Source organism: Sander vitreus, chromosome 3, assembly GCF_031162955.1.
Source record: "Sander vitreus isolate 19-12246 chromosome 3, sanVit1, whole genome shotgun sequence".
In the NCBI taxonomy this organism is placed as follows: domain Eukaryota; kingdom Metazoa; phylum Chordata; class Actinopteri; order Perciformes; family Percidae; genus Sander; species Sander vitreus.
Genome location: NC_135857.1, coordinates 24,505,548 through 24,649,726, shown reverse-complemented (window position 1 = coordinate 24,649,726; position 144,179 = coordinate 24,505,548). Strand labels below are relative to the sequence as shown.

The 144,179-nt window shown below is 40.3% G+C and overlaps 1 protein-coding gene and 1 long non-coding RNA gene across 2 annotated transcripts; both read right to left on the bottom strand.

Annotated features, from left to right (window-relative positions):
• Positions 1–31,917: 31,917 nt before the first annotated feature.
• Positions 31,918–134,582, bottom strand: igsf11 (immunoglobulin superfamily member 11). The gene is made up of 8 exons (XM_078246653.1): positions 134,038–134,582; positions 104,381–104,410; positions 46,559–46,722; positions 38,213–38,420; positions 37,624–37,779; positions 35,753–35,875; positions 33,892–34,039; positions 31,918–33,012 (listed from the first exon to the last, which is right to left on the bottom strand). The coding sequence occupies exons 1-8, from the start codon at positions 134,096–134,098 to the stop codon at positions 32,460–32,462; spliced, it is 1,443 nt and encodes a 480-aa protein (XP_078102779.1). The 5' UTR covers positions 134,099–134,582; the 3' UTR covers positions 31,918–32,459.
• Positions 134,583–139,896: 5,314 nt separating this feature from the next.
• Positions 139,897–141,824, bottom strand: LOC144515633 (uncharacterized). Its single transcript, XR_013501759.1, has 4 exons — positions 141,736–141,824; positions 141,362–141,381; positions 140,932–141,072; positions 139,897–140,247 (listed from the first exon to the last, which is right to left on the bottom strand). It is a non-coding gene; the product is annotated as an uncharacterized LOC144515633 (long non-coding RNA).
• Between the last annotated feature and the right edge of the window lie 2,355 nt (positions 141,825–144,179).

Below are 144,179 nucleotides of genomic sequence, written 5' to 3'. Positions count from 1 at the left end.
AATGACAGAGGTCAAACGTTTTCTGTAAGTCTTCACAAGGTTTTCACACACTGTTGCTGGTATTTTGGCCCATTCCTCCATGCAGATCTCCTCTAGAGCAGTGATGTTTTCGGGCCGTCGCTGGGCAACGCGGACTTTCAACTCCCTCAAAAGATTTTGTATGGGGTTGAGATCTGGAGACTGGCTAGGCCACTCCAGGACCTTGAAATGCTTCTTACGAAGCCACTCCTTCGTTGCCCGGGCGGTGTGTTTGGGATCATTGTCATGCTGAAAGACCCAGCCACGTTTCATCTTCAATGCCCTTGCTGATGGAAGGAGGTTTTCACTCAAAATCTCACGATACATGGCCCCATTCATTCTTTCCTTTACACGGATCAGTCGTCCTGGTCCCTTTGCAGAAAAACAGCCCCAAAGCATGATGTTTCCACCCCCATGCTTCACAGTAGGTATGGTGTTCTTTGGATGCAACTCAGCATTCTTTCCCCTCCAAACACGACGAGTTGAGTTTTTACCAAAAAGTTATATTTTGGTTTCATCTGACCATATGACATTCTCCCAATCCTCTTCTGGATCATCCAAATGCTCTCTAGCAAACTCCAGACGGGCCTGGACATGTACTGGCTTAAGCAGGGGGACACGTCTGGCACTGCAGGATTTGAGTCCCTGGCGGCGTAGTATGTTACTGATGGTAGCCTTTGTTACTTTAGTCCCAGCTCTCTGCAGGTCATTCACTAGGTCCCCCCATGTGGTTCTGGGATTTTTGCTCACCATTCTTGTGATCATTTTGACCCCACGGGGTGAGATCTTTCATGGCGCCCCAGATTGAGGGAGATTATCAGTGGTCTTGTATGTCTTCCACTTTCTTATAATTGCTCCCACAGTTGATTTCTTCACACCAAGGTGCTTACCTATTCAGTCTAGATTCAGTCTTCCCAGCCTGGTGCAGGTCTACAATTTTGTTTCTGGTGTCCTTTGACAGCTCTTTGGTCATGGCCATAGTGGAGTTTGGAGTGTGACTGTTTGAGGTTGTGGACAGGTGTCTTTTATATTGATAACAAGTTCAAACAGGTGCCATTAATACAGGTAACGAGTGGAGGACAGAGGAGCCTCTTAAAGAATAAGTTACAGCTCTGTGAGAGCCAGAAATCTTGCTTGTTTGTAGGTGACCAAATACTTATTTTCCCGAGGAATTTGCAAATAAATTCATTAAAAATCCTACAATGTGATTTTCTGGATTTCTTTTCTCATTTTGTCTCTCATAGTTGAAGTGTACCTATGATGAAAATTACAGGCCTCTCTCATCTTTTTAAGTGGGAGAACTTGCACAATTGGTGGCTGACTAAATACTTTTTTGCCCCACTGTATGTAGATGTACTCTTTGTAGTACAAATAACTTAAGTGGCCTGATCTTTATACCTATATACGCCATACCTGTCTCTCTCTCGTTGACTGACTCGCTTGTGTTGTTCGTTGTGTGTCCGACTATGCATGCTTTCGAACACCCGCCCAACTCTACCTCTGATTGGCTAACCATGACATTTTACTCAACCTCAGCCAATCGTCAGCATTTATGCACTTGCGTCTTGCACCGCCCACTAACCAAGGAAGAACAGTAAAAAAAAGTATTTCAGACTCAGAGATCTAGTTGGTCTGATGAAAAAAACTGCTTCAAATATAGTAACACGCCGCATTTTTTGGCAGTAATGGTAACGGCGTTATTAAGATGGGAAGAGTAATCATTTAGATTACTTGTTACTGAAAAAAAGTAATGCCGTTATTTATAACGCCGTTATTCCCATCACTGGTCGGCATTGAGGTTTTGTGGCGACAAAGGGGGTAAGAGTCGACCTAAAACATCTCTCTGAAAAATGCAAATGTCATGAAAGTAGTCAGACATCTTGATAATAGCATGAAACATTTTTTGTCAGAGTTAGCATTGCTGAACAAGTAGAGGAAGGCTACAGGATTGGCATTAGAAGGCACAAACCAAAGAGGTGAAAAAAAATCGACACATACTGTCCAGGATAATAGACTGTGTGACATTTTGTGGAGCCGACAAAAACGTGCAGGAAAGATTTTTTGAGTTCATCCCTCTGCAGTCAGCTACAGCTGAGTCCATTGCTCCTGCACTACCAATACTGTTTTTGAGCACAGAGAGGATCTCAGTCGCTGTTTTGAGAGCGTACAAGACTCAGGTGACTTTGACCCCAATACTGTCTGGAACTTTATCACCACATCATGCCACATGTAGACTTCCTCTATGCCAAGCTCCAGAAGAAGAACATTGATTCGGTCCATATCAAAGGAAGCATCCAACAGTTCCAACAGGAAATACAAAAGATCAGTATTCTTGTAATATGTTTATATATCATTATTTTCTTTCTCTCATTATTAACCATCTTTCTCTTTTGCCAATATTATAATAAATTATCTTTGTCCGTTGCAGAAACTCTCCATTCCATTGGTGAGCAAAGCAGTGGTTCTCGGCCAACAAAGAGGCGCAGGGCACTCAGTCCAGAAGACCGTGAAAGGATTGCAGCAGAGGTGAGTTTGTTAAGAAATCAGTCAAAATACCATTTTTCATTATTGTTGTGCTGCAGAGATGTCCTGCCCACATACAGACTCAAGAAAACATTTTTGTTTGGTATAAATCCTTACAAAAATCATAATTTTAATGTTATACAACAGCATCTTGAAAATAATAACTTGGCAATATAAAAATAAATGATCAAATGAAATATGAAGTCATAAACTACCCACCAAAAATATATATATATATATTCTTTCTAATTATCTCTATAGGTCTGTGCCACCATCCTGGGACACACTAGGGAGTGTTTCTCCTTCACAGACCACCTTGTCTGTGCCACCTTGTTGTCATAACCACACCCATGCCCAGAGGTGCTTCTCAACCTTGAAAAGGTGAGGCTGAATGCACTGGCCATGTTGTCCATGGAAAAGAGACTTGTTACTGAGATGACTGACTTTGACTGCCCCTGAAAACCACATGAAACTGTATGTTCAAGTAGTTAACATGGTTTTTGGTAGTTGTTGGGAGGATATAGTTAAAAAAAACTCAGTCAGAGTGACTATCTTCTTGTGTTTGTAACTTGAATCTCATATCATATTGTCTTGCTCTTCTTAAATAAAAAATACATAGTTGTTTAAATAAAGTAGTGCTGGTTGTTTGGCCCAGTTTCAAAGTACTGCTTTGTATTTCTTCCCCCCCACCAAAAATAAAAAGCACGCCCCCAAAAATAATGATCATTTATTATCATATTTGTACAGTTTCCAGTACAAAAGTATATATCCAACTAAAAGTGAATAACGTGATACATTTTTGCTGACATAGTTTTTGTCCAATTCATTGCCCCTAACTTTGCAGTTTGGTCAAATTAAAATGAGCAGAAACTCACTTTAACAGCAGCATTTATTAAGAGACAAGCAAAAATGTTATAGTTTCCCTCAAGCTGGGAAAAAAAGAGAGTGTTATATCACTATAGCTGTCTATTCAAATTTCAAAACCTTTTCTTCAATTCATTTATTATGGATTCATCTTCAGAATATGCAAGGAAATATCCAAGTCAAAAGAAATGTAATTCATACTGCAGTGCACTATTATATCAGATACAATGAACATTATCCAAATGCAGCTTATGGTTTAGTCAGTGAAAGCACAAAAGCACAATGCAGAGAAAGAGTTCCTTAAATGTGCAGGTTTATATTGTCAAATGCCCTCAGAGGTTGAATCCCTGACAGCAAAAATATGTCAGACTCACTGAAGCACAACCTATACAGCACTTCACCTGTTTAAAGCTGCAGCCAGAAAGAAGAGGACACTTTGACCCTCCACCTTGGGATGTAAAAACTAAAGCCTGACATTAAATATCACTTAGCTCCTCACCTCTGAGGACCGTAGTGGTTAACATACACACTGAATCTGATCCAGTGGCGGAGTGGCAATCGGGAGAGTCTGGACTTTTCCCCGTGGGCCGGTAGTGTTTCGAGGCCACGAGGGCCAGTCTGATAATAGTTATACATTGCATTTCTTAGCAACACCATCCGGCGGCCTGGTGTGGGGCCACCGCCCACTGGTCAAACCTATACTGGTCAAATATAGGGAGGATCAGTGAGCGGCCCCTCCCCAAATGGCATAGCCCTGGTCGGCCTATGACGTAAAGCCATCGAACACCTCTTTTTTTCCTCGTCACGTTTGGAAGTCTATCGGTAACGTTAACAATCAGTGTGAGTCTAATGATGGAAAGCCAAAAAAGAAAAAGGGAAAGGTGACGCTGAGAAGGTCAGACTCAAAAGGAAAAAGATTATGGAGAAGGAGGCAGCGAAATGCTCCAAAATAACAGACATGTTCCGGGCATCAACGAGTAAAGATACTACAGGTGAAATAAGATAACTTTGCTAAGCACCTCATGTCACAGCTAGGCACAGATGGGAATTAGCACCAGCTACCAGCCAGCCAAAAGCTTGTGAATTTTGAAAGTAGCTTGTGGTAAATATGAGACAAATTAATGATGCCACATGTCTAACACTTGTTTAGATCCTGTGAAACTGCCGTTTCGGTAATCTATTCAAAATTCCAAAATAAAAAAGACGTATTAACAGGAAGTGAAAGACAGGACTTAGTTGTTTGTTTTGGTTGAATCCGTAGCTGTGTGTAGCCTACTGTATTGAGCAACCAAAGCTAGAAGTACACATTGGGTTATGAAAACATCGACACACCTAATCAGTTTAAAACTCGGACCCTCCACTCTCCTTGTCTGGAACCTGTAAGGTAGGTCAGCGGCTTTCCTTTTCTCAATTTGGCCGGCTGTGGCATATGTAAGCTTGGCAGTCAGTTCCAATGCAGCCACACAGTGTCATATCATATGACTATAAAATACCAGCCACTAAATGACAGTAGCCAGTTGCTAGGAGAGCCATCGGCCTCAAAGCTCTCCTCCTCATAGGATGAGAACCAGAGCCTGCTGCTGTAGACTACATGAGGCACTCACACAAAATGCAACAGATTATTATTATCTAGCTGTCAAAGGTAAGTGCTCATCGTGGCTTTGCTCTTACCACTTTGGAAAGTGCCTCAATGTATTTGAGTCTACCTGCAAAACAAAGGCAGAGTTGATGTATATGTGCCACTCATCCAGCCCTTACACATATCAAGTTTGCAAATGAGTGTGTCTCCACCTTGCTGAGCACCGCCGGCGGTTTGTTTCACACAAGTCATTTTGACATTTCAAGCACGCACAAAACGCAGATACAATATCCGAGATGCGCAACAGCCAGAACTCAGAGAGCCAGGCATTATTAGCATGAGCCTGGTGAACCACCACAGGCACTAACAGGCAATCAAGACTGCCCCAAACAATCCCCAAAGACTCCAAACTGCGCCATACCACATTACTACACATCAATTGCAATCTATATTAAAATTATACTGGTAACTACAAAAGTAAAGAATGAAAGAGCAGATTCTTGCCTTGAAATCCGAAGAGAAAAGCGGCGCAGGGGATCCAAACGCTGTATATCCAGAAGTAATGCATGGCGTCCTCTAATCGGGTCCTACGCTCCTCCAGACGAAACTTGATGTCCTGACGAGGGTCGATGTCCACGGGTAATGTCTTGACCACGAAGGTAAAGCGCTATCCTCGGGGAATAATGCCTTCAAAGTGACACAGCTAAGCAGCAGCAGCCGATGCGAACCGCACAAGTGCTGGAGAACTAAACACTGCACTCTGTCTCACTCCTGCAGGCTGCTGTGTGCTGTGCGCTCATAGCCTGGCCTGCCCTGCCATCTAGCGCTATTAGAGAAAAGGAGAATATGTTCAGAGGCAGAACTCAAGCTTCCGTTCATTATTAGCTGAGCTCAATGAGCCACTACACACATTATATCAGTCTGTTGTCTCAGGAGGGGTTTGAAGAGCGTGTCTCGAATAAAGCAAGGTTAATTGAGGTTGCCATGGAGATATCTTTTTAAGGAGCCTATGCTGATCAATATTGTTAATATGTTGCATAAAGTTGATAACAGTCCCCCTATAGCCTAGGTCTAATATATAACCATAAATTTAAAAAACAATATAATCGGGTTATTATCTTAATTAGAGACAACAAGATATTCAATAATTTGTTTAGAACAAGCACAATAATAGGTCTGTGCCGTCCATATAATTATGATAGAACACGACATACGTAAAACACAATTCATATAATTAAAAATGTACATTCACATGTATTATTTATATGTTTTTAAAATCTGTTCAAAGCATTTGTCTTGGTTTATTCCGAATATCTTAGTAATATTTTGCATAACCAAGTTCAACGTTTTCAAAAAGGCCTCCATTATCAAATATTCATAAATGACTACCAAATGATTTGTGAAGCATAAATAATTAAAGTGGGCCCCTGTTGTGTAAGGGACTTTGGCGGGTTCTGCTTCTTGCTGATCATCTCTTGGGCTCCACTGCATTACTGTCTCATAAGAAGGACGTCATTGACCAAAAGCTCTGGAAACTCATTGTCTATATTATATCATGCCATCAAACATTCACATTAGTGAATAGTGTCAAATCTTAGGAGGATTGGGATCCTTATTACAAGCCCTTAGTTGTTTTTTTTTAATTCCACCTCTGCATTGTATTGTTATTGTATATTTCTGTATTGTATATTTTATTTTATTGTATATGCACAAAGAAAGAAAGATAAATACAGAAACTGTTTTTTGTTTTGTTCAGAGGCTTGTCTATGTCTATCTACACTGTATGTATCTGTTTTATTTTGTCATTTGTTGATAGTTAGTCAGTCTCGAGTTTTTTTAAGGCCAACAGTTGGTACAGATTGATGAAGTCCGTCGGTATAGTCCCAAAAATGTAATGAAAAAATTCCAATTAATGTTTGCTGCGAGCTTGCAAGCCAGATGGATTTTACCAAGCAGAAATATTGAAAAGTTATTACAAGAATTAGAGATGGACATATTTTTTAACATTGTTGACACACTTTGTACTTGAATCTCAACTTCTGTCCCGTGAGCTTAAACTGCCCTATGGACTAGAATCTTCTGGGTGATGTATATTAAGGTCTTGAGGCAGCTTCTCTGCCTCTTCCAACAACTCCACCATGAGGTACCAACAGTGATTTAAATCTGTGAATGAAGCAGCAATGAAGAAAAGTAACATTGAATAGTAGGCTGAATGGAAAAGTTAGCCTTAAGGCCGATTTATGCTTCTGCGTCAAATCCACGGCGTACCCCCGCAGACCCCTCTGCATCGCCGCGAACCCATCTCCATGCCTTCCCCCCGTAGCTCGACGCGCACCTCCAAAAAATTGTAACTTTGCGTCGAGGCTACGCAGACCGCAAGGACTGTGATTGGTCAACTCGTCCTGTGTGTTGATAGTCGGTGTTTCAAGCAGCCTACTGTGGGGAGTAGCAACGTGCTAGTTCACTGACATAAGCTTTGCAAATAAACTCAGACATATTTTGGTTACAATGACGGAGTTATCCATTTGTAAAGTGTCCATATGTCAGTAACGTTTTGAAATTAGCACTTCGCCAACAAGCAGTACTTTGTGGGCAAGTTGTGCTAAAGTTTGCTTGCTAACATAACATAAACTGGCTGGCAGACACCTCGCAAATAACCTCAGACTTATCACCCCCTAGCGTTGTGGCGGTGAAATGCACCGCGATGCAAAGCAACCCGAAAGGGTCACGAAGCCGTAGGAGCGACGGTGTAGCTACGGCGTGGAGTTGACGCAGAAGCATAAAACAGCCTTTAGCCTTAAACATTAGCCTTGGTCATGAGACATGGTTTCCACATGTGATTTTACATTTGGGCTTTTGAAGAGCTCTGCACTAAGCCTTTTTCCGTGATCTTCAGTTTCCATGTCACTATCCATGCAGCTGAGGGTGCCTTAAGTAAAACACTGACACTCTACCAGCTACAAGGGAGCTTTTGTGTAATAATGAGCTCTGACATTTCCAACATTTTACTATCCTTCGGGTGTTTTTCAGGGGCTTTGATCTGACGTTTTCTACAGGCATTTGGATCACAGTCTTCCTTGTGAATACAGCAATGGGCACTTAAGCTGAGGATGGAATAGATCATACACTGTGCAGGGGAACGACAGTGCAACCATGCCATTTAGTAAACATATTGTGGAGTCTAGGGACACCTATCTATGTATCTTGGTTTGGTCCAAGATGATGATCATCAGTAAGTTTGTCAACAGGAGGCATACAGCTCTTTTCAGGTTTAGGAAGTAGAACAAAACAAGCAGTTCCATTCACAGAAGCCTTTACCTATTGTATGAGTTCTCCCGACCTCTTTTGCTGATGAGAGACAGTTCTGGCTTCATGGACCCACTTGGGCTGCATTTTAACTCTGTTTGGATGCAATGCAAGATTTCCCTGCAGGATAACTGTCCTCACTTTCAATGACGTGAAGGTGAGGACATGAAGATGGACGGATGGATGGACGGATGGACGGATGGATGGATGGATGGATGGATGGATAGATTTGGTGCTTTGAAATTTGGCTGGCAGTGTGTCAGTGTTTTTCTTCACTAGCTCTGCATTTACATTTGAACTTATGTCTCTACCATATTTACACAACACATATTTGCATAACACCCATTACATTTTTTTATTAATCTTAAACAGCATACAAAAGTACACAAACAACACTGGACATTTTTTGTGTATGGGGTGTCTTTTCCTTGAGGCTTGTTGGGTCCCTTCAGGAGAATACATTGTGGTTTAGAAATGGCAGAACACAGCACAATACATACATGTATTCCCCAGGTGACAAACACTTGATAATTCAGAGAGCATATAGATAATGGCACAACACTTCTTCAAGAACACAGTGCACAGTAGCACTGAACATTTGCCATCAGTCAGCTTGTAAATGTCCTGAATTATTTAGCACAGATAAGGTCATGTGTTGCTTTACTGTGAGTAAGTACATATAACTAGCTTTAATAACAACTGTTCTGCTGTGCAGATTAATTAGTGAATATTTGTGTATGTATGTTCTTGATTATTGTATCTTTCTTGCATGAAGAATTTTTTCATGACCTCTGTGTACCCGGCCTTAGTATGGTAACTGTGAAGAAGCCATCATGTATAACAACAATTGCCCATCAAAATATTACCTTACTCCCTTTGCAGTTAGGGTGGTACAAAAGGGACAGAGCAAATATATGCTAATGGAAAGGCAGAAAAGGAGGAAATAAAGCAGAGGACAGTAAACAGTGACAGGGGAAAAGACACAATGCAAAGATTGGATGGAATAAATCAATAAATATGTCCCAGAAGACAATGATGTGAGATTGAGAATTCCCAATGATGGTTCAAATCTTGTTTCATTCGTTAGCCACAACAGACTGGACAGATCAAAATAACCTCTTCAGCATACACACTCCATGTTTTCATAAATTATTCACAACAATACCACTATTCTCTGTTTCTATGTGTGTGTGTGTGTGTGTGTGTGTGTGTGTGTGTGTGTGTGTGTGTGTGTGTGTGTGTGTGTGTGTGTGTGTGTGTGTGTATGTGTGCCTGTATGTGCATCTTATCTTTGCAAATGCTGAATACCTAAAAGCACAGGAATAAAAAGGGAAAATGATCTGTGTTCTGCAACAAAATATAACCATTTCACCCAGACTGGATCCTAACTTTCACTTTTAACATGCCTCCTTTATCCCCTGTTAGCAAATACATATACATCCACTGTGACAGCATGGTAACCTCAAGAAATTGCAGAGCTGAATTAATTATTTCCTGGTGTGAAATTACTTTTTTAACAAACCTATTAAGGATTAAGAAAAGTGTTTATCACGCAGTTAACATGGTGAATTTACCAATCCATTCAATGTCACACTTGCCTACAAATCAAAGCAGTCTGACACATTTAATTAGTGTAGGTGAAATTGCCTTATTGCATTCTGTCAACAAGGTAGAAATGGTAAAAAGTCCAATGGTTTTCATAAGAATTCTGTGTCATCCCCCAAAAATTCTTGCCACTGAGGTGAACTCCATAGAGATTTTTTTGCTGTTTATTCAGGATGATGAACCGCTGTGTGAAGGCATTGCCAAAAGAGAGCATTCAAATCCAGAAATACTGAACTGAGCTGAACCATAGTAATGGATTAAGGCTACTGCTCATTCAGCAACACAGTCCTTGGATAATGAATAGAGAGCAACTACGGTGTATACTGTTGCAATAACTGCAATAACTCTGTTGAAATGCCACAGGAAGTGACTTTCTCCAACCTCCAGTTCAGCACCATGGACAGAGACAGTGCAGTGGCAGAGCACAGAGCTTAGCTCTAAAGAAGACTGTTGTACTCATAACAGTATATTTGCACTCATTACTAGCAATTCATGTATGTACTGATGTATTCACTAATGCTCATTTACAATATATGGAAGAGGATTAGGGCCACATGTGAAACATTTTCATTTAAAGTCAGATTTCTGAAAATTCTGAGACTTTATTCTCACTCTCTGACTTTAAACTCAGAACTCAAATTTATTTTTGACATGTGGCCCTAATCCTCTTCCGTAAATATAGCCTCCAGTACATATTCTCATGAAAAATGAAATATGATTATCAAGAGCTACAGGATCTTGGGCAACACATATTACAGTCATTTGATTTTTCACTCCCCTGTTCTGCTTTGTCTATACTCCTTACACCATGCTTTCTCATACTCTTTAAACAGTCCCCCTGAATTTATGTGGAATTAAATTATCTCATATGAGTAGTGTTACCCCCCAAAAAGGAAGGGATAGTCCCAAGTTAGAGCAAGTAGAGCCATGCTGAACTCTTCATTGGGTCCATTATTCCCAGCTCGTGGCCAAGCATTCCTCAAGCATTCCTCACACCCACCGAACTTTAAGCGGCAATCTTTTTTAGAGTAACAATGTATCAAACGACAATGTGAAAACAATGTCACAATGAACAAACAGCAGACAGATACCGTTAGCAACTAGCTAGTTAACATAGTGGGGCTTTTAGCAGCTATAAAGCCATATATTTCCCTCAGACAGACACCTGGAAACACAACTCAAAAAGAATGACAATGTTGCTTCCCTACTGCTAATATTGTTTCTGCAGCCCCCAAGTGGCAAAAACTGGAGTTCTGGAAATCTCTTGGTTGGAGGACTGCTAATTGTTGTCGAAAGTTGGTCTCTACTCCTCTCCTTTCCATTATGAGTAGTGACATAACAGTAGTCTTCTGGTTCCAGTCCAATAATATACAGGTGGAGCAATAGACCTGCATCATATCAAAGTCCAGCCAAATTCTGCTGGTAACCAAAACCATTATTGCATACTTATAGCAGTCTGGCTTTCTACCACAACACCCAATGTATACTGTCCAGTCTGCTGAGCAGGTTATTGGCTGTCCTTCGAATAGGTTCACAGCGTCAAAAGGAAGGAAAGCCCAGGTAGAACTGCTACAGACCATGCTCACTCGCAACCAAAACATCCCTTTGGGATATGGAATCACTACATCAATGGCATGGTGATGCCAGCACCATCTGCCTTCTCACACTCTGGCTCTTTACTTTCCTTGTATTTGTGTGTTCAGTGTTTATTCAACAGGCTCACTGGTTCCGGAGAGCTTTTCTCCTCTCCTCATTACGTGATTAACAGTGTCACCTGCCACCTGCCGGCACAGCTGTCCTGCATTTGTTTGTCAGTGCTCTCGGTACATAGAGAGGTTTTTGTGGCATGTATCAATTGTCTGAGATGCCAATGTTGTCCATGTTGTCAGGTCTATGGTTCTCTGCATGGTCCCCTGTTCAGTTGTTCTTTTGACTGTCCAGGACTATTTTTATAAAGCATCTTAGAATCATTCCAAGGAGTGGGGCTGACATTCGAGGTTATTATGAAGCTTCCAACATTTCTGTAACTAAGGAAGACAACATGGGAAGTAGAGAGACTGACGTAGTTAAAGAAAGTAATCTAATTATTTGTACATATTAACTAAAAACAATGTGAATTTAAGATTGTAGAATAATGTTAGTAATTGCAGTTTTAAGTTTAATTTTTGGGAAACGTATTCTTAAAAGCAAGGACATTTTAAGGAGAACTACATACTGAATCCAAACAATAACATGATGACAATAAGTGTAGAACGATGTTTAGGAAGTAAAAGACGGATAAAGAAAAGAAAAACACCTCTCTGGAGACTCTCTGTATTCAGATGAAGTCAGAGAGAGTTTGAGCTTTCCGGAAGGACTAAAATGACAAGATTGGAGCTGCCTGGAAGGAGGTGAATGAAAGAATCAGAGCTGCCTTTTTTACCAGATGAGAACAGCTGGAAGGAAATCAAGGCAGATTGGGACAGCTGCTGGAACTTTAAAGAGGAGAGAATAGCTACTGAGCTGATAGAAATGCAAGCACGATGTGGCAGTTGACAGTTGTGATTGTGAAAAAATGAATAGCTGGTCAGCACCTTCAAGAATGAAGTGATTTCTCTCAAAAAAATGCATTTTGCAGACTTCGGTCCAAGGCAATGAAAGACAATGGCAATGAATGAGAGAAAGAGAGAGTGGAAACCAGAATGTAAAGACTGCATCTGTATCGTATATTTATACGTCACATTGTTTACACATTATCATTTGATACATTGTTACCATAAAAATATCAGCCACTTTAAATAGTGAGAAGTAGGAGAGAGAATAGACTTGGATCAAAAAGGACTACTGATTATTATAGTTTGAGGTTCCATTGTGTATTTTTCTTATTGCTGTGGATACCCACCCAAACACTGATGTCAGGTCATGTTGAGATATATATTTTTTTATAATTAGTCAGTCTTACTGAACTTTGGAGATGCAGCGACACTGGTCACCTCACATGTACAATCAAGTCCTATGGGAGAAGCATAACAAAGGATCAAGCCCAATTTAACCCAATAACCTAAATAATCTATTAGGAAGGGATACTGAACACACCTGAAATTTCACATATGATTATTGCATTGTAACAATGCACACACACACACACACACACACACACACACACACACACACACACACACACACACACGGTATAAAGGTCAAAGCTGAACCACAAAAAAGCACTGCATGAAAATGTATTCTTGGATCATTATATTAAAAGGCACTCATATGTCATATATCTATAGATTTCGTCTATGTCAAGTTACCTGATTATTATGAAAGTTCTGCAGTTTTCCCTAAGTTGCACAAGCCAACCTCTATCTTATACCCAATCTGAGATCTGATCCCATATTTACAGTATATTCCTATGACAGAAAAACTGTCTTGAGTCATTTTTACTAAATGTCTTTCATTTAATCTTAATGAAAGAGGAGAGTCATTTGATGAGAACAGTTACTACATTGTAGCTTCCAAAAGTTCATTTCTATTCTTTCTCTCCAGATTCATGAAATTATGCAGATACAAAACAATGTAAATTCCGGCTCCTTTCACAAGTGGAGCTGGTGTTTTGTTTTCAATGAGACTTCAGTTTTTAACTTTCCTTCTCCTGACAATGTTGAGCAGGATCACAAATAAAATGTTTCATCCTTAGCTCTGTGAATTTTCTACATGGTGCCTCAAGATAAAAGGCACAAGCAAAGCGCAGCACATCTTGAGAATTAGCGTGTTTGAATTTTGGTGCGTGCGTGAGCATAAAGAAATGTGTGTGTATATGCCTACAGTATTGTGTGTCGCTATATACATAGTGTAAAGTACATTCTGGTGTTTCAGAGCCTACAGGCTGTTTCCCACTGTTCGGCTTCCATCAGAGAAACTGGAAATCAATTCAAAAAAAGTAGTGCTGCCCGTTAAACGCGTTATTAACGGCGTTAATGCAAACCCATTTTAACGGTGTAAATATTTTTATCGCGAGATTAACGTTCTTTTTGGCCTAGAAAACTTTGTAGTTTTTTTCACATGCTGTTGCAACAACTAGTAACGTTAGAAAAACTACACCACACCGGATCTAGCTAGACCGGAAACAAAACAACAGGCACGCCGCACACACTTGTTTGGGCTTGCGAGCCGGCCAATGAGTAGTAGGCTAATGTTACGTTTTGAGTGGATGGCGAGCAGGAGACAGCGAAATGAATGCCAATAAGATTCTGAATGGAAAGTTTACTTTTAAAAAGTTGTTGAGGGGGACAGTAGTTTCACGCTTACACAGCCTGTACGACACGGAGAAAGCAGCCAAACTGGAACTGCTGCAAAGTGCTGCAAACGCTGTCATTAACCGGTGATCACTGGACGTCAGTGAGTAATCAAAATTATTTAGGAGTTACTGCACACTATATTGACTACGTATATCAGCACACGGTTTTAGGACTGTGTTGTTTGTATCGTTTTTTTGACTGTTTTTGTCATTTGGGACATTGTCCACCCCCTTTTCTGTCCAGGAGAATTGTTACATTCCTTATTAGTAAAATGTAAAGGTTACAAATGTCCTGCTGTGGCATCTGGTTTTTGGACCATTTTGTTTGTACTGTATAAGCAAAGTGTTAGTGTTACATCTCAGTTAGGTTAGGTACTTGTAGGAATTGTGCAATAATGACAGATTCACACATCTTTCTTTTGTTTACAGTAAATAAATAATAAACAATTACAAATCTTAAAGTCAAGTTCATAAAGTAACTTTCTTTGCATTCATTTGATTCCCAATTAAGATACACTGGTAAGAATGGCTTTGCATTGTTAATATGTACTTAAAAACAGTTCTGAAATGTAAAACAATAGAATTTTATTCATGTGATAAAACATGCGATTAATCGTGATTAACTATAGAAATTTGGCGATTAATACGGTGTGCACTGTCAAAGCGATGTGCACTGCTTTGATATATGTTTTCTCTCGTTTGGTGGGTGTGTCTCCCGTTTATTGGCTGTGTCACGGGTGATACCCAATCAGCAGAGACGTGGCTGTAAACTCGTAGTAATAAAAAGGTAGAGCACTTGCGCACACAACAGGCTGCACGCATCCCTGTGTCTGTTTAAAAAAATGTGTCGCTACGTTTTGTTGGGGCTGAATGTGGCCCTGGGCAGGTAGCATTTTGTAGCTGAATTTGAGAGAGATTACATTCTAGCTCCAACATACAGAGTTACAATAGTCCATGCATTGATCTGGCTAGAAATCAAAGATGTGTCAAGATTATGTTTTTTCAAAATTATATTTAGGCCATAAAATGATCCATGCTTGATGACCATGATCATATTGTTTCAGTATTTTACTTCAACATCTAAAGCACATTTTGTTCCTTTAACAATAGTATTGTCCTGCCCATGAGACGCCTTGGAAGTCAGCTCACCAAAAGTAACAGCAGCAAATAATTAAATGACAGCGCTTATAAATGTAATTACTTATTGAAGTTATACCCTGTTACTGTTTTTGTCTCTTTCCTATAAATGCAGTACATGACACAATACATTTGAATACAATTTACAATATTTCTGCTATTTATTTTTTTTGCTTATTTGTGTCTTAAGGAAACAGCAGTATTGTATTACTTTGAAAGTCACAGTTGGATGTTGCACTCAATACATTTCCAAGTTCTAAAAATACTTGTACCCATCCCCACTCTTGATCAAAGTTTTTTTTTCTAAGACCATTCTTCTCCTCTAATCTCTGAACCTGCCTATCACTGTGCTGAATTTGTTTTCATCACCTCATTCTTTCTATTTTCTTTTTTTCCCATTCCCCATTGATTCTCTCCCAGATGGACTGCTTTGACCTCTGACTCAGGGGGTTAACAACATCTATAGAACTTCTGCATTTCTATCAGACCAGAAAAAAACATTGCTTTCAAACAAACAGGTGCTTCTCTTCCTCTTTCATTTGGTTCCTTTCTGTCCTCATCTGTGTCTTGTATATTATATGTTTGCAATTTTATTTATTGTGTAAATAAAATTCATACAATTTTTTTTGCTTTGATTAATTGAATAAATTGCCCTTTTGGGATAAATAAAGTTATTAGTTAAAATTATATTAAACTCATTTTCTTTATTTGTTTGTTTGTTTGTTTGTTTGTTTGTTTCTTTTCCTTATTTCATTCCTTGCTTACATTTTCCAAATGGGTTTCAACTGATTCCGAGATTCTTTTTTGCATGCAAGTTTAGTCGCTGTGTGGAATTAAAAATCTAAAAACTATGGGGCACTTTGGAAATTGCCTGTTTAACAATTCTTAAATGTTGTGGTAATGGCCTAAACGTACCACGTTTACATGGTTTCTTTAACAACTGCTATTCAAGTGGAGTGTAGTAACAACCCAAGCAACATTGGAAACAGGACACTGTTGACTTTTGTTATCATGGCAAAGCAAAAACCTCATTGCAAATTAATTCATTAAGGTTATATATGATGACTTGGCTCATCTCGTTTATTGTGGTTGTTTTATACACATATATTCAAGAGATCATATTTCTCCTATATTAGCTTCTCTGCATTGGCTTCCTGTAAAATCCAGGATTGAATTTAAAATCCTTCTCCTGACCTACAAAGCTCTAAATGGTCAAGCTCCATCATATATTGAAGAGCTCATAGTACCTTATTGTCCCACTAGAGCACTGCACTCCCAGAATGCAGAGTTACTTGTGGTTCCTAGAGTCTCTAAAAGTAGAATGGGAGCCAGAGCATTTAGCTATCAGGCTCCTCTCCTGTGGAACCAGCTCCCAGTCTTGGTTCGGGAGGCAGACACCGTCACCACATTTAAGAGTAAACTTAAAACTCTCCTCTTCGATAAAGCTTATAGGTAGGGAGTGAGGAGTTGCAGCGTTCGCCTAGACCGGCGGGGGAAGGTGTGTAGCCACAGTCATGACGCACCGCCTCCCTAGCTCCGCTTCTCTTCATAGAAAGCTTACTATATTTAGGGTATGAGGAGTTGCAGCGTTCGCCTAGACCAGCGGGGATGGGTGTGTAGCCACAGTCATGGCGCACCCCCACCCTATCTCTGCTTCTCCCCATAGAAAGCTTACATATACTTAGGGAGTAATGAGTCGCAGCGTTAGCCTAGACCGGCGGGGGAATGTGTGTAGCCACAATCACGGAACACAGCCTCCCTATCTCTCCTTCGTTATAGTTCTAGACTACCGGGGTGCCTCCTTGGACACACTGAGCTTCTCTCTCCTCTCTCTTTCCATCTGTGTGTATTCGTGTCACAGAAATGCTTGTTACTAACATAGCTCCGGGGAGCTTATTCCCCGGAGTCCTTATGTTCTTTTTCCGCCCAGCATCATCATCTTGGATCATGATGGCACCTACATCATGGTGGCAGCTGTCGCCGTGGTCCTGCCCTACGCCCTGCTGTGACCTATTACACCCTGCTACGCACTGCAACACCATGAACTATTATAACTATTACAATATCTTTATTGTGACTATTATTGCCATTGTTCATCATACCCCCAACCGGCACCGTCAGACACCGCCTACCAAGAGCCTGGGTCTGTCCGAGGTTTCTTCCTAAAAGGGAGTTTTTCCTCGCCACTGTCGCACTTATGCATTCATGCATGCTCTTGGGGAAATCACTGGAATTGTTGGGTCCTTGTAAATTATAGAGTGTGGTCAAGACCTACTCTATCTGTAAAGTGTCCTGAGATAATTCCTGTTATGATTTGACACTATAAATAAAATTTAATTGAAATTGAATATATTGAGTATTACTGTCTTCAGCTACTATTGTATTCATTACTGTAAATTTAGGTGACATTGCATACTTGGGCATTGTTGTCAATATTGCTGGTGATTTTAATACATCAGTATGCATTAATTTAGGCTACTTTTATGAACACATGAAAGGAAGTTGTTATGTTTAGGTTCCAGCATCAACACATTTAGTGTGATTGTGACTGGCACAAATTAAATGAGTCATACAAGGGCTCACTGTTTTGCGGTTTCAGCAGAGGCACAAAGGCCTGAGAAAAACAGAAAGAAAGAGAGTGAGGCAGTGAGCCAGTTCCACAGTTCAGGACTATTATGGGATGGCTACTCTATAGACAACAGAGAGGAGAGAACATTTTAGATAGGGCCAATGGATGGATGGATAATGGATGTCCAAAGTGATTTCTCAGAAACAGCATTGTGCATTCAGCCTGCAAACCAGAGAGGCTTGATTTGTAGTATTGAGCTCCATAGTTGGTCACCTCTCCACCCTGCTGGGAAATAGGTTTCTCTCTCTCTCTCTCTCTCTCTCTCTCTCTCTCTCTCTCTCTCTTTCTTTCCCTTGTTCCCCATCTTAATGGTCAGTGTGTTCACTTTAGCTTCAGTTAGTGAATCAGATTAATGAATAGCAGTACTATCAAGAAGCATATGCACTCACATAGTTGTACTTCCTCCTGTGCATCTCAAATGCATGCTTCCTACTTAGGGTACCCATCAACAGTCCATTGCTGCTTTTTAGTCGATGTTTGCGCTGATTTTGAAAACCATAAAACTTTATTAGCCCAAGCCTCAGGCCCCCTTGTCTGAGTCTGCACTTGGGTTTTCCTATTCAGCACACTTTCAGTCTGAAGCTTTCTATACTATTAAAGATATTTGCTCCTGGTTCACAGAGGTTGTGTAGGCATCATTAAGCACATAGCATTCTGACAGTTCAATAAAGTTAAAAGCTTTCTGCTGTGTCAGCTTTGGCAGGGTGTAAACATATATAGTCTAGACTAGTACGAGAAACTGTAAAGACATCTATCAGAGCTACAGAAGACAGAAATATACTAATAATGAAAATCACAGTATTTAGGCAGCACTTTTCAAAACAAAGGATCTGCAAGGCACTTACATGAAACATGCTATTAGGGGGAAAAAAATGCCAACTATAATTAGCAATGTGAGTTGTAATGGAGGATTAGTTGGGGATGTAAATGTTTTGACTATGAATCTAGAAATTCTAGAAAAGATCTAACCCAATGAAGAAACTTTCCCAAGGTTTCTTCATTGGGCTAGAGCTTTTATTGTAAAGACTGAACCCTTGACTTCAGCTTTAACATAAGTCAGCTACCAAGTGGCCACTCATGTGAGCACAATAACAGCGGTCAAGAGCACAGGGAATATTGAAAGGGAGTTTTCTTTGATTCATCATAATTCACCTCTCATAATACAATTAACCCAAAGCTCTAGTTAAGCGTGTGAGCACACACATAGTATGCTTGCTTCAACGCAGACCCTCCAAGCTCCACACACACCAAGCATGGCCTCATGTGCAAATAATGAGCACAATTCTCAGGAACTCTGGTCCATTGCACTTTTTGCATCCTGCCTTTCACCAGTGCACTCCTGTTGATTCTTAACACTGGTTGAAATTCAGATGAGAAGTGAAACCACCACCATTGAGATTGCATTAAGACGTGTTCTGTCAAATGCAATTTATTCCCCCTCTATTCAAATTAATTTAAATAAGCCCATAAACACTTAATCCACCACCCGTAGATACCTTGTCTTTTATTATATAATGACCACTCAGAATTTACTGTTTTTCCTCATATGATGGGTTTTGAGACTGAACTGAACAGCTTTCTGTCCTGGCTGCGATGAGTGTATAAACACTGTCCCCTAGTGGATCATTCAGTAACAGCAGTTTTGGATAATTCCAATACAGATATTCAGATCACTACTCTCCATTACAGTGATATAATGATAATAGCCATGAATAAATCAGCCAAATACACAAAGGACCCACCAGCAAAGCAATGCTATGCTCAGAGAATACAACCTCACAAAAATACAACCTAAAACAAAACAAGTAATTAGAAGCTTTAAAGTGCCCATATTATGAAACAAATAATTTTTTATGGGATTTGGGGGTGTTATTTTGTGTCTCTGGTGCTTCCACACGCATACAAACTTTGAAAAAAATAACATCCATGCTGTTTTGAGTGAGATACAGGTTTCTGAATGTGTCCTGCCTTCAGTCTCTGGTGAGCTGGTCAAAATCTGCACGGCTTTCTACGTAACTAGCCGAGACGAGGGGCCTAGGGGGCTAACCGTTAGCATGCTAGCACTAGCATGCTAGCTTGTTCTCAATGGCAAAACACTGCTACAACACACACAAATTCACCCTAATCTACAAAATAAACTGTATAGAACTACTTACATGTCCCTGTTCTGCAGGTATTCCACACAAAGTTGGAAGTGCGCCCTCATTTAAAAGAAGTCTCCCGGCTAATCCTGCCTTGTACACAGTGTTGGGAAGGATACTTTCAAAACATATTCCATTACAGAATACAGAATACATGCCCAAAAATGTAATTTGTAACGTATTCCGTTACGTTACTCAATCTGAGTAACATATTCTGAATACTTGGATTACTTCCACATTGAATTGCATTTTATAAGTGTAGGAATGTGGCCATCACATACAGCTTACTAAACAGGCCTATTCTGGTGTGTTCTTCTGTTCCAACTGGCTGAATGTGTACCTAAACAAGCAGATAGATTGTTGTATTTGTAGTCCCGAACTGCATACTACAAAAATCTAACCGCAGTCTAAGCTACCATGAGCTAATTTTAGCTAACGTTAGCCAACATGTCAAACGGGGCTAGTCTTTCAACGGCTCTGGGGATAGTAAATCAGCACGTAGGAGAATGTAAAGTCGCACGTCAACTACAAAAGAGCAAGGTGACCAGTAAAACTACAGCAGACGACTACCCTTGGCTAACAAAAAAAAAAAAAAATTACTTTAAGATGCTTCTTCAGGTTGGAGGTGGAGGAATTTGGACACTGAAAGGAAGTTGGTTGCTGGCAAGCAGAGGTTGCACTGCACAGTTATATTTCGTTCTCCCTTCTCTTTATTTAATGTGAAATGTTGTTTGAATTTCCAAGATAGAAATGCATTCCTGCCCTGGCTCTGTTGTGCCGGTTCCGGCTCCATCTCTACCTCTATCAGTGATCACGCAAATAGCTCACTTTTTCGTTTTCATATTGGGGCTTCTGGGAAATGCATGGAGTTGCGAGAGTGAATAAACTCGTGAAACAGAGAAGTATTGTCATGTAATCCATTGATTTCAACAATGTAACTGTATTCTAAATACCAACTATTTAAATTGTAACTGTAACGGAATACAGTTACTCATAATTTGTATTCTGAATAAAAAGTAACGCCGGTACATGTATTCCGTTACTCCCCAACACTGCTTGTACAGGCCGAAGTTGCAGAAACACCTAGCTAGCTCATGTAATCCTTACCCACAGACAGTATATAAGAATGGACCAACAGATCCCGTTGCTCTGGACGGAGACCAGTGAAGGCCATTAGAAGCACTTTTGATGGTTGAGCGTACTGCGCAGCCTCCAACTGAGAGAGACGACGTAAATGTGACGTGAGCAATATATCTGAAAATTGTAAGTCTTCTGGTAGCTGTACCAAGAGAAATCTCAATCATTCGAAGCTTGCAGAGACGGACAGAGTATAGCAGCAGAAGCAACTTTTGGTAAGTAGTCTGATTAATTATTTGGTCATTTTGCATAGTATTTATTTATTTTAAAAATATAAAGCCAGTACGCCATATTAAGTTACTGCATATATCATTTAAGCACGATAAAATTAGGCATGGGTAAAGATAACATGCTTGCTTACACATGTTGTATAACGTTAATGGTCGCGAATATAACCACAAAATGGCGTTAACTGTTATCTAGCTACATCAGAAGAGAAATGGACGAATCAGTCATATAAAAAAAAGTTAATCAGTAAATCGCTTTGGACAAAAGCGTCTTTGGCCTGTTAAATAACAGATAATAGATGGACAATAATGTCACCAATAACATCTATAACTAATGGTTGCCCTTTTCATTTTTCTTTCCTCATAGATTCAAATACTAGTTAACCTTACGCTGCACAAGTTAGCCTGCCCTACACCATGCCTAACAACCAAGGTAAGCCATAGTATAATTTAGATTAAAGTTGAATATAGAAATCAACACATTGACTGTAAGAGAGAACAAAATAATAAGGGAACCTTATATACGTAATACCTATATTGTCATATTATTATTTCAATGAATACATAAGAGCAATTCATTTGTGATTTATATCTGCATAGACTTTTTTCTGTTTTGTTCGGAGAGGGACAAATCAATGGCCTGAGACAAGTTACTTGTGTGTGTTAACATATGTGTACTGACACTGACAAAACACTGTTCTGATTGTAATTACTGTATGCTATTAACAGGTCCAGTGATTTGGATTATGGGCAGCAGCTACATTCGTCGTGGGGGAAGAGAGGGCCAGAGAGACCAGGGGGGCCAACCTTGGCCGGCTGGGGTGGACTTCGATGGCACGGACTCCTTCCTTTCTTCAACCGGTCCCTTAGAGGAAGAGCAGCCCCGGGTGTCCTGCTGATTCACTGCGGAGGGAACGACTTGGAATGCAGGAAGAGCATCGATCTCGTCGCAGCAATGAAGCAGGATCTGCAACATCTCCATCAGCGTTTCCCTCATATGATCATCGTGCTGTCTGACATCATCCAGAGACGTCGGTGGAGATCGGGCCATCCGGGGAAAAATTGACAAATCCCGTAAATGGGTGAACAGTGTCATGGCTACCTTTGTCTTGGGAATGCAGGGGGGGTATCGTGCATCACCCTCAAATTGAATTTAACAAGCCTCAACTGTTTCTTAGGGATGAAGTTCATTTATTCACTAGGGGTAATGATATTTTTTTGCTTGAGAGTCTTAATCCAGTAGGGGTGATGCTGGATTAAACCTCTCAACATGTTTTTAAACATGAAACAGTTGAACAATGTCACATTCTTTTTGGGGGTTGTGTATGTACAGGCCGAAGTTGCAGAAACACCTAGCTAGCTCATGTAATCCTTACCCACAGACAGTATATAAGAATGGACCAACAGATCCCGTTGCTCTGGACGGAGACCAGTGAAGGCCATTAGAAGCACTTTTGATGGTTGAGCGTACTGCGCAGCCTCCAACTGAGAGAGACGACGTAAATGTGACGTGAGCAATATATCTGAAAATTGTAAGTCTTCTGGTAGCTGTACCAAGAGAAATCTCAATCATTCATCATCCATTTTTTGCTTGAGAGTCTTAATCCAGTAGGGGTGATGCTGGATTAAACCTCTCAACATGTTTTAAACATGAAACAGTTGAACAATGTCACATTCTTTTGGGGTTGTGCTTGTACAGGCCGAAGTTGCAGAAACACCTAGCTAGCTCATGTAATCCTAGGTTGTGTATGTGCCTTTTTTTCTTTAGTTTAATACATTATCACATTGGTAGACATAACACTGTTCAATAGTCACTGCTCTTCCTCCTCCTGTCCAGACCTACACCTCAAGACCTGCTGCCGTGGCTTGCTGTTCCGCCGGCTCATCACGCTCAAGCCTTTTTACCTTCCCGCTTGGAGTCCAGAAGGAAAGTTTGGACACACCACTGCCTGCCCGCCTCAGCCCCTATCAAGCTCAGAGTCATCCTCCCTTGTGTTTTCTGTCCTTGGCTGCTCTAAGTACTGAACTTTCATTAAAACGTTTTTGAATCGTCACTCTGTGTCCATGTATGTTTCTCCGCGTTCTGGGTCAGAACCTCGGCTTTCACAGTATGACATAGTGCAGTGTAGACAGTAGTATACAGTTAACCAAGTGGTATGGTTTACAGTAAGGATATGTGCAGTGTGTTAACAGTAGCATTATAAGAGCATAACCCATGGATATGCAGTATGAACAATATAGACAGATATGTACAGTATGTATAGGTATGTGCAGTGTTTATAACAGTAACATTGTATGGGTAGTGTGTGGGGGGGTGGCTCAACGTTTATGGCTACCTCCTTGTTGCCCCTGTCAAAGCAGCCCCATGGACGTGGTTCAGCTCATTAGGCACAGGCAAGGAGGTGGCAATTGGCTTCCTCTGGTCCGTTTACATAGAGACCTGTAACGCATCCTGGAGGGGAGTGGGGTGAACAGTCTGGTTGAGGTGAGATCAGTCTTTGGCGATGCTGTGCGCATTACTCAAGCATTGCTTTCCCTGGATGGCCTTGATGGAGGGGTGTTTGGAAGCAGTGATGCATTGGGCAGTTTTCACCACCCTCTGCAGTGCGTTCCAGTCAGAGGCAAAGCAGTTGCCATACCATACTGTGACACAGTTGGTTAGGATGCTCTTGATGCTGCAGCGGTAGAAGTTCACCAGGATCTATTACACCTGTAATAGCAATGACATAATAATAACATAGCTGAGAAAATAATTCAACTCACTTAACTGCTTTGGTCTGATAGGTGGCTGTAAACATGTTGGCTAGAAAAGCATATAATACAGTAAAATACTGATGTCTGAGTTATCTAACTTAACTTTCTTCAACTTCACTGTCCTCAATCTGAGTTAAAAGTTCTTTCATACAGCAGTGTTTGTTACTGGAAAAACTTGGAAACAACAACCACCAGCATGTCAGAAAAAGAGAAAGGATGACCAGCATCTTAGCTTTAACTCTCAACATCTAGCCTGGCTTAGTTAGAAGCCCACTCACCACGTCAAGGTGCAGGCTGAGAGTGGGGACACAGGACAAGACAAACGTAACAAACAGACGCCACAAACAGACAACACTGAAACAGCTGAACATTTGAGTGTAACATTTGAAGAGAACGTACTGTATAATCACAAAAAATAACAATTTAACCATAAAACTTTATGTAATTTGTTGCTAGCATTTGAGTAACAGCAAACAAAAATATGTTACTGACAGGTTTTTCTCATGTGAGTGTAAAGGTTTGTCACAGCAAGCTGAACGTATGTAAAGTCAGGTTTCTTCAGAAAATGCTTATGCTCCGTTGATGCGGGCTCTAAGCAAAGCAAGCGTGAGCGATACACACAGAAAGTGCTGTAAACATTATTAGAACAGGGAGATGTGCACTAAAAACACCATACTGTTGGTGATGGAAAAGTATTAATTTGTTCATCCTCCTTCTCACAAGAGCCCCTGTTACTTTCTCAGTTTCTCGCCTTGCCAAATGATGAAGGCGTATCTTGCAGTACATGGAGGCTGCCATCTTAACCAAGGTGTGAACATGATTGTCCTCAACACTGGTCTCAAACATGTGGTTGTGCAACTCTGAAAAAAGATTCTTGTCAGCACGATCACTCAGAACCTGAATTATAATGGCAGCTGTTAGTCCTTTTCCTTGAGGAAGCTTTCCTCCACTGGTCTTCAGAAGTCTTTGAAAGCACCTTTCAGAGGCTTTACACACCTCCACAGTGCTTGTTGATGGATTCTGTAAGCCTCTTCTGTTCTTCAAGGCAATGAAAGCATGCATGCTGGAATCAGAACTCAGTGCAAGAGAACAGGGCATGCACAAGATTCTCTCCATCTTTTTCATCACAAATCCAGCAATGTAATGTATAGCGGCATCCTTGAACTCAGATATTGAATCGACACAAGGTAAGATGCTGTAGTCGTGGTCAGAATCCAGAGGGAGTGCTGGTGTGACATCAAATCGACAAGAAGCTGGACCAACTGTCACTGCCAACATGTTGGTGCCATCTCTAATGAGACAGTTCCCTGTTCCATTTTTCACTTGATGTCTCACTAGGAGGTGTTTGTACGCAGCTTTGAACTGTCGGGCAGTTGGGTTGTTGTTGTAGCGTCCGCGTGCCCTAACTGCTGAGAAGAACAGCTCAAGATGATCCTGACTGAGTTTGTAAGTGAGGAGATACTTACAAGGTGCATCCTGTGCTTCAACCAGCTCTTTAAAGATGTTGGAAATGCTTCTGGAGCTGGCAACAAATCCAATGGGACCTGTTTTCCTAGGCCCTGCATAAAGGTCTCTCCCAGAGCTATCTCTGAGCTGCAGAAGGACATTTTCAGCTCTCTCCAACAGACTCAGCATGTGAAGTTTATTACAACTTCTCAAAGGAGCTTTGGAACCCTGCCACAGGGTTCCTGCTATTGAGAACATCAAAAGCTAAATCGATTGTTCTCAGAAATTCGACGGTTTCCTCAGAAAATGAAACTGAGGAAAATGAAGCTCCTTGTTGCAGAATTCAAGGGCATCTGCAACGCTGCTGCTGAAAACTTGAGCAGCAAGATTTACCTTCATCTTTCTCCACAGAATATGTGCCATCTTCAGCTTATTACCCAGCCTCAAGCCTTCAGTCTCCTGAAGTTTGTTGAGGTCTTCTAGGTATTGCCACCTAATCGTTTTGCCACTGTCTGTCTGGAAAACATGTCCATCAGCGAAAGCATTCCTCAAGAGTTTCATCATGTGACACACGTCAAAAACAACATGCACGGCCTGCATTGGATTTGCAGGGTGAGGAAAACATGGCCTCATGTTTCCAACTGTGATATTGGCTCCAAGAGCCTGCATCAAGGTGAAGTGACAAGACGGTCCATCACATGTCAGGGAAACAACGCACACTCCGATGTCATGCAGCTTGTGAAGACACTGTGTGACAATATTTGCTCTCTCTTGTCCGCTTAACCCGTCAAGGAGAAAGTAAGCCACAGGGATTTTCCAAGATCCATTAACAGCTACAACCATAAGGACCGATGCATCCTTGGCTACTGGCAAAGAGTCATCGACTTTGCCACATCCTACATCAACATACCCATGGAATTTCCCTTCAGCATATTCAACATGCTTTCTGATGGCCATCTCATCCATCATAAGAGCACAAACAGTCTCCTTACCATCTTTCCTTCCTTCCTCCACATGGGATTGGAGGGCAGCGAATGATGCCTCTGTAAAGCCTGGGTCTGCAGGAATACTGCTGTGATTGTTTGAGGATGAGGCAGAACACAATCAAAGCTAACACGAACAAACTGATAAGCTTTTGCAGAGTAGAAATGGAGAGTCATGGCAAAAGATCTCAAATCATCAGAGATTCTAGCAGATTTACTCTTGCACTTGGCCCTGGTGAGAATTTCTTTAGCAACTCCGCTAAAGGAAGCCTCCAGCATATCACCACAGCTGGTGGAAACAAGCAGCTTCTCTTTCAGATCTGAACTGAGGAGAGAGACTTCACTTTCTGTTTAAGTCTTCTGACTCTCTGCCCTTGAAGCTTCAATTTTTTCTTGCAAGAACGCAAGCGACTTTGAACAAATGACACCTTCCTCTTTAGAGGACTGGAGGAGTTTTTCAGTGTGTATGCAGCATTATCTGTAGAATGGCTATGACTGCAGCTGGCTACACTCATCTTGACTGTCTGTGGTTCACTGCGAGTGCAACTGATGTAATCATGTTCATGACTGACGTTCCTGCTATTACGAGCTTGTGTGTCAGAGTCAGTCTTACTAACCGTTGTGTTCTTACTGACTCTGGTGTGCCTCACCTTGGCCTTCACATGGCAATGTGGGTAGAAGATGGTTGGCACGCAACAGAAACGCCACGCTCACGCCACGCAGGCAGTGCGTGGCTGGCCCCAAATTCATAAATGATCATTGCTACATTGCATAGTATACTACTGAGTCAATGTGCAGTAACGAGTGGAAATAGTTTACATGTATGCACACTATGGACTCAGTCATGTGTTCTAAATGTAATAAACTACACCGTGAGAGTCAGAAGCACTGCACAGAGCAATAGTGTAAACCTAAGCATTACAAAGAAAAAAAATTATTGGTAAACACTTTCTGAATCTTTATCTTTACTTGGAAGACATTTCATTTTTGCAGTATTACACAATTTGTCTTGGGAATAGAAACCACAAGAGCATGAAGAAACTAGCACACTAGCATATTCTTCATATTGTTATTCAGTACAGCTCTCGTCTGTATGGTTGTCTTAACAGCCTGCAGGAGCACCAACGGCTGGATGAATGAGTTTCATAGAAAGCTTGCTGAGCAAAGCCTGGAATATGTTATTCATATTACAGCAGCAGAACCTCCTGAAGAGGATAACTAGTGTATATGACATGTTATGCAGAATCTGTACACATTATACTTACTGTACATGTCGCTAAAATGCAGAATAATGTTTCCATTTCAATGATGATCCACTAAAACATGCAACACACAAACAAAGAAGCGGGAATGTATTAACAATATTTATTTACTACAATTTCCAGTGTTATTTTTCCTATTTCATTTCAATCCAACAGTAAGAACAGAATGTAGTTGTATACATATTTACAGATTGGTTTTACTATTGGCAATATATCACGTCATTATTTATCTACAGAACCCATATACCACGTTGTGTACCACACGCCAACGGCCAGGGTAGAAGATGAGATGTTTATTTAATCTGGGTTAAAGCCTCAGTAGTTTTCTACTGATTGTGTGCTCTTTTTCCATTGCTCCTACAAACGGAGGGCATAGTTAAAGCAAAATAATCTCAGTTTAGCTTTTCTAGCCTAGTCTAGACATTTTCTCTGAGAAGACCAAAGCCAGATATCTTTGAAGAAAAGTTTTTCTTTAATGTTGTCAGCCAGTGCTCAAGGCAGGGACACTGGGAGAGATGGTGAGTGAAATCTAAACAGACAGAAGACTTTATTCAGAAAACACTGTCAGACAAAGAGAAGGGGGAGGTGATAACTTACCTCGGATCATTTGACCTCTTTAAGCCTTACTGTACTTATAAATCAATGTGTGTGTGTGTGTGTGTGTGTGTGTGTGTGTGTGTGTGTGTGTGTTGCAGGTGAATTTAAACAAAGTACTGGTTAGACCGGGGTCAATGTACAAAGATGATCAAACATATTTGTGATTGATCTGGACTGGTACATAACTGACAGAATAGCGAATAAATGAATAGCTATGCAGATATTAAACTATGAGCCGTTTATGTCATGACTTCCAGGCAAAAAACAGGAGAAATATATATCCAAACAGCAGGCCTACATCACTGACAACAAACTGTGATGGAAAACCAGTGTTGACTGGTACTTATGGGGTCTATTTTGTGACTCCATAAATGTGTGAAATAAGGGATGACATTAATAACACGAAAATACACCTTGGCTAGTATTTATTGTTCAAATTATCCAAAAAATGTGTAGGGATTAAAGAGCATTCTGTTTTATGTAGGTTTCCAGTCTAAAACACTTCTAATACCATTCTAAACTAGCTGCCAACCGTCCCAGTTTTTTTAAAAGTTTTTTTTAATTTTCTAATTCAATTAGACTTACTGTATTTGAGTGCATATAACACCTACAAAGAAACCGGATGACATACCTACATTTATTTTAAAACGTGTCTCTAAAGTCAGTGAAGTCCTCTTGAAATAATACAAATGAAAGAAAAATGTTTCCACCATAATTCTCGAGATAATATGTTTTAAAGCTGAGAGCACTGTTTGTTTTGTTAGCACATCAATTTGTCTCAGTAAAACTTGAATGCCAAAACAGCACATTTAATTAAAACTCATATTAGACGCATAAACGAAATTGCTCTGAAGAATGAAAAACACTTTCTAATACTGCATTTAACACAAATAATTGCTGAATCAAATATTGCATCATAGCTACAAGAAATTATTAGTGTTGTGCATCCAGGTAATGCACATCAAGAAATGACGATTGCTTAATTTGGGAACACTGTAACAGTTATTTAACAGACTGGTGAGATTTGGTCAAAACATAAATACAGTAGGTCAGAAACACAGTGAAACGTTCTACCATACAGCATAGGTGTCTATTATTTATAAACATATGGCCATTCATGTTAAACCATACTGTATTTACTTCAGACCTTGTAATGAAATGGCAATACTCATTAGAAAATGAAAACATAAAATACAAAAAATCCCTTCATTGAAACCAATAACACTGACTATCAAACCCAGCTTGTTGTCTAATGTAACAAAAAGAGTTTACATTTTGTTTTAAATTAAGACACATGAGTTGTAGAATATGTATTAGTCAGACGCAATGTATTTTCTTTGATTCACAATCTAGCCTACTGTTGAAGTTACAATATGTACAGTAGAAAACAATAGGTGTTAGCCTTTGCCAAGAAAAAAAAAAAATCACCTTTAAATATATATTTGTCTCTTTATAAAGCATTTATGAAATAAGACATGCTCTTATCCACGTCTTCTCAAAGCAGCACTAATTTGACATGAACCGGATTAAGACAACAGCGAGGATGAACACAGCAAAGACTACGACAATATCCATCTGGAGTTTCAAGTTTAAATCAGGGGGACAGTAGCTTTCTGTTGTGAAAATCCAGTGCTTGTGCTATCTTTATATCACCATCTACGGTATATGCTAACAAATATCACCATTGTTGTTTGGGAAAAGGCCTTTACACACCAAGTCCGTATTTTTTGTCCGAAATTGACGCATGTTTAAAAATAAATACAACCTCATGTTGTGTCAATTCGTATCCGGGGATCGGGGATGGTAGGTAGGCCTACTGATCTCAAAACAAAGGATGTACGAAAGATTAGACAGCAAAATACAGCAAATCTTCCAGCAAAGAGTTCCAGGACTTTGGTCCTTTCAAAGAATAAGATGTTTAGCAGAATGATACCTTACAAATGACCATAGACTTTTAACAGACTTTCAACGCTGGCCACCTACAGTAAATGCACCACAAAATCGTCCTCACTGCTTGACAACTCCATTTTGTCTTGTATTGCGAATTTTCATAACAAATAGTAAGGGTGTCCTCGACTAAGAATTTTCATATTCTAATCAGAATTGTCAAGTGTTGCCTATTGTCGACTGATCGTCGAATCATGTGGATGGGGGCGACCGTCGGTCACGGATCATAGAAAGTGAAACCTAAATCTATCATGGGGCGGTTGGATTTATTTACCCATAGTCTTGCATTGCCAGACCTTCCTCCACAGCGCTGCAGAGGAAGGTCTGGCTAGTCCACACAGCATTCCAGGATGGGAGAAAAAGGTGCTGTGGTCTTTTAAACCAATCACAATCGTCACCGGACGGAGCAACGGCACCTCTGCAAAATAGCCTCGGGGAGGAACTTGTTTTGGTGGAACATGTGTACATTCAAAGGTTGTTTTAGTCATGCAATAGAAAACTCAGATTGGACAGATAGTCTAGCTAGCTGTCTCAATTTACCCTGCAGAGATCTAAGGAGCAGTTAGTCCTCATAAATCAACCAGAGTTTAAAATTCCAACACCAAGAAAGCGGAAGGTTACAGACATCCAGCCAAAAAGAGTGAAATCTGGCGGAATTTCCAGTGGCAACGGAGCAATCCCGGAGTGGAATATCGTGGGCTACTTTACCCACTTTGAAGCTTTTAATAAATCTTTTAAAGACTTGCGACGAGACAAAACCGGTTTAGAACGTTGCAAGGAAAGGTTGCAGCGGTCTGAACCGGCCCGGAGGCTCAACGAGCGCCCGCCCCGTCGAACGAGCTGGAGAGTAACTGAAGAGAGCAAGCATTGTTAAAACAAAGCAGTGAATCAGAGAAATAAAACGCTGTTTTTGCCGTTTCAGCTCCACAAGAAATGCAGCTGTAGCAAGAACGTTATCCACAATCATATTGAGATGCAACAAATGATATCCAGCTACAAAAAAGCCTGAAAATCGGAATTTATGACGAAAGTACAAAGAGTCGTGCTATGAAGATAATACACCGTCTCATCTCGTCGCATTGGTGTAAACTGGCAGGTTTCAGAACATTGCAGACCGGCGCATTAGAAGTAGCTGCAAGTTTTCACTCATCTTGTCCAGAATCTGTTTGAACTGGACTTTACGGGGCATAATCTTATTTATTTATAATATTCGACTATTCGGGGTCACCCCTAATGGATAGAATAATAAAACGCAACAGACTCAGTGTGCAAGGTGTCTGTGCATAACGATTTAAAAAAATACAGACTTGATACACAATGGCCTTAAAGTATTAGTATTAGTCATTATTTAAGTAATTGTTTATAAGACAGCAGTTTTGATATAAAATTGCTCTGAAAAGTGCGAAAATGTAATTAAAATGTTTACTTTCAATGAAGTATATTATGCAATGTATTGCACCCAGTAAAACCACTCTCCGTAAGCTTCTAAGGCCATTTCACCCAACATCATTTCATTTTTCTGTCAATCAAAATTACAACTGGGAAATTAAATTATTGGAACTAAAATGGATTTAATTTGTTATCCTAAAACAAGAGACACACGCATTTATGTGGGAATCCGAGCTCACTTCTGTCTGACCATGTAGTATGAACACATTGAGATGAAAATGCTTTGTGTTGCTTTGAGTCCCCCACAATTAACCCAATCATCACAAAGATCCAGCCCTGAAAATGACCAGGGAATCCAGGTTCTGCAGGAAATTTCACTCCAGCTTTGTTAAATCATCCAAGTCGTTGAAAAATAGTAGATGATGCTTGTCTACGAGGGTCCCGCTCATCAAGGAATTGGCATTAAATGAACTCTGCACTGTAAAATCCCAGTGTGTTACATAAAGAAAGACACAGTTGTAAAGGGCAGCAGGCTGCTTCAGCCCATATTTAGTGGGGGGGTTTTATCAGAGGGTTTCAAACGTCACAACCAAACACTCTTTTAGTCTGGTTTTCAAAGAGAACAGTTTACAAAATGAGATTTCACACCAGCGAGCCTGCTCTGCTCTGGGCGGGCACCATGACAGGCACCGCCCCCATCCGCTCCAGCGTGGCCTGGCTCACTGCGTAGGAGTGTGTGTGCTGCCCGTGTGTGGACGTCACTACCGGTTTGAGGCTCACAGAGCCGTTGCTGCGCACCATGGCGGGAGGGGACGGGGCAGAGTTTGTGGTGACCACCAGAGTCTTGGGTGGTGGGAGCGTGTGGCTGCCATTGGCAAACGATGTCGTTGTCGTTGTGGGCTGCGCGTGGCGGGACAGTGGAGCTGAGCCTGGCGCTGTGACCACTGTACTGTGGCCGTGTCCTGGGTTCTGGGCCTGTCCGTGTGCATGTGAAACGTGAGCAGCAGTGGAGAAGGTCTGGCGAGTGTCTCCATTGTAGCGTGTATATGAGTTGGTGTCGTAGTTGGGTTTGGGGTTGTGCCAGTAGCGGCTGTTGTAGGTGTTGGTAGACGTCAGCGTGTCGTTCTCTGAGGATGAGGCGTCTGCATGGAATGCCTTCACTGATGATGACCTCTTAGGAGGAAGGTCATCTTCTCTGTGAAGAAGATATAAGTGGAAGTTGTAAAGATGTCATGATGTGATATCATGAATGATAGCAGTAAGATAGTCAATTAGTTAATCTTCAAATATTTAGCACAAATCCTTTATTGGTGCATTCAAAATGAAAATAGCTCATCTTTGCATTCAAGTTACACTATGTGGATCACTTTAATACTATTTATTCATTCATTTTTGCTCTTATTTTTTTCTGGACTTAATATACAGTGGGTGGTCACAGTAACTGGAAAACCTGTACAATTCATGCAATAGCAACACAGGTGCCAAAAACTACAAGTCTACATATGAACACTGATTGCTGTTAGTGGGGAAAGAGCAGAGCCCTTAGGGTAGAAACTGAAAGCGGGTTTGCATTTAAACCCAAAATGAGGCAGATGTTATCCCAATCAGCCAAAGCCTCACATATATGAACAATGATTCATCTTCCAAATGATTCATGTAGTGATTTAGGGGAGAAATTGCAGCCCATTTAATCAACTGACAGAGCTTCACAGAGTGTTTGAACAGACAAATTAGCCTGTGATGATGAAAACGTTTGCTGTGCGCAGATTAAACTAAGCTGAATTCTCCAAACTTTAAATCCAATTAACTGGTCTGGGTTTCTTTGAATTCAATCTGTAATTGCCCTGCTGACACACTAATCGTTCTACAGTGCAAACACAAAGCTGCCGCTGCATCTTATCTCCTTTTGAAATACAGCAGAGAGGCCACAAATACAGTCTCCACCCTGCCATAATTTGGAATACATATACAAGTAAAGAAAACTCTTTTGAGACACTACATCCAATACATCCATTAATAGTATGCTGGAGACCACAACAGCTTTTGGTTGCAAAGCCACAAATCAAAGCCAAACCTGATCTCATTGGGGATCTCTTCCTCATCATATTTGTTCTTGTTCTTCCAGTAAAAGAGTGTGACCACCACTAACAGGGAACAGATGATGACAGCTAGGACTCCTGTAGCAATGGTGCCCGCTATCAGACCCACACTCTGAGGCTGGGCTGCAGGACAGAGACAGCAGAAAATATAATAATATTGATTAATTTGTTTTCAAGATCATGTCGGCACTTTAGAGACAAACATTTCTGATGAAGTATGGCAGTCTGCAGTTTCAATATTTCATTCTACATACATTTGCATAATACATGGTTTATTACAGTTCAAAGTAATACATAGAGACTACACTTCAGTAAAAGCAGATTTGCAAATATCTTTCCTGGATTTGATCCAACCTGTTCCCACTGCCATCAGGATAAAGCCACTTTATACCATTTGTTTTGGAGTTGCTTAAGTCTTTTGACATTCTGGTTGGCCATTTTTTAAATATTCTCTAAAATTCGTAGCATGGAGATACAACCGGACCCAGGAATCACACTATTTGGAGTGGCACCTGGAAGGCTGGCTCTCACAGGTGCAGAGTGTGATGCCTTTGGCCTTTCTGTCACTGTTGGCATGGCAGTTAGTGTTGACACACTGGAAATCTGTCTAACTGCCATCACACTTTAAGTGGACAGAAAGTGTTATGGCACATCTCAAGCTTGAAAAACTTCTCTACAAGGGGCTTTGTGCAAAAATTCTTTAGAGTCTGGAAGCCCTTCATCTCTTACTTCAAACAAACGATTGTATCCAAGCAGTAAGCATAGATCCCACAGACCTTTTTTTCTTCTTTTTATTGATTTTCTGTGATGTGTGTTGTCTTATTTCATAATGTGGTTTTACATGTATGTTAATCTGTTTGTATGTAAAGTGTATTTTTTCACTGTGGTGTTAATTACTGCGATTTGTGTTGTAGTAAATAAGTATGTTGAAAAATTCAATAAAAAGATTTTAAAATGAATAAATAAATGTGTGCACTTTTTAAAAAAAATGGTAGACACAGAGCAATCAAATCCTTTTTGGGCAATATAAATGTACTTTTAAAGTCTTCAAATACAATTTCAGAACCAATGGGAAGTGTTGGGAGCTGTTTAAAATGTGCCAGTATGTTCATTAAATAATCTGTGAGAGGGGGTGCTAATGCTTCAGTAAGATGCTCAACGTGTCTTTGGTTAACAACAGCTATATTATGTCCTTCACTTTAGTCAATACCCTATGGTAAGGAAAGAAGAGAAACTGAGATAAATCGAGTATTGATTTAAACGTGTAATATCATTTTGTTTTTATAAATCCTCAGATAAAATAGAAACAGCAATGGAACAGAATTGTTTTGAGTAACACTTATTCTTTCTGAGCATTTACAGCTGCACCATGTAGGCAATGACACACACTGTTGTCTCTGACAGACAGACTCAGCACTATGTTGTCTGTCTGCCTGTATTTCTGACACTGAGCGTCATCCTGTCACACACCATGGTACAGTCCTTCCTGTCAAGCTATCCAAACTGTCAGACCCTGTATGACCTAAATCAACTATCTGTCTTTTTTATCTGATTGGTGCAGCAGTAGGGTGTACTGCTATCTGAAAGATGTTCTGCTCTTGTTCTTTGTTTAGTTGTTTAATTTGTTTGCTTGTGTTTATGTTTATCTGTATGTCTGACGAGTGTCGCTCAAGGAGAAGACTTCTAACTTCCCATCTGTCAGAGTTTGAGTGAGACGAGGCATGTCCGTCTATAAATGTGAATCCGTAAACAAACACAGCCACCTGGTCTATGTATGATAATAAAAGTGTCACGTGGATCTGGCAGTAAAGGAGCAGTGTGTTTAAGTGTACTTACGTGCTACGACCTGCAGGTTGAGCACACAGGTGCTCTTGCCAATAACATTGCTGGAGGTACACTGATAGAGTCCTGAGTTGCTGGTGCTGATGTTTCTCAGGGTTACAGTGCCCTGCATCTGGTCTGATAGACATACACAGAGCCACGTAGTAATTAAAGTGACTAAAACACAACTACATGGATGCACAGAACACTGTGAAAGCACACATATGACCTAATGCATATCATAAAACATTTACGTAAAGAGTGCAAAGTACAACATCAGAGTTAATTTGAGAATGGTATACTAATCGTCTTTATAGTATGACAATACATTCAACTGAACTACTTCTACTATCTAGCAATAGAGGGTGCTATATAGCTTTAATAGGAGGTGTGAAAGTAAAGCTGCAGATTACTTTCTTTCACAAATGATGAATGGGTTGAGTCGTGAGTTTAGAATCATAGAGCTGTACACTACTGGGTTTATTAAAAAAGGCCTCAGCGTTTCCTAGATATATGAGTTATAGAAAGTGAGCCAGATTTCACCTGTTCTCTTGACAATGACATGACAGATGACAAAGCTGTCTGTCAAACTAAACACACATAAAACAAGAGTGACGCTGACAAATCCATGATCTCATTTCAATATGAATCAAATGCAAACAGAAAAAGAAGACTCAAAACTCAATGCAAAACACTGAGACCATTTGATCCTTGAATGTAAAAAAAAAAAAAGTCAAACCAGGTGGGCTCTCTAACTGCCATCAAGAGGAGATGTATCATAAATGTAGAGTAGACATAGAGTCTATTTTACTGAGAGTTGTGAAGTTTTGAAGAGCACAAAGTTCTACAATACAATTAATAAGTTGGTCTATATATTGATTTTCTTATATAACTTGAACTGAAATATCTAAAAAAACTCTCAAGTGGTCGATACTTAAATACATTTAATTTACAGAATCAGGGTTTAGAGAAAATAATGTAAACAGCATACAATAAGTGTAATGTAACTATAACATACCTCAATTGGTAAGTTTTATTTTGTGACAGTTTTTTTGACCAATGCAGCTGCAATTCTGGTGAGATACAATTTAGCCTCTTTGACAGAAAAGTCATTAGCATCTCACAAATACTGATAACTGACATGTATTCAATCTCCTTTTGATTCAGCTTCAAATTTACAGTAATTTCACAGTGTCTACAATATTTCTGTCTGGATCTATATAAGAAAAATGATTAACTTTATTGTTGTAGGAATCTGCGATCTGCAATTAATATTAAGTTTTTTTTTTATATTTGCCTTCTATTGACCAGTAGTGTACAGACAAAGACAGTGACTGGTGATGAAGATTTTTTGACTGTGCAATGGGCACAGCTGGAAAAGAAAGGAGAGTCCACTACACCAGTTCTCTCTGATGCTGAAAACCAAACACAACTCTAATACATCTGCTCCTGTTATACTGACAGTAGCTGGATGGGTATTAGGTCACGGCTTAGCTAAAGTTGAAGCAGTATGGCCATAGTGATTGCACCACTCCGGTACAGAGGAAATAGTCAGAGTTGGTATTCAGCTTGAGAGAACGAGGAAGGACATAAAAACAACACAAATCCTATGGGCCAATTACACAAACACATTCCTGACCCACTCATTCACAAATTCCCATGGACTGAATCACTCCATCCATCCATCCATCCATCCATCCATCATCAGCTCTCAGCAGGTTCAGTTGGGGAGGGTGGGCCTTGGGTGGGCAGTAGTTTGGGCCTGGCACATGACAGGTGGCGGTGATGGTGGGATTGTTGCTGAGTCTGAGCTACGCTATGTGTGTGAGATTTACCAGCAAAGGTGGGGCAAAAGGGAACTCCGACGGCCAGCTTGTTTTTAATACCTTGCATGGCGTTGTGCGGCAGCTTGGGCAGTGCGTCCAGCTTCTCCCAGGAGTAGGACGGCGTGGGAATGCCTTCCTCTGAGCTGCAGATCAGCATGATGTCACTGCCTACATCTAGCGTGCCCTGGATTCGACATGCTGGTACCGAGGGGGGCACTGGCAGATGGAGAGAGTGGGCGGCGTCGTGTTAACCACTTTACAAAGCAAATCTAATGTTTTCCTAATTGCAGAGGAAATTTCATATTCAAAAAAAGCTGAAGACTCATTAATCCAATAGTGCTTGCATTCTGCTTTATTGCAAACTGTTTTAAAATGTCTTTTTCTGGTTACTTACAAACATAAATGATAAATAAAATGATGACTATGTTTTGTTGTTGTCTTTATAGCTCTACAAAATACTGAATATTAGATGAAAGCAGGTCAAAAAGCAGCAGTTCTTGCAAACTCCACACACGATAACATCTATTTTCTTTTCTACATGGTCTCAGTTAATGTAGTGACCAAAGCATAATAAAATGTTGTTCCTGTCTTCTAATAGAAGAAACTGTTCTTATATTTTAACACACAAAAAAAAAAAAATTCTATTTACCCAAAACGGTGAGCCCAATGACGCCAATGTTGCGCCCCCCTCTGTCTGGGAGGTTGTTGACCAGGCACTGGTAGGTCCCAGTGTCGGACAGCTGGGTGTTGTTGATGAAGATGGAGGCACTTGTACTTGGCATGGTGGCCACGAAGCCCACACGGCCATTGAGGTGGTTGGCGAGGCTGAACACCTGGCCTCCCTGGTAAATTATCACCTGGAGTGGGATGTCATGGAGAGGGGATGGAAAAGAGACAGAGAAGGTAACAGATGTAAACAAGTAGAGAGAGGAAGTGAATTGGTAAATTAGAGAAGTAAATGGGAAAGGGTGGAAGGCAGAAATAGACATTGGTGGCAAAGAGGTCAGAGGAAAGAATGTGCGGGAAAAGATAAGAGAAATAAATATTGAGAACCAGCAATTCAGAGATTTTTAATTATATCAATAAAATCTGCTTCTGTTGTCCAAATAAATGTAGCAGATGGTGCCCAAGTTTTTAAAGTCATTAGAACTCATTGCTTTTTGTCACTGAAGCTCTTATGTGATTCTTTGACATTTACTCTAGTGGCCTGTTACAGATATGTCTCACTAGAGGGAGACCTTGTTCTACCGAGAGGCTGAAAGACAGCTTGACAGTGGACAGAGAAAGTGTCAAAGTGAGCAGACTTGTATGTCCTAGGAAACAAACAGAAAGATAAAAACCTTTTATTTGTAAGTGCATGTTTCTAGCTCAGTGGGTAGATTCCAGGGTAAGGAGTACATACTAAAAATATGCTTTCATGGAATAAGGCTCTTCAGATAAAAGCATCCACTAAATGGTATGCATAATTGAAAACATTTTAACTTGGAAACATATAAACTGTAATCTGATGAATCCAACAGTAGCAATGCGGGAAGATTTCTGCACAAGGAATCAAATTCAGCAAGAAATTAACCAAAACCTATCTCTGTATCATTACATCAGTGACCTTTGAGAATAATCACAGTGAGAACACACTTATAAGGATGAATTCATGCCTTCGGGCTGAGGTAAGCTTGTCTCGGGTCCAAATTAAAGAGCAATGAAGGATCAATTTGTTCAAAAGCTTCCCTCAGGCCTCAAACTTGGGGCTAAACAGCTCGTTTGTGAGGCTGAGCCACATGCAAAACAGCTCTCTCCCCTCAGCTGGGCCCACACAAAAGATGAAGAGGACACACAAACACATGGAATGTGCACACAAGTTTGGCACTCACAAACACGCGCACCCTCTCACACACAGACGTGCGTACACACTTACACACAAAGCATGGAGGGGAATCAGAGGGGCTATTCACTTTGGTGAAAAGAGCCCTCATTGAACTGTTCAAAGACCCAGGCAGGGAAACAACCAGCACCAGTGTGTGTGTGTGTGTGTGTGTGTGTGTGTGTGTGTGTGTGTGTGTATGTGTGTGTGAGAGTGATAGTTCTGATGAAAATGCAGGAGTGTGTATGTGACTGTGTGCTCCACCACTGCTTAACGGTTGTAAATTGCACGGCTGCAATTTCCTGAGTGCAGTACGCTCGCTTTGTCCTCTTATGTGCAGATGAATAGGCAGCTCCTCAGCTGTGATGAGAGCCTGCAACTGCATCTTCTGCATGTGTGTGTGTGTGTGTGTGTGTGTGTGTGTGTGTGTGTGTGTGTGTGTGTGTGTGTGTGTGTGTGTGTGTGTGTGTGTGTGTGTCATGGGGAGTGTATCCATTTGGAGTTGTGTGTTCAAGTGTAGTATGTGTGTGATTGTTCTGCTACAGAATGTTTTTCAGTCTAACAACTGTATGGTCTCACTTATATTTTGTCTTTCCACTTTTTTTTTCCAAGTCAATTTTTTTGTTGTCTGTGCCTACCTCTCTGTTTTCCTCTGTAACAGACGGTACTAGTATGACCTGGCTCTACACATTGCTGATGACCTAACAATATAATCTGCATGCTCGATGAAAGTGATCCAATCAATTGGCCTCACACGCAACAAACACTGTGCGTGCGTGTCCATGAGTGTGCAGAGGATTAAAGCAGTCCCTTAACTGTGGTGCATCTTACACCTGTCCCTGTTTTTTTCTGTGTCCATGTGAGTTTTAGTTTTCTGACATTTACAAAAAAGCAACAACAAAGAATAAATCAAGGTAGCCATACTGTATGTTGAAAAAGAAATCCTGTAATGATCATAAATGTGTACTCTGTGTGTATTTTCCAGCCTAACACATGTCATATTCTTGATTTTATGTCTTATTGCCACCATGTTGATCCATCCATATCTATGTGTGTAAATCACCTCATACTCTCCCATGACCCGGTTGGCTTTGTAGCTGTGCACAGGAAGAAAAGAGGTCATGGCTGGCACTCAGATGGTGGATGGCCCTAAGAACTCTAGCTGGACTAGCTGGACGTCCCACTGCTGGCCCAGCGGGTAACCTCTGCTACAGCCTTTCCCTCCTTAAACCCACATACACTGCAAGCATTCACTCACACTCTAACTACATCCCATTCTGTTGCTCTACAATCCAGTCTGTAAGTGTGAGCCACAAGTGGATGGGCACAGTAAACCTTCATATATTCTCTGGTACTGTGTTAGTCTCACAACCATAGCCTACTTCTGACTGACCCTAAGGACCCTGTTGGCCCCAGAGATGAGGGATACTGCCATCGCCTCAATAAAGCCTTAATAAACCTCTAAACCCCCACAGCCTCCCATCAATTTACTGACTGTAAGCTGCCACTGTTATCTCTATCTATCCACCGAGACATGCTCTGAACAATATGGATCCAGATCCATGTCACTATCTCTTCAAACTGGTGGTTTTGAATGATTGAGCCCGTAAACTACATAATGTGTATATACTTACAGTAACCTCATTGTCATTTTCCAAAGTATCCAGTACAATAACTGTTTAGAATGATCACCTTGAAGCTGTGTTTCTGTTTTCGCTGTGGTGCATTCAAGGATACTACAAAATGTTTGTGTTTTAGTTCAATTTATCATTGCTTGGGAATGCTGATTTAAAAAGTCTCAATGTTGGTCAAATCAAGTAAGGTCAAGTCTAACTGTGTCTCATTGGGCTTTTCAGGCCTGCATTAGCAACAGTTTACAACCCAACGCAAGGTACTGTATCGAAGAAAACAAGGGGATCAAAAAGCTTTTGTTGTAATACATAAAGAAAAAAATTGAAGAACCCTCGTGAGAGAGAGGAAATTCAAAGAGAAATTCCATATCCGCAGACAGCTGGGTTGATGAATGAAGCGTGAGTTTAAGCAGTTGGTAGAAATACAAAATACAACAACAGGATTATAATTGAGCCATTAATATTGCAGCAATTGCCAATAAAGAATGTCCATGAAATGAATAAATATGTTATCAGATCTTTATGGTTATAAAAATATCAGCGAACTACATGCAAAGGATAACAGAGTATAATGTACAACACATTCTTACAAGCAGTGACTTTCTGCATTGGCATTACTATGCAGTGATACCAAATGTATCACTGTGATGGATAAACTTTCTTGAGCAAGTTTCAAGACCCTAAAAGTTACAGTACAACAACCCATGTACATACTGTACGCTTACAGTAAATTTTGGAGTCAGAAAAGTGTGAATCAATTTCATTGTGATAGTAGGCTTAATGGTAGATTGGCCACATTTGATATTTTTTTATCTTGAAGGTGTGCAATGTTACCAATGGTGTGAGTGTGATCTTGATTTGGCAGTGATCAGGGTGGTTTTGTGCTCTTCAACCTTCGGCTAAAAGGTAAGGGTTCAAGTCCTATCAGTAAGAATGTATATGCTCAAATGTCCTTAAAAAAGACACTTCAAACCCTACTGGTGTAAATGACTGTACTGTTGCTGACTCTGCATACTGATGTCCCTGGAGGTAGGCAAGCAAATAAAAAATAAATTTCCTCCCTACAGATCAATAAAAGGTATCATATAATGTATATGAGAAAGTGTGTTGAAGCTGAGCGTGTGATACAGTATAACCTCTCTTGAGCCTCCCCACAGGGAGGAGTTACAGCCTCAGACAAACAGAATGCCATGTTTGGCTCTGAAATGGGTTCTTGTTCAATGTTTTTTTTTAGGCAGGGTTGAAAGGAGGCGACAAGGAAAGCAAAAGGTCATATTATGAGCGTATGCAAATGCAGCATCTATTTGATATATCCTTTGGCAGATTGTTAGGTCCAGATAAGGATCAGATCATCTAAAATACTGTGACAGATGTTCTCAATTACAGATTAACATCAATTCTGCGCAACAGATTCTCTATGACCTCAATTTCACCAGAGCCTAATTTCACTGCAAAGTGCACAATTTTCACTTTATAAGAAAATCAACACAGCCCCAGGAATTGAAAACATATTTAATTATTTTGTTTTCCAGACTGAAAATCATTTAGAAATGATACACTGACACGGCAAAACGTTTTCATCAGTCCTGGAGTGATAAAACCTCCACAACAAATGTTTCCCTTCAACTAGAGCAAGTAAAGAATATGTATCAAAATTGGATTTCAGGCACTGACAACATAAAACTGCAAGGCTCACCACATTGAAGAAATGTCTCCAAAGTGTTGGATATAATTGTTTGATACATAAACTATTTTAATGATTGCAACTACAAAATCTGTTTCAGGAATTATTCTCACAGGTGGTGTCAAAGGCGAGTGTGAACCTGGAGCTTTTATTAGAGCATAAACACAGATATCCAGCAAACAGTTTAGAGAGGATAAACAAAAGCTCAGAAACATAAAACCATTGTCTAGTGTGTGTGTGTGTGTGTGTGTGTGTGTGTGTGTGTGTGTGTGTGTGTGTGTGTGTGTGTGTGTGTGTGTGTGTGTTTATCTGGATTATCTCACACCTAGCGGCCCAGAGGAAAGAGGTCAGGACGTTTGATCACAAAAACGGCACGATAGACAGATTACATACACAGAAAACACTACATGAACATGCACACACCCAAACACACACTGGCACTCCTCTGAGCTACATGCCTACCTGTTGTAATCCTGAGCTCCTGAACAGGACTACAACCACAACAAGGCTGAAGTTTAGAGATTCTACTTTGAGTGTTAAAGGCATTTAACAAGACTCACGGATAAAGTATTACACTCAATTGCACTGATTAATTAAAAGATAAAAGTCAAGTCAGTATATCTCTTTCCGTCTTTTTCTTTCATTGAGTTGGTTGAATGATGTGTAAACATAAAAATCATTGAATTAATATATGAATGGATGACACGGTGGCTCAGTGGTTAGCACTTCTGCCTCACAGCAATTTGGCACTGCAGAGTTCAATCTTCTGTCTGGGCAGGGCCTTTCTGTGTGGAGTTTGCATGTTCTACCCATGTTTCCTCCCACCATAAAGACATGCATCCTGGGTTACTAGGAAAATTAGCCATCTGACTAACACTGGCACATTTACAGAAATGTTGATTGATGTGCATTGTCTAATTTAATTAAATTATTAAAATTAAATAAAAATATATTTATTTAATTTAAGTTCCGGTCAGCCTCAGACCTGCATCATACCCTGGCTATGTTGAGGGTGGTGAAGGAGGGTTGGTCGACGTGTGTTGACCCATTCAGATGGACCTCCGACATGGTTTTGAACGATTGGATCATGTTTATGATCATCTGGTAAATCCAATATTTAGTCTATTTTAGCTCTGTTTTGGTCTCCACCAACTCCTGAGAAAAAACAATACCCGTCTCTTTAGCAGCTAATTGCTCCAATTAGTTTATTGGCTGGTTGCTAACTGTGTCTGTCTGTTTTGATGCTGAGTGGATGGTGAACAGTGGGTTTTTACAGCGTTTTCTATTGAAACAGCTGTGTTAAAAACAAGGTTATAAGAGCAGTGATGCAATAAAACTCAATGGAGGTGAGGGGAGCTGACGGGAACTGTGACTCCTTGCACATTACACATTATTTGATCCATTGTTGAAATTGGTCCACTGTCTTTTAAAAAAAAAAAAAAAAAAAAAAAAAAAGAGTATAGCTTTTTAATGGAAATAGTTGGTTTAAATAGCCTATCATCAGTACTTTGTATTCAGACTCCAGATGCACCAGGCTGGCACACTTTCCCCACTCACAGACATAATATATAAGGCTCACACTTGACTCATTAAGTTATATAGCCTATAATGTGGAGTCAACCATGTAAGCTTAAGGCTGTAAACCAGAGGGTGAAGTCTTAAACAGCATGGCAAGTCAAAGCACTAAGCAAATACACAACAGGATTAATCTGGGCTACAACAAACAGCAATGTTTTTTCAAAGTCAGAAAAGCCAGCACGTCTCGTGCTGTTGTGAGTGCACTTGCTAAAGTGCCAACACAGGTTGTGAGGGTGTGCAAGCTTACAGAGTTCTGTTTCAGTAATTCTTAATGGCTTTTAGCATCAACTGTAATCATTTTTGACATTCTATTCCTCTAAAATGACCTTGTACTTGTACTGTCGTCCCACGCAGCACTTTATTTCATAACTCATGTTATGTTTTAGACAGCTCACCAAATTCACACTTCACAACTTGATTGCAGAACTGTAGTTCACACTGTTTCTTCTTGTGATTGTGTGTGTCACTCTATGCATGTAATTTAATTTTCAATTTCTAACAATGCACCCTTAGAAACGTATGTGTGCATCACTGTGCTTGTACTCACTGTTGCAGGTATACATCTATGTACAGTATATATCACACGTGATACAATACAGTGTGATGGTGTAGCATGAGAACATGATAAATGTTATGCAGCCTTCTACATGTTTCAGCTCCCATGATCACTTGCCTGTCATCTAAAAGTCACATGCATGCATCAACGAGTAAAGTGACTACACGTGTTTATGTTACTGTTGTTTTTAGTTTCATTAGCCCTTATCCACCCGTGTGCACATGGGAGCATTACTCCCATTACTCGTGTTGTGTGCATTTATGGATGTATGTCTTTTTCATACTTTTATTGTGCACTGTGCATGCATGTAGGTGGGTAGGTAGTAGTAGGTATGTGTGAAGCCAGTAAATATATATATATATATATATATATATATATATATATATATATATATATATATATATATATATATATATATATATATGAGCCCTGCTTGCATGCATGTGGATCTGTATGCCATTTGGACTAGCAGTCTAATGCCAGTTTATGTGTGTGTCGGTGTTTGTGTGTGTGAACAGCTGCGATATAGAGCCTGTCGTGGGCGTGAGGTAATTAGTGCAGAAGATAATTGTATTATTTGGACGGCCGACCAGCGCCGGGGTTCAAAGTGAAGGGAGGCAGGTGAGCTTGTACGGCCTGCAGCTGCATGTTAAACAACTCAAATGGAATCACAGAAGTCCCGCAAGGGTGGAGGAAGAGTAAGAGTGAGAGAGAGAGTGGGAGGAAAGGAAGGTGAGAAAAAAAAACAGAAAGAAAATCAGAGTAGCAAGCCGGGAGGGGACAATGGTAAGAAGCCAGTGGGACAAAATGAATGCCAGTAAGACAAAACTGAAGCCTAAATCATGTATTTTTTGTGCTAATTAAACTGCTGCCAATGTTCCCAAACAAATCCACAACTGTAAAATGAGCTTCAGGATGCTCTTTGCTTTACATTTGATACTTTTGTTTAAAAGGGAGAAAAGTGCTACATGACATTGCTGTCCTGCAGGCTACACTTGGAAAGTGATCTAAACTATGGACACACATCTATACTACTCTAATATAGTCATCTAATATCTATAACTTACATAATTAATACCCTAAAGGTGCGTTCAGATGCACCGGAAAGAGAATATATAAAAAATATATATATATCATGTTAGCTTGGGCTTTCGTTAATGACCACCACCATGAGCGAGAGCCATTGCTGCCCTGCAACTGCGCTGGATATCCCTCAACCCCAAAGATCATCTCTCTGTGGATTGTGCATATTTCTCAATTCTCTTTACGTTGTATCTGAGCACACCTTAGTACAGACCAAGTCTTGTGTACCTGCTTTGACTAACGTTGGTGTTGGGAGGCAGCAGAGACATCCAAATGATGCGTATGCAGCAATGTTGCATTAGAACACAAGTTACATACATCTCAGTAGTACAGTATACATCTCAGTAAGTACCTAAACAGTGCACTGCAGCTGTGGCTGTTTACCGTCTCTCACTGTCTAAGATCTACATACATCTCTCATCACAGTTAAAACATTGATTTGAAGAATTCTGTCTGCTGGGTCCAAATATCAACAATATGTTTTGCAACGCTCCTTCAATCCAGCACTGATTCTCAATTCTTCTTTGCTGAAGAAGCTCAAGGAATACTTTCTGTGTCACTGTGATTGAGGGGGTGCAACAGTGACGTATTGTACATGTTACCTGTTCTGGCTGGTTGGCATTGGACAGTGGTATCACCATCCAGATGATGTTGAGGTTGTTGAGGGCAGCGCTGGTGGTGAAGGAGCAGGGCAGAACGGCTGCTTGGCCACGGGCCACCTGAATACTGCTCTGGGACACCGTCACATCCAGCGCCCGCACACACACTGCAGAAGGAAGGAGGCAGTGATCAGTTTCTTGATGCACAAGCACATACTGAACCAAGGCATGGACAAGTAAAAGAAGAGGACAGACAGAGCAAAGATGATATTTAAACATATCAATTACAACTCCCAACAGATGCATCTTTCACAATCTTTCTTATAAATCTCTGCACTTTGTAAGATAGGCTTGCTAGTCTTAATGCAAGCTATTTGACTGACCTATATGAATGACATTGGAAATCTTGCCTTTAATGGGTCAGAGATAGAGAAAGACAGACACATAGACAGAGGAGGGGATGTCTGTAATACAAGTAATAATGGGCAAAACCTCTGCCAACTACATGTGAATGTATAATATTTTCAAGTCATGTTTAATCTCTCAGTGCGTCCCGCTGCATTTTCATCTTTACAGCAAAACAAACATGATTTCTGAACCAAGCTATTTTTTTTAAATGCTCTCAGCAGCTAAACAAACATCTACAGTAGACCACGCTGTGAAGGATCACATGAAATATGTAATAGTTAAATGGGAAAACACGATAGGCTGTCTCTTGAGTTATTAATTTCCTAAAACAACTTGCTTTTTGCTGCTTTCATGGGAACACAGTCTGTATCAATACATACTCAATTAACATGACAAGTGGGGAAAGTGATGGTTATTTTGCTGCTTCCTGTGCTCATGCAGCATACTTAAACATGTTAGCTTGTTGTCTTGTGCAACAAAAAAGGTATATCCTCTCAAACTTAGAAACGGAATAGTTTCTTTCCTCATCTGGACTCAGCTGTCAGCTACAACAGACCCACAGAGACAAATATGTACATGCAGCATCCTATTTCTAGACCAGCTAAAGACATTACAGTCTAAATTAAGTTAGATTTCCCCCACAAGCATGTATCCATGTCCAAAAACCCCAATGGGAAGTAATCTTATCTAAACATGGTGAGGAGGAAGATGGCACTGATATGATTACAGATAATTGATCATGTCCTGTGAATCGTCCTTGTTAGTGATAATGTAAGATGATGTTCTTGCCATAAGCCAATAGTAGAAACCACCAGCATGTCATTTGTGTGGTACGTAGAAGTCAAGCCAAATGTAAATGATCACCTTGCACAACAAAATATAAATCTCACAACCAACCATATAAATTAAGTTATCTGTATTATATTTTAGGTCACAAAATATAAGGCATCTGCTATGATTTTCAGGCTTTGAGTGTAATTTCTGCCGATTTTGGGTTTTGAATATCACCATCATATTCTAGCTGACAGACTGCCTGTTGCTCCCTCTCTGTCTGTCTGAAACCAGCAGACTTCCTACGCTTTCCTTCTGCTGGCAGACACCACACACCTGCAGGCTCACTGCTGGCACAGGGGAGATAGGCAGCGCTTGAACTGCTCCGCTCAGTTATGGTTCATAAGAGATTCATGAAAAGACTTACCATAAATTATGCAAGCGATTTCACTTAAAGACATTATATTCCACTGGAATGTCTATGTATGTATCATGTACAGTACTTTGATTGCTCACTGTAACTCAATTGCTTAAATAATAAGACGTTGTACGTTAAGCACAACGACAGTCTCCTCAGCGTGTACATCACAATGCTGCTAATGAGCTTCCATTATGACAACTACAATCTCAGGCCATCATTAGAAATATAATAAATAACAATCTTAGGTCACCAGTAATCTGATCTGCTTCTATCCTCTGTGTACACAATGTTCATTTCATGCACATGATCAACCTATGTTCTTATTGGAGGATTAACAGCAACATGGGGGAAGTTCACACAAAAGGTTACGACCCTAACCGAATGTGTAATTGTATTGGCAGCATCAGATCAATGTAAGTGTGTTTAATCTCATGGCCACATAGATATTAAATGTGCTAGATTTAGTGTGGAAAAAAGACGAAAAAGAAAGAAAGAAAGTCCTAGAGAAATGAAGATAGAAGGAGCATCTTATCGTCCCTAAGCCTTCTCCAAGGCAGCCGTCTCTCAAGCCCACAACAGCTGGAGGGCTCATTTGAAAACACTGGATTAGGGAGCCTGTAAGCTCCCACGACCAAAGAAGAAACACACACTTACACACACTCAAAATCATAAATAAGGAAAACAACATATACAATACAGTGTTCACATATGCACTCACGTGCCATCCAACACAAACACACATACCACCCACTACCATGCACAACTCATCAGTGTATGTCATCAGTAACATGTACATTAGCCCTTTATGGACACATCTGAGAGACAGAAAACGGAACGGATCGACAGCTCACCAACTAAACTGCGCAGTTGCCTAGTGTTGCCTTATTATTGCATACACTTCTGACAAAGCTTTACGCCAGCTCTTCAGTGCTACTCTGGGAGCATGTACGGTAGACAACCGCTCTTCCAGAATGAACACTGTAAAGGGTTTGATATGTGAGGGATGAATGGTGAACGGATCATAGTCAAATTTGGCTACCAAGATAAAAAGAATGTACCGTATTCACACTTCAGTTTTTTACTATTGTGGTACTAAGAATATAGCAGTAGGGCTGGGCAATATATCAATATTATATCAACATTGATATATGAGGCTAGATATGTCTTAAATTTTGGATTTCGTAATATAGTGATATGACGCAAGTGATGTCTTTTCCTGGTTTTGAAGGCTGCATTACAGTTAAAATGACATCATTTTCTGAACTTACCAGACTTACTAGCTGTTTTATTATTTGCCTTTCCCCGCTTAGACATTGTATCTACATTATTAGAGCACCTATAGTCAACCCTACAATATTGCCGCAATACCGACATTGATGTATTTGGTCAAAAAGACCGTCATATTTGATTTTCTCCACATCGCCCAGCCCTATATAGCAGTGTTGTCTAAATTACATTATTCTAGTCCGAAGCAAACTTTACTGATTAGAGGAAATACTCTCAAAGACAGGCCAGTAGAGGTTAATTGATGCATTTCCCTGTTTTTCTTTTCTTTTCTTGCATGTTTCTTTTCTATTCTTACCCAGGGCTGAGTGAAGCACAGTTCTGCAGTCGTCTTCATGTCTCCAGGCAGTGCATAGTTGTGATGTAAATGACCTGTCCATCTCATTGGGTTTACCATCCAAGAACTTTATTTTTCTGTCGAAAAACATCTTGTTCCCTTCTGCTCTTTTTTCCAGCCCTGAGCTGCCCCGAGGCACAGCTCAGCAGGACCCAGATCAGCCTGACTGATACCAAATAGCAAAAACTAACCATGCTTGATCTCCCTGATGCTGACTATCCACTGCCCACAGTATGTATACCTGTAATAGGTGAGTGCTGAAATGTGGCACTCATTAGGCCCCAATCAAAGACAAAGATTTATTTTGATTCAGTTTAGTCAACTGCCCTAGTCACCTGACTACCTGGCATGATTTAAATCAACAAAAATATGTTGACTGCAGCAGCTCTCTAATTCTAGATTAGCTAAATTACCTCTTCACAGTAGACTCAGTTTGTAAAATCTAGACATTTGGCAAGTTATCAGTCAATCTGTGAGCAATCTTCCTGGTGTTCTGGGAACACTATCAAAATGAGACTGCCTGACAAAGCCAATAAAAGCACGCATTTGCTAATCTGCACAGGTAAACGGAAGTTGTTCCTTTTATAACCAGCAACTTATCTCTTTATATATTCAGTTTGCATGTTTTTGTCAATTAATTAATTTACAATAGATCATGTTGTGTACAAAATATTAAAACAATATTTTTTTCATATTAAGACAAAAATGAGCACCACCTGAAATAGATGAACCATGTAAATCATAATAAAGCTAACACTTTTACACTTAAGAAAAAAGTTTTAAAAAAGGGATTTTTTAACATAGGTTTTTACCATTATACTGTTGTTTGATACCATTTTCATTAAAAAAGTACTTTAAACCGTTGACGCATAACGCCCTTTCTGTGTGGAGTTTGCATGTTCTCCCCGTGTTTGCGTGCGGGTGCTCCGGTTTCTTCCCACCATAAAGACATGCATACTAGGACTACAGTTGAAAATTAGCCGATCTGGCTAACACTGGCACATTTACAGAAATGTTGATTAATGTGCATTGTCCTAATCAAATAAACTATGCAGTATTTTTTTTATCTTAATGTTTTGTATAGAGTAAAAAGGAAAAAGTAATGAAAACAAAATGAGGGAGGAAGTAACAAAGGACAAACGTAAGAGTAGGAGACGAGAGAGGATCAAAGTGGTGTGACGGGTGGGCAGAAAATTTGACAAGGAGGAATAAGAGAAAAGCCCAAGAGAAGGATGCACAATGAGAAAGAAGGGACAGAGAGGAGGAATAAATGAGAGAGAAAAGGGGAGGAGTGAAATAGAGGAGGAATAGAGGAAGAAGGGAGGATGCTGCTGTTTCCAGAGAGGCCTAATTGATAAAGTCACCCCAGGCAGCGCTTGTAGTGCTGGTGGAGTGAAAGAGAGAACCAACAGCGCGGCTCCGTTAAACAGCTCTCTCTCCTCATTCGGGAGCCAAGTGTCAAAACTGCTCTTGATTAATGCATGAGAAAACCATCCACCTCAGAGAACATGGTAGTGTGTGTGTGTGTGTGTGTGTGTGTGTGTGTCACTCAGTCAAGCTAAGGTGCGGCCATGATGAGATGAAGAACAAATGCAGGATGAATAAAACACTTCTCTCATTTCTTTCTCTCTCTCTCTCTCTCGCTCTCTCTCACACACACACACACACACACACACACACACACACACACACACACACTCCCTGCTTGGCAAGTCATATGCATCATTTGTTTTTATTCATGTTGCTCCTTTATTCATAGGCTTTACTTTTATTTCAGTTTCAAACAGATGCCCCTGATGTGATGAGCCTCTGGCACAACTTCAGTGGTTGGGCTGGGACACACACAGAAACACAGAGACACACCTACACATGCATACACCGGTTTAAGTCAGATGATTGATGGTGCTAAAAATCTGACTGAAGAAAGGCAACACAACACACATTAATACATATTTGAAAGTGACATATGTCCTCTTTTTCTGACAATAAACCAAGTTTCTTCAGTGAATGTCTGAATTCTCCAACTTTGATCTCGTATTTACACCCAATTACCACGCCTGTGCTTTTACATAGGTTTTAACCTCATTTTCTAGGACATACCATAGTATTCCCCTTTTTAAACCAGAAAGAAAAATTACTATCACAGTCGACACGCTTCATGCGTGATAGCCACCTTTTGTCAGCTGCGTTTTCTCCAAGCGCGAGACATCTTAAGAAGTGAGAGGAGGAGAGTAAGAGGCAGCAAGGAGAGATCGAGTGTAAAATCATGTATCTCCTGCTTCAGGCATGTTAGTTGGCAGCTCTGATCACAATTCATGTTTAATCTGCATCCTTTTAGAATTTCTCCATATGTGATTGCCATTATTTGTGCTTTAACCTCTGCATTAAATGTGAAGCTACTGCAAGGACAAAAACAAAAGCATGAAATTAAACACAAGCATGCACACATCCACACATGGATTCATGTTTACCGACACCTGTGACTACACACAAACAAAGCTCTGTGTCCCATTATCTTGCAGTAGACCCAGGGGCTTCATGATGAGCTGTGTTCATGTATGCCGGACCCTGTGATGTTGCCGCTGCCCTTGAGGCACCAGGGCGTACCAACAAGCGAGCAATGACATCCGTGTGAAACTCAGGTGGTGTAGTTGTGTACCCAGCTGCTCGGTGGCAACACATCAAGCACCATTCTCAAAGCACTGCTGAGGTGATAATAAAGTCACAAACAAACTCAGTTTTCATCCTGAAAGGGTATTTAATTGCTACTGCTTCAACAACTCTTCCCATTTTTCTTTAAAGGTCCAGTGTGTAACGTGTTAATTGTTCATTATCAAAATCTGTGTTGCCCGTTCACAAACTTGTCATTTTTCATGAATATTTACCTCCACCATCAATTCCAAGTATTCCTTTTGGCTTGACATTTTACATTTGCATGAACTGGGGTAGACGCTCCATATTCATGCGCCATCTTGAAATACGTTAGCCAGTAAGGGACATACAGGACATACTGCTCCGCCTTCTGCGTTTTCGCTGTCATATGATAAACTCACAGGTGCTGCTAATGCTGCTAATGGGTATCGTAGCTTCCTGGCCCCGGTAAGTTTGAAGAAGGAAACATGGAGGACCACACATATTCAAAATCCAAATTTCAGGAACAGGAGTCTTCTTCTTCGCCCAGAAAAAAGAAAAAGGATATTGAAAATAGCAAGAGAACAGCTTTTTGAAGCGTGAAGGTTACTGTAGCTGTAACATGTACTTTGAACTGCGTGGTGCGAGAGAGTTGATTATGATATACAGTGGGGAAAATAAGTATTGAACGTGTCAACATTTTTCTCAGTAAAGATATTTCTGATGGGGCTATCGGCATGACATTTTCACCAGATGTCAGTAACACCCCAAGTAATCCAGACATACAAAGATATCAAAACAAATACGTCCATAAATTAAGTTGTGTGTAATAAAGTGAAATGACACAGGGAAAAAGTATTGAACACACTTGCTGAAATGTATTTAATACTTAGTAGAAAAGCCTTTGTTGGTAATGACAGCTTCAAGACGCCTCCTGTATGAAGAAACTAGTCGCACACATTGCTCAGCTGTGATTTTCACCCATTCTTCCACACAAATTGTCTTCAAATCTTAAGGAGTTGCAGAGTTCGCCTAGACCGGCGGGGGAGGATGTATTGCTACAGACCCCTTCTCTTCTCTGCTTCTCTTCATAGTCGTCAGATTAATCTACCATAACATAAAAGTAGAGGGAGGCAGGCCAGTACAGCTGAAAGGAAGTTTTTCTCACCACCCGAGGTTTCTTCCTAAAAGGAGTTTTTCCTCGCCACTGTCGCACTAAATGCTTGCTCTTGGGGGAATTACTGCAATTGTTGGGTCTTTGTAAATTATAGAGGGTGGTCTAGACCTACTCTATCTGTAAAGTGTCCTGAGATAACTCTTGTTATGATTTGATACTATAAATAAAATTGAATTGAAGGTTCCGGGGGCATCTGATCTTCAGTTCTTTCCAGAAGTTTTCAATTGGATTCAAGTCGGGTGATTGACTGGGCCAATCTAATATTCTTTCTCTGAAACCAATTGAGAGGCTCCTTGGCTGTGTGTTTGGGATCATTGTCTTGCTGAAATGTCCACCCTTGTTTCATCTTCAGCATCCTGGTGGTTGGCAACAGATTTGTATCAACAATGTCATTGTACATTTCTCCATTCATCCTTCCTTCAATTATATGAAGTCTGCCAGTGCCAGATGCTGAAAAACAGACCCACACCATGATGCTCCCACCTCCAAACTTCACTGTTGGTATGGTGTTTTTAGGGTGATGTACATAGCCATTTTTCCTCCAAACATGGTGTATGCTATGACAGCCAAAGTGTTATATTTTGGTCTCATCTGACCAAATTGTATTCTCCCAGTATGTCATTGGCTTGTCCACATGTTGTGCAGCAAACTTTAAGCAAGCTTCCACATGCCTTTTCTTGAGCAGTGGTGTCTTGCGTGATGTGCGTGCATTGAGGCTATGGCGGTTGAGTGCATTACTAATTGTTTTCTTTGAAACAACTGTACCTGCTTCTTCCAGGTCTTTTTAAAGATCTCTGTGAGTGGTCCTTTGTTCTTCGACAACTCTTCTAAGTATTCTATGGACTTCTCTGTCAGAAATCTTGCAAGGAGCACCTGGTTGTGGCCGGTTAATGGTGAAATGATGTTCTTTCTACTTCTGGATAATGGCCCCAACAGTGCTCACTGGAACTTTCAGAAGTTTAGATATTTGTCTGTAAACAATGCCAACCATATGTTTTTCTACAATAAGCTTGCAAAGGTCTTGGGACAGCTCTTTGCTTTTACCCATCATGAAATGCTTCTTGAGTGAAACCTTGGTAATGAGAAACCTTTTTATAGGCCATCAATTAGGACTAATCCAGCTGATATTAATTTGCACTAATAGGGGGGAGGATTGCTTCCTAAATACTGACAGATTTCAGCTGGTTTATTGGCTTCCCATGCCTTTTTACACCCCTTTTTCTTCATGTGTTCAATATTTATTACCATTATCATTCCACATTATTACACATAACTTTTGTCATGGACATACATGTTTTGATTTCTTTGGATGTATGGATTACTATGGTTGTTACTGACATCTGGTGAAAATTTCATTCCAATCTGAAATATATTTACTGGGAAAACCGTTGACGTGTTCAGTACTTATTTTCCCCGCTGTATGATCTCAACGCTAGATGGGAGAAATTCCTACACATTGGACCTTCAATGTTTTATAATCTTAACTTTTTTGTGGCCAAGACCACAACTTAATTTTGTGTACAAATTAAACAAACACGATACAATGTGTTAATTAGTAAGTTTCAGAGGTGGACTTTAGTTAGCTTAAGGGCAGCTGTTTCCCCCTATTTCCATTCTTTATCCTAAGCTCCGCTAAGCGGCAGCTGGCTGAGGCTTCATAATTAATGTACAGAAATGTGAGTGGTTTCAATCTTCTCAACTAATTCTCAAGAAGAAAGAGTAATGTCAATATATTCCTTTGAGCTTCTGATGCAAGCTATGCTGTCATCTACCTGCCAAGGTCTTAATGCTATATACCATATCCTCTCAAATACAACCTTTTGAATAACCATTCAAACTACATGAGTAAACTGAGTAAACAAACTGAGCCTTTAGGACAGGCCTGTTTATAACCATAGTCCATTAGGACCACATTATAAAAGGTTGTCATACATATTTCACAAAGTAGCAAATGTTAGTCCTGTCTACTGTGTACAGAGCACACAGATTGTGCTTACAGCAAAACTGCATAAACTAAAGCTTCTGACTGCGTGCATGTCCTAGTTCAAAGGTTATACATTTTTTATTATAACTGCACCATCAGAAGTAATGACTATAAATGCAAAATGATGGTGTGCACTGTGCATGCAACAAGTTGGTACATGAATGGATATATGAAAGACAACTTTCTTAGGTTAAACTTGATTTATTTTTCTTGATTGGAAAAACTCTTATTTGTGAAAATTCCCACTCATTGAGTGAGGGATTTTGGTGGGTCACAGGGAACTCATGATGTCAACCGTCTGCCAGAGGTTTTGCTCACATGACTTTGCCCATTTAATCCCTCCTTTTCTTCATTTCCTTTTCTCTCCCCTCGTCACCTCCATGTTTCCAAAACCCTCACACAATAAAAGAGCCTTAAAAATATCTTGCTCATCCTCCTCCTCATCCCCTGCCCCACCCTTTCCAGTTGACCTATTAGCCACAACAGCCACCTCCCTAACAGGGCCCACTGACCAGCCTACATAGCTTAATACTCTCTAAACTGTACTCAGTCTGACTAGCCCGGCTTACTGTGCTCCTAATGCGTTACTACTATAAACACAATACCTCATAGCCCACATACAAGCTATAGCATGTAGTATTGGTCACACTATTTGCTTATAGCCCTGCTTTCAAAGTCTCACAATGAATGGAGAATCTGTCACATCTGTTTAACAAAACCATAACCTTTTATATAATTCTGAAATGTATTGCAAAGATCTCACATTTACAGAATAGTAGCAAAGCAGATGTTTTTCTAGAAAATGTAATTCATGCTAATTTGAAGAATATTGGTGATGTTTTGACTTGTGATAACTCACCAGACGTTTTTTCTACTCCTTATGTACATGACATGAACGCTGCACACAATTAGTCTGGTGGTCCCATGTTGTGCACAAACAAGCATATATCATCATGAGTAGCAGATCGTCCCAACTCACTCCTCATGAGACGGCCGTTGTTTGCGGTTCTCTGATATGAGCATACAAAATCACAGGGTCCACCACCCTGTGATGTTGTACAAGTGTTGTTTTTTGTAAAGCTAGATGAAAAGAAATACCAATTTTGTGCAGACAAAATTCACACAAGAAATACTAAGCAGCAATTAGACAATTAAGGGGCCTAACATACTATATACTATGTTAATATTATTTACCACTCCCATAGAGTGGTAAATATTATTTTTAAAATAAGGAACATTTCACTTTTTTAATTAATAATCTAAAGACTGATTGCTAATGCAAATTAAGTTTTAGAAAGTTATTGTGAACAAGCAACGGGTAATGGACCAAACTAGTGTGCTCGGCTGTGTGCAATGAGCGAGCAGAAGGTTAAAGTAGGCCACTGCCCTCGTACATAGATAAGCCTGGGCATTGGAAGACTACTGCTAAAGCATTAAACAGATGGCTCTGCACATGCAGCACTGGACACATCTACAGACACACAATGTCCAAAAAACATCAAGTACCAACTTCAGTGGAGTACACTAATCGCAAATACACAGCTCTAATCAAAAACATTGGTCCTATGGTATGTAGGTACCAGACCTGCATACATTCCCCAAACAAACAGACTCTTTTCCTGTCAGCCACCAGCCACCTCGCAGCCTTCATACCCTCTGTGTGTGTGTAGTAACTCCATTCCCTGTCAGACTTGCATGTTTGGCAAACCTGTCACAGCTGTCTACACGTAAATCTAACATCCTGGCAAACATACTGATCTGCCAGTAAGATGACATGATTGGCAAGGGGTTGTGTTTTGCTGTTTGGCAGCTGCCATCATCAAGTCCCTTTTAAGTGGGTAAAAACAGCCTGGTTCTGCCAAAGATGTCCAAATAAAGCAGCAAAGCGTGTCTAGTATAGGTAGGAGGTAAAAGTTAGCAGGACAGCACGGGTGTTAAAAATTGCAGCACTCCCAAGATGGAGTGCCTTTAGTTGACGCAAGAGTATTCTCGCATTGCCAGGCAGCGGCGTGTCAGCGCTGCAGTATGGTCTGGCTACACCATCTATTCTAGAATAGGGGGAAAACACGCTCTGGCTTGTTTGTATTTTTTTAAAACCAATCACAACCGTCCTGGGCGGCGCTAAGCCCCGATAGTGGAGATAGCGAGAGGGGAGGAACATCCAATGTCAGACTTTATCCCAGCAACATACATTGAGCCAGACTAACATAACAGCAATAGGACACAATAATTTTTACTTTTTCATAAATTGTATTAGGTATTTTAACCTTAAATAAATCAATAAACACCTGTAGTCTGGTTTTTAAAGGGACATTATTACAAAAGTATTATCTTGACGTTTTCTGCAGATGTTTCAGTGAAACCAATGGGCCCTGAAAGTGCTGTGTTGTGAAAGGGCATCACTGTTTTCCCTTACTGTACTACATGTCAGCAGGTAAGGCCAATCGGTAACGAATGACACTTAATGACAACAGTCATGAACACTCAAAATGACTCATTCATGTTCATGACAGATGTCATGTCATAATGACAGTGTCATGTCAGTCTTATGAACCCCCCTTCAAATAAAGTGTTCCCGGCCAGTCTACTGGCACTCTCTCCACTGTCTGCACAGCACAGGTTAACGCAAACAGAATAAGCTTCTCAGTCAACCAGCCAGAGCCTCACAGTGCCAGCCAGCAGATAATACTAGAAGACTATTCCTGGAACCTGCATTTAGCCTAAGGTAACCCTGTCTACTGCCCTTCAGTTTGTAATTGGCTTGTAGGCAGAGATTGCTCTCTTATTAAACTCTTACTCTTCTTTGTTCTTTCCTTTGCTTCTTTTCCCACTGATTCTGCCTGGTTTGATCTTTCCCTCATTGTATTTATCGCTCCTTCTTCCTCGCCTTCACTACAGTTGCTCTCCAATTGAAGACAGTGATTTTAAGCCTGCCAACACTGGCCAGGCCTCCTGGGAGAAGCAGCACTTCTGCAGGTGATTTGGTCAGTACAGTTCTCCAGCAATAAGGGCCCTTAATGATTTATTGTCTGTTTGAGTCCCTGTGTGGCTCACCTTCAGGATGAACCCCCGCTCAACTCAGCCACTGATGTGTATTATTGGAGGAGAGCAGAGTGAGGCTGGTAGGTATAGTTGAGGCTGTGACCGGGGCAACGGCATGTACCACATCTGATTTGAGATATTTTTAGATTGTTCAATGTAAGAGTCATTTGTTTTGCTGCTTAAGATATGATGTAACTTTATCTTTAATAATTACACAGTCACAAAAAAGAAAGACTACATGAGTAATGAAGCTATACCTTTACTGCCAATGTTTGTTATGATTTTTTTTCATTAGCCAGGTAAGTTTTGCTGAACACCCTGCTCCACACTCAAATGGTGGTGTTGTCAGCCTTCATATTGTGACTGAAATGACTGCATCCTGGGACTGTGGACCTGACTAAACAGTGCCTGCATTTTAAATAAAATACATACAATGTGTTTCATTTGCTGGGCAATAACACAGAGCAGTGTAATGCAATATAGGGGGCCATTGTCTGGGCAAATATAGGTAGGGAGAAATGTGTGGGTAGAATACACAAACTGGGGAAAGTGTCAGAAAAGATTCTTTATTAGTCATGGACACAATAGCAGAAGTACTTGTTGGCCATGACAATCTTAGGCCTCAGGTACCTCGAACAATGCTCATTAAATAACTAATGAGAAAATCACACAAGTAAAAGCAAAATCTGAACAGACAAAAAATAGTGCAAGTTAAGATGTATATTTTTTACACACATACACACTCTATAAGATCAGTCTTGTCAAACTTGAGCTATATTTGAATAGAGTGAGAACCCATTGATTGCACTTCACCAGCTGTCCCCCAACACACACACACACACACACACACACACACACACGCTTTGAACTTTTCAGTCCCAGTGTCAAAAAGGTTGTGGACAGCTGCTCTCAGCTGACTCTGCCATGACATACGACCAGCAAAGTGATGCATGTTGTTATTTAGAGAAGTATTAACAACAAATATTGATTCCCTTTAAATAAAAAATAAAATTAATGTAATCTAATTTAAAAAACATTTTGTTTTCTCCCCATTTACAGATCAGCACAGTCATCTTTTGATTAATTGTTTTAGTTGATCCAGGAACAAATGCGAGGGTGGGCTGACATGGATTCTTTCAAAATAGACATTTCCAATTTTGTGCGCTTTTGATGAATAGTGCATTGATGCATGGATGGCATTTTGCAGTGGCAAATACATATATAAAGGAAAGTCATATGAGAACTCAGATCATATTGGTATGTCATTACTGGCAATATTGAAGCATTTTCAATTAAAGCAAAGCTCAGCCTTCTTCTATTCAATGTATTGCACAGCAACAGTAATGTACATGCAACTGCATTTTTACTCTTAGTTACAGGAAAAAAATCATCTGAGTATATGATGTTATGTCATAGCTGATCAGTCAAACATTATTATAATATAATTGCTGACACAATCACTGTGTCATTCTTTTCATTGATTCCCGTCTCAACCAGCTCTGATCTACTTCTACTAATTTGATGTTTATAATAAACTGACATACATTTGAAACATTAAACTCCAAAAAGTGCTTATGTGTGAGGATTTTTTATTTTTTTTGCCCGAATCCTTTGATGTGTGCTTGAGCCTAGGTGTTGCCCAGCATGTTTGATGCTTTCTAACTAATTCTGCTCCTGGATGTTTGATGTAGGTCAAATGCTGGCTCAGCAAACACTGGGAACCAACCAGCCTATATTCTCATTCTGCACACTGGTCAAATTTACATCCCATTTTATTCAGAGGAAACGTTACTGTACTGTAACACACACATACACGAAGAAACACACACACCTCCATCGTTCCTCTACTATTCAGCAAAAAAACGGTTCTGGAAAAAATCAACACAAACATGCTGAGTCTGTGCTCTTAAGGCAACGGCTTTTTCCCAGACAGCAAGGGAAACAGGAAGTCAAAAGCACTAAATTATGATCGCTGAAGAGAAGTTTTCTTACACTCTGATTAGTTAAAGGCAACTCTTTGAGCAGCTGACATGGAATAATCTTCATATTATGTTGCCAAATTGATATGTTATGATGTATATAACATTTAGAGTGAGACACTCACTGAGTTTAAATAATTAATTGAACGTCTCATTGAGGACTCAGAGGTTGCTCCCTGTAGGTGTTGTCCCTCCTGCAGCCACTTTGGGAGTTAGATAATGCTGTTGTCAGTCAGTGACCTCTTCCTTGGTAACAGGCGCTGCCTAAGCCTCTGTCTGTGTGTGTGTGTGTGTGTGTGTGTGTGTGTGTGTGTGTGTGTGTGTGTGTGTGTGTGTGTGTGCGCATGTGATGAAGCATGTGATGGAGCAGAGCCCCAATGCCGAGCACATCTGCTCCGGACGCCCGTGGCACTGCCATATGGCTGGCAAACACGCCTTTGATTCCTCATCCACAAAAGAGAGAGTTTGCAATGAAAAGAGAAAATGGGTGAAAATGAGTATGCGTGCATGATGGAGAAAAAGCAGTGTGACAGACAGCGCGAGGGTAGGAAGGCAAAAGAGAGTAACAGCTGATGAGTGAGGAACCGCACGTGCTGCCCATTAGGCTCAGCAGACAGATTCACTCTACCTCCAAACACACTAATGTTTTAAACACCCCAACATGACTACATTCTTCTATCCACACCAGGTCAGCTTTAGCTGATTGGAATAAATAGGAGGAGAAATATAAAGGTGTTATGGTATATATATATAGGGTTTTTTTTGTTTGTTTTTTTAGAAAACTTCTTCTTTTAACCTGGTTAAACCTGGATAAGAGATGCCTGCCCAGTGGGTAGAGAGATCCACAATACTCTATGAAGCCCTTCCAAAACACACTAGACAAACAAACACGTAACCAAAAATAAATTACTAGAAGTAAAGACCTGAAGGACGTGGGATACGTTTATAGTGATGCTGCGACAGTACAGGCTGCAAAGCTTGTAGTTGGATTTTTAGAGGGACTTTTATAAGTGTGGCTTTGTGATAGTTTTATTTTTCATAATGTTGATTGCATTTAAAAAAAAAAAATGTTATTGTGATATAGAACAAGACAGAACAAACATATAACATCAAACAATGACAAGGATAACAAAACATAGGGGTCATAGTGTTATAAAGAACAGACAGTAACACTAAAGAATTAAGTTGAATCAAAGAATTATTGGGATTGGGTGGGGAAGATAGTGAAAGAAAAAAATACCAATACTGAGGTTCAATTGGTTAAATCAAGAGAATAAAATAAGACATAGTACTTACTTATAGTTTTAGTCAATGTTAATCATTACTGTAATGTTAATACTAAACTTTTTAATATAATATTTCAATATTAATAATAATAATAGTGTTCGACAAAAAAGCGAGGTGAGCACGCGCAGCACAAACAGGGGCCCCAGTCTGGGACAAGTGGGGCAGGCAGGTGGGCAGGATAATACTCTTTGTAATTTATTTATTTGTAAATTATTTTCCCCTTTTCAAAATTTTTTCTTCATCATTCTTTTCCTCCTTTTCGTTCATTGGTTTAGCCTATATAGAATAGCCTTGAGCTGCTCCCAGACTCTAAGGAGGGAGCTGGCCCAATGCTGAGTTCATCCATGTTGAACCATTCCCAAACTGTTTGGAGGGAGTCTGTCCACCACAGAGTAGCTCTCATTATACATTAGATTTTAAATTTCAAAAAGGGAAAGAGATATCCGTGCCAATTGCATCACTTGTCCCCACCAGAGATCCCAAGATTCAAAAATTCAAAAAACTTTATTGTCTAATATTTTGCCATGTTAGAACATTTTTTTTTGATTGAAGGCAGAGTGTGTGTAATGTGTCAGATAGGGCCACTAGCCAAGCGGGGGCCACCGCCCAACCCCGGAGCAAACCCCGTCCGGAGACTCCCTTCTCCAGCTCCCTACTTTTCTTCCCATCTCTCCGGTTTTTTTCCATCCTCTTCTCCTCTACTGCCTGGGGATTTTCACGAAGGCTAAGTTAATATGAGGAAATCAATACCTTCACTGCATCGGCTGTTAAGGGGCAGGTCAGAATCTTGGTGGTGGGTATAGGGGGTGATGGTGTGGTGGAGGTGTGTGCTTGTGTGTAGGAGGGAGGGGGGATATGTTGCTCGATAAACGCAAGCCCTTTGATCTTTTCTGCACGTCTTTGTGTGAGTGAGCGTCCACTGGGACTCCTCAGGGCCTGACTGACAGGCAGTGAGCTGGTTGTGGGCCGACTGAGAGTGTGTGTGTGTGTGTGTGTGTGTGTGTGTGTGTGTGTGTGTGTGTGTGTGTGTGTGTGTGTGTATCCATGTGTAACTGTGGTCCTGTCAGTCTTGTATACAAACTATATGAGAGCCTTGCTTTATTACCAGTGGTGGGAGAAGTATTCAGATCCTTTACTTAAGTACAAGTACCAACATTGTAAAATACTCTATAAACTCTATAAAAATAAAAGTCCTGTCAACATGTGTTCGTTAGGTGCAGAAGGATGATGAGCAAAATGTGTTTTAAAGTAAAAGAACGGCTGCTGTATGTGTTCTGATATTATATATATATATATCTTTTCTTTTCTTTCTTTTTTATTGTTGTATATATTGCATTTTCATGTAAGCACCATTTTAATGTTTTGGTTTACAATAATTACCAACTAAGCAAAGCATACAACTGCCCCCAAACCCTCAGTAGCCCCAAAGCCTTAGGGCCTAGGTTAACTCTGTGGCAATTACTTTGTCATTTTATAAATTATACATTTGCTTGGTAATATGCAGCAAAACACAATTAACTTAACTAAATTAACTAAACTTCAGCTAAAGTGATGAAGGCTTTTTAGTGGCTCCTGTGTTATTACCTAATAATGAGGCCCTGTCTTTCAGAGGGGCCCATGTCACACATTAATTCAGCTCTGACTGACTGATTTGATCAATGCATCATATTTTAATGCATCATATTTTATGAGATTTGTATGCAAGGTTTAGAGTCAGATACAGTATGTAGTAGAGCAAAGGAAATTAAGGGTAAACAGACTTTATATAACACTTTTTAGCAAAGCACACACTAATGCACCATGCTGACCATTGTCACAGCACATGGACAGAAGGTGGCAGAGATCAAACCTCTAACCATTTGATTTGTGAATGATTTGCGTCACCCCGTACTGAAAAAGTATCATAAAATGTAGTACAAGTATCTCAAAATTGCAACAACAAAAAAAAGTACTGAACCTGAGTAAATTACCTTAGCTACAGCTGTACAGCGTATTCCTGCTGCATAGTTAAGAGGAATAAGGATCTTCTGGCTCCCAGAGCTGGAAACAAGACTAAAACACTACTACCTGAAATGATTTGGGCTTCCTACCAGTCAGGTCTTCCAAACACATCACAGTTATGTTTGCTAAAGTCCAGCCCCTGGAGGCTTACAGTAATGTAGCTCTGTTCGAGGGCTAGATATGGGAGCCATTGTACATTATCCTTCTATGATCCATCACGCACTCTCTCCAGATCTGACTCCCGAGCTCTGTCACTCGCACTATATCGCGTCTATGAAGGAAAATCCATATGAGCTGGACAGCAAGACTGCGGTATTATTAATGGAGCTTAACATCCATCTGAGGGGGTTTAAAATATTGAAGGCTTGATGTGTTAGCCGTAATGTTTTACTCAAAGCAGAGAGAAATGGTGTTGTCACAGAAATTGCAAACTAGCAGCTGGCTCAAATTCCTGAATGTGTGTTTGAAACTGGCACAGTAGGTAGGGTGTGGGACTAAATGGCCCATCTTTTGGCTAACAAGACGTCCATGAGAAGTGCCAGGTTATTTGCCATTTTTGTATGTGTGACTCTGCTATGATTCATTCATTGATACATCAGATTTGGCTGCAAGTTCATCAGAGTTGTGGAGAGTTAACTACATGCACACTGTCGTCTTTCTTTGAGATTCTTTGTTTGAGCCTATCTATTCTCATGTGCACACACACACACAAAGAACACACCCCTCAATAATCAGTTGAGCTATTCACTGCTCGGGGCTACACACAGAATGAACGCATTCATCACATAATTACTGTGGAGGCAGTCACACACTTCATCAGTCTATTCCTGTCTCAAAGAGCCCCAGAGAGAACAGTGAATGCATATGATTACCAACAAATGTTATGAGATTCTTATACCTCCATCTAAGGAGAGTCAAAAGAGAGGAGCAGGATTTCCAAAGCATCAAAGTGACATCTTAACTGATTCACAGGTCTACGCCCAGGCCATATAGTTGAAAGAGGAGGATTCAAGGAAGGCGGATGCTCGCATCATCGAAAAGGCTGATAAATCTTTAAGAACCTCTCCCATACTAAGAAATATACTCAAAAATATAACTGTCTTCCTCACAAAGGAAGCTACGTGGCAATTCAGAGGGGCACCAGTTTGAAATCAAGGGGGCTGTCTGCAAGGGATATGATGATATAAGGGGAGAGATGTAAAAGGTGAAGCCTTAATGTCGGTTGATGTATGATGCCCAGGGTGAGAGGGCTGAATGCTCACTTTGGGAGGATACTGGAAATCAATGGTGGTGTAACAGATGTGGAATGGTAAATGTGGCCATGTTAGACCTCTGAACATGCAGGAAGCTGGAGCTGCCTAGTAAAACAGTGATTAGTGGGAGAGGGGTCAAGTGAAGATGTTGGCATATATAAATTGTGGATCTATAGGATATTAAATGGGTCTAACATAGACTGAGAAGTGGATACATGCATAAATCTAATTATTGTGGCCTATAGTCTCTTCTTTCCTCAACCTTTCTTTCAACATATTTCTGGTTTTAACATTATCTTTTCAAATAAAAAAAATAAAGAGCATCTGTGTCTTACATTGCTGCTTGTCATGTTAAAAACCATGCATCTCCAAACTGATTTTTGTTTCTCTCCATGAACTGATTTCAACATAGAGTCAATGCATTTTTCATATTTTATACTAATATTGGAATTAGCGGCATATATAAATACATATTTGTATAAATACAGTATTTGTAGCAGGTGGATAAGGGTGGGAGGAAAGTTTTTGTAAAAATGACATGACAAGAAGATGAGTGAAGGTAGAGAGGATCAGGAGAAGGCCAAACATATTTAGGTGAGACAGAAGGTATTTTGTGGTTACTTTTTCTTTTCCAAGACCTACACGGTTCCCCACTTACACTACATTAATAAAAACAGAGGAACTCCATAATGCAGGGGAGGAAAAAAAATCTAAACTAAAATAGGGGCTTTTCTGCCATGCATGCCATGTAACCTGGACTTGTCCTAAACATACAACCATCCTGAGATTGTTTCACATGCTATCTTTGTCATTGATTTTGAATTGTCAAAATAACAAGAACAAGAACATTCAAATGCAAAATTATTAAATTAGTTTTCTTTTTCTGTACATGCAGGACAGGTGTGCAGAAGATGTGCCTCTGTATTTTGGAATTGAGGACACACATCCACATTGTGGGCAAGTACCTCCACCTGTAACATCATTTATTCAGAGATCTGTCCTGCATTGAGAACGCATTTGCTTACATTTTGACCAGATCCACACAGTGCTTCTTTCTCTTGTTTTGTTTGTATACAAGATGTCAACCTCAAGGAATTTATTTAGCAATGATGCATCATTTCACAGTAACTGGTCTTGTTATTCCAATTTTAATTTGCTTTTACTCTTTCGATCTTATTCCTTGTCTTGTTGCCTTCTCCTCTCATTTGAGTTAAATTGTACATTTCCCTTTAGAGTCGAATCTTACTGTGTAAAATGCTATTTCAAAATATTTCAAAATATGCTGCTTGTTGTTGTTTGATCCGACCCCCTCCCTTAAAAGCCATAACAACGCAAACGGCCCCATTGGCAGAGAAGAAAAATTACAAATTAATAATTAAGACATTTATTGATTGATCAAATCATTGACTAAATCCAGTGAGTGACAATGTAATGTCATTGTGTTCCGCAGCTGTTAATGGTTTTAGAGAAAGTATTAGCTCCATATTGTTGTAATGCTTTGTTGTTTTTCTCTCCCTCTCTGTGGACGACTCAGACATCAGGGCGTAGTGCGGGTGGTATCGCTGTGTGAAATTTTGCGCTGGGGCCAATGAAAGCTTTTCCATCACAGCATCATTTACATTCAAATTAATTCCATCAAAAGCAAAGCTGAATGTTCAATGAGCGGAGAGTGGGGCTAGCTGTTACCCCCCTCAACTCTTTGGAGAGGGGAGATAAAGAGAGAGAAGAGGGGAATGCGGTGAAAGAAAAGCAAGGTGATGGGAGAGCAGCATCTGATTTTTAGCATTTGAAGAAAATGGTTAGAACAAAGAAGCTCACAAATTATCGATGACAGATTCCTTTGGTGAGGTTTGGTGCTTAAAATGAAACAATGCAAGTCATTTTCACAGCATATAATATATCCATCATTCATTGTTCGCTGCTATTATGCCTGTACCAGAAGAATCATCACAATTGATCTATTTAAATCAATATTAGAGCTTTAAACTCAACCAGTGCCACCACACAGTCACACATACACACAGACATACACACACAGCTTTGGGCAGGGAGCAGCCCAACAGCCTGCCTGCAGTGGCAGTATTGCATAGCATGTCAAAAACACTAATAAATAAATCAGTAATTACTTCCCTTTGTGAAGTGGTGCAGCCCCATTATTGAATATTCATGTAAGTAAATACATTCATGCAAGTTTCTCTCCTGGGTTTTACAGTTTGCATTTTTTTTTTTGTAGTTGTAAAGCCATCTCCTCTCTCACTGTGCGGGGAGGAACACAACATAAATGCTTTGAAAAGACATGAGTGCTCTCTATGCGTTTATGCATCATACATATGCATATTTTAAAGGCTCTCGCTGTATAATCATGTTCGCCCTCAAACTTTTTCTGAATGCATTAGCTTTTTTCACCCTCTGAGATCAATTTATACAGAAATTCAAAGCTGATTACTATTGACGGAGGGTTATTGATTTCTGATCCCCTGAGGCCGATATCCATGTAGTGTGAAATACAGTGTCCCACTCCATTGTTTCTGTAATATTTCATTGGCATGAGGACGAAATAATACCACCTTTTTGACCTGCTTGTCTCTATTATCTCTTCCTACACCACTAACACACTCTCTCCATGCACTTGCAGCTTTGCTCTCCTACTCTCTCCCTGTCTCCTCTAATATCTTGATTGCATGAGAATGTTTGCTCCATCTCTTATTCACTCTCTTTCTCACATTCTATGATGTCAGAGTTTGTACACGAGCATGCGTCAGCACAGCCCAAGTTTAATGCATGCGATGCAGACGCACGCCTACATGCATGCAACACACACACACAAACATGCACATACACCATTGATGGCAACTTAGTCTGCATGATTACTGTGACTCTAAGCTGCTTAGGGGTTGTGTCCCATCTGGCTCTGGTGTTTGCGGCATCATTCAAACCCCCTACTCCACCCCACTCCCACACACACATAGCTCCTTTTCCCCATCCTCCTCCTGTTTCATCACCCGTCATCCACTTTCCCCATACACCGACATACACACACACACACACACACACACACACACACACACACAGAAACACTCATACACACAGAGGGAGAACAGAGGCGGAGCAAAAGGGATGATAATCCTGCGTAATCTGGGTTTACCAACTATTAGGGCTCTGCAGTGTTTTCTTACGTAATCTAATCATCCGTAGAAACGTGCAGTCATCCACCGGAGTGAGTTTGTGTGTCTCACTGTGTATATGCGTTCAAAAGTGGAAGCCGGAAGGGATGCCTCCTTGTGCCACCTGAACCATGTGGGAGGAAACACACACACACACACACACACACACACACACACACAAATACACAGGCCAAGGTTTCACAAATACAGATAAAGATTATAGTGTAATGGCACACATATAGTGCAGGTTAGTGCTCACATGTGCTTAATCCATACGTGTGGCAGTACATGCCATACATCCACCAAAACACACACACACACACACACACACACACACACACACACAGAGTACATGTGGCCAGGAAAGTCTGTAATTTAAAGTTTAGTGCCACATTAGAGGGCGTTCAGACTCCAGCTGCTCTAATAAACCTCCTGCCTTCTGGTGATGGAGGAAGCACACACACACACACACACAAACAAACAAACACACATTAACACAGCAAACACAACAAACAAAAAAATGTTTGAATGTAACAGTATTTGCAGACTCTGCATACATTTGGAAGACATTATCCATTGCGATAGAAGGTGTGTTTTTATGGAGCCTGTTGTTCTATTTCGTATAGGCTTCGCCTTCTAAGCTACGCTACTGGGTTTATCCCTTCGCGCATGCGCAGTCGTGAAGATTTCTTTCCCGCCGTTGCGTCCAGCACGAGCTTTCAACTACGTCCGTAGAAACTGTATATAAACAGAGCGGACCCGTTGCTCTGCTCCCACTTTTTCTTCAAGCTAGCAGTATGAAGACAAGCTCGACTTCCAGCGGTGTTCACCTCTGCCCCACCTGCCGGACCGGCTACATCCTGCCGCCGGACCTCCATCCCCGCTGTGAGACCTGCCTTGGCGCCGCTCACGCCGGCCTGGCTCTCACCCCTGACGCCTCCTGCCAGTTCTGCGCCCGCCTGCCATCTAAAGAGCTTAACCGGCGGGCGGAAGCTTTTCTGGAGCGTCAGGCTAGCGGGGAAGGGGATGGCAGCTGGGCAGACAGATCCGTCAACACCCTGGATCTGCCGGAGCACGACGAGCACGAGTCCGATGGCTCGATTCCCTCGGGTATGCCTACGTCACCAGCTGTCCCTCCTCCCCCCTGGGAGGACAGGACCTCGAAACGGGGATCGATGCCCTCCCATTGCGGCTCTCCCCATCTCCGGAATGGCCAAGGGCACTGCTCCAGTGGTCTTCCCCTCTGCCTCAGGCAGCTCCACCCTCCACCGCTAAGACTGTCATCTTGGATCTGCCGGAGATCATCAAAAAGGCGGTAGATCAAAGAGGCATAGCGGTCCCGGCTGAGCTTCCAGCCCCCGCTCGCGGCCTCTTGAGCCGGGATGTTTACACTCAGGAGCCGCCCTCCTCACAGGCTCCACTCTGGCCGCGCTTCACGGAGCTTCGGCCGTTTGTGGAGGAGGCACTCTCCCAGCCCGGGAAACTGAAGGCTCCCGTCTTTCGCTACACCCCGTTTACTCGGGTTCAAGGCGACACAGAAGCGGGCTTCCCTTCGTTCCCCCCCCCCTGGAGCAGAGCCTGGCGTCCATTCTGCTTCCGAAGAGGCTTTTTTCGGCCACCGGAAGCCCATGCTTCCTTCGCCCCAGGATTAGGTATGTGCTCAGGTCACTGACCGGTCACACCAGTGTGTGGCCCAGGGGCTCGCGGCACAGAACAATATAGTTTTGCTAGCCTCCGCCGTCTCCGCCATGGCCATCACTCCGGGAGCTCTTCCTCCGGAGCTAGCCACGGAGATTGGCAAAGCTATGACCGCGATCCTCACCCTGACCACAGCGTCCACGGTGGCGTTGTCCAGAGTCATGGCGTGGCAGACTGTGGCCCAGCAGAACATCTGGCTCTACATGACACAGCTACCCACTGACGTCAGACGCGAGCTTCTGTACGGCCCCATAGCTCCTGATAGACTATTTGGGCCCTGCCTTCACCAAGCGGAACGATTTTGAAAGCTCGGCTCTTGGAAAGCCCCCCACAGCCTCTGCTGCGGCTGCGTTCGCCCAGGCTTCGAGCTCCGCTCCTCCAGCCAAGAGAGTGAGCGACTTATGTGCGCTGTCAGTCTCGCCGTCCTGCCTCTCCATTAGAGGGGACGGGAGCGCAGCCACCTTACAGCCTAACCCCTCATTCACACCGAACGTTCTGACAAATTCCTTTCGGTCGAGAGTGTTTTCCCTCGAAGGGTTTTTCCCCCCACCTCATAACAACGGTGCGGAGGAAGCTTCTCACCGCTTGTGTCCGGTGCGTGCGCTATCACAGTACGTTTTACAGGACAGGACATAAGGCAGACACAGCAGCTGTTTGTACATTATAGGGAACACTCCCAAGTAGCGGCCCTTTCAAAACAGCGTCTGCCTCACTGGCTGTGCGATGCTATCATCCAGGCTTATAACGCAGAGGGGGCAGAGCCCCCCCAGGGCATCCGAGCACACTCTACGAGGGCATTGTCGGAGTCCGCCGCCTTATTCAGAGGCATGACAGTAGCCGACATCTGCACAGCGGCCTTCTGGGCATCCCTATGCCCATTCATCCGTTTCTATCTGCGTGATATGTCTGATCACTGATGCCCTCCATGACCCACTCGGTCCTGTCCACACTCAACGACGAATAATGTGCCATTGCATGTGTGTTTTTCCCTGCTGTCCTCACCCCGCCTACATTGGGTGCTGGTTGGAACGTGGGTGTCCCCATTATCAATCATGATACAATTGGTGATTACAATCATGGAATGATGTGCCATGGCATGTATACTCGTCTGCGGTCCTCACCCCCCCCCAATCATGCACGCCTACACTCATGGCTTGGGCCTTGCAGCCATCTAGGCCAAGTCATTGCCATGGCAGGCTCTCTTATCAGAATAACGGTTTATCTGATACAATCTCCTGTCAGTGCATTAGTGAAAGAAGTTAGTCTATGTTCTGCTTGTGGGCTCTGTGTCGCAGGTGGCATTGACTACATCTGCTTCACCCTAACCCAGTAGCGTAGCTTAGAGGGCGAAGCCTATACGAAATAAAACGATAGTTATGTTGTTGTAACTCCAGATTCTATGAGTATAGGCGCAGCCCTCTAAGATTTGGGCCACCTGCTCCTGTAACATTAGCTGAAGAAAAAGCTGATGTTGGGAGATGATCAACGGGTCCGCTCTGTTTATATACAGTTTCTGCGGACGTAGTTGAAAGCCCGTGCTGGATGCAAGGGCGGGAAAGAAATCTTCACGAATGCGCATGCGCGAAGGGATAAACCCAGTAGCGTAGCTTAGAGGGCTGCGCCTATACTCATAGAATCTGGAGTTACAATAACGTAACTATCGATACTGATATAGCTCCATGAGCACTGAACCAACCTTTTTAGATCTTACATCATTCACATTAATATATTTAAAGATGGAGAGAGCTTCTTAATGTGTTTGTGTTTGATTATTGATGAGACATAAGTTGATATGATAAAGTAAAACAATGTGACGCAAGTGTTGTTTCCTTAAGTTAAATATCTTTAAAGAAAATAAGGTGGGCTATACACTGGTACGCAGGGATAAGCTTTGAAAGAGAAAATAAATATTGCATGTGTAATCTCATTTATATAAGTCATTGTTGCACAGTTCTCTGCATTCCACACAGATAAGATATGGGGTTAAACAGATTGAGAGGACAATATATAGTTTCATGTTGCAGCCTTACAACATATGGATAGAAGGGATTGAGTTTAAATATGTACTGAATCACGCAACACCGATCTGGCGCGGTGCACATGACCTTTGTGAAGATCTAGGGATGATACAGAGAGCAAGGGACAAATCCTCAGAATACTTTGTGTCTGTTGCAGAAAACGTACTCGAACGTTTCGTTGCACTTCACACAGATGATCCCGAGAGGATTTAATGTTCTACATCATGACATAAGAGAATAAAAAATAAATACATAAGGGTCACCATTAGTTCCTCTCAAAGGGAAAGGTAAGAGTGATATTTACTTGAATTTGCAGCAGTATCTCTCCTCAGTCAGTGCTGCTCATAAAACATAGTAGTGCATCTTGAGTTTGAGCTTTCTGCACTTTTACTCCAAAAATCTCCCGAGGATTTCCCAACATGACTATTACAGATTCTATTTCAGTGAGAGATGTCATTTTCTCGTTTTGTCGCTTTCTGTCTGCCTCACTGGCTGCACTGGCTTGTCTTCTACCAATCTTTCCCCACCACACACACACACTCTCTCTCTCTCTCTCTCTCTCTCTCTCTCTCTCTCTCTCTCTCTCTCTATATATATATATATGAACTTCAACAAGCAAACAAGAATCACCTTACATACAGACAACTTCATTTAAAAAACCTGCTGACCCGGAGGAGGTGTTAATGACTCAGCTGGGGGTCCAATCAGTACTACTTTGTGACCTCAATGGTTCCCCAGTGGGGGGCAAAATCCAAAATCACACATTTGTTTTTTTTTGCTTTACGCTGGCAGATGGAAATTTCCAAGTCAGAAATCTAAATTTTCTATATTGTTGATTAAGTTACAAGTGTACGATTTTTTTTTTAATAATGCCGTATATGGTGGATGATTTGATTTGTGTATCTCTAAGTTTATGACACTTTATGACACAATTGCATGCTCAGTTTTATTTTCACTTTAATACAGACTTTTGAATAGATCCATTAGATAAATACTGACTTGCAGCCATATTTGTGTAAAAGTTGATTCCCTGTTATCCTACTGGTCTCATTTATTAATTGTTTGGGTGGCGCTTATTTTACTAACTTTATGTAAGGCTATTCTGGTAGTCTCATTTAGACCTAAGAAAGGAAAAGAAAAATAGAGTAAGAAAACCTCACAGCCAGCAAACGGGAAAGAATATGCATGTTTGAGACTACTAACAATCAAGCGACGAAGCAAATAAAATAAATTACAGGAGGCACAAAAAAACCATCAGCCTATACAATTGAAAATGTCTCATTTGAGAGCAATCACAGGCGACACCTACATGTGAATATTGTAGGAAGCAAATGTGGGCCTTTCATGTGAAGGATTTAGGCGTGTACACAGAGGTGTCCAAGTATCACCTGTAACATTCTGTGATAAGCATTGTAGACAACATGACACTTGAGAAATGTGGGTTGAGGAGTGCAAGCAGAGCAAACTTTGACCAGGTCAGAATGTTGATATTAACCAGGGTTTCTCTTGCCCCTTTCCCAAGGACATTCAGCAACATCCAGAGCAGCATTTTTATCTAGCATTTACTGTCCTCCATCGGTGGTCCCAGCATAGAGAACAGTCACAGTAACTGCTGAATTTCTGAGTATTTCTTCGCAAAATTTTATTTAAATTTAATTATTCAATATTAATGAGATGGACTTCCACTTGTGCAGACTTGAGAAAAAGAGGCAGAGAAAATGTAGGGGCAAAAAAGGAGTGAATTTGTGGCAGAGAGAGAGATAGAGTGAGAGATGAGGCACCCATCATGCTCAGAGAGGCTCACATTATAAATGATTTATGCATTCATCTTTAACGATATTTGAAGAACCTTCGATTACTCAAATGAATCACTTCACATCCCCCCACTTCCCCAGAAGTGAACATGTCTTTGGTTGATATTTCTTATGAGGGGAGAGAGCAATGTGTATTTGTCACATCCATATCTATTATATATGTTTATTTCACACACTTCTTTTTCTGACACATATTGCAAAGGGCATTGGCAGCTCTATAAGCTAATTTGAGCGCTAACCTTGGAATAAATAATGAAGAAAATGTCATATGGGCTCTTGATGGAAATATTTGCATAAACTCATCTGGATATGGTCATATTAGATTATTAAGGATTGAAGAAGAATGACAGTGGGGGATTGCTGTATGGCTTTTAACAGCTGTAAAAATATACTGTCATTAAAAAGGATTCATTGTTGAGGGAAGACACAAGTTAGCAAAGACACTGTCTGTGCTGGCTATTGTACTGTACACTCATCATACAGGAAGTGAGACAATGGGAATAAAACCAGCAGAGTATGTGTTTTGAGGGCCAACATTATCACCATTCAGCACTCTCCACAGAGAAAGAATTAAGAAATCTTGGCTGAGATGCTCCTCTCTGCATAAGTCTGTCCAATGGGAACCTTTAGTACAATATAAAGATAGTTAAAGTTTATACATTGTTATGTGCTATATAGCAAGTGTTGTAATTGGCACCGAAGTGCATCTGTGCTTCGCTGTTGTCTCATTTCTATTCACATTGGTCCCATGTGGGGACTACGCCTAATGAAGTTGTGATTACTTAGCTGTCTGTGCGCTAAATGAACAAATAATGAGAAAACCAATCTGCGTGGGTTCTATGTGGCATCATTCACCTGTAAAATACAGACTTGTGTTAGGTGACAGTGATACAGAGGAAATCTACTAGCTTGGAGTGTGCTGTTGCTCCCATTGCTGCCACCACAATCAATTTTATGGGCCTCCATATGGCGTTGCAGAATCAATGAAAGATCATTGTGGATTCCTCTCAGCACTTCATGTTGGTGGGGAGCAAGAGAGTCTAAATTTAAATTGGAATTCCACTGAGACGTCTTAGAAGAAATAGTGACTATATATGTACAATATCTCCCCCCCCCTCTCCTCCTAAAGCCCTTTAGTGGAGGGTCAGGTAGAAAAAGGGGGAGTACAGCTACACTCTGAGAGTTCTGACCTATATCTGTACCACAGATCTGTCACAGGCTGGAAAATGAATGGGTGACCTTGGTTGAAACTCGTACCCACATCTTGTCTTGGGGATAGTCCTAGAAAGACGGTGTTAGCTGCGGGCCCAGCCAAGGAGATGAAGGGAGGGATGGAGGTACTGAGGAGGAGGAAGGAAGGAAGGGGGGGGGGAAAGGTAATTTTATCCCCCTTGCAGCGTGTAATATGTTTATTCGATCGCAATTAGAGTTTCCACGGATGGCTTTTTCTGGCAAGGAGCAAAGCTGGTTAATCATACACTCAGGTAATCAGCATGCTCACTTCAAGCACATATAGCCATTTTAATGCATGTAGAGAAGTAGCTCAAGGAGCAATCCACACTATGAAGATGTGAAAAATGTGTCTGTCCTTTGATGCACCATTTTCTCAGCAAGTTATCACTGTCCATAATGTATTACAAATGGAGACCGTTCTCCCCCCAAAAACGACCCCATAGGTTGTTTGTACAAGCAGCTTATTGCGACCTATATCTATGTTTATTGTGGCAGCGACCTTTAGTCGCTGTAGTAATTACTGTATAAAGGGAGCAAAGGAGGTGACGTAGTATAAAGAGAATATAAAGACCACTTGGTAGGAGGTCAAGGTGGATGGATGGGTCAAACAAATACAGGACACTGATCCAGGAGACCGCTTTCCGTGTCCAGTGTGAAACCAAAAGGCAATGTTGCTTTTCTACGTAAGTGAACTTGTAAGTTAAGTTCTGTATGTAACATTACACTACATTACACACTGTATGTTATACGTTCTCCGTGATAAACTGTAACTGAAGTTATGTAACACTTCTTTTAACCCAAAACATGATCTTTTCCTAAACCTAAGTAGTTTTATTGCCTAAACCTAACCAAACTGTGACCATTTAACAATGTTAACCATATGTTTAAAATTGCAACCCTTATGTTTAGGTTTGAGGATGTGTTGATCTCCACCACCGGTAGGGGTGCTAATTTAGGAAACACTCCTGTCGGTCATATTAGAGGGCAGGAACAAAAGACCTATGTGGTGGTATGGGTTGGAGGACTTGTCAAAACGACAAGGATAATGGAAAATAGCGTTGAGCATAATGAGAAAGAAAAGTCACTACAGTGCTTTTCAAGAGATTTTTTTATTTCATGTGGACCAAGATATACTACAGTTCCAATATAACAACAGCAGGAAGACATTATCTAAAACTGCCAAGCATATGCAGCACTTGTGAATACCCTTAATGAATCCCTTAATACCCTGCCTCTATAGAAAACAATAAAAGAGAGAGAAACATTTTCTCTCATCTGGAGCTCATCCTCTAGGAAGTCCTCACTCATGATGGTGTGCTTACATTTTTAGCTTAGATCGACAAGAAAGGAACTTTTGTTGGTTGTCCTGTATCGTTTAATAGAGACGGGATTGCCTCAGGGGGGAACAGGCAAGTTTAGAATATCAATTAGTATCAACCAATTCTGAAATTCAGCTTGGGGTAATGCAGATTTTTTTTTTTTTTCTTCATACAAAGAACAAGCTGCACTAAAGATAAAAGGCAGAGATGTGGAGTGGGAAGCACGGACAGATACAGTATCACTGTGTTGCTTAAGTTAAGCTACTGTCTTATGACTGTCTGAGATTTTTATTTTTACAGCAAAGATAATTGCCACCTTTATGGGTATTATCATCATGAAAAGGCCAAAAGTCATGAACCTCACAAGTTATAAATTGGGTCGAATAGGAAATACACATTAAATGTCATTTGTAAACGTAACATCTAAATACACATTTTACTGATTCTACATTCCTAAATGTATTAAATTGGATAAGCAAATAACCACCACTACAAAAAAGACAACTACACAAAAAGTGTGTCCCTTTGCCAACCTGTGCGTCTGGGGAAGCAGTTGGCTGCTGTGTAAAAAAACAGAAATGTGCAAGAAAAGCAGTGACTATTGAAGCCAAATAATATGGCTCTCCTATTACAGTATGTGAGAGTGTTCTCATGAAACAATGCAACCCTGTCTCCTAGCAAATTGCGTTCCCATGTCTCGAAACTGCATTCTCAATTATGTTTCAACAGTAACATTTTCCTGTGATTGGCGTGGCCTGTGTTTTTTTGACCCACCCATCCCCGACCTCCTCCCTACACAGACTTTCGCAGGCTTTTACGGACTTCACTGACTGTGATTATAAACGTATGTGTGATCTGGCATACAATATGTTTCCCTCTAAACGTGATTGCAATTTGTTTGGTTGGAAACATAATTGTTAGGACACAGGGCTGAACAATGGTACCTAATTTGATTAATGTCTCACTTGTAACCTGCTCGTCACAGCATATCGCCTATCTGATGCTTTGCATTACAGCAGCTACAGCATTAGTGGGGACTGATTTTAAACTTCAGCAGTTCTAGCAGACGTTAATGAAGTTAGAGACATTGTAACCCAAGTAATAGTCAAGACAGAGAGGCCTTACAAAGTTCTAAAGAGAGAGAGACATTTGCCCTGCAGACAGACAGAGGGATGATCAGCACATGATGCAGCCCTAGTTGACAAGGTTATGCCTTGTAAACTCAGAGATACACACATACTCACAAGCACTGATAGATAGAAAAGCAAACACAATATAAAGACATAATTCTGGGTAATTGGACACAGCTGGGTGATAGTTCATGTCTAGACAAATCCTCTACAAGGAAAATGTGCAGTTTTTCTGCCAGATACAGTGGGACAAAAGAGTATTTAGTCAGCCACCGTTATTACAAGTTCTCCCACCAAAAGATGACAGGTACATTTTCACCTTGTTATAAAAAGACAAAGCACATTCTAATTCAAGTAGTCTATATCAATGACAATTAATTTAGGGGATTGCTCCGGTGCCGCCGGAAGATCTGCCGGATATCCCTCATTTAGGCCGGATGTCCGTCACCTTTTGCTTTCTTTGTCTTGCCATTCTAAACTCTGGTCGATTTATGAGGTTTATGGTTAACTGCTCCTCAGATCTCTGCAGGGTAAATTGAGACAGCTAGCTAGACTATCTGTCAAATCAGAGTTTTCTTTTGCACAACTAAAATAACTTTGGAACGAGCACATGTTCCACCAAAACAAGTTCCTTCGCGAGGCTATTTTGCAAAGGCACTGTTATTGCGTCCGGTGCTTAGCACCACCCAAGACGATTGTGATTGATTTAAAGAAATGCCAATAAACCAGATCACGTTTCTCTCCAATCCTGGAATGCTGTGTGGACTAGCCAGACCTTCCTTCGCAGCACTGTGGAGGAAGGTCTGGCAATGCAAGACTATAATTCAAGCTTTGTGGAAATGTCTCAGTCCTTGTTTTGAGTCATTTCAACAATAGATGTTCCAAAGAAATAAAGGAGCAGATCACTTGGGACAAAAACACAAGCTGGTAAAATAAACAGTGTCAAGTCCATTCATCTGTTTGTCCTTAAATGTCTCTGGTGGGACTTCAAAATAGAGTATAACAAAATAGAAGAGAGTGAGAGACACTGAGGGGAGATTGTTAACATACTTGCCATCTAAATCTAAAAAAACTGACAGTCAGTTCCACTTTGCAGTTATCTCTCCATCACACATTCAGTTTCACACATGAATCTCAGCGAGGCTGCGATTCAGCCATAAGTCTATCCAAGGATCGTTTTCAACCCAGTAGAGGTTTAAATCATGCACCGCTTCAAACATATCCCACGGTAGCTCCCAGGAAGAATCACCTATGCTATAACACAGGGTCAGATTCAAGGCCAAGTATGGAGACGTGAGAGGTCTCACCAGAGACAAGCACTTCGATAGTGTACACTGTAAGGATGTACAGGGAGTCAGGGCTATTAGTCTCCAAGCTATTATATACTCACGATAGAAACATGTGGGTGAAAAAAAACAGTGGTTCTTATTGTTCATAATTTTGTTAATTTAATGAGGAAAATGGTGACTGCAATTGCACACCAAATTGGACTGTGAATATGTATAGGTTCTGGCCCTTGAACTTCTTGTTCCAATCTCAATATTTGATCATAAATTGACTCAATGGCAGAAATCCAAATAGATGTTTCCAGTTCTCTTTCACCTTAATGTAACTGCTTTAATACAAATTGCAAGTAAGTGAAATTGCCAAAATTAAAGCACATTCATTAGGCAATGAGAGGCTAGAGAGGCTTGTTTAGATGAGAAGATTTACTGTAGGAGCCTGTTTCAGCCTCTGAATATAGAGTTGGTGCAATTTCTGTCCAATCCCTGAGATTTCACACTCACTCCTGTGAAAAATCACACTTAAAAGGGGCTCCATAAGCAGGGGCTTAATTGGCTGTGACGTGACATGCATAATGTCAGCTAACTCTCCATTTAAAGCACACAGCGCTAGACACAAACACACAATATATTCACAAACACACACAGGCAACCACATACCGATTATACAACATTACTCTATTCACACACATGTGGGAAGACCAAATCTGATCAAAGCATCTATATGCAGCGAGAAAAGCAGGCATCCGCAAATCAGTCAAATATGTCAAATAAGTAACACCTATTGCTGTAAACGAGAGAGAGAGAGAGAGAGAGAGAGAGAGAGAGAGAGAGAGAGAGAGAGAGAGAGAGAGAGAGAGAGAGAGTGTGTGTGTATGAACTCAGTTGGAAAGGCAGTAATAAGCAGGTTAACTTCTGTCATAAATCACATTGATCATGTAGCCCAAAGAAAACATGTCTGGCCCACAACAGGAATACATTATAAAGGCTATTACCCTTTTACTAGTGCGAGCAGCTCGGAACCTTTACAGTATGTGGAGTTGTTTTATGCACAGATATTTAACCTATAAGATATTCACACACTTTACAGTAAAGCCCTCATCAATCATCAGTAACCCTGGCTGCTGGTTAAACTGTCTGAAGCTTTAATTCTGCTGATTTATTGCATTCCCCTTTGATTGATGGTATTCAAGTTTCCTCGTGCGTTGGCATAAGCTCTAAATGAGTGCAATGGAAATAGATTCTGAATTACAGTGTGGTTAGTACCGACTAAAGACTTATATATTCTGTGTAATCCGGCTGGTAATTACATACTTGTAATGTTCTGTGGATTTAGGACTAGTATGGAAGCTATTTATGTATTCACGGTTCACTCTAAGCTGATTAACGAGCTTGGTGATCGCTAGTGAAGACTAATTATTTTGGCCCGTTAGTTCCTTTAGCTCGTTAGGCATGCTCACGGGAATGTGTACTCTGGTGTTGGTGTTTTACATACTAAAGGACATTTATAAAAGCATGTTGACTTCATTACTAACAAAAAATGGGAGGCCCTTAAATTGTATTTGATCATCTACAGTATGTCTTATGCAAACTGCTTTCACAGAAAACGTGCATTGTGAAACGAGCCTTAAGGACGCAATTAGTAAATCATGCAGGATGTCTCAAAGTAATGGTATGCCAGTGGAAATGCTATTCAAGGGAGAGATAAGATGATAATGATAAAAGATGCATTATTTGGCCCTGTGTTGCAGTAAATCTTTAGAGATATCAGGTAATGGACATGGCTTATGCTATTAGAGGCTAATTACAGCCAGACCACCAGAGCAGCTAGAAACAACATATAGCTGCAGTGATCATAATAAACTCCAAAATTAGGAGGAGAGATCACCTTGACACATAATGGCTGACACAAGTGCAATTTCCTGGTAGGGGATATGTGTGTGTCACTCAATCTCAAACAAAAACCCACACCCACTGTCCCTCCACACCTCGGCTAAGGCTGAGATGCAGAATGAGACTTCTCGACACATGAATTCAGCGGTATGTGGAGACGTCTGGGAAACAGTTCTGAATTAGCACAGGGTCTTTGAAAGACAGACAGACAAGACCAGGCCCGGGCTTGGTATTTCAATGTGACAAAGATGAAACTGTACACCGTGTCTTGGAATAGCCACTTCACTTAGCAGCACCGGCAACTTGATCCCTTCCTCACTTTCACTTGGGTGAAAGAAGTCTTTCTCACCTTCTCGTTTTCTCTCTCACTAACACACAAACACACACAGAGAAGTTGGTTTACATGGCCTGGCCTGGTGTGTAAAACTCTCAAAATAAACGTTGACACAATTTCCTCTGCCATTCAAATGCCCCAGCTGCTGTTGTGTAAAAATAGGACAGTCGTCTTGAGCTGCCTCTTAAGAAATCATTAAGTCAGATGTGAGGTGCAGATAGGTGATAAGACTCAGTACCATTGGAAACTGTATGGTGAATCACATGCATCTGACTCGCAAAGACATGCAAATTACAGGGACAAAATCCTGATAAAGCTGGTGCAATGTGGAACCTTGAAGATAATTGTCAAGTAGAGCTTATTTATGATCTGCGTCCATCTTTTTTTTCCTCAGTATGTGTAGTTTCACATAGCAACACGTCTGCATTCCTCTCATGTGACTGTAGACATAAAGTGATCATCTTAAGCACAAATATACAACTAATCAAAACAAAGAAGCCACTGTTATCTCAGGTCTAGACCACACTCTTATTTACAGAAACCCAACAATTACCCCAAGAGCAAGCACTTTGTGCGACAGTGGTAAGGAAAAACTTCCTTTTAACACAGTGCAGTACACGGTACAGTTATCTAATCCAACTCCAACAAAAGATGAAATAGCGTAAAGAAACATAATTTGGGTTTGGTATTGAACCTCAATACGTTTTTTATAACTAACCGAACTGTGTCCATAGCACAGAATATGTAAATACCAAAAGCTGGTTTCAATATCTGGTCAGAATCGACATCTTGTTTACTTACTCTTTGATCAGACATCCCTGATTTTAACCAACATTTTGACAATTTTTGGCAATTCTATCCAGCAAAATTATTGTTCGGCTGCTTGTGTTTAGATTACATTGAAGAGCTTTGGCTTATTTTGTTTAAAGGAGCATTTCAGCAATCTAGATCTAAAAAGTAATGGTCGAAATTACAGCAGCAGAAGTCAAGACATCATCAGGGTTATTTTCCCTGACACTAAAAAGCTATTACTATATTCACAGGCTGAGTAATACTCTTCATGAGTGAACGTCATAGGTAAATTCAGTAGAATGTCCCTTTAAATGAAGGTGTTGAATAAAGCAATGCATTCTCAGGAACGGGTCCGTATGATATACGAAAATATATGCACACCATAAGGTACGATATCCTACGAAATTAGGAGATGCCGGGTGGTCACGTGACGCCGGGTGGTCACTTGATGCCGGCTACGAGCTCCAATTCCGCTGAGCGGCAGTTGCTAGTTGTTTAAGCCGCTACAGAGCGTCACGACGCAGGCTACGGACCTCCGTCACAGCTTGGTTGTATCAGCAGCAGTTAGTAGATGTGTTTAGCCAAAAATAGGTGACTTTGAGCCAGGTACAGAGCACCGCGAGCTGCCGCTCGTTTCGGCAGATATTACGGTTAAATTTAGTCTCAGAATAAGCGTATTGGTTTTGTGGACTGGAATAAGGCACCAAATGACCAGTTAAAATAAGGAAAAAATATCGTGGTTTGGATTAAAACTCTCCCAAGGAACACACATTTCCTGTGTGAAAGGCTTTAGTTTTCCCCGGGAAGCAATCTTCGCTCTCTGGCTTGAGGTTAGCCTTCTCAGACCAAATCCTGGTATTATTTTACACATGCTAAGGGCAGCTGGGCCACTAGTGAACATTACAGTGAAATGAGAGCGGAGGAGAATGAAGAGATGCTCAACTGTGATAGGGACTTAGTAGGTGGTAGGGGAAAGAGGAAGTGGATGCATAGACATGGTCAGGTGTGAGGTGAGCAGATCAATGGGCCGAATGACCCACTACAGGCTTGACATCACACTGTGCAAGGCACAAGGCGGAGCAGGAGGCTGCTCATCCAGGTCTACACAGACACACAGAGCATGACAGGGCTGCTGAACAGCTGGGTTAGGTCACAACCTGTAAAGCCACACTGCCAAAACATCCAACAGGACAGACTAAAACACTGTAAAGCAGAGTATCAAAGTCACACTACAGGACGGTCCAACCACAGTCTGGTCGGGAGGAGGCTAGGCCTCGTTTAGCTAAACAGACATGGCATTGATTTGTACTTCTCATTATAATCATGACATATTATATAATGTCTTGTAAGGTTGGGACAAATCGAAAGATGGGAAAAACCCTGATTTCATTTTGCTCCACCACGAGAAAAACAACCACCAAAATAAAAAGAAATCTGTGATATGTGTATGGACTTTTATGGACTTGCTTAACATACCATAATGTGGGTCTGCTGTACTTCTCTTTGACATAAATTACACTGACAAACGTTTGCTATAAGTGTGAAAACTCACAAACAGACATAAAATGTATTGATTATAAGATTATAAAATTATTATAAAATTGACAGTGCAAAATGTAAATACATTATGGGAAAAAATACAAAATGCTCCATTGCACAGCGTCAGTCCAACCTCTACATTCAACAGCCAGATGTCAATATCCAGCAGCAAATCCAAGCCCCTTTTCACTCCCAGTTTTATTGTGAGTGTATAATTATGCAAAACAGATCCAAAATATTCTATAAAAAACACACATTTGAAATTCTCTTACGGGCATGCCTGATTAGTTAAACAATTACTCAAGACAAGCAGCTCTGAGTAGACTCCTGCTTCTACCAACACACGAAATGCAGCAGTGCGTGCAGTTAGTTCAAACTTTCTGCTTCTTCCTCCAGGCATAAAAAAAAAAAAAACAACCCAAAGAACAACATCCGTGAAAGAGGGGTGAAAAAATTCTCTCAACCGATGTCACTCCATTGTTTATCTAACCTTCCCTTTGAAGTTGGTGCTTTATAATAATGTAGACTGCACCTCAGCTTTCTATCAGTGCAATGCATAGTGTTACACCCTGCAAAAAAAAAAAAAAAAACGCTTTTCACTGAAGACTAGTTGAAAGCACAATTCACACATTATCTCTCTTGTATTGGGAGACTAAGCAATGGACGGGCTACAAATAAACTCCAGCATCTTCTAGCTGTGGGACTAAACCTAAGCACATGCAAAGTGATGACAAGTAGCTGTTTAAAGTGCAAACTTCTAATTTTACCACAGAGCCTGTGAGACTGCGCTCAGGATATATGGATTCAATATACGTCTAAGAATGTTAAATATATTCCCAAGATGCAGACTCTGCAGCTGAGAAAATTATTACACTTTATTATCAGGACTCCTATTAAGTATTTTGCGCATGCTTGTGTATCTGTCGGTGTGCAGGTGCCACATTTACGCATCTGTACAGCTTTACCTGCAAAGCAAACAACATCAGAAATTGGCTGTAATGTTGTCCGTGGTCTTTGAATGAATCAAAAACAAAAGTGGTATCACAGCCGAGCAATAGGCGATGCCATGAGGAGAGGGAGAGTTAAGTGTTGGTATCATAGTGTTAACCAGAGAGGCTACCCAGAGCCATTTAGCCAACAAGAGAACAAGCACTGCAAGCCAAGCAGAAGAACTGCCTGGAGCAAGAGAGACGACTGTATGTCTGTGTGTGTACATGTGTGTGTTGGGTGGTCCACAGACACTGCAGCATTGCCCTCTTTATGTATCTAACTAGAGTTCTGTGAGGGAGCAAACGTGCTCTTAAAGGCCTGCGATATGACAGAAATTAACCTCAGAGAGCACCATACTAGTACTGTATATTATTAACACAAGTGATCTAGTTATAGTGGGTGGGGGGGCAAATAAGGACTTGCTCGTAATTTTTCCACCCTTGTCAAGTGATGTGTGAGGAGAAACTGGTGCATGAGCTGATGCTGAGTTGGCACTGACAAAAACAAAAGGTTTCTACATTCATCTCTTCCTCCATCTCTCAATCCATCGCTCCATCTATCCCTCTGGAGAAAAGCATGCATGTCACAGACATAAATGAACCTAAACAAGCACTTTGAACAGTGTTTGTAGCAGTGACGACAATCACTCTGATGTGAGTTTTAAATCTGCACATCATAGTTTGATTTCAGTGTAAACTTGGCCTTTTTGTGTCAGAGTCTGCATGGTTTCTCGTTCTTCCCAATATCTCCATTAATCTGATATGGCACAGGCCATCTGTAGTTGACATCAGGAAATCACTGCTCACATGGCGTCTGTGTGTCTGCATTAGTCCGTGTCACAGAAATGCTGCAGGGGGGAAAGGAATGAGCAGTGGCTCGCTTTCTTTCCTCACTTGATGAAAAAAAAATTAAAACAGAGTAATTTGTATTCGAACCAGAGAAGTGTTGTGGTCAAACTCTCTCATAGGAGCTTCTTTAATTCCCTCTTCAGGGAGCCAATCATTGCAGCGGCTTGAGCCAAATTTAAAATTTGGCCGGCTAGGAGTTACTGCAAAGTTAAAATAAAAAACTGAGTACTCTTTAACTGAGTTATCAACAGTGTTTTGTATTATTCACCAAAGGAACTCACAACAATCTGTTTAATATATACTTAATGAGAACAAGCAATAACAGCGGTAGCATCTGTAATCCAGGATGTTTATATGATGTTTGCCAAAATAAAACTACTGCTGTTAAGAACACTGATCTTCTAGCTTTATTATCTCAATGCTATACAGTATATGACATAAAACTGTCGAAACATGTAGGTGAATCAATACCTGTGACAACCTATATCTACTGAATCACATATGCCATTCCCACTGTGTATGAAGAAAGTGATGGCAGCCTGTATTGCCATTATTTTCTCCCTCCCGTTGTGCTTCTGTCATAACCCAGCACAAGGGCAGCCTTGTTTAGGGCTGCTAAATAGCCGACTTCACCCTCCTGTGCTTCCCTTTCATAGGAAATAAAGCTATGATGGTGTTGAACACCCCCACTGAGCCTGCTGGGTCTCAGTATAGTCAGCCTGCCTGCTTCATTTCAGTTCAGAAGCGATAAATATGAGACTGTAAATGGTGTCATCTGTGTTTGAATGAGACAACGTGACACAAGCAATAACATGCAGTAACAGTAATAACAATTGGGTTCTCTACTCATTGGAGTACCCTTGTGTATTGACACAAGGGTCATTAAACAAAGGTCATTAAACTTCAGCTGGTGATTACTTAAATGACTGTTGATTTTCTGTCTATACCATCTTGCATGAAATAAGACTCAGTACAGTCCAGGTTAAGTGAGCCAACTCCCTGTTAAGATGCTATCATAACCTGCTCCCACTTGGATGAGCTCATTACATTTGAGAGCTGACTAGTGAAGGCATTTTACTGTAAATCTACATTTTTATAAGGTTGATAAAGTTGCAATTAAAAACGACTGATGCCATTCTTATACAGGCATGTGAAAACATTAGGACACCCACGCTAAAGTTGATTAAAAAGAGGAATAAAAAAATCATCTTTTGCAAATTGATCTTAATGCCTTAATTAAAAAAAAATGAGGAAAACTCCAATCTTTAAGGACACCAATTTTGTTTGTGAATGAATAATGCATCATAAATAAATAAATGTTCTTCCTTAAAATACAGGGGGCATAAGTAAGTACACCCCTATGTTAAATTCCCATAGAGGCAGGCAGATTTTTATTTTAAAGGCCAGTTATTTCATGGATCCAGGATACTATGCATCCTGATAAAGTTCCCTTGGCCTTTGGAATTAAAATAGCCCCACATCATCACATACCCTTCACCATACCTAGAGATTGGCATGGGGTACTTTCCATAAAATCATCTCTCAAAGCAAATCAAACCAGCTATTAGGCTAACTGAAATAAAACCATGACATACATCATACAGGCAGTGGTGAACGAAGCATAGGAGAAACCCAACCCAGATCAGGTCCAAACCAGACGGGGACAGACAACACAGACCCATACACACAGACAGACACACACCAGCAAGGGCGCACAACATCCAAAAGACCAAAAATAAACAGATAAACAAGTACATAAACAAATTAAGAGAAATGCAGGAAGATAGAGAGGAGGGGGAAAAAAAGACAAAGGGGAGAATGCACAGACATTAAAATGACCATGACCTTGTGCAGGTGGGAAAAATTCCTACACACCCATCTATTTCTTTAAAGTGGCTATATGTAACTTTCAGTTTGTGTTGATTCTAGCAGCCGCTTAGGACAAAAGTGGTATTGTTTTTACCACACCTGCTGTCATAAAGATCTTTTCTTTACGGTGCTGTATTGAATCAGAATCAGAAATACTTTAATAATCCCAGGGGGAAATTATTTTTGTTACCACTCCAGATATACAAACAACATATACAAACAACATATATTATCCAGACTTTTAACATATATAATAAAAACAAATATACAGTAATAATATATCAAATATGAAATGTACAATGTTAATGTACAAATACTGCAATAAAAAAGAGAAATGATTGTCTATGTTAAGATGATTATAGTGCAATAAAAAAGAGAAGTGATTGTCTATGTTTGAGATGAGATGATTACAGAGAGGGGGTGTGTGACTCTCTGAGGGAGGCGTTATAAAGTTTAATGACCACAGGCAGGAAAGATTTCCTGTGGCGCTCTGTGGTGCATCTGGGTGAGAGGAGTCTTCTACTGAAGGTGCTCCTCTGCTGGGCCAGTGTGTCGTAGAGAGGGTGTGAGACATTATCCAAGATGGACTGAAGATTGCCCACTGTAGATTACTGAGTTAGTGTTACTGGGAGGTCATATAGTTGTGATGAATGTTTTGCTCAGACAGAAAATCATTAATTTACAATAAAAGAATAAGTTACAGATGCATTGTTGCATTTTAAGCGCTTAGCCTACTTTGGATGTCTCGTGAGCTAAACTGGGTATCACTGTCACTGTGTCACAAGCCAAAGCATTAAGAGATTGTTGAAGCAACTCAACTAATTCTCAAAAAAAAATGACATACATGATACAGGCAGTGGTGAACGAAGCATAGGAGAAACCCAACCCAGATCAGGTCCAAACCAGACGGGGACAGACAACACAGACCCATACACACAGACAGACACACACCAGCAAGGGCGCACAACATCCAAAAGACCAAAAATAAACAGATAAACAAGTACATAAACAAATTAAGAGAAATGCAGGAAGATAGAGAGGAGGGGAAAAAAAAGACAAAGGGGAGAGGAGGTGGGGGGGGGCAGCTGACGTTGAGTGGAGCAAAGGGGACGTAATTTAATGTTGGCTACTGACGTGCAACCACATCGTGCAGTGTAAAGTTATTTAATGAATGAAATAGACATATTACATATCTGAGGGCCAATTCGGGATGGGTTTAAAATAATTTATAATCCCGTAATTGTCTCCATCTGTTGAAAGCCCGACCGAGCTGTGACTCGTGTTTTCGGCCACCGTCTTTCACTTTACCTTTTAGCTTTTAGTTGTTCTTCGTTTTATTTCCTTCTTTGCTGTGATGGTCCTGCCCCAGTATCAGCCATAACTACAACAGATAACTTCTAAAATAACAATAACAACAATAACAGGCCTATAGAAAGAAATCTCCTGCTTCCTTTTACCTGGCTGGATATGCTAACACAGGCTTTTCCGGTGTTACAAAGAAATCTGTGAACCATCACAATGTGTTGGTCGGTCTACCTGCTGCAAATAATACTGTGACTTTGCGGGAAAAATCTGACCTGAGCAAAGGCATTAATAAAAACTCTAAAAATAGCATTCTTTTCACTGTTAGTCTGGTTTGCTGTTACAGGTCATTTAAGATAATTATATGAGTTTCAGAAACACTAAAAAGTTACATATAGTCACTTTAAGGACCAGGCAGGCCATAGAAATAATATCTCCGACGGGTAAAGGAAACTTATTTAATATTGTTAAGCACTTCTCACTCATGTACGGAGCCTAGGAACTGGACATTTCTCAGCAGTGTGGTCTCTCTGAGTTTGAATTTTCATCCAGGATCGACTCTTTCCGAAGTGGCGTTAACCACCCTGGGTTTCACTTAAGTCTGAGCTGTGTCTCTACACGGCAAATACTGATAGAGTTTACATCACAAGATTTCCCTTCCACTGTGACAGCCAAAGAGATACACTATCCCTCTCTCGCCTCCCTGTTCTCAACCTACTGCCATTTTCTCCCTCTTTCTCTACTTCCCACCTCCAGCAGTGTTGGTAGCAGAGTGTCACCTTGCTCTGCGCCCAGTGGCCTATGGCTACATGATGATTTATAGCTGAGAAAAGCGGGGGTTTGGGAGATGAAGTTGGTGGATGGCTGGATTTAAAATCACTTGTGGCGGTGCATGAATGCCATGATGAATGAATGTAGTCTTTGCACGTCAATCAAAATTATCTTTCTCCAGCGTACAGTAGGTTTTAGATTCATCCAGAGGCTCTGGGCTGCTTTGTATTCTTCTAATAATCTTTTTTTACTCTGTTCAACACTAATGTCTATTAGAATGAAGATGCAAGGAAGAAGGTAGACAGCTCACTCTCAGAAAAAGCCTCAAGATGCCCTCAAAAATCTTTTTTTAAAAACTGTACAAAATCAGGTGGTAGTATTTGTTTATGTTTAGGTTTTAAAAATGTGCAGTTCATTCACAATTGTAAGAGACAAACCACAACTCAAACTTTGAACAAACCAAACTGTTGGTAAACTCAAATGTATCTTTGTTTCAATGTATTTCATGATATAGAGTTTGTCAGCTAACAACTGCAGCCCATTGTGTAGAAATCCTTAAGGAAAAAAACATATGTGATAAAGAAGGAAGTCCATTGACTGTTGATGGTAAAACAAAATGGGGTGGTCTGAACAAAAAAGCCTCATTATTTATTGTTCTGCTTGACAGTAAAGAGCAGTGCACAAGGAGACGAGTGTACGTGTGTAAAAATCAAGACCACTAACATTAGAAATGTAGAGAGTAAGAATGGACCAGGACAGTAATGATACCCTCTCTCTCTTACCTGCAAATTATAATATATGCACTCATTTAAATGAGTGTTTTTGCTGATAAGGTTAGCCAGGAGCAGGTTCATGTTTTGTATGCTAATATGTATTTATCCTATATGAATAAAATCATACATATCCACGGCAGTGGGAACCCCTGTGATGTGTGGCTCTCAGTAAGGAGCCGCTCACTACAGCTCACTGAACAAGAGTCGCAGGCAGCATATAAAACAGCTTGTGACTCCTGGACATTTACAGTAGTGACAGTGAAGATCTTGAATTTTCTGTTACACGGTAAAAAAGTCTCACTCTGAAGACTCCGTATAGTCTATTATTAACTCCAAGTGTTTCCTTTAAACCTAACCAGGACACATTTTCCTATTGAGATGTCAATAGTGAATTTCAGATGATTATTTGGTTTCATACTAATCCTTTATCACTCCTTATGTATTTGAATTACAACAGCATAAGTAAGCAACTTGTCGTGGCCAAAACAGCCTAGCGACCAGTTGTCCGTAAGCATACTGTATGAGTCGTACAATAGCAAGTCACACAGACAGATTGTGCTTTGCTCTCCATCTGAGTCTGTTCATATGTCAGTGATATCACAGCTACATAATGTTGCTCTGCCATCTCCCAGTGACCGTATTGTCTGTGGTGCAAAATTGGAAATCGGTTGATCGAGACATTTATTTAGTGTTTTTTAGTTATTGCCGAACATTTAACCACAAAAATGGGACCAGTATTGTTCTTGAAGTCTGGTGATATATTTTTTTTACTCTACAAATCCTATGAAAAGCCTTCAATAAATTGATACTTTTAACAAGTACTGTCTGTGTAGCAAAAGCCTGATATATCATATTCCTCTGTGCCATATGCCTCCATTGTTGTCCAAACAAATACATCACTGAGTTAAACTGTTGCCCTGGGCAGACATGTTCCTTCATTATCATGAACACACGTGTAGATTATTTTGAATAAATCCCATATACACCTTCCTGCTGCCGTAAATACTCCCTAGAGCATCAAATGTGTATTAATCCACTGCTGAAAATAGTCACCAACAAAAGCATTTTGTATTCCTGATTGAGTAATGTGAGTAATGTTACTATAGTGCCCAGCTAACTTAGGACCTGTTTAAGCTTTTTTCTTCTTTTATTGTGAGCTGTTTTTTAAAGATGTTAGAGAAGTTAGAAAGTATTGACAGACAAACTAACACAATGTTGGATTTTTGTGTTTTTATGGGATTTATTGAAAGTAAAAACACCAGCCTTATCCTTTAAAAGGTAGGTACGTATCATGATGCTCCAGCATAGAACCCATGCTGTTTTATAGAGGCATCTTATGAACTTTGACTGTAGAGCCAATATTTGTTTCTCTATAGCACTCCACTAACCCATAATGTGCTACACAGCATCAGTCCATACTGCTGGCTGAGTTCAACTTTTATGGACCCCATGGGCTTGGTTCTGGTTGGACTGAATTTCTACTAACAATTAGTTTTCACAATTTGCTCTCACTATTGGTTCACAAATATGGTGAGAAATTGTGGTAAAAGCAATTTGCAGTTAAGAATGGGGTCGGAAAAAAGCCACATCAGTTCACTTTTTTTTTTTCATACTGTGTTGGCTGTCCTCTCCTCCATCAGGATATTGCAAAGCTGTACCACTGGCCCAGTTCCCTGCATGAGGCGACAATAGCGTCACCATGCAGTAATGAATCAAATTAAGTGGAATGTCAGCTAGGCTAACAGAGCTCTCCTTCTCCTCCCAGCATGAAAAGGAATAGTTTCATGGCTCCAATTTGTCTCTCCCTGCCCTCGCTGGCACATATGTTTCATCTAAATAAAAAAAAGTGTAAAAATATGCTACTGGCAAAGACGTGAGTAGAAGAGGTAAAAGTCCAATTGGAAATGTAGAATCTTTATTCATGTCTAGAGTCAGAGCTAGAGCTAAGGGTTTGATTGGTCTAGAGTGTGGCCTTACCTTTTGGTTTTATGTAAATATATGCGATAACTCTCCATCCCTCTCTCCTGTGAAGATTAAAGTACGTAATGGTAATATGAAGGGAGAGTGATGGTTTACATTGACAGAAGAAAGAGAATGACACAGCAATATGCTGATGATATGGTGATGAACAAGACAAAAGATGAAAGTGGACGAGGAGAAGACAGAGAGCAAGAAAGAGGGGCAATGTTTTTGAATGAATAAATATGCAGTGAGGCTTGTATACAAGTGTGTAAGTGACAGCTTTTGTGTGCCTACTAGCATACTAACAATTACATACTTTATACTCACAATACATGCGAGTATAATAATGTGATGGATAAGAAAGGGCAGCTGTCTTGGTTTTGTAATACAAATAATCAACCTTCTAAGCAGGGGCTAAATCCTGGATAGAAAAATCTTATAATTTAAAGAGAAAAAAGAGAAGTAGAGTGGGGTGGTAGAGAGAGAGAAGACTGAGAATGACAGAAAAAAAAAGCAAGAAAGTGGGATTATCTCTGGCCTTTCAATGTGGTTTTAATCCATACTTTACAATATTGTCGCCCAGAGCGAGGAGAGCATAAATCTGCTTTTTGACAGTCCATATGAAGGAACACTTAGCAGACAAATAGACAGGAGGGAACAGAGGATATTACACTGTAGGCCATGGAAATATGTCTCTCTCGATAAACATGTTACTATATGCTTCTATGGGTAAAAAAGTGTAACAACCATACGTGAGAAAAAGTGACTATTTTTAAATTTTGTGTCAAAATGTGACACCATCCAAGATAAAATAATGCTAATTCATGATTTTCTTTTACTGCCTGAGCTAATAAAATGATGTCATATCTGTCTATGTCTTTAAATTGAAGACAATGACCTGGGGTTTACCACTGCAACAATCCTCTCCCATTCAAAGGCCGCCTAAGAATCAACCTCACTATTAATTTGTCTTCGCCCTCCTGCTATCACATCTTCACCGCAAGGCTCTGTACCATTTACAAAAACATGCGGCTCAAGCCATTGAATTATGAAGAGCGCTGTGATGAGAAAGAGGGTCTATTTGCATCGCCAGTCGCTAACTAAAAAGGTGTATCCAATGTCTTGAGGGCGCTGGGAGAAGATGAATAAGAAAAGCGGCATAAGACTGGCTCTATATATAGCAGGTAATCTGTCATCTCATTTTTGTCATCTCCCTTCCCCTCGTTTTTGCTTTGAGGAATGAGGGATTGATGTTCAGAAGATCAGAGGAAGTAAGGAGGGAATCTTGGAGGCTTGAAGAGAGGAAGAAAATGAGAGACAGTGGGGTGTGTGTGTGTGTGTGTGTGTGTGTGTGTGTGTGTGTGTGTGTGTGTGTGTGTGTGTGTGTGTGTGTGTTGCAAGGAGGAAGGAAGGAGCCTGCGCTGAGCGACTGATGACTGCTGTTCTTAGAGACCTAGTTGAGGCTGGCCGAAGTCCAAGCCAAATAAATTAGTTGAACTCAGAGCTACAATGAAAAAAAAATAAAAGCTATACATCTAAGACTTTAGTTTCAAAAGATTTCCACCGATTCCCATCCTACACTGCAAAAATTTCATTTCCTGTTGACCTGCAACACCACTGCTGCCTCAAGTCAGATATCTCTAAAGTGGATATTGTTTGAACGTCCTGTCAGAGCTGACAGGTTGGTATTCCCTGGCAGGGAGATCAGTTGGAGACAAACATGCTTTGTTCACACACACACACACACACACACACACACACACACACACACACACACACAAGGTGAAGCTCTCTTTAATAAGGTCCACCTTGTGGTCACTTCAAAGCACAGATGGAGTGGACAAAGATGGAGCAAAGAAAGAGGAAGAAAAGAGAGAAGGGGAGGATGGAGTGAGGAGTAAGACGTGAGGCAGGATTAAAAAGAAAGATGGGAGCAAACGGCAGTAGAATGACAGGGGGAAGTAGGGCAAAAAAAACACAGGAAGGGATCATACTCTGCAAAAACAGAATTTGCAAGGAAAATGTAGCAGGACACACAAGAAAAAAGGCACAAATAGAAGATGTTCACATCATAGAAATAAAATGGACCATTTGGTTCACATTCATGCTTGCACACCTCACACACCTGGGGAGATGAATCTGGAACATCAGTGAGGTTTGCCCCTCTGTGCAAGTCCCAACTAAAGCAGAAACCTTTTGCAGAAAGAAAATCCTCTGCTCTCAATCCAGAAACTCTCTGATGAGTAACTATGGTAAAGCCTGCAGGCATCCACTTATACATATGGGAGAGAGGGGGGGATCATTAGAATAACTCAACCATTCGTAGATGGATAGCAAGCTAGCTCCATCTAGAAACACTTTCCCTGAATAATTCACAGAGGTGTAAATAAAATATATCCAGTGGCCTTCACCTTAAAAAAAGTAGTAACAAGATAGCTGCCATGCTGAGTAATGAGTTATTTTCTATCAGATGAGTTCAGATATGACATGCAAGATGATGTGTAATATAAAAAAGACCTTACCTCAAAATTCAGTTATTCACATTGATATTCACGGAGGGGGCCGTGTTGCTTGATTTTAAAACAGAATATTTCATTTATATAGCTTCCTTCGATATGACCGTAAAACAGCTCTCTCTCAAATCTATCTCTCAAAACTGAAGTAAGATCATAACAGCAGTGATTGCAATGATGTCCAAAAGTGTGAATCTCAAAAAAATGAAATTATAAGCGGTGGGTGTTCGGCAGGCGCATTACTAGCCTTTAATTGTCCCAGAATAAAAGATGATAGCAGAACATTTATTACTTTTCTCCTGCAGCCAAGAGTGCAATATACAGTATTCTGCATAATGCGTGAGGGCCACGACATGGCCCAAATCAACCCCAAAACAAAAAGCCTCACAGTGAATGGGGTGTCTCTAAAAGTTAAAACATTTAGAGACCGACAACCCCCGTTAACATTCCCTGATGGGTATTTTTATGAAAGATGTAGATTTTCGGCAGAGGGAATTACGTAGGCCTATAGGCGATTTGTCGGCTTCTTCAGCCGCGTGTTGCCAATGCGCACATCGGTTTGAATTATGTTTTTATATATTTTATTTGCTCCAACGAATGATCGCTTACCACTGCCATGGTTGCAATGGATAATATAAGCTAAAGCAACGACAGTTTATGGAAAGCACAAGTGTAATCATGGTCAGATCTTGTGCCTCACTGATGGGAAAGTGAAATTGATGAGTCTTGTAATTTACACATTTACAGTGTCGGCTTTGCCAGCTTTCCTTCCTGTTTTAGGAAGCAGCGACTGTATTGTGTTTTGCCTGTACAACCATGTCTGTGTTTTTCATATTTATGTAGAATTATAGTTGGTCTTCTTATGTAAAATATGCGGCTCTGGTAGATGTTTGCGATTGGTCGTGCTGTGCAAACACCGCCTCTGTTATGTGAACGTGTGCGCCGCTGGATTGGGAAACCCTGGGTTGATTGAACTAGTTGTTAACCAGCATCGTGACACAGCTTATGCGGGACCGCTTTTGTTAGGGTTAGTGAAGCCGGGTGACTGAAATAAATCCAGGACATGTTGATCTTGATTCGTAGTACAGGCCTCTGGTGGTCGGAGGATGGATTGTGTTGCTCTGCTGGCTCAAGGGCGCTGCCTCCTGCACACGAAACCTTTTTTATTTCCAAAAGGTCAATCAATGAGGAAATTGCCTCATTTCCACTTGCCACCTTTGTATTTCTGAAATTATGCAATAATAGGTCTTGAATGGGTTTAATGGGATTGTGAATCTCCCTCAGCACATACTGTACAGTAGCAGACCAAGCCATTCTGCAATTCAAATTTAAAAAGCAAGGAGAAACAAGTTACAGAACTTTACATTTCACTTTACCTATCTTGCATATGAAACCTCTGATCCAAAAACGCTTTATGGAACATAGTGTATAGAGCTGCTATTTAAAGATAGAGTATTTTTTTTTGTCTGAATGAGTCAGATGTCAGACAATATTCTCCCTTCTGTCTGTAGACCTTTATTTCAGGACCCAGTTTTCACATCTTTGCAGTCCTCTTGGTGTCCAAGTGCCAAGGTTGAGAAACTTAAAAGATGTTTCCTGGTTGAGCCTTTAGAGACAGACATCTAAGGACAGCTGCTCCCCCCTCTTCCCTCCCTCTTTCACTCCTTGCCTTCTTCTCTCTGTCAATCAGAGACAAACTTTAAACTCTCCTCTCCCAGCCCCACCTCTCCAAACTCACTAAATTCCCACCCCATCTTTTGTTTTCTGTCCTCATAAAGCATTCTTACTCCCCTCTCCTTCCACACATAACTTTTCTTTCATTTACTTACAATAATTGTGTTGAGGGAAATGGGTCAAGTATGTAGTGTCAGTTAGTCAGCCAGATGGGAAGGGTGTGTGTGTGTGTGTGTGTGTGTGTGTGTGTGTGTGTGTGTGTGTGTGTGTGTGTGTGTGTGTGTGTGTGTGTTTGATATGTATCAGGAGTTTCCTCTTAGCTCCTATTACTCTGACACAACACTTTCTAAATTAGCCGCCTGACAGAAACCACTGCCTGAGCCTCAGGGCCTGACCTCACCCTTACCCACAATCTCCCCCTCACTTCATACACACCTCAGGTTGGAGCTCCAAAGCGCTGCTATGCCCTGTTACGTCCCCGCTACACTCTGCAGTGCCCTGCTACATCCTGCTACGCCCTGCTACGTCCTGCTACGCCCTGCTACGCCCTGCTGTGCCCTGCTATGTCCTGTAACGGCCTGCAGTGCCCTGCTATACCAGGAACTACTACAACTATTATTTCTGGTCATTTTTCCAGTATCTTTATTGTGACTATTATTGCCATTGTTCATCACACCCCAAACCGGCACCATCAGACACAGCCTACCAAGAGCCTGGGTCTGTCTAAAAGGAGTTTTTCCTCGCCACTGTCGCACTAAATGCTTGCTCTTGGGGGAATTACTGGAATTGTTGGGTCTTTGTAAATTATAGAGTGTGGTCTAGACCTACTCCTGAGTGTCCTGAGATAACTCTTGTTATGATTTGATACTATAAATAAAATTGAATTGAAAAAGATATCTCAATGTGAAAATGGAACTAAAAACACATCAGATCAAAATTATCCAAATTTCACTGTAACATTGTTTTGTGTTGACAATCTACTGCTAAATATATTTTACACTGCGCAGAAAAACTGTGCAAACGTGACTGTAGCTTATAAAACAAAGATGTATGTACAATAGAAACAATACTGTATTGGTAAATAAATATTTTAGTTTGAAAAGACAGTTAGATAACACCACAGGGACTGACCTTGTTAATAACAAACACATGCTGTTGTTACTTTGTCATGGCCTATATAGGCTAACGGTAAATCCATACCAAATTGCCGCTACCCTTTGAACCCAACTCAGTTTATATCCTGCAGGTTTTAGATACTTGAAGGCGTGATGATTAATGGTGTTGTCGGTGGTAACGAGCAGTGGGACTATGGCTGTGCCCTCTTTTTTCCCATTCCTGTGGTTGGCATCTGCCCACCTTATACATGTAGAGAGAAAGTAGTCCTATCTGTGGCTGTAGGGCAGAGCAGATAGAGCTAACATATATTATATTCTTGGCACATCTTGAGAATACAATGAAAGAGAATGGAGCGGAAGAGAACGCAGTTTTAGATTCTGTGGTGTGTTTAATCTGCAAAAATAGTGTTAAATAGTGAAGTAGTAATAGTAGTGTGGTCTTATGTTATATTGTTGATGTTGTCATTGACACACATGTTCACAAAATGGCCTGTCACTACACGTCTTTCCCGTTTCCTCTAGATGAACAACAACTTTGGTCCGTGTTGCAAATGCAACACATACAGTAAAGTTCCTATTGTTACAGGCGACCCCTCCCGCCGTGTTTGCATTCAACCCGTCACTTGCTCTCTCATTGGCTGTTGCTCCCTGACAGGTCCAGATGTTTAGCCTGCTAGATACACATCGCTCAAGCGCTGATTTGCGAGCGCTGAGCCAACACTGATTTGCCTCTGATCTGGGGCTTTTGTTAGGGAGCTCCAAAAACTGTCGGTGAGTGGAAACTCAGGGCTTAAGTTGTGTAGCGTAAACTAGGCATTAGCTAACTGGCGGTGGGTTTGTATTGAACAGACGGACATGAGAGAAATATTCTGATCTAACTCTCAACAAGAAAACAATTAAGCGTATTGTCAAAATGTCTGGCAGTATTCCTTTAAGTTCACTACCTGTGGTTATATTTAGAGTTTTTCTTAGTTTAAAATGTTTCCTATACATGGAAAAAATATAGTATCACATTTCAAAATGTAAAAGTCAGATAGTATACAAAGTGTGTGTAAATACTGTCATGAGGAGCTCTGGTGTAGTGCCAACTATGAGGACAGTCAGTACAAGGACAGGTTCATTTAAATTGGACATCTGATCATACCCTTTAATAACTGTGGCATGCCACTGTTAATTCCAAGTGGTGTTTGTTTCAACTTTAATTGGATTAGGATATTATAAAATACATTCTTTAGAATTACTTAATTGAGGTAAGAAGAGTGAGGGTTACTTGTGTACTTTAAAGTAGATTACATGTCACACTCGTGGAAGCCCTCTTTTAGCACAGTAGTGAGCTGCTTGGAAAGGTGCTAGTATGTCCTGTGTCATTGGGTCATTGCTCATACTGCACAGCCCTGACCTCTGTCTGAGGCTTTGGAAACTTTGTGTGCGTGGAAAGGTGAGGTTGGAGGGTCAGAAAGAGTATGAGAGGGAGGGAAAGTGAGAGAGAAATGAATGACAGACAGTCCAGAGAGAGTCGCCCTGTGGCATGTTACCCTGGCACGTTGATGCACTGTGATGTTGACTGTACTCACTGCCGCACCGATTTCCCAAGATACATCATGTCAGAAACAAGGTGCATTATTCTACTCCACAAAGCAGCCTCTCTGAGGTGTTTACTGCAGGAAACAAAGTAGTCAGCATATAAACTTACTTTTATTGGAGCTTGAACTTGTGAGGTTCTTTGGTATGGCAATATGGAATAATATCTGACATGAACTAAAACAAATACTGTCCGGTGTACGGTACATATATTATTTTATTTATCAAGGTATGTAAAGCCACCTTTTACCTTAGTTCATATTAGCCATAATGGACATACTGTATACATGGTCAAACTGGGGCTGTCATCTTCTGCTGTAATCACAAGCTTTTAGCCATCATTCTGAGAGAGGGCAAAATTGTGTCATGTAATACATCATATTAACAAACAATCACAAGATATTTTTACACTTTAGAAGACACATGTAGAAGTTATTTGTTGACATAACCTTAGCCTTAGTATCTTTGAGTGTTATCAACTTATAATTGATTCAGGATTAAGATTACTATGCATTTGTGAACATGTATGCGCTTATTCATGTACAGTACCCACACTCAGTCTTTTACCCTGCATCAGCCCACCTTGTTACATTAGTCACATCCTTTAAATCACCACTAAAAACTCATTTCTACAAACTTCCATTTTTGCAGTAGGTGTTCTTTAATTTGATATTTGTCTTTTTTTACCCCTCTTTTTGAACAATGGGAGCCATCTCCGCAGCCCTTTACTCATCCATGCCTGCCACCCTATCACTCCATTGTACTCAGATCATATTCTGTGAACTCTCATTACAGGGGTGGTAATAGACTCTTCAGCACTAAGATGCTCTTTATTATCCGTCAACTGTGGACTACATCTCTAAGCTGATTAGCCAGAGCTGTCTTTTCAGCATTTCAATTAGTAGCGTTTCGAATAGTCAAGCAGATTGCAAGCCTTATATTCATTACTGACATTCTTAGAGCACCATGCGATCAAGTAATCCAAGCAAAACATTGCAGCAGTGAGGATACAGAAGAATGACATCATGGCGGATTGTATTAATGGACTCACAGGGAAATATAGCTATTAACAACAATCCAAAGCAATTTAAAGCAGCAGAAAGGCATGCAGTTTTAGAATAAATGGCCCAGCTGGCATCCATAGTACTGTCACACATATGCACACATAGAGAGTAAATGGCATTCTTTAGAAAAACAACACAAGAGAAATTAAATATTTCAAGCAGCATCATCATTACCATTAAATTAAACCAAAAAAAATGGGCCTAGGGGACGACTTCAGCCTTCAGAGAGTCAAGATGCCTCAAGATGCTGGTGGTTTAATACAAGAGGATGTCTGTATTAGCTTTAGCTGTGGTTGAAGTTATCTTTATCTGCTTTTATATAACTGTCTGCTCTCAGAGGACAGTGAAATGATAAGAACTGATTTTTGTCATTCTGAGTGGCACTTAAAAAGCTGCAACACAGGTGCCCACCGGGCTGTCAACACCTACATGCTTAATCTCACTGGTCGACTGTTTCTGTTCATGTCATTTTCAGATTAGCTTGCAGAGGAAATGTCCCACATTGGGAAAGGTACATCTTGGAAAGAAGAAGAGAGGAGGAAGTGGAAGAGGAGGAAATTGAGGGAGGAGAGCGGGTGGATAAGGTTGTGACTCCTAGTGCTAATGGATTTGGATCAGATGACGAGGATATGATCAGTGCTGTGTGTGTGTGTGTGTGTGTGTGTGTGTGTGTGTGTGTGTGTGTGTGTGTGTGTGTGTGTTCTCACATGTACATGTGGAATGCATGGTTTTGTGATGTCAGCAGACGAGCCAAAATATGATGATCTCGGGGTATTATCAGTATCTGTTTGAGGTATCCGGCTTTATCAAATACCCACTTGACACAGGAGTCACCACTGTGTTTTATCATTCTGTCTCTGTCTGACTCACACACACACACACACACACACACACACACACACACACACACACACACACACACACACACACACACACACATCCATTCAGTCATTGTTAATCCAGCTGTGTGCGGGTACAGAGATGTGCTGTACATGGCTGACAACTTTGTCACTGAGGTGCGGATGTCAAACCTGTCTGTATTTTGGTTGCTAATGTTGTCATTGCTATGAGCCACTCAGGGGCACACACAGTATATTGGAGAATAAAGTTTGTACTCTACCCTTCACATTATGCAGACTGAATGTGTCTCTATGGACATTATTTATGTCATAAATGCAAACATCTCTGCTGTGTTTGTGTTGTTGTCATGTTTTCAATTGTATTCATTTGACAAAGAGCTCAGCCTCACTTAAAACATCAGTTTGAGAGAGGAGGGAAGAGCAAATGAGGGATACAGTCGTAAGCACTTGAGGATTTCTGCAGTAGTCATGTACCATTTGCCAGAGAACAACTGCATCGGAGCAGCTGATAGTCATGTGCCTTTTCCTAGGGCACCTTAGTGCTACTTTTAAGTAAAATGAGAGCCATCTATATTTCAAATGAGATTTTCCAAGCAAGCAGATAATTGTTTTACAGTTGTGACTTCAGTCACAAGCCCCTTTATCTATCCTCTAAACTACTGACGCATTCAGATCAAGTTAACTGTACAATGACTATGGATCAAAAAGCTTCATCTTTGTTGTGCAGTTGTCTGTTTGATTTCATTATGCATGGAGGGAGATAAGCTAGGAGGTAAATAAAAGTATAGTGTTGAAGTGCTCAAAGATCTCTGATCAACAAGTCCCTGTTTCATTGCTATCCTCAGTAATGGACTGCTCCATCCTGTCCAGGGTATTGTGAATGAGCTGGCAGCCTGTAACAGTGGAAGATGTAATGCTACATTTTGTCAGCAGCATGGTCAGCACTTTGTTGGTTGTTGTTTCTGGCTCTCCTGTATCTGGTCGCACCAGCTGTTAGTGAGTTTAAAGTTAGCCAAGTTATAACGTAAGAGCTTACTAAGTGTAGAATTACACATTACTACATCAAAAAGGGGTACACACGTAGATTCGTTAGTTAATATTTACCCCACTGTAGGGTGTAAGTAATACCACTTACTGAAACTGAGCCAATTGAAAGAACTAGTTATACATGACAATACATTGTCCTTTAGGTTAAATGGAATATGATCATCATATCTGATCTGTTATGTGACTGAAATGCTGTTTAATAACCATTTAAGCTGGTAAGATTTAAATTACATTTCACTTATGGCGTTTTTCCATTACATGGTACCTGCTCGACTCGCCTCGAGTCTACTCGCCTCGACTCGACACACTGTGCGTCCATTTTCCATTGCAGCGTGGCTGGTCGTCTTATATGCGGGCTCAACGCAAACACCAGCGCACAAGTGTAAACATCAGGCCATTTGAGCTTGTTTGACAGTTCTGTGGAGGCTCCACGCAGAGCTTTCGCCGTATACTATGTAAGTGGCCTGATGTTTATACTTGTACGCTGGTGCGTGCGTCGAGCCGGCCATGTGTGTGTGTACGTAGGCTATGGCGAAAGCTCTGCCTGGAGCCTCCACAGAACTGTAAAACAAGCGGCGCCGCAGGAAACTGCCGTGACCTAACGCGAACGTGGAAGGTGTGTTGTTGTTGCCACAGCCAGAAGACACATTTAGTTTCAAATGAAGCTGGAGGCAGCAAAAAAAAAAACACAGCTGGCTAAACTATTTAAAAATAGCGGGTTTGTTCAGGACACCCCCGTCTGTCGCTTTCACATCACCTTTTCGGCTCGCCTCAGCTCGCTTGGAACCTCGACTGGGGTGGTACTAAAAAAAGTACCTGTTAGCAGGTACCAGGTACTTTTTTTTGTAATGGAAAACCAAAAAAGGTGAGAAGAGTCGAGGCGAGTCGAGCAGGTACCACGTAATGGAAAAGCGACTTTAGGCTATTAAACACAATAACCCTCAAACTACAAAAACATGCCAATAACATAAAACTAAATGACCTGATATCGCCAGTTATGTAGTGAAAGCAAGGTATAATTTAGGTAGGTTTAATGTATTATTTTGCTTTCTAAAACTGTTATTTTAGGATGTTATTTTACAGCTCATGATGCTGAATTGACTTCATGTTTACATAGTTGATTTCTTTTGATTGGATGCTGCTACAGATGTTTCCTAGCAACTGATTTACATGGTACTATAGCCAAGACATTCCTTAACTTTGAATGGGGCAACTCAATTTAGTTTATCACGTTTGAAACTAGCTGCAGTTACTATGAACTTAGGAAGGTCTTAACACACTAATATTTCACAAATCGCTGATGAAAGCCTATCATGAGGAGCAGTTGTGCTCCATACATTCCTAGGGGGATGGATTTTTAGGACTTTTAAATTAGAAACCAGAGGGTATAGTTTGTGTTCATGAAGCCCAGATTAGGATTTGACAGACTTGTGGAGAGGGGTTGCTGTGGGGGTTTATATGTGTGGACAGAGAGAGGGATAAAGAGAGAAACACTGAGGAGTTGAGTATGTAGTGTAGTCAGTGCAAGTGTTTATTACCAGTATATATGTATGTGGAAGTAAAGTATTCAATTTTGGCCTAGGTGGCTTCTCATAGTAGAGTGTGTAGAGACATCCAGAGATTTAAAACAGCAAATATTAAAAGGAGGAGGAAGAGGAAGAAATCATGGAAAAGTGGATGGGAGGAAAAAGGAAGAGAATTGAAACGGAAAGAGCAGTCAGATTGGGATTGAGTGGAGGAAGGAGAGGGAAGGTGATCGAGATTGAGAGCCTGAATGGAAGAGGAAGAGTCATCACAATTACAAGTTGCAGCTGCAAGGGATCACCGTAAAATATAGAGAAAGCAAGGAGTGCAATAGGAAATAAACTAGAGCGATACTGAGCACTAAAACATAGTAGACAGCAGATGGTGGGGATTATTCTGGACTAAAATACTCTGGGATCTACAGAGGGAAGGCCGCAGACATAAACCGTTACAGATTCCATCTGCCAGAAATAGATCAAAAAGGGCTAGCTCCACCATCGGCATAATGATCAACTGCTGCCTAGATGCCAAAACCCCAAACAGCTATAACTGTCATCCTAAACAACAGACTAAATACTTTGTCAAATCTAAGGATGGATAAAATGATGATGTTCTATTATTCTTGTGGTTTTAGTCAAATCAGTTGGGAGAGACACATTGTTGAGTCATTAGCTAAACACACTACATGCAAAAATACACACACACACACACACACACACACACACACACACACACACAGCATGGGTCCTTTTAGGACACTTGTATCAATAACAAAAATGTAGCTAAGCAAAGCAGTCAAGACATATAATATGGGACATTAACACATAGTTGCATTCTTTATTTTGCATCAGGTGCATGTGTGCTGGAGTATTTCAATATGTGTTTGTGTGATTATGACTGATACCATAACACACCCCTAATCCACATGTTATGTTCACCATGATTAGGATAACAGGCTGCGTTAACAATCTGTTTGTGCATGTGCACAGTGAAACCGACTGGTCCACAAATCTGCCCAGTAATGCCTCTGTATCTATCCACACACGACCTGAACACACATAATTGCAGATCTCTAATGCCTGCCAATCAAATCATCCCGTAGAGAAAAAGCTAAAAGTAAATTAAAGACTTTGTTTTTACCTTTCCCCGTGTGTAGATCAAACCTTGACCCTGCAAAAAAAGAAGAAACATAATTACTGTTCTGAGCGTACATAAACAATTCAAACAAAGATCAACTACAATAGTTTCTCTCTGTAGGCAGTCAGAACCCACACCATGCTCGGTTCCTGTCTGCAGTTTTTCTCAATACCTATCTATAATTGCCTATTGAGCTGTGTCACTCAAGACATCGTGTTCTTGCAAAAGCAAGTCATTGTTTCACAAGATACATTCTAGTCTCAACATTAGTGTTTGCATGGCAAACATATTGACTTTACTGTGTGTTTGAAAGAGAGTGTGTGCGTGTATGTTCATGTGCATGTGTTATTGACTAATTATCTACCCTGACAGGGGACAGTTAATTACATCCTTCCCTGGAACTAAGCATAAAGTAATTATTGTGCATGTATGCATATCCACCAAAATATTCGACATCCACGTGCTAAATACCTCACATGTGCGCACACACATACTGTATGCACTTCTGTAACAGAGAAAGATGCACAAAAAACATTTATATTACATGCCTGCACACACACTCAGATACACCAGTACTCGGATTGCAAACCGGCAATACATTTTTGCATCATCACCTTGTCTTGTGAGCATTTATACAAAAACATCGGACATCTTTCTGTCACCATCTGCTCCTTCAAAATAGCAAATGTGCCCAAACTAAGCATCTCTCTCTGCCAGGCAAAATAAACTCAGATGGCAGCTGGATGTGCCGCCATTGACTTGCATCTGACAGGCCGTCATTATTATCTTTACTGCTATCATCATTACAATTGGCAGCAATCAACCTATTTGACTTCTGATTGTATGACAGCAAACAATGCTCCTAATAGTTCACTGGTACAGTATTAAAGAATACAGTCTATTACAGACATTATTGCAAGGGCACAGCAGATACATTGCTACAGTGCAAAATGTGATTAACTATTTCAGCTCCATGCTAAGGGGTTTGGTAATGCTCACTGGCCACACAGGACAAAACAGGAAATACTTTTTAGATATTTGCATAAGTTGTTTGCATCTTCATTTTGACACATAATAAATAATGGATTCACTGGGAATTTAAATGAATGTTTTATACGCCTCCCAGTTCCACACTGTGCCCAGACTTACTTTAGCCAGATCACTGATTTATACGACCAGGAAATAAAGTAATTCTTAATATACTTTTTAATTTCAAACAATCAATCTCTTTTATTCCATGGAAAACCCTGCTTCATTGTTGTGCACTGTAGATCCATTTACATAATTGTGAAAAGAGGAGACACTGGCCGTGGCAGTTACGATCTGTCCTGTGCTGAACACCTTTGACTCTCTCAGGCTGAATAGAGACTGGCCACCCAGGCTACAGGAGCCCTGGAAACAAAAGGAGCTGCTGTGGCATACAAATAAGCTTTACAATCTGCTTCTGACATGAACACAAACACACACACACACACACACACACACACACACACACACATATATATAAACAGACTTACATGCCAATGCTGACCATGTGCAAGTTTATATCAGGGGCTTTCATCCAAACAAATGTGTACAAAATATATTGAATCACAGAATCAAATCTAATTTAGCCATAAATAACCCTGTGTATTTGTCCTTATGGTACCTATTTGACACAAGTAATGCCTCAGCATTGCTGTTTTGTGATACCAATGCAAATAACCTTTTGTAGAGAGCTGGTTGCTTATAATATTGGAAACTCATGCACTCACTCCTATTACACCCCGTTTATCTGTGACAAGATCAAATTCAACAGCAGCAGGCCAAAACATGTCTTGTGCTTGATAAGGTAAACCCATGTTTGCTGATTTGATTCCAAGTCAACGAAAGGTTTCCAACGATTAATTCAGTGGTAAAAAGAAGAAGAAGAAAAACAAGCACACAGTAATAATTGTCCATATTTTAAGCATGAGCTTGCTGTGCGGGCAGAGGTGTGAGGCTGACGCTTTGCCTGGTCCTTTTCAGCTGCTGATGCTCACAGGCCCATCAGCAGCAGGCCTTCACACTACATACGGCTAGTGTTCTGGAGATGGAGAGGAATGTTGTTAAGCAGCGGTGCCTGACCACTCTCATTCAGATAGGTCTGCCAGATGGAGCAAAGGCTCATGAGAAGCAGGGAGGGTGTGCAGACATTACAGAAAAAACATGTGCTGTTATTGTTAACAGTTGACCTGCCTTAAATGAGGTTGGAACAGCAGTGTAGTACTGAATCATTGATGGTTAGATATGCCTCATACCAGGAATATAACAATGATCACTGACTATCGATGCAAGAAGGGCTTCTTAATGAATGACAAGTAATAGTTGATGGAGTGACTGGCAGCCAAAACCAAAGAGCTAAAGTAAACATTTTACATGTGAGCAACAAGCTATAGGCCTGTATTTCCCTGCCATTAAGCGCCGTCTTTCCATCCCTCTAAAACGGTGCGATTAGTCACTGTGAGTCTACGCCGAGCAGGTTGAATTTAATCTCAACCTCTGAGGCACTTTACGGAGAATTTCAAACCATTACCCAAGCTCAACAATTGCCAGTCGCTGCCAAGCACCTTCAAGGGAATGTCAGTTTCCATGGAGACCAAGCCACCCCAGCTGAAGCCCCCATCTCTCACCCATTGACGGGCACATATCACAAACCTCTGTAATTGTCTCTCGTGTACTGTCTCGGCTTTTCTTACTCTGCCTAACATCACTGTTTGTGCTAATCTATGCGTCTTTGTTCTCAGTTCAAACATCTGCCTCAGTGTTTGTCCATCTTAGTAATTGCTCATGTACAGCTTCGTGGGAACACTTGGAAAGATGTATACATTTTAAAGAAAGTTGGGGAGTAAAAAAAATAAGTCAGGAGAATTAATGCTCAGAGTTGATAGCAGATGGAACCCATCTTAAGAAATAAAAAGTAGTTTTGCCAGTGGTTGTACTTGGCTGTTTAAAGTTCTGTAATCAAAATTTAACTATTAACAATGGATTGAATGAATATGTGTATGTGAAAGGCGTCACTCATAGAACAACAGATTTTTGCTTCTTTCATGGTCTTGGTTTCTATTTTTCGGCCCCAACTATTGGTTTGTTGTACTCTCGCCGATACCTGCTCAGTGCCAATCAGCAGACAGACACAGTTAGCAACTAGCTTGTAAACATAGCGGAGCATTCAGCTGCTAAAGAAACAGATATTTTTCTCAGTAGAAAATAGAGACCAAAACAGAGTTAAACAAGAATGAATATTGGTCACACATTAAAGACACAACTCCAAATGAATGATAACATTTCTCCGTAACTGTTGGATGTGTAAATAAGCAACTGTATCAACTTACATGGTGAAAATATGCCCTTATTCACAGCTTGCTGCTGCTGAGCAGGGGTTAATTTGGGCCAGAGAACACCAAATTGCACCCTGATGAAGCTTAGCTCCGTCTCCTTCAGTATTACAGCGTTGCCAACTCTCATAAATTCAAGCAAAAATTTAAAAATTGCCACTGGCAGTGTATTTGGGTATAGGCCTATATATTTGGGTTGTTATTATTGTGATTTGGGACTTTAAGGTGAATTCATTTAAAAGGATTTGGCTTACCCAATTACCAAAACATACATTCAATTATATATACATTAAAATGTCATTGCTTCTTTCTAGTGGTATCTGGCCATTTAGATAGATTACATTTGAGATATTTGTCTATTAAACTGTACCAATTCAATGGAGGTGAATGGAATTTAGTTTGTGCTACAGCATTAAAAAAAAAGTGACATTAAAAATATGCAGCATCTCTCTCCAAAACCAATGCCATTGTTACTCCGGACAATTCACAGAACATCAAGAGTTTTCATTTGAACTACTTTCTACTGAAGAAATCATCCCTCATTGGGCAAGGGCTCCCCCTCCTCAAAAATGTCAATGTAACCCCTGCTGCTGCCCCTCAGTTGCCAAAAAATTAAAAAATTAAGTCAATACAGGTTTAAATATGTCTGACACAAATGTTTGCTCCCATCTAAACACATCACTTCTCCAGGAATCTGCTGTAATAATACAAAATAAAATGTAAAAACATGACGGGAATGCCTAGCACATGCTTAAACAAAAGCAGTCATCTTTGCACACACTGTAATCAAGGTTGAAAAACTGCAGCTTAGTAGCAGTAGTTAGTAGTTAGTTAGAGGCTGAGAAGACATATGTCCACAAAGGTCTTCTATGTTGTGCATGATCTTAAATCACATAATTATCCTTAAAACATATCCATTTCTAATTTTCCTCCTTATTTTTATCTCCTAGCTTATCTCCCTCCATAGCATAATGATGTGTATTAACCCAGCTCTTTATTCTTCTTCTAAGAGCACTGTCATAGAAAGGACCTAAGTGCAGACAATAGAGGTAGACTGACAGAGTTCAGAGATTTATTGAAAAGCTGGAGGTACGTAAGCTTATGGACTAATGAGGCAGGCAAGGGTCGAAACCTGGAAGGCAGTCCAAACAGGCAACTTACAGAGAACAGGTATGGACTGGTATATATAGGGCGTTTCTCAATCTGTGTTCTTCTATTGACTTGTGTTCTTGTGTCCCTGTGAAACGTCATCTCGTGTTGCCAAAGTACTGTCCCAATACACAAGTTCGCATTTCACCAAGAACAGTTAAGATTCCCAGAAATGTTCTTGACGCGCCCATTTTACCGAGGATGCATTGGTTGGTAACTTGTATGAACTTCGCAGAACCCGTATCCCAACATTCATTTCGCCATTCAATGATTGTCGGGTTTCCAGTACATAGACAGACCAAAAACGGGACAATTTGAACAATTTTCGCCATCTTATTCATCACTAAATTCACTTCTGAGAACGTTTTAGGCGAGAAATGAATGGTTTAGATTTCGAATATAGGCAGTCTTGCGAAAATCTTTGCCGAATTGACAATTTGCTTCAAAGTTTTCGGAGTTGAGGAGCTCCATAAAATGACGAGGCCGCCAGCTTGCGCCTGCCGGGGCCGCTAGCTCGTCGCTTGGACAGTCACGCTCAGAGACCCCGCTGTAAGCCGGAGGTCTTTTAGACCGGTCCTGTAAATAAGAGGCTTTTATTTTGCCGATGACTGATCGTTTGTTTAAATATCACAACACATGTCCATCATAAGATTAACGGGAACCTGTGGTTAACTGCCTTTTCGGAGTTAAACTCCACAAGCACACACACACACACACACACACACACACACACACACACACACACACACACACACAGCGCAGCAGGCAGAGGCGGGGGAGAGAGATATATCCGTTTCTTTTCGGGAGACTTGTTTCAATTATGCCATAGGCTATACATTATATTTAGTATTTAGTTCATATTTTTTTGGTGTATTTGTTTTCTGATTTATTAGAAGTTGTGTTTCAGTCTATATGATAAATTAACAGGTTACATAAAGTGGTAACATGCTATGACATGTTATGTAGACTAAAGGGGAGACACCAACCTTCATAATTTTAATTGCAAATTTCCATCTGTTGTCCCTGAGCATATACAGTGCACTACAATAATATAGAAATGATAATTCCACATAACACTAATAGGAACACATAGGACACACCAGTATATATGCCTACTTATTTTTTTTATTTAAACTGACTTAAACTTATACACTAATAATAGTACGGATCGTGTTCCACTCTTTTGAATAAGTAAGGGGTGTTTGAGCTCAACCATAAACAATAAAATTAAAGCTTAGTTAGTTTTATTTTTCAATATTATTGCAATAGTTGTAGCATTATGAGGTTTTCTTGTCCGGAGCTTGTTTAAATACAAAGTGGTTATATTGTTGTGGTTTTTATTTCTAGCTGTTATTTTGGAGCATTGCAGGTAGCCTCTGGCTGGGGGGTGTTGAGCAATAACAGAAAGAACGCATCGTCTCAAACTGTTAACAGCGTTTTCTGTGCTTGTGAACGTGCGGGTTCATTCTTCCAAGAACAACCAGCAACAACGTTCTCCCCAAGAACACAAGTCCGTTCTTTGCATTCTTGAGATTGAGAAACACCCATAGTGAGTAGCTGATGAGGGAATAAGATGCAGGTGAGGGGGTGGGACCAGACAACTGCAGACCTAATGAGGGAAGTGGGAACAGGGTGGGTCAGTGAAGTGCTGGGGGAAAAGGAGGGAAAGTCCGAGGGCATCTGGTGGATGGATGGAAAATGACAATGAAGGGGATTAGGTAATCAGGAACGTGGCTGGACAGGAGGGACAAAGAGACAGGCTGCGATTGATTAGTCAAAAAGAACCGTCGGTCCCCAAACACTTTTCCTTGACCTCGATGGTAAACGTCAAGGAAAGATGTGAAGGAGAATTCATAAGAATTTGGGAAAAGACAACTGCAGTGTTAAGAGAATTGGACTGCACTTACACCGAAGTTATTCAAATGGGTCTGCCGTGATGAAACTACAATGTACTACAAAGATGGGCAAGCACATCTTAGATATTTATTGTGTTGTGTTATGTAGGCTATATAAACATGGACAATTCTTTGAAAAATATTACAATACATCATTACCTAGGTTGTAATTAAAATTAAAAAGGAATATAAGCTACCAGTCACAAAAGTGAAACTAAAACTTACATTGAGAATGGTTGCTCACACTCACGGTCCTGTCCACTCATATTTATCGACATGAATCCCAATTAGTATGGTTGAATTAAAACAATTGTTAGATTTTAGCAAAATAGGCAAATCTTTTGTTTCATGAATGGCCAATGGTGTGTCGCTTTAATTGGAATTGTGGGACGGCATTATCTCCTTTTCTTTCGTAAAGGATGGTGCAGTGTACCCCATGCTAAGGAGATAAGAAAAAATCTTTCCTTAGCATTTAGAGAATTGGACCTGCTCTTATCATAGCTGCCACTTAGATACTTCCGGCTCATTTCACATAGGAACCATCCTAAGCAAAAAACACAATTTGGCCGCAGCCACATCCTGTGACAAGCACACTGACGCCAATAGACCAAATCACTCTGTTCTGCTGTTAGTTTTACCTGCATTCCTAAGAACGCTATTTGAGTAGTGAAAACAAGAGTTTGAAGATTTTAAATACATAAGTGCTGTAAGAAGTGAAATATCTTTAAAGTATCATCAAACTGTGTCCTAAATTGGTGTAAAGGTGAAGATTTACTCTTGATAATCTAAATAATGATATCCTATTAGAAGAATCATTTATATATGTCAGAAGTCTTTTTTGTTTTGTTTTTCTAGTCTCGCTTAACTCTTAGAGAGGACAACAAGTAAAGTAAGAGAACTGCTCAGTGGACACTAAAGGAATGCGGCTTCAAGGAAAACAAAAATGTGTCTTCCAGAGGCAAACCTACGCTCAGCTCTCCTGCTTGTGTGTTCAGCCAGAAGATGATCACCAGGTAAGTGAGCAGCAATGATGGAGCTAACATGCCCAAACAAACTCCCTCAGGAAGTGGAGCATTCCTTAAAAAAACACGCAAACTGCATCTTTCAAAACACATCCTTGGCATACATTTACACATGATTTCATGACCCACGGTGTTCACACCTGATTCTCTTCCCTCTTGAGTCTTAATCAAGTTGTTTGTTTCAGAAAGACTTTATTGGTTTGTTTTATCTTTGATTGTGTAGGTGTGAATGCCTCTGAGTGAGCATGTGGGCCCACTCATGTGGGTGTATCAAGCATCAAAATGCACACAATGTCCTTGAGAGTGCTCCAAAGTAATTTAAAAACAAGTAACAAAAACCTCTCATGACTTCATCACATTGATCATTTTACATCGTCAGCTCTCTTTGTTATTGGGAATGCAGGTCATTACAATGCAGACTGCATTGGAGAGGGTGTTTAAACATGTTTTCTTTTATGGAGAATGATTTGTTTGATTCACGTTCCAGCTCGCTAGCCTCCTGGGCCCTAACCTACATTACAGCACAAAAACTATTAATCATTGATGATCAGACCTTTTAATATTGCGCATAATGTATAATGTAAATGTTTCTGAACGTGAATAAAACAAATGAAGAGTTCTGTTCCGAAGCACTGGTGGTACAAATTATTACCTGTCCTAGTTGTTGTTGTTTTTGTCAACTAGATTTATTTACAGTACTGTAATTTGTCTAAATGCGGTGTGATTTGGACATTTTAAATGTATGGTGGTAGGTGAATAATTATAAATCTTTAAATGATACATATTCAAAAAAGGAAAAGCCTCCACATGCGCATACACAATCTAGTAATATGGCATTATTTCTGACACAGGCATCAAAGAAGCATTTTAAATATGAGAGATGGTATGTTCAAATATCTCATTTAAAAAATAATGAGCCACCTTAGAACTCAAAAGCCCTTACAAATCTCACATCTAAGGCAAATGCAGATTAATCATATCATCCAGACATTCTTTATCACTGAGGAGAGAAACGTCTCAAGAGGTCAATTAACCCAGTGTGTGAACTAAGAAATCTTGGCGCAGGCGTCCAATAAGCCAAGATGACACACTCAGAGATAAAGCACACATGCACACCAACAGGCTGAGATAATAAAGACAATGACACTCTTGCCAATATGGCTCAACTTGCACTCACACACACTCGGTTTCTCTCTTTACTTGCAGACACTCACACGTACATATTACCAAGCAGACTGCTGTCATTTAATCACAAGTCATGTTTTAATTGGAAAAAGTGTGAAGGAAATAAGAGCAGTTAGAGCTGCTCAGTCTGGCACAGATATGTTAAGACTGCTGGAGCCAACTTAGTAGATTCACATATGCTTTTATTAAAAGGTTATTTTACACTGAATTTGTAAGTGGAGGTAGCCAGATTATTTTTATATTATCTCTCAATCAGGCCTCCATCGCAAACCAAAATAAGGTGTATGCAAAGTACAGTGGGGAGAACAAGTATTTGATACACTGCCGATTTTGCAGGTTTTCCTACTTACAAAGCATGTATAAGTCTGTAATTTGTATCATAGGTACTCTTCAACTGTGAGAGACGGAATCTAAAACAAAAATCCAGAAAATCACATTGTATGATTTTTAAATAATTAATTTGCATTTTATTGCATGACATAAGTATTTGATCACCTACCAACCAGTAAGAATTCCGGCTCTCACAGACCTGTTAGTTTTTCTTTAAGAAGCCCTCCTGTTCTCCACTCATTACCTGTATTAACTGCACCTGTTTGAACTCGTTACCTGTATAAAAGACACCTTTCCACAATGGCCAAGACCAGAGAGCTGTGTAAGGACAACAGGGATAAATTTGTAGACCTGCACAAGGCTGGGATAGGCTACAGGACAATAGGCAAGCAGCTTGGTGAGAAGGCAACAACTGTTGGCGCAATTATTAGAAAATGGAAGAAGTTCAAGATGACGGTCAATCTCCCTTGGTCTGGGGCTCCATGCAAGATCTCACCTCGTGGGGCATCAATGATCATGAGGATGGTGAGGGATCAGCCCAGAACTACACGGAAAGACCTGGTCAATGACCTGAAGAGAGCTGGGACCACAGTCTCAAAGAAAACCATTAGTAACACTCTACGCCGTCATGAATTAAAATCCTGCAGCGCACACAAGGTCCCCCTGCTCAAGCCAGCGCATGTCCAGGCCCGTCTGAAGTTTGCCAATGACCATCTGGATGACCCAGAGGAGGAATGGGAGACGGTCATGTGGTCTGATGAGACAAAAATAGAGCTTTTTGGTCTAAATTCCACTCGCCATGTTTGGAGGAAGAAGAAGGATGAGTACAACCCCAAGAACACCATCCCAACCGTGAAGCATGGAGGTGGAAACATCATTCTTTGGGGATGCTTTTCTGCAAAGGGGACAGGACGACTGCACCGTATTGAGGGGAGGATGGATGCATGTATCGCGAGATCTTGGCCAATAACCTCCTTCCCTCAGTAAGAGCATTGAAGTTGGGTCGTGGCTGGGTCTTCCAGCATGACAACGACCCGAAACACACAGCCAGGGCAACTAAGGAGTGGCTCCGTAAGAAGCATCTCAAGGTCCTGGAGTGGCCTAGCCAGTCTCCAGACCTGAACCCAATAGAAAATCTTTGGAGGGAGCTGAAAGTCCATATTGCCCAACGACAGCCCCAAAACCTGAAGGATCTAGAGAAGGTCTGTATGGAGGAGTGGGCCAAAATCCCTGCTGCAGTGTGTGCAAACCTGGTCAAGAACTACAGGAAACGTATGATCTCTGTAATTGCAAACAAAGGTTTCTGTACCAAATATTAAGTTGCTGCTTTTCTGATGTATCAAATACTTATGTCATGCAATAAAATGCTAATTAATTACTTAAAAATCATACAATGTGATTTTCTGGATTTTTGTTTTAGATTCCGTCTCTCACAGTTGAAGAGTACCTATGATAAAAATTACAGACTTCTACATGCTTTGTAAGTGGAAAAACCTGCAAAATCGCCAGTGTATCAAATACTTGTTCTCCCCACTGTAGGTGTAATTTCCCATGGACTGAAATAAATCGAGCTAAATTTACAGAACAGAAAACACTTGAGTGTACTGCGAAATTTACTCTTTTAGAAATGACCCCTACATTGGTCTGGAAAATGTCTTTTTCCTTCTGTGTATTGGAGAATATACAAGGCTGACCAAAACAATGTGTCCAGTATGTGCTCAAATTAAAGGAATAGTTTAACATTTTGGGAAATATGCTTATATGCTTACTTGCCGAAAGTAAGAAAGGTAACAAAATCTGTACTTATAAAGCTCACTAATTTACAAGTTATATGTCATTTGTTTAATCTGTATAAAAACCGAGGCATAAAAAGGACATGGTGGTTTTATAGGCAATGATATACCTGACTATTTCATGGCCTGGCACAGTTGCTTCCAAGAGTCTTGTCATCACTGTGAGGTTTCCAGGCCTAAGCCCTGTTTGGTGAGATGTATGCTTTAACATTAAAGCATAATACTTTTAAAAGTATTTTTCAGTTTCACGAGAGAGAGGACTTCAAGGATGAGGACTACTTGGTTTGTCAAATGTACATCTGGTTAACTTCCCACCTCCAATAAAGAGCAGCGCACAGACACCTCCCTAACCTTTTCTTCAGGAAATATACGGTTCTCCGCAAGAAAGGCATGAAGCGTATTTCCAAAATTGTCAAACTATTTCAGAATTTTAAAAAATGTAATTAAAATTAAATAAAATGACGTGATTTGGAAGCAGTAAGATTACCCATTATTCATTTTTGAGATGTTTTTTTTCTGTTGATCTTGTCTGCTTTGCCTATATTGGCCTGGTCTCCCCTTTCAAAAAGATTCTAGATCTCAATTGAGTTTTGGATAGGAAGCAATAACTTTCAATAAAAGTAAATAAAAACACCTGACTCCAAGCTAAATCAGTTTTTTATGTCTTATTATTTGTGTTAGCTATTCCTAGAGGGCTTATGCCTTTACAAGCCCACTTCACAAACTCAGTTCACCTCCACCTGAGTTCAGACCACAGACAGTCCATGGTAGTCTTAATAATACATGAGGCTTTAGCCCACAGCAAAGCCATTTTCTGGGTAACTGCATCCATCTAGAATATGCTCAATGACACATGCTTTATGGGTGTTGTTCATCTACCAATTTATACATAATAAGTGTGTGTGAGCTGCATACTATCTCTCACAGATGCAAGTCAAAGCATCTCAATGTTGCATGCATAAGCACTTTGGTGCATAGTACACACATGCATGAACACATGCAAAAAAGACCAAACACACACACACACACATATACCTGCCCTAACACACACTGAAACCCTGCACATACAGTTCTACAACACCTCAGGTTTGTTTTAGCACAGGGAGTCGTGCTGTTGGGCCCCTCAGCTAGAGTTAGACCTCTAACTCTACGCTTGTGTATCAAATAATTAGTCTCTTTAAAGCGGATCAATACCCCAAAAGCAGCTCAATGTAGTGAGACTGTTGTAGAGTATAAGTCGGCCGATAATAATAATGGCAAAGGACATCTGATTGGTGGTTTTCTGATTTCATGGAAAGTTTTCCTCCAGTTGGTTTTTAAACTCATCTTTGGATTTGATTCAGGAAAGCAGAATCAGATCATCTGTGTGTAGCATGGCCAACACTTGATACAAGATGGATTTCCCCTTTTTTGGGACAATTAAGTCGAAATGTCAGTCGAATATATCTTTATTTACCCTTTCTTTAAGATATCTAAATTAAGATATAAATAGTCGGTGATCAACTTTATGGTCATATCATCAGATCTGCAGCCATATATACTTGGGTGAAGAGAGAAGCAGAGCTGTCAACCACCTGTTGGTGATCCTGGGGGAAAGAGCACTTGAACCCAACAAACAGGTCCTCTGTGGAGTTTAAAACACTCGGGGGAAGCCTTACCCATATTCGTGGCATTTTTTTATACGTAAAATTAGGTATTCTAAATCCAGTCCAGTCACTGAATGTTTCTGAATGGAGTTTTCCCCATCTCATTCCCATAAACTGATTCCTCGCCGACTGCTGAGATGCCAGTACAGATGGACTGAATCGGGATGAGGCCAACAGCAGTGTCTGTGGAGCTAAATTCCTGGTAAATTGTGCCAGTGCAGAACAGCACTACGTTGGGGCCTGGCCGCTATGGCGCTCGAGTCCTGGCAGAGAGAACAGGGCCCCTCTTGTTTGGCAGAGGCATGTTGACAGGAAACATAATGCATTCACATGATAATAAGCCAGTGAATGCATGTCCCTCGTACTGCCCTGCTTTCTCTCCCTTACATGTACATGTCTTTACACAGATAGGGGGAAAACGCATCCACAAATCTACTGTCACACAAACACACACATATTCACACAAACATGCTCAATCACAAGCCGCTCGGTGTCTGGTGCAGAACGGCCTGATCGCTGGTCTCATCACCAAGGAGACGGGTGCCTGGCAGAGACAGACTGGCTATTTAGCATTTAGGACCCCACAAAGCTTTCAGGTCTTTTTCAATGAAGAGAGAGGCACAGAGAGAGATTAATCAGATGGATACATGCAGAGAAATAGAGAAAAGAAGGGGAATTAAATACTGTTTGACAGTCACATTAAAGAGCAGAATGATGAAGAGAAAGTGATAGAGTGAAAGATTGGGAAGCAGAAAGCAGGATAGCAGCAGATAAAAGATGCATGAAAATGAATAATTGTGGCTACGAGGCACACAGGCAGGCACAGAAATTAGATTTTCTTCTCTGTTCTATACTGACGAGTGTTTTACAGTGCTGACTAAATAACTGCTGAGAGTGATGTGTCTAACTAACATAAAACACCTCTGAGCGTTAAGAGGCGCACATGTGATTTCTGCTGACGTCACGAACGGGGGAAGCTATTAATACTCATGCCCACCTGAGTCTCCACCAGGCTAGGGAGAGAAAATGCAGTGCAAATGAACTGTAAAAACTAAGTTTTTTTCCCATATTCATTCACAACTCACCCAAGCTGGGAATAAAGAAAGGAAATGAAAAGAGGGGAAATCAAGCATTTGGATTGCCAAGAGCCCTCTGCCCTCTGAACTGTAAGCAGAAGATCGAGGGATGGCACATATAAAACAAGTGTTGAATGGTTTAAGATTGAGGGATTTAGGCTACGGTGAGCTCCAGATGTGTTGGAGTTGAGGAGAGGAGACTTAAATACCGTATTTTCCGGACTATAAGTCGCATCAGTCAAAAAATGCGTCATGAAGAGGAAAAAAACATATATAAGTCGCACTGGACTATAAGTCGCATTTATTTAGAAATGTATTTCACAAAATCCAAGACCAAGAACAGACATTTCATCTGGAAAGACAAGTTATTAAACTACACAATAGCACACAGAACAAGGGGCTGAATACGGTAGGTGTCCGGTATATTAACGTAACGTAAGTGCATTGTTGACGAGCCTCTCCCAGCAGCACGTTGTTCAAGCACCCATCTGTGGACTCCTTCCTCCAGCTCTGGCCATCTGGATTTCAGCACGCGACTAGTTTTCTTTGTTGTTTCTTCATTGCAGTAAGACCAACCTTTTCGCCAGTCCCTCACAAGTTTCTCTCTCACTCCAAACTTTCGTTCTGCTGCTCGATTACCGTTTTCGGCTGCGTATTTTACTACCTGCAGTCGCCTGCAGTTTCTTTTCTTTCTCAGTTGTCTTTAGGAGCAGCATATAGTTGTCACAAGCCTAGAGCGCCTCTCGCGGCTGTAGACGGTAATGTTTTCAGCATGAAATAACATTTAAAAACATGTTAAATTATATATATTTTGATATATAAGACACACCTGACTATAAGTCGCAGGACCAGCCAAAGTATGAAAAAAAGTGCGACTTATAGTCCGGAAAATACGGTAAGTGGATAAAAGCTACTAATGTAAAACAGCAGCAGAGAGCAAATTAATTTAGTGGCAAATTAAACAGATAACCTAGGGTGTATGAGGATGTCATATCAGCCTCCTTTCTATACTGAACTGAACTTTCTTGTTTTTTTCCTCTTATTTCTTTAGCTTTTTCCCCAACCTTTTCTGGTTTTCCTCCTGTTCTCACCTCATTTCAGTTTTGTCTCAGTTCTTTCGTTTTTTACCAACATTTTGTTTTGCAAAATGTTTCGATAAATACGTTTTGTCTGTGCTTCAAGACTTATTCAATATTGAACTAAGACCATGATCTTCCCAAATCAAGTGCTTGTATTGCAAGAGCAAAACAGATCAGATACTTTGTCAGTAAATATTTGTGTCTTGAAGCACAGACATAACGTGTTTACCGAAACCACAAGCATTCCTTAAGCTTAACCAACATACTTTTGTTCCTTAAATCTAACCACAAACAGGGGTCAGGGTGTGAACCCCGGTCTCTAGTGTCAAAGTCCTGCAGTTTGTACACTCACTGTCCACCTAGTCCTAGGTGGCCTAGGCCTAGTCCTAGTCCTAGTCCTAGGCCTAGTTCCTTGTAGCACTTCTTTCCCTCATTTTCCCTCAAACCATAACTGGTAGTATATAAACATAATTTCTAGGAGACAGGGTTGCAGCCTGAAGACTAGTCCACTTACTCTGCACTGTCCGTCCCTCTTCATTAATCCTGAGTCCTGCATGTTTTCCCTCACTCTCAGGTCTCAGACCAACTGTTACCCAGGTGTGAAATTTGCCTGTGTGGCTGATTTGCTCTCTCAGTATCTCACTTCCCCATTTACAATCAACGGGTCTCCTGTTATTCTATATACTATATAAACTGTACTTGCGTGCTGTTATTCTATATACACTGTACTTGCGTGCCTTAAGAGTTTATATATATATATATATATATATATATGTTTATTCTGCCACCCCACTGCCTCTCAGGGCTGTGATGCTTTGATAACCAGCTATGAAACACTGTATCATATACTGTATGCCTCATCTCCAATTTGCAGTATTAATTTTTCAGCCTAAATCAAACAAGGATTAATTAAAATTGGAGTCATTTTTTTCTCCCCGCAGCGCATGGCAGCGGTGTAATCCGTTACAGACTGGCTGTTTCAGCTCTTCTGTGCAACCTGTATTCATGAGCTTTTATCTATGCAGTGTTTTATTATAACAATGGTGAATAGCGTCTCGTGTGGCTGTGCAGGCACACTCATGACAATCTCAATGGGCCCTCCTATTCTCGACTATCCTCATTTTAACAAAGAGTAATTTTCCCATTGTGCTCTAATATAAAACACACATCTCCACGTCTCTCTCATCACCCAGTGGTACAGTAATGAAGAGAAGCTACATCTCTCTCCATCTCACACCCACTCTCAAAGCATTACGTAGCCCAATTCTACTTAATAATTACAATGCACAATAGAGGAAGAGCTACACATTCAACTCTGGCCACCGGAGACCCAAATTCCAATGGGGAAATTATCCTCTAAATACGAAAAAATCGTCCCATGTTAATAAAGCCCCCCTCCAGCCGAGTACAATGAAGTCACTGATCATCTCATGTTATCATTAAAGCCCTGCATTTCATCTCACAGCTTTAATTACGGGAAAATGTCACCCGTAGAAGATGGATCACTTGATATTCTGCCATTGCTTAAGAGAAATGTTTATGAAGAGTTAAGACTGCGACTCAGATCCCCGTGAGAATAATTCTGCTCTCTCTGACTTAGCTCGCACTGTGGTTTCAATTTATATATCAATATTATATTGTGCAGTTCTATCATCTCAGCGCCTTTCTGCCATCTTCACCGACATCACTATAGAGCAATGCCTGTAAACTGTAATTGCACACCATTGTTGCTTTGCCATAATTATAATTGTAATAGTGCACAGGGAGAAAACGACTTAATAGCTTCTGGGTAATTACCCCAATTGACTAGATGGTGGCTAAGTGGATTGTTTGACAATGCGTGGACGTGTACATCTTTGCATATGGGCGTGTGTATGTGTGTGCACGTGTGTATATGGTAGCAGTTGACAATGAACAAATACCCACAGGAGACTCTATTTGTCAGCATGACAAAACATACCATCACCCTTTTCAACCACCTTCACCTGTGTGAATGTTCTGGCACAGCACACACACATTCACACTTTTCACATTTTACTTTAGGAATCTTCAATTTGTTCTTCATGTATCAATACTAAATGAGCTATTGCATGCCATCTCTTTTTTCTGAATTCCTGGACAGAAGAGTTACTACTTAATTAACTGATTATTTCTTCAAGATTAGACTATTTTAACCACTCAAATCATTACATAATGCTATGATCGTTCTTACAAAGGTGGTCAATTATTTTAAACTTTGTTAAGAATCCAAATTGTCTTGCATTGCAATTTTATTTTTAAATGTTAGGTGTTGGTGAAAATATAGCCATAATTTTGACCTCATTTTGCTAATGATACCCTTATCTGCATTCTAGACCCGTGGTAGGCATGGGCCGTGAAAAAGTCACAGTTTCAAAACCGCTAAAATTTTCCATCACACCGTTCCTGCGGTATGAGCTGTTTTTTATGAGATAAATAGATATAAAAATCAGAAGATTTGGTCACACACATTCGGAAACTCCCTTTACTGGTTCCCAGTTTGAGCTGTATCTGATTTCAAATAATGCAGCTTCTGCAAGCATATAAATAGCAAACAAGCCCACACAATCATATTTATCTGATCTCACCATCCCTTATGTACCCTGTCACACCTTCCGATCACAGGGTGCTGGCTGGCAGACTGTCACCGACAATCAGGAGAAAAATTTGCAGGCAGCAGAGCATTTCCTACCCAAGCTACATATCTTTAGGACCGCCGTCCCCTCGGGAAGATAAACCTGCGTAAATCTTCAAATCCAATCCACTGTTTATCTTGGAAAAGACACACTCCTCTTTGACTTTAATTTCAAGAGTAGTACACAGAGGGGTGCACTGGTAGCTCACCTGGTTGAGCGTGTGCCCGATATACTAATTGCAGTGGCCCGGGATAGAGTCCGACCTGCCGTCCTTTTCTCCAGGTCATCACCACTCTCTCTCTCCCCCCTTTCCTCTCCTCTCCCCCCAAAAAAGAGTAGCCTAGTACACAAATATCAGCTTTCCTGAACCAAGTGCAGAGCTGCCTTTCTGTTGATGCATCATTACACTCACTTCCTATCTATCTATCTATCTATCTATCTATCTATCTATCTATCTTTACAAGAGTTGTAACAAGACACAGCAGTCATCTCCTTCTTGGCACAAATCTCCAAGTGGAGAGTAAATGTAAATGGATATATACAGTAGTTCACATGGTGCAAATTATAATTAATTGTGACTACGTCTACGTGCAACCTTTGTGTATGTGTATACTTGTGTTTGCACGCAAGTTCTTGCTCTTGTGTCACTGAACTGATCGAATAAAGCCAAAGCTATCTATAATCTATAAATCAGGGTCACAGACCAAATGACAGCCATAATCTGTAGCAAAACCCAATTTAGCAGATGATTTGGGCCTTGGCTCAATAGTTTACACATTGTTCCATATCCACAAATCACCTCTTAGTGGACAAGCTGGGTATGGATCAGCAGCCACGGCTCATCAGAGGAGGCAAGTATGCAAGTCAAATCCTCCTCGGTCATATAAAAGCATGAGGGTTTAATTTGGTGATAATACAATTACAGCACAGGGAAAAAATATATCAAAAATAGGAAACGGAAGCTGCATGTGAATGTAATAATTCATAGGTTTGCTGTAAGAACCCAACGGCACATCCTGATCACCTCACTTCACTTTCTCTTATAGCCGCAGTGATGAGGTTAGACCCATATAGCTTATTTGTCTTGACTCTGACAGAGTAGTTTATGCTAATGATAAGGTGAATACTTTAAATGCCCATGATCCATGATACAAACACTGTATTTTAATATTATTTCAGTGAAGAAAGTAAAACTGTATGTGATTTATTAATTTAATATTGATTTATTAAACCAAATCATTCACTAAAATAGACATGTTGATTTTGCCATTAACAATGTCACTGTAAATGTAAGATACATTACAGTCTTACAATACAACTACATTGTACAATTGCTGTATGAGTCTGGCCAAATCATCATTTGGTATGCATGCTCAGCAGCACTCTGTCAGGGTCCTGGGAGTGCTGGGTGCCTCTGTGTATCTACCCTAAGCCCTACCCTCAGTCGTTATCATGTGGGACAAACATGCATGGACGAACATTCCATTATTGCGTTTGGCTTATTTAAAGCTCCTCCAATAGCTGGGATCTACTTAAATGGCTTTTTGTAGGATAGTGGACAAATAAGACACAAACACACTGTCAGTGGGGTCTGTGACAATACTACTATCTGGAATTATCAGTTAAGTCTGTGCAACATCCCCGTGATATTATTGTGTGTGGGAGGGTGGGGTGAAGGTACTTTGTGTGTGTGTGTGTGTGTGTGTGTGTGTGTGTGTGTGTGTGTGTGTGTGTGTGTGATGGTGAATTTGGCCTTTAATATTCTGGCAAAACTATCTAGGGCCGAGTGGATTTGCAAATTGAGCACATTACAAATACAAAGCAGTGTGCAGCGTACTGCACAGTGTTTCCCTGCCCCCACCACCAGTCTTCTGGCTGTCAGCGAGGGCAACCAGTTAAGGCAGTATACGCATGGATTAAGGGTTGAGGGGCACAGCAGCATATGGTGCCCCCTGATATCCATGCTTACAGTATATTGTTGTTAGACTAACACCGCCTACGTTTGCCATGAGAAAAAGGTCTCACAGGATGTAAGAAAACAGTGCTCATCTTCTCTTTTTTATTCAACCGTTAAAGTTTAGAGCTCTCAGCAACTTTTAGTGGCCAAAGGGTCATCAAGCTAAACCAAGATGTGAAATATAAGTGTTTAAATACACGTTTTAAAAAATAAAAAATAAAAATAAAAAATGTCATAGGCAAACTGTGAGTAATTCTGTGAAATATTACTATGAAGGTTTTTTAGGCCTCAGGTGTCTCTGTGTGTGCATGAGCATGAGCACACTCGTGCACACAAATGGACAAATAAGATATTTTCTGTATATGGCATGTATTGCAAACATATGTCTGTGAAATTTGTTTTCAAGTGCATCTGAATGTGTGTGTATGTGCATGCATAAACTGGCAAACTGTGTGTTTCCCAGTTTGTCAAAGTCCCACCTGTGCCCCCTCCTGTTCTATTGGATACAACAGCGACAATGTTAAGGTGAAGTCTGCTGTAACAATGCACAGATGGGATATCTGGTCTCTCTCTCTCTCTCTCTCTCTCTCTCTCTCTCTCTCTCTCTCTCTCTCTGCGCCTTAACACACCATTCCTCCTGGCTGTTCACATGCATCAGATTTGACATGCTCATTCGTTGTCTGCAAGGACAGAACTAGCGAGGACCACTTTTCAGTCTCATCCTCATCCCTGGAAAGTCATTTGTGTGTTGAAAGTGTGTAGGAGGATGGAGAAAAAGAGGCAGAGAAAGTGTGTGAAAGACACACACAGAGGGATCTCGAGAGTAAAAAAGAGAGACAATAAAAGAGAGTGAAATTGTGAACAGAGTGATGTAAAGGGAAGCAAAATACAAATACAAAGGTGCGAGGAGGTTAGAGGAAACATCGCAATATAGGTCAGGAGGATGAAGAGAGAAAGTGAAGTTGGACCTGTATTCTGAAAGAATGGCACTTTTCCTACAGGGAGTGACTCAGGCAGTTAACACACATTTACTGAGAGCCAAAGTGTTTCACACCAAGAGCTCGCCTTCCACTCCTGCAGAGACATTTCATTTTGGTGTCCTTACTAACCACACAGTAGGCTAACACTGTGGCGGTTTATACGAGTGTGGTGCTGACCCAACATGCAGAGCTTTTTGGGGTTAGCTGTACACACACAACAGTTGGCTTTACTGAAACTTGTGTTGAAAGTAAAATGTCAGTTTATTACATACTTTACACATATAGTCTTAGTTTTGACCATCCTTCCAATCAGTTATGATAACATTGTACGACGGAGCAAAAAACACGAGTGGTTAGAACATGTGTAGTACATATAGTAGGTCAAAGTGAGCGCCTGAATTAAATACTGTGGAGAAAAATCCTTCTGAGTTTTTACAAATGAGAAAAATGATATAAACAAACAGCCCAACCAGGCACAATCAGGCGCTGATATGAGTTACAAAGTTTGTATTGACCAGTTGGAATTGTTGAACGCTCCACTGACCAATTTCCTTTGGAAAACTCTGAAAATTAAACCAGGATGTTGGTTTGTAAACAGTGGTAAATGTTCAAAACTGACATTTGGGGTAATCATCTTCAAACTTCCTAACCCTAAGTCTAACCCTAACCAGTGGGTTTGTTTTCTTTTGTTTTTCCCTGAAACTGTTCCATTAGGGTCTTAATAACTTAATCCATTGCAGTCCAATTTATCACAGCTTTAATTTGATATTTGACAGAGATATGTGGCTGTATTTCAGATTTGGCTGTGAGTCACAATAAAATGTTATTTTTCACATCATATATGCTTCAGCTCTGTTTTTATGTTTCTAGATCTCAGCAGTTATTGTGGTGAATGGCCAAAACTATCAGATTATTAAAAAAAAAACGAAATGTACCATTTAAATTTCTGTGCCACCCTGCTGCTTTCCAAAATGTGTTTCTTGTTAATAGATTTTGAGAGTAGAGCGCGTGAACTAGATTAAAAGAGCCAAAGCACAAATAAAACAGCAGTGTTTTGCCCCAACAGTCAGTTTATGAATTACCTATGGCTGTGAAAAGCCCTGGGCATATTTAATGCAGGAGAATCTGTCCCCTTTTTCACTTTGTTCCCCTTTTATTCTCTTCACTCATTATTCTGCATTTTCACTCCATTAGCAGATGTGAGTGTCAGGACGACAAGATGGTTTCAAGTCCAGTTCATCTGCTCACCCTGACCACAAAGACAAAAGATTCCACTATACTTACATGCTGCTGTCACAGGGATAAAATCATGGTTAAGGAAACCTCCACTAACACACTGTATGAACAGCAGCAAGAAGCTCGTTAATGCTGACTAGTTCTCCATCTTTGTTTTAAAACCACGTCATGTCTGAGACCTCCGACCCTCAGAAGTTTTTAAAAGCTCAAAGAAGAAAAGTAATTTCTGTAGGTGCTCTCGAACAAGCACCTAACAGTAGAGGTACCCATTACAGAAAAGCACAGACAACCCATAGAGTGCAACAGCGAGCAATTTACAAAATTACATTCCTCTAAAATATGAAAAGTATCTGGTCAAGACAATGACTCAACGGACCACCATGCACTTAAAGCAATTCACAGGATCTGTATTCTCTCAGTGTGACACCAGCCAGCTCAGCCCCTGGGTTCATCAAGTGCTGTGAGGTCATTTAGTTGTTGTGTGGATCAATTAAGAATCAATTTTAAATTAGTGATGCAAGGCCACAGTATGCCAGGGAGTACAGTTGAAAATACCTATATAAAGTCCTTGCTTCAGGACTCACTCGTGTCAGGAAACTCTAACCTTAAACCACCCATCCTTCCTCTCGGCCTGCTGTGAACGCAGCTACAATATTTAGTGTTTTTTTTTTTTTTTTCTCATGTCTTTATAGACTGCTTGTCTCTCTTAGAGTACTGCAACATTTGTTTTTGTATTGTGCTAAACACTGTAGTGCTGTGAAATCTGTTTAAATGAAAATTGTAACACTTGTTTTAGATCAATGGCCACATCATCATCATCGCCTGACGATTTGGGATTGGTTGATCAAACTGATGATGTCATTACAGTCTGAGGGAAACCTTGATCCTTTGGGATTCACTGTCATTTATTTCCCTGGGGAATATGAGGTCCCAGACACACACACACACACACACACACACACACACACACACACACACACACACACACACACACACACACACACACACACACACACACCGTGCCACCTGTTAGCACACACTTGTGGGAATAATGTGTCCACAGGAGCATTTCCTTCGCCATTGATCGGAGCTCATAAAGGCCTACAATGATAAACACAGCAACTACTCTTGGTATTACTAGAAATCAACTTAACGACCCTCTGGCAGACACTGATTGAGAGCAGCTCACTCACACACACACACACACACACAACACATACAGGGAAGTGAATGATGTAGGGGGGCTTTTGTAAAATATAAATCAATGAAAGATAGAGAGAGCTGCACTATTTTTTATCAGAAAAGTGTAATTTTGTTTTGTTGCTGACACATAAACCTTTTTGGTTGATTGTGATTTCTGTTCAAAAACTGTTACATAGTTTTGCAGTCTGATTATTGTTTGAAAACAGGTTTAAATCGGTCATTGTTGTGATATGGATGTGATATTGCGCAGGATCTTTTGCAAGAGTATACAAGAAAACCATAGGAATTCTGTCAGAGCGTAGTCTGTGGAAAACGCCAATTTGTGACTGTAGTTTGACTTTGCCTGGATTAATGGGATTTAAGAGACTTTTTTCACTCCCTTTGTTCATGCTGAGCCTTTGGAACAATCCCTGATTAGCAACTGTTAAACATGAATGTGCCATGTAACTAAGCAGCAAACCAAAACGTATTGATAGTTGCAAAGAGGTTAATATTTGAAAAAGGCCATTAATGTTATATCTGCATGTACCAAATATCTCCTGAGTCACATATGTGATGGAAGGTCCTGTCAAACCTCAAGAGCCAGCGAAGCAAAACTGCTCATTTCAAGGAGAGGATCTTCAGGGTGCCGCGACAGGAGGAAGACATCCTCTTTAAATATGTATAAGCCCAGGGCTCTTCACACACACACACACACACACACACACACACACACACGAAAGGAAAATCAAGTTAAAAGATGGTCTCATCTGAATGGTTCAATCTGTCACAGTATGTTTTATAAACTTAAAGCATGTATATTCACTTATGTGTTGTGGTCTTGTCATGGATTTATTTCAGCTTTTTTGCATTATGCCTTCCCCTCTGTTGCAGGACTGCAGTGATTCATGTCATGCTTTACTTATACAGTGGAACCTTTTTCAGGTTCATAACTAACATCAGCTTTCACAATAGTGCAATTATCACACTTAATCCATAGAGAAGTTATTTTACAACTCAGGGCAATGATCTTGTGGCTCAAGCATACTCAGATAAAAGTGGTTACTGCAGTACTGCAACACGGATTTTCATTGCAACTTGATTCACTAATGAAATGAAAAAAAGTCTTACATGTCATGAAATAAAAGTTGAAATGCTTCATTCACACAATTTCTCCGCATAGAACGATAGAGCAGTGACAACGCTGCTCATCTAAAATTAAATTACCTTCCACTGGAAAGCAAATTATTTGCCATTTTAAGTGTTATAGATGACAAACCTGAATTTAAAATAAGTTTGACAAGCGTACTGCCTGCCTCCAGATCAGCCTGTTTAGAGAAGTTCCCCAACACTCGTTTGAATCATCTTATTCAAATCCAGTTAGAAACACAACTGATCACAATTAAGCATCAACAGCTGCACGCTCATCATTCACTCATGATTCCCTCTGATTAAAGTTACAACCATCCCCCAAACCTCAAAACCCCAAACCTCTGTGAACTGACCACATCAGATGTTTGCCCCAGATGCTTGGCCAACTGCCGTCTTTGGGGCCTAGTTTAATGTGTGCTTAAGAGACCATGGGACCGGCGCTCTCTTCCTCCAAATATCTGCACATCATTTATTCATTCACACTCCCAGGATTGCGGCTGCCGCCATCATCTGAGCACCCTGTCGTCTGAAGTTCTCTGCGCCTCTGTCGCTCAAACATACACACGCAAATGCACGCATGCACATGCACTTTGCAAGCGTTCCCAGGGGTCTTTTAATTTTTTGAGAAGCTATTTTTAGCGAGAAAAATAATCGAGGTGGAAAGTTCCATCTGTCCAACACTCTTGTTCCAGCTGCTCCTTTTTAGCAGCAGGCGGAAAGAGGAGGGAAAAAACACTACTTATCAGATAAAACTGACACAGACGGGATTTTCATCATATGAATTCTACATTAGCAGGATTTTTTTGAGATTGAATGCTAGGTGCATTACATTTAAAAGAATACAACCTGAGTATGTTTAAATGGCTTACTGAGCTGTGCAGCTCTATCCACTTTTTATTTATCTTATCAAAGCTCTCGTCACTCTGTTCTCTCTCATCCCTCATTATCTTTGACTACCTTCAGCGTTGAAGTAGCAATAGAAACACACAAGTAAATATGGTTGTGGTGATTTGCAGTTATCGGACCTGGTATAGATTGTAATATAGTTCATACATGTTGGTTTTGGAACAACATTTCTGCCAAATTTAGCCCAGGTTTTAACTTGACAGATGTCTTTTGGCCCGTAAATTACCAAAACCATCCTCACTGCCATTGTGAACCCAGTGCAACTGCATGGCATGAATCATATTTGAATGACGAATCGACTGAAATGAAATCAGCAAACTGAGCAAAGGAGACCATGTCAACAATAAACACATCAGAATTGCTATACAATTTCATACTGACACTTTTGAGCAGATCCTCAAAGGTCAACAAGCTCACAGAGAGAGTGGAGAAAGGAGCTGGTCTAGGTTCATCTTTGATGCAGACTTGAATGCCCTGAATGTCAATGAGCTTAACAAACACTGCATGTTGTCTTCTTTCCCTCACTGGATACTTCATTGTAAACATACAGGACAGTGTGATGGAAGCCCGGGGTCTAATCCAAACAGTTCAATGTATGCCATTTGAAATGTTATATAAGATATATTATGCAGACAACCAAAACAAACAACTGTTCACAAGTTCAGAGCCACCACCTCTGCTTGAATTTAATTTGCTGAATTGATTCGACCTCCGGATCGGTCCCTTCAACACCCTGGAGGGTTGTTCTGGGTGAATCGTTAAATCGGGGCATCATGGACAGCGCAGCTCTGTGTTGGTATCACCATGGGCATTTGTTGTGACTGCTGAACCAATCTGAACCAATCAGTTTATTAGCATAGAGCCTCTACTGTTTATTCTTCTAACTTTTACAAACTTTCTTCAAACATTTTAAGCACTGCAGATCTGAACAGCCCAACTTTTCTTTACTGTGTAGCTGTAAGATGCTGTATTACTAATTGAAAGGAAAGGATACAATATTTATGTGTGACTGGGGAGGGTTGATGGCTGAAGAGGGACATGACATGTCCTCTAACTAAAGCTGAAAGTAGAAACCTGGCCGTGGCTGACGCCTGTCCAAGTCACTTATAAATTTGACTTCCTCCTGTCATAGCGGCTCACAGTTTTCTGCTTTTAAAAACTTTCCTCTTTTCACTTCTTTTTAAAGCTATAGTGTGTAGTTTCTGTCGCTCCCATGAGGAATTCTAAGTAATGACAACAAAACTGTCAGCGCGTCCACATGATACAAGCCTTACGTGATTGTGCCCCCACCCCTCCTCCACGCAGTTGCCAGTAGCCAAGGAGGACACGGGGGATTAAAAAAAACATGATGGACTCTTCAGAAGAGGTAATTATATTCACTCGAGCTTCTGCGCGGGAAAGTCACCGGACGACACAATCTTCTGAACATAGTCATACTGAGAAATACAGAGAGAGGTTTGTGGAGCTGATATTCTTAATTAGCTTTGTAGCAACTCATTTGGCAATGGCTTGAATGTAACGGATCAAAAAGTTACGCACTAAAGCTTTAAAGGAGAATTCCGGTCGATTTCAACACGTAGCTCTATAAATAAGCATATGCCTATTTTTTTTAAATATTTTTGTATCTCTTTTCGGTGTTGTTGTTTGTAGACGGTCCCTAAGTCTTGCTGTCTCAACACCGGAACAAAACAGAGCTACTGCAGTCAGATTCACTGTGTTCACTCGGAAGGAATCACTTCACATGGGTAGGCACGCCATGTTAAGAGGCTAAAAGCACGTTTAAAACTTGCCCTGTTTTAGCCTCCTGGGTGCTAACTGTAACAGGAGGATAACACGGTGTAGGCAACACCGATTGTTTTCGTTTTTCTCGCTACTGACAGCACTCCAAATTTACAAACAACAGAGCTACGTGTTGAAATCGACCGGAATTCTCCTTTAACTGTTTAGTATGCGTCCGCTACAAACGTATAGACCTACTGGATGGTATGCTGGATGGTATGCATTGCATTCAAGCCAAAAAACACACTTGTCATAAATATAGCCTATCAGAGATTTAGTTAAAATGAACATACATGAGATACTGTACTTAATCTGCTCTTTTTATCTCAACTATTACTCTCTTATTTTTAATACATTCTGTGTGTGTATATATGTACATATATTTATACTTATATTGTTTGTTCTGTTTAACCTGCTTGTTTAACTTATTTTAGAGAATGTGTGACGTGCACCTACAAGACCAAAACAAATTCCTTGTATGTGTTAAAAACGTACTTGGCAATAAAGCTTTTCTGATTCTGATTCTGATAAAAGTGAAACTATTCAGGCCTCACTGTTTAATAACCCACAACAATCTGGTGTCAGCTAACATAATTAACAGATCAGATCAATCTAGTGACAATGTCTGACATGCAAAAAGTGGAGGTCAGTACAGGCAGCCAAAACAATCAATACTGACTTTGCTGCATCAGAATGTATTTATAGAAACACTGGCTGCTCCCTACCAAGACGCAAGAGAAGAAAAGAAAAACTGAGTCCAGAGCATGCAGTTTTCTTCTGAACAAGCTGGCTTGTTAATAGAGCTGGTGAGCTCTCACATGCTGAGCAGTTTGTTCTTGCTATCAAATCATTTGTAGACTTGAACGTTCACTCAATGCAATGGCCAGTGTTGGGGAGTAACGGAATACATGCACCGGCGTTACGTATTCAGAATACAAATTATGAGTAACTGTATTCCGTTACAGTTACAATTTAAATAGTTGGTATTTAGAATACAGTTACATTGTTGAAATCTATGGATTACATGATGATACTTCTCTGTTTCACAAGTTTATTCACTCTCTAAATAAATAAAGGCAACTCCATGCATTTTCCAGAAGCCCCAACATGAAAACAAAAAAATTAGCTATTTGCGTGATCAGTCACAATGGAGTCGGAACCGGCAAAACAGAGCCAGGTCAGGAATGCCTTTCTATCTTGGAAATTCAAACAGCATTTCACATTAAATAAAGAGAAGGGAGAACAAAATATAAATGTGCAGTACAACTTCTGCTTGCCAGCAAACATCCTCCTTTCAGCATCCAAATTACTCCACCTCCAATCTGAAGAAGCATCTTAAAGTAAGTTTTTTTTTTTAATTAGCCAAGGGTAGTCGTCTGCTGTAGTTTTACTGGTCACCTTGCTATTTTATAGTTGACGTGCGACTTTACATTCTCCTACATGCTGATTTACTATCCCCAGAGCCGTTGAAAGACTAGCCCCGTTTGACATGTTGGCTAACGTTAGCTAAAATTAGCTCATGGTAGCTTAGACTTAGACTTAGATTTTTGTAGTATGCAGTTCGGGACTACAAATACAAAAATCTATTTGCTTGTTCAGGTACACATTCAGCCAGTTGGAACAGAAGAACACACCAGAATAGGCCTGTTTAGTAAGCTGTATGGGATGGCTGCATTCCTACACTTATAAAATGCAATTCAATGTGGAAGTAATCCAAGTATTCAGAATACGGAATACGTTACAAATTCCATTTTTGGGCATGTATTCTGTATTCTGTAACGGAATACGTTTTGTTTTGTAAGTATCCTTCCCAACACTGGCAGTGGCTGATATGTTTTTTAATTGGATGGACATATGAATGACTTTGGGAGGCAAATACAGAGTTGCCTCAATCTACAATTGTTTATGTCAAACCATTGTATTAGAGAAAAGGTCAGACTGGTCAAATCAAATAAGCTTGTGTGTGTGTGTGTGTGTGTGTGTGTGTGTGTGTGTGTGTGTGTGTGTGTGTGTGTGTGTGTGTAACAATGAGTAAAGCCAACAAGACACAGTACATCCACTCACTCCAGAGGTATATAGCGAAACAAGTGAGCAGTGGAGTGAAACACCTGGGCAATCAGGACTAAATTCAATCTTACACAATTGTTCTGTCCAAATTGACATGTCAGGCTGGTGTCTCTCTCTGTGTGTGTGTGTGTGTGTGTGTGTGTGTGTGTGTGTTCATGGTTAGGTGGAAATGCTTTTTATATCCTGACAAGAGGCTCCAAGGAGACTTGGTTGGCATTTTCTAGGATTTTTCTGCTCTGCTTTGCTATTTTTCAAATAAAGATGTGTACACTATGTGAACAAAAGTTTCATAAACTCCTGCATTTTTTAAACTTTGCATTAACTTTGCACAACTTGTAGTTGCATTAATACATTTAAAAATAATGCTCATTTATTGTGTCATTAATCTTGGTATTTCTATTCTTGTAAATTTTGAATTTTATTTCCTAAATGCTTTCCCCGAATTACAGGAAACATAACAAATATCACAGACAACTTAAGTGTCATTTTCAGTATTCCATGGATATTATATTGTACAACAATGACACAACATAAACAAACAAACTTGCATCCACTCCCAATAGCAGTATTGTTGGATTACTAATAAAACAATTGGACTTAGAAAGATAAGACCAACAAACTTGCTATTAAGTACCACACACACACACACACACACACACACACACACACACTTCCCCATAGGAGAACTGCACATAGTGGTACCAGCGCAACTGTTTGAAAAAGCAGTATGTAGACCTTATGTTGTGTAAAACGCACAAAGGCAATATCAGGCACAGCAGGGCGCATTATGGTTAAGATGTGCACAATCATAAGTGCTTTTGGGAGAGATGACATGGCGACTACTGGGAAAAAGTCATGCTAAATCGGTGCTTTAGTTTTTGTGGAAATGCCGGGGATTTGTCAACCTGATCCAAACATGCAGTATTAAGGAGGAGGGGGAGATCAAATCGAATGTAGCACGCGCTCTTGGAGAGGAGGGGATGAACCCGGGGCACTATTTAATTCCAAATACATCTGTTTTTGCAGCCTACTGATGCAGATATATTGTAATGATGATCTGTACACGTGATAGAAGATGTAGGCTAAGCCTTTTGAAATATTTACCCTATAACCTATTGTTATTATTATTATTATTATTATTCTCTGTGTCTGTGTACAGTGTGCATTGTGCTTGTAGTTGAGGATAGGACAAGTTTCCGAGTGTCACACAACTTACCCTCCATGCAGAAAATGACCATCCAGGCTATCCATAGGTCCGAGTTATGAAACTTCACCATGGTTCGTAACTGTTCAGTGACTGGTTCTCAGTTGTAGCCCAGTGCCTCCTTCTTTATTAAATCTCAGCTCCGCTCACAGTTTCCTTTGAATATAAGTAGCCTAACTGTTCCTTCTCAAGGCATGTGGCATGAAAGCAGTCCGGGGTTTGACGCAGCGCAGACCAGCGACATTTCCCTAAAACAACGTGAAATGTGTGGAGAAAACAACACAGAGAGCATTTCTATCCAACGGGCACTTGTCTCTCCTTCGGGCGCTTTTTTACTTCCTCCTGTTCTTTGGTAGCTGCTGGTCACTCCAAGACTGTTTTCTTTCCTAGACTTCTCCAGTCAATTTACGCACACTTGGTACAACTCAATGTACACCTGCTGGTGAACAAAAATCTGCCGGCTGTCGCTGAAAGTGACTTACAAACAGACCAGAAACTGGCACTTTACCCGTCCGCTTGGTGAGTCTCTCCAACGCGTCTTGTTGCGCTCCATGGTTTCTCGTCTGTTCTGCTGTAGCTGAGCTGACCAGTGTGCAAATCAAAGACAGTTGGAAACAACACGACTTCCTGTTGATATTTTTCAAAATAAAAAGCCCATTGGACGTTTTCCTCCGCAGCGCTGTGAAAAAAAAGACTTTCTGGCAATGTGAGACTAGTTACGAAGTGGCTTAAGGACAGAGAGTCAGCCCGTCAGTCAGGGTTGAACCACTTCACGCCTCTCCTCTAGTGTACTCCCTACACTATTCTGCATTAAAAAAGTCAATTCTCGACAAAAAAAGGAAAGCAAAACGTGTAAGAAAAAAAAAAAGAGTATGAAATTGGTGAAATCATTTTGTGAAGTCACTAAAACTTCCTTTAACAAACAATTCAGTTTAAAATGAAAACCATCCACTCCCAGATAACAGCACACCATTTTACGCCACACTACTGTTCAGTAGTCTTGAAGACACTATCCAGTATAGTCAGCCAGGATAAGCCTTAAATTGGCCTACAATTAATAGGACTGCCAGAAATACACCAGAACTCAGAGTGCTTTTATTTTGTAGGTAAAATCCACCTGGCTTCTTGTTTTAGTCTGAGTGTGTTTGTGCGGCTTGACGGCGCTCAGCAGCAGGTGATTGAAATGAGCTCAAGCCCGGCTGTTGCTGGGAGACCGCTGACGCCGACGTGAGCGAGAGAGACATTCGTGCCCTCCTGCGGTGCGATGACAGAACGACCGACAGAATAGAAAAGAATAGAATAGAATAAGGTAAAATAAGATAGAAAAGAATAAGATAGAATAGATAGGGTAGATCACAATATATAAGCGCAAAATAGACTAGAATAGAATAAAATAAGATGTTTGTATCTTATACATATAAGACATTTGTAATGTAAATATCAGTGCAGTGTCGCTGCAACACAGATGACTGTTTCACTCAGATGAGTGTTTCACTCAGTCAAAGTCTGTCACACATTAGATGCAACAAGAGAAACAGACACAGCACACACACAACACAGACTGCACTGCAGATAAACTGTGTGTGCAAGTGTGGGAAAGGCAACATTACTTTTGAATTACCTAATGAATCAAAGCATTGCATGTAAATGTGTAGCAAAACAACAATGTGGCTGTTAGAAGTGATTGAAGGTTGAAAGGAACTACTCAGTGATTAAAAGAAGCAGCTGAGGAGAGTGCATCAAACAACCTGTGTCCAGGTCTCTAATCACTCTGATCCACTGATCACACATAGCTCACCTCAGCACTAAATAGCTGCTTATATCTTTTCTACCTCACAGTATCTGTGAGTAGAGCAGTTTGTTAGCTAAAAAAAGCATCTGAACATCAAAAGAGAAACATTGTGACTGAAGTATTCTTTGAATTTTCTTCCCTAATTTGATTTTTATACTTAGAGAAAGCGAAAATCAAAAGCAAAGATGTGATGGGGGCAGTGCTCTACACATGCATCTCTCCATCCCTCCATTCTCGCTTCTGCCTAGAAGTTGTTGGCAGAAATTCACAGATGTTTAGCTGTCACTGCAGACAAATAAGGTACAAGTTAGAGGATCTTAAGGATGCCCAGAGGCCTTCACAGCCCTCTCTTTATTCATCTCTCACTCACTTTCTCCTTGTGCCAGAACTTTCAACTTTTTCTCACATGCACCTTCAGCTCAATCTATGAGCAGGTCATATTTGTGATATTGCATTGGAATTTGCGTCAGAGGGAAAACAACATCCAGTGTAAGGAGCACACAAAAGCACTGTGGAAGACAAAACATGATCTACAGCATGACTTCTGGGACACTATACTGTACAGTACATGTATGAGGTTCTGTGTGTGCCAGAAATGAGCTGATTCATAGTCTTAGGCTGCTTTTAGTTTATGTATAGCGTGTCAGAAAACAGCAAAACTACAAATAACAATTTCCTAAGGCCAAAGATTACATCTTCAAATGGCATGTTATGTCTGACCAACAGTCCAAATCCCAAATATCCTCACTTGACTATCACATAAGACACAGAAAAGTTGCAAATACTCACAGTTGTGAAGCTGGAACCAGAAAATATTTGGTATGTTTCTTAAAAATGGGCATATATGATTATAAATATCAAAATAGTTGCTGATTAATTTTCTGCTAATCGATTAATCGTTTCAGTTCATGCCAAAATGCTGCGGTTGCATGCATTTCTTTTAGGATTTTATAGCAATTTTATGGCTGGTGATTGCACCTGAAATGCTCTGTGCTATTTCCATTAACCAAAACCCATGGACATGCAAAGGATGTGCTAAGTCAGATGGCAGAAGCAAGAAAAAATCAAACAAGCAAATGTACAATGTCATGACAATGTACAACAATGAGGAAATATGTAAAAAGAATGGAACAGTTATGCCATTCTGAAAATAGAAACCCTTTTGGCATAAATACAACTTGAAAGAAAATGTTGTAAATCATCCATCATTTCTCCAATCAATATTTCCTAAAAATAAAATAAAGGTTTGAGCATGATGGATGGGTTACATTTGGTTTCTTCAGCAGCCCCAGAAAGATGCATGTTTGATTTATTATTGATTCCTCTCTGAAAACGCTCCATTTGTCTTTTTTCTGCAGCCCCATACAAGATTCAAAAGACGTGAAGGAGATCCTCAACGCTAAATGTTGTAATTCTCTTGTACCGACAGTCCGGAGTTCACGACAACTTGAATATTGATGTCAGGTTAGGTAAACGGTTGATCCTTTTAGTGCATTGTGTATTTATATATATACATATATATATACATATATATATATATCTATATCTATATATATATATATATAGGCTAATATTAACACTGCAGAGGGTCATTCAGCATAATCAGTACGTTTACTGGATACTTTACATTTTACTAAATGAAGAACTTATTTATGTAAGTGGATTATTTTTGTTGTTACTTTTACTTCTGTAAAGGATTTAAATACTTCCACCTCTGGTACATTGATACCTGCTGATAGTTTCCAACCAGGTCAAACAAAGCACTCTGCAGACATTACACATTCATTAAGGACCAAGGTTTTCAATTTTCAATAGTTTTAGTCCAAAAGAATTTGACACTTATCCATGTGAAGTGACTACATTAAATACAATTCATTTATTTTATATAGATTTTTTTCTATTTCCGTTTTGTCATTTCAACAAAAGTGATATAAATCAATTACAATGTCAAACAACAACATGATCTATATTTTCTTTTGTCAATATGTAAACAGTGTTATAGAGAAACTCAGGAGCAGCTTGTCTTCTAGATACATGAAGGTTCGGGAGACTTTGATGACTTATACAGAAGCATTTATTGAACTTGATCGAGGAGAAATTTAGGCAGACAGTATAGTTTAACCACCATATGTTTTCGTGTAGTGCCGTCCCAAACTCTGAGGTTCCTGTGTCTCCCCCAGATGCATATACATCTCGCTCAAGCTGTCAAGTTTGTTATGCCAAGATATTGATGGTGCCAAAACAAAAGATGCTCACCTAAAGTTCACCTAGTTGAGTCTCTCTCTCTCTCTCTGGGATGTATCTTAACGTGTGGCAGGCCTCTTTACCCTGTTTCCACCGACCTCCAAAAGGAGAAAGTCCTAAAACAAAACATTCCCTTACCATGCAGATGCCTAGACTCCCTCAATCTGTAGAAACGCAAAAATGTATTCATTCATGAACAGGTTTGGTCATTGGGGACTGGTCAAATATTCTCGTTCCCTGACCTGTGACCTAGGAATGAACTGATGTTGACTATGTTTTCCCTCATCTTACCACAACATGGTGTTTCTGGAAATTCCACCACATACAGTATATGTACAAATTTCAATCTTGACAATAAAACTGCTTTAATATATTTGAACTTTAAACTGTGATTGGCCTTAAAAATAGATAACACTGCCATCTTGTGGTGACGAAAACACACTTTACTTGACAGAAGAACTTGATGGAAAAAAACAACCTGCAGGCATTTTGTGGACATTTATTTCTAGGAATCAGCAGATTTGTTTACACAAGACCAGCACATTTCTGTGATGCCAGTGAAAGGACAGGAAGAAAAAGAACTACTGCAGTCATTTGTCTTTTGTTTACACATTTTACTTTTGTTTCTAAAGCATAAGCTACATTAGTTTTCTAATTTTCCCAGTGCAAAACCTGCCCTAAAAATGCCTGTCGGTATTCAATTCCAGTTAAAAAGACTTAAGAAATTATGTTGAAATCAACAAAACAAACATTATATTTCAAGGTATTTCTCCTAAATACAATCAACGTGAATTTGAGCCAACCCGAATCCAGACTGAAAGACATTGTATATTTGTGCGCTTTCCAAACAATTAACCACAGACTCGCACACAGGTAAATTGGATGAACAATTCAAATAAACCACGGCCCCCAACCACCAGGAGCTGCTTTCAAGTGCAGGCGGAGACATCAGAATTCTATGCACACTGCACATTCCTAATCTCCCACTTCCACACCTATCAACATAAACTTGCACAGTGGTAAATCATATTTTACATATTTTCTAAATATATTAGCCTACATTCCTACACATGTAGCTACGAGGTTCTGTTGAAGCATTAATCCTTTTTTTATTTTATAGCATATGTTGCCACATTATCTTGACTTTGTACTTTGTTCTGTTCGATTTTGTCTTTTACTTACGAGGTTATGTTTAAGGCTGCAACTAATGATTCTTTTCAGTTTTATTTAAGTGCTTTTAGTTTTTAATTAGTGTCTTGATTAATCAATGCAGTATTGTTTGTTTTATAACATGTCAGAAAAAAAGAAATGCATGAGAACCTTTATTTGATACTTTTAAGTACTTTTTGCTGATAATACTTTTGTATGTGAGTATTCTTATTGCTTCTTCCACATACTTCCACCTCTGGTCCACTGATACCTGCTGCTAGTTTCCACTCAGGTCAAATGAAGAACTCTGCAGACATTACACATTCACTGAGGACCAAGGTTTTCAATTTTCATAGTTTCTGTCCAAACGAGCTATTTAACAATTCCACACATCCATGTGAAGTGACTAAATTAAATACAATTAATTGATTTCTTTTTATTATTATTATTTATGTTTTGTCATTTCAACAACATTTATTTAAATCAATTACAATGACAAACCAAAACATTGTCTATGTATTTTTTTTGTATTCTTAAAATATAAATCTTGAAAATAAAGCAGCTTTTATCTACTGGGACTTTTAACTTTGATAGACCTTAAAAATAGATAACGATGACATCTTGTGGTGAAGAAAACACACTTTACTTGACATAAGAAGTTGAGGGAAAAAAACAACCTGCAGGCATTTTGTTGTTGGAACATTTATTTCTAGGAATCAGCAGATTTGTTTACACAAGACCATGTTTTCATGACACAAATGAAAGGACAACTACTGCAGTTGGGGTGGCTTCTAGCTCACCCAGTAAGGGTGTTCACCCCATGTTGGCTGAGTCCTGCAGCAGTGTTCAAATCTGACCTGCTTCATTTTGCTGCGTGTCATTCCCCATCTCTCTCCCCTTTTCATATCTATCCACTTTCTAATAAAGGGAAAAGCCCCAAAAAATAATCTTAAAAAAAAGAACTACTGCAGTCATTTTGTCAATAGACAACATCGTAATAGACTAAGAGCAGTCCTGTCTCCTAGGAAGCATCATTCCTGAAATGACAAAAAAGGACAATGCTGTTACTGCAGAAAGGATACATGGTTTATTAAAGAACATCTCAAGTGTCACAGCTCCTTCTGTATCTTTAATTAATTAATCTTTGTGGCAGCAGCATGAGCCGTAACAAACGCCAAAATTGGAGCAGAAATGTTAGGGAGTGTTAGACCAGGACAGGTATAACTGCAGGTTGTGTCACTCTCATGGAGGTGATTATACAACAACAGTTCCTTTATGACTCCCCTATCTGACCTGTTTCCTTTTGCTTCAGTCATTTGCATGGAAAAACCTTATTCATACAAATGTGACCAAAGTGTTCTGTTTCCTCTGAATAAAACTGCAACAAAGGTAAAGGAATTAAGGTGGAACATAGGTGAAGAGATAGTAGAAGTTGCTCGGAGTTTGGCTGCAGGTTAATAAATAAAAACAAATCTGCAGATCTGGAAGGTTTTCACATGACAGCTATAATTAAATAAAAACCGCACACACACAGGAGGCGGTTGTGGTTGAGTCACATCTGATTAAAACTTTCACTGCTGTTAAGACTTGTTTTGGTTGTTCTACAGGCGTCAACCTTTGACAAGAGCTGTGACAGTTACCTGTTGAGCTTCAATTTATTGCATGTCAAATATGTGATCAGCAAGAGATCTCTCAGAATGAACTGCCGCATTTGGGCCTACCCCGTCACTGCTGGATGAAGATGAGTCGCCTGATTTTTTCCCCTCCTTCTTTTCCTTTTTCTTTTTGTCCTTCATCTTGTGGTCTTTGCCATCTTTGTCCTTTGACTTGTCCTTACCTCCAGACTTGTCTTTGCACTCTCCCTGAAAAATGGCAAACGTTCACTTTGAATAAATCATTGTGTCGGTTTAGTCTTCAAGGATTGTGTTTGATTCCAGTAATCACAATGAATCAATGTAAAGTAAGAACTGTGTGTACACAGGTGTATTGTGCCCAATTAGCTGGCAGCAAAATTGCACAGATTAAACAGATTTAGCAGAGAAGCAACCTTTTGGTATCAGTTTTTGAATCTACCCTGACAAGAGCCACTTGGCTAGAATCACAAGAAGGTTCACTTATTAAGCATATTTGATAGAATACACATAGTCCTACCTTATCCTTCTTCTTTGAACCTGTTTAGGATGAAAAAGATGGGAAAGTATCAGGTTAGATTATATGTGATATAACAATCAGAATTATTTTGTGAATCTGAGCGCAAAAGCAACCTCTTTACACAGCAGGAGTACCAATACATCTTGTTGACTGTCTTTGTTTACACATTTTACTTGTGCTTCCAAAGCTTCTAATTAATTAGTTTCATTCAATAATTAAGCTGTCTGCTGCAACATCTGACCTAAAATTGCCTGTTAGTTTTAAATTCCAGTTACCAGGATTTGAAAAATATTGTTAAAGTCAATGGAGATAAACGTTAATATTCAAGGTAAAAAAAATAAGGCTAAATGCAATCAATGTGAATTTGAGCCTACCGCAATCCATTGTGACTCCTTCTTGTGTGCTTTCCCAAACAAGTGAACACAGAGTCTCGCAAACACAGGTAACATACGTAGGTAAACCTCACCTAAACCATGTCACCTAACATAACCCCGCCCCTTAACCACCGCTCCCTCTAGGTTAAACATTCACTTTTATTGAAAGTTAAGAATGGTATTACAAACCTGCACAGTGGTAAGTCTGAATAGGGCACATTATTGCGGAGTGTGAATAATTCGAGGCAATGATATGACTGTTATGCTATGATATATTTAATATACATATTGTATCAAAAGTAAAAAGTAGTTATTATGCAGAACGGCCCATTTCAGTGTTTTGATATATAACATTAATGTGTAACTAGCATTTTAATGTTAGCTGTTCCAGGTGATTTCAACTCTTTCTTCTCTCTCTTGATGACCATGCTGTGTTTTACATCGCAAATAAGTAATACATAATTATTAATTCGTTATTGAGTCCTAAAAGTTCTTTTTGGTAATGAATAAATCTACATGTACTAGTAAAGTATTTCCACCTTTCAAAATTCTGACATACTTACGCAATATCTTCTCTTGGAAGTTACAATGTTAACTATTTTTGAATATGTACTTTTTATCATTAATAGTGTTATTATTATTGTTGGGGATAAAAAGCTAAGCCTGGAGAAGAATGTGACTATTTTATAGCTGTTCGTAGCTATTATTAGGAAACAGTGTGTAATCTACATCTAACAATGACCCTCAGGTTAGAGAATGTAGAACAGCTTGTTTGTCATGTCACGTGATTGACTCTGTTTGTTGTTAGTTACAGAATACCTGAAGGAGATCTCTGGTTTCACCTGAGGACAGATTGGCTTCATGCTGCACACTTAAAACTCTAAACATTTCTTAATTAAACTCTGTTTTTTGAGAAACCTCTAATAAGAATGGCAATGGTCTCCAACATGGAGAGTGCAGGAAATGGGTCCTGACTCGCATAAATAGTACCACCACCACAGGTTGCTTTAATTTGTAAACCATCAGAAAAATAAAATCTCCTCCACTACTGCAGCAAAATACACTAATAGAAATTAACCTTAGTCACAAATTGGGTAACAAAATATCCAAACATATTTATTTGTCTCAACATACTGATCTTTTTGTTTGTTTGAATGATGAGCAATGATTATCGGTTGATAGTTGCACATGGCTTCTGTTCCCTCCCTTACTTCTGGTAACATTAAACAACTACACAATGCTATCAAATCATATGGTAGTGTACTGTTGATGTTCAGTGTTGTTTCTGGTCCAAAAAACATCAAATTCTGTGATATTTTACTGTATTTTAGAGGAAAGAAACATTATAATTTGGCTTTATTTCAAAGCTATAGTGCGTAGTTCCTGCGGCCCCCATTAGAAATTCTAAGTAATGACAACAAAACTGTTGGCGTGTCCACCTGATAGAAGCCATAGCGGACCATAGCCAAGGAGGACACAGAGGATTAAGAAACACAACACATGGACTCTTCAGAAGAGGTAATTATCTTCACTCGAGTTTCTGCGCGGGAAGTCACCGGACGACAATCTTCTGAATACTGAGAAATACAAAGAGAGTTGTGTGGAGCTGATAATCTTAATTAGCTTTGTAGCAACTCATTTAGCAATGGCTTTAATGTAACGGACGTTCATTAATATAAAAAAGATACGCACTAAAGCTTTAACAGCAATAACATAATTAACAGGTATTTGTACTGATGTATGGATGCAGAGCAGAATGAGAAATAGTCTGCAGTGTGAGACAAAATATGATCTACAACATAATTTCTCACATGTATGAGGTTCTGTTTGACCCATACCCCTTTTATAGGACTTTATAGCATGTGTTGAAATAGTTTATTTTTGGCTACCCATTAATTTGGATTTTGTGTTTTACTTATGGAGGTTCTGTTAAGGGGTCCAACTAACAATTTTTTTTTAATATTCATCTAAGACTATTTTAATTATGTATTCAAAACAGCCAACCCAATCCCCTATATCCAAAAACTACATGTTCAAATTGCATGTGATGTCTGTTATGTACGATTGCTTTTTTCTCTAGGGTCATTTGTTTTAACAGTTGGACCAACAGTGTTTTCACTGCATGGATGGCATCTGATTTTACTCATGTACTGGTTCTTTACTTTATTTCCATTTTACACAACTTTATACTTCATCTCTGATTACACTTCAGAGTAAACATAACAGTTGTACATTTTACTATACTTTTACTTTAAAACACAATTCATTTATAAGAGAATTTCTCATTTCAACAATTGATTTCAAACAATTACCATGACAAACAGTCTATATTTTTTGTATTCTTAAAATATAAATCTTGAAAATAAAACCGCTTTAATCTTGGACTTTTAACTTTAACTGACCTTAAAAATAAATAACACTGCCTTCTTGTAGTGCAGAAATAA

Coding starts and splice junctions, on each gene's coding strand:
- igsf11 (XM_078246653.1), bottom strand. CDS start 134,098: ATGGTGAAGTTTCATAACTCGGACCTATGGATAGCCTGGATGGTCATT. Junction 38,421..46,558: donor ATGCCAACCAGCCAGAACAG/GTAACATGTACA, acceptor ATCCCACTCCAG/GTGATAATTTACCAGGGAGG. Junction 34,040..35,752: donor CAACCTGCAGGTCGTAGCAC/GTAAGTACACTT, acceptor TCTGTCCTGCAG/CCCAGCCTCAGAGTGTGGGT.